Source organism: Tursiops truncatus, chromosome 14 (assembly GCF_011762595.2).
Source record: "Tursiops truncatus isolate mTurTru1 chromosome 14, mTurTru1.mat.Y, whole genome shotgun sequence".
NCBI classification, from domain to species: Eukaryota; Metazoa; Chordata; class Mammalia; order Artiodactyla; family Delphinidae; genus Tursiops; species Tursiops truncatus.
In genome coordinates this window covers 1,259,234-1,403,412 of record NC_047047.1, presented here as the reverse complement: position 1 = coordinate 1,403,412, position 144,179 = coordinate 1,259,234, and positions in this window count along the sequence as shown.

The window sequence follows — 144,179 nt, the reverse complement described above, 5'->3', positions numbered from 1 at the left end:
AAAGACTTGAATGTAAGACCTGAAACCATAAAACTCCTGGAAGCAAACACAGGCGGCAAGCTCCTTGACGTTAGTTTTAGTGCTTTTTTTTTAGGATCTGACTCCAAAGGCAAGGGAAACAAAAGCAAAAATAAACAAGTGGGACTACATCAAACCAAAAAGATTCTGTACAGCAAAGGAAACCATCAACAAGATTAAAAGTCCGTGTACTGAATGGGAGAAGATATTTACAAATCATATATCTGATAAGGGGTTAATATCCAAAATACATGAAGAACTCATACAACCCAATATCAAAAAACCCAAACAATCAGATTAAAAAATGTGCAGAGGATTACACCTGAAACTAACATAACATTGTACCTCAACTATACTTCAAAAAGAAAATGGGCAGAAGAACTGAATAGACAATTTTCCAGAGAGGAAATGCAGATGGTGCCAACAGGCACCTGAAAAGATGCTCAACATCGTTAAGCACCAGGGAAATGCAAATCAAAGCCACAATGAGAAGCCCACACCTGTCAGAATGGCCATCATCAAAAAGGCCACAAATAACAAGTGTTGGTGAGGATGTGAAGAAAAGGGGACCCTCGTGCACTGTTGGTGGGAATGTAAATTGGTGCAGCCACTGTGGAAATAGTATGGAGGTTCCTCAAAACATTAAAAATAGAACTACCCTATGATCCAGCAATTCTACTCCTGGGTATACATCCAAAGTAGAAGAAAATAAAAACACAAATTCAAAAAGGTATCTGCACCCCCATATTCATTGCAGCATTAGTTACAGTAGCCAAGATATGAAAGCAACGTAAGTGTCCATTGATAGACAAACAAATAAGGAAGATGTGGTATATATACAGTGGAACAGTACTCAGCCGTGATAAAGAATGGAATTTTGCCATTTGAAACAATATGGATGGACCTTGACAGTATTATGCTAAGTGAAAGAAATCAGGCAGAGAAAGACAAATACCATATAATTCCACTTATATGTGGAATCTAAAAAACAAACAGACAAAATAAAACAAAACCTAGACTCATAGATACAGAGAAGAGATTGGTGGTTGCCAGAGGGGAGGGGTTGGGGGGTGGGTGAATTGGGTGAAAGGGGTCAAGAAGTACAAACTTATAAAATAAATAAGTCCTGGGGACATAAGGTACAGCTTGGGGAATATAGTCGACAATATTGTAGTAACTTTGTATGTTGGCAAATGGTAACTAGACTTTTTGTGGTGATCATTTTGCAATATATAATATATTAAATCACTATGTTGTACACCTGAAACTAATATAATATTCAGTGCCAATTATACCTCAATTAGAAAAAAAAGAAGACTGCTGGCATTTTCGGTTTTACGTAATTTATCATCAGGCAGCCAGTTTTGTACAAAATGTGCCAAAACTTGTTTGATGCCTCTAGGAACAGTGAAATGATGTGTGTGGAAGGCAGCTTAATTAATACAGTTTGCTGCTAGAGTCACGGTAATTTACAAATAAATTACACATTTCTTTCTAAAGGCAATGGTCAGCCATCTCCTTGATGAAGTGTAATTTTCTTCCTTAATCAGTAAAGGGTCATTATATGAATTAGATTTTATATAAATAGAACATGGGGATTATTATAGCAGTGTATATTTTCCCAAGAGTCAAGACATTTGAAGTGAGAGAGAGAGAGAGAGAGAGAGAAGGGGAAAGGGAAGGGGAGGGGGAAGAGGAATAAGGAGAAGAAGAAGGAGAAATCTAGTAGCTGTGTACATTTAAAGTGGGGTAATTTGGGCTTTACTTTGAAAGGAAAGGAAGGCATGGAGAAAAATTCACCTTATGGTTCCACTTTCCCCTGAGCTCGTAGGACCCATATATTCTTTTTCCCTAAGGAAAGATTTTACTGAGGTAAGTTACAGCTCCTTTTCGTTGACTTAAGGATGCCATTATAAACCTTGCCTTAGCTACCTTTTTGGCCTATTGCTGCCAAAATGAACAGGAATTTGAGTTTTCCGGTTTGATCTCTGAAGCTTGCAGCTATCAGAACACACCCCCGACATCTAGAAGCCCGTATCCTATACAAGGGGCAGGGAGCAAAATAAGGGCATCTGAGCAAAATACTCACAGGAAGAAAATGTAATATTGACAAATTTTCGTAAATGTATTAATTCAGTGAGTATTTATTGAGTTCCGATCACGAGCCAGACTGTGCTGGTCACAGGGTCGGCAAGGATGCGGGGAGGCAGGCACTGCTTGCAGTTTTACAGAGAAGATAAATAAAGGGGCAAGTCCAGTGCCCGTTAGACTTAGGGGTTTAACCGTATCCAGAGGGTAATGGGGAGCTTGTGGACTCTTAGGAGTTTATTAGGAAAATTGCCCTCTCTTGCTTCTGATGTTTATGCGTGGCACCCTCCTCTATTATTTAGGTATTTTTATCATCCTTAGTGCTGTTAGGGCGGCCAGAGTAGGGGGATGGGAGTAGGATGTGGGAAAAATGGGTGAAGGGGGTCGAAAGGTACAGTCTTCCAGCTGTGATATAAATAAGTCCCGGGGAAGTTATGTACAGCGTGGTAACTAGGGTTAATAACACTGTACTGTGTATTTGAAAGCTGCTAAGAGAGTTGATCTTAAAAGTTCTCATCATGGGAAAAATTGTAATTATGTATAGAAACAAAACAAAAACAGTGGATATTCAACTTATTGTTACTTGAGAACAAACACATACAACTGGAGAATGTCTTCTCTCTAGAGGACGACTCATTGGCATCCAAAAACCACAGCTGGTTTGCCATAGCTGTCGATCCTTTCGATCCAGGGTGCCATTTCCTGTCGAAAACGTGTTTAGTGATGTTCTCATTGCCTCTTTAAAAATTATCCATGAGATCATGTTAATGGTCGTGTTCTTCAAATAGAGCATCTGGGGATGCTGGCCAACCAGATGGAGGATGGATCCTTGATAGACGCGCTGCCCAGGGCAACACTTTGCGAGCTCCTTAGGATTTCTTTTGTTCTGTGAATCTTAACGCTGTTTTAATGCTATTGTTGGTTTAACTTCTTTTTTTATTGGGTAATAAAAATGAGGAGAACTGGTTCAGTGGGACTTTGGAAAAGTCTACGCTCTGACTCACATGGTAAGCAATGTATAACATCCTTTTTATGTTTTGAGGGATAGGTATGTACCAATGATCATAAATTAAACGTATGGAAGCAGGTGTGGGTCAAACAAACATCATGTGCCGGCCAGCCTTGGGTCCAGCACTGCCCTCGTTTCCTTTTCTTCCTTCTAACTCCTGGGAAAGATGTGCTCTTTATCAGTGAAATCTCTATCGTGTTCTGTCTTTTCCCTGGTATGCTGAGTCTCCGGCATACGTCAGCTTTAGTTGCTGCGTTGATGTGAATTCCTGGTGGAGTGTCATGCTACCGAAAGCTCGCGCATAATTAGGCGATAATTTGGATTTGAGAATTTGGGGCACGGGCTATTTTAAATTTGATTTCTCCAGATCAGTCCTTTACTCACTGGCAGTTAGATTTGATTTCTCGAATTCAGATTAGGCATGTGGTACATTTTGGAAACGAGGTCCCAGGAGCATCTTGGGCCTCTGGTCGGAGGCTGGTAACTGCTCCTGTGGGTGGACCACGGGCCCTGTGGAGAAGACACTCAGAGAATGAAACCGTGTAGCTCGAGAGCAGAGTCATTGCCTGTAATTGGGCTCAGATGCCCGCTGGAAACCCCGTTCAACTGCAGAATAGAAAGAGAATGACAAGCTCTGGGGCTGTACAAACAAGATCCAGGGCCAGGGGTAAAGTCCACATCACAGAGTTGGGAAAACTGTGACAAGCACTAAATTTAGGAGAAAACACAAATTCGGGGAGATAATGCCAAAGGTAGGGCTTGGCATTTTTCTCCCTTACATAAATATCAAGACCCAGGCAGAACAAAAGCCAATCGTAGAATTTTTTCCTGAAATACATTTTTAGCACTAATCTTAGGACCTCGTTTAGCAGGAGGAATAACTCAAGGAGGCGGGGACCTACCTCCGTTTGGTAACTAGAGCTGAAGCAGAAAGAAAGGTTTTTCTCTTCCTACTTTCCTGTACAATCACCTGTGGAGGCTCTGGGGGGTGTCGCAGGGGACAGTGATGTGTTCTGGAGACAGACTGGGTTTTGGTGTTGGTCCTGCCATCTCAGCTGTAATCCCTCTTTTGTAAAAATGAGAATAAAGACGGCTTTTCTCTTGTAAAGCTGTGTAAAAAATTAAGTGAGGTAATGGATGTAGAATGCCTGGTGCATAAGGCTGGGCACAAAAAATGACAACGAATACAGTTAATACACACGGAGATGCTGAAACGCTGTGATCTAAGACGCAGGTGGAGAGAGGGACTGACCAAGGTCATGAGACACTGGTCCAAATCCTCTCAGCGTGTGTCAGGACAGACCTGTGGGACATTTGGGGCACCTTAAAAGGAGCGCAGGGAGCCCCTTCTCTAAACATGTCTAACCTGGAATTGCAAATTATGGACTTTTTTTTTACATAGAATGTTGAGCCTCCTGGAAAGAAATCCTTTCATACATGTGTTTAATTGGGAGAAGTGATCGGGTTAGGGCCTTGCAGACTCTGGATGGAAGAAAATTCTGCAGCTCCCGTGAGCAGAGATGGGAGCCTCTCTTAACTTTTCATTTATTTACTTATTTTTTCTCGAGATATAACTGACATATAATATTGTACTTGTTTCAGCCTTGCATCATGTTTCAATATATGTATATATTGCAAAATGATCACTGCAGTAATTCTTGTTAACATCCATCCCTCTCTTAATTTTAAATACTCCTCCAAGAAGAGGCAAGGATTTGCTTGTTCCCATTAGAAGGAACCGGAAGAGGAAGTAAATAGATCTCTGGGTCTATTGTGTGCTCTGTTTCAGATCACTGGAAGCAATTACTTTTATGGAAAAGGATGCAGCAGAGGCGCTGTGTGGATGAGGCCCCATGCACATTCCAAAGTACCTGAGAGATGAAGGCTTGGCCACGCTCCCTGCTGGGACTCTAAGGCGTCTCCTAATGCAACAGGGAACTTCTACCTGCCTTCCTAAAGGATTGCAAACAGCAGTTTCATGCTTTCTGGTGTGTTTTCCCATCGTTCCCATTTTCCCATCACCTCCAGTTTTACCACAGGAATCTTGCTGAGCAGTTCTGCACAGGGGAGTATGTTTCCACTCTGTCTTCCACCAGAGGGAACGTGAATTAAGGGCGGATTAAGAAGCGGCTTCAACCACAGGCTCAGAGCCTTGCTCCCCTCACTCCCGATATGACCCCTCCCTCCTCCTCCTGCAACTTCAGTTTCCCTCCACGCTTTGTCATGTTCACCTCTGAGATCTGAGCTATCTTTACAATAATCAAGAACAGGAGGGCTTCCCTGGTGGCGCAGTGGTTGAGAGTCCGCCTGCCGATGCAGGGACGCGGGTTCGTGCCCCGGTCCGGGAAGATCCCACATGCCTCTGAGCCTGGGCGTCCGGAGCCTGTGCTCCGCAACGGGAGAGAACTGTGGTATTTATCTTCCGTGGAACTCTACTAGAGTTTTTGATTTGCTGGTTGGGGAGAGGAAGACAATTGACTTAAGGCACCCATTCTCCACTTGAATTCAGATTCTGTCCTCAGTTTTGCAGCGTGAAAACTATAGATATCATAGTCTAAACTACTCGAATCTTGCATGTATGTCTGAAAAATTCAGAGAACACCTACAACCTTTTGTGTGTGTCTGAAAGTTTTTTATTTAAAAGATTCAGTGGATTTTTACTGCATGAAATATGAACACCGTTAACCTATTTGTTTTCATTTGCCATAAAATACTAGGGGGTGGTTTACTTGTACGTCAGTGTTCAAAAAATGATCAGGATGACAAAGTAATTTGCTATTTGTCAAACAGGGTTGAAATTCATTATAGGTATTTTAAAAAGATGGAAAAATCACTTGAAACACTCAGCTGAAAATGATTCCTTTCTGGCTATAAATCCATAAATAAATCTCAGAAACTGTCATGAACACCAACAGCACTTTCTTGAGTTTATATTAATCTCAGATTTTTACAACGATGTTCATTTTCTTTGGCATGATTTGACATCTGTGCCACTGCTGACTCTAGCGAACTGGTGACTACATTCAATATTTAAAATAGGCATTTAAAACCACCCATGGAACTAAGATGTAAAGAGTTATTTTAGGTAAAACTTTTTGGAGGTTCTTCTGAAATCATTTAAAAATTAACTTATTATAAGCACCTCATTTTTAGCACCTGACGACGGCAATTTAAAAAAGTATTCATAAAATTCTTTTTCCGCTGAGGCCGCGAGCAGAACTGGTTCTGAGTGTCATGAGCCGGCGGAGGTATAAATTGCTGTAAACTGGTGGTTGGAATAAGTACTGTAGTAACTCAGTTTTAACAGTCTTGTCACAAGCAAGACCCTGCAATGCATAGTGGGCTCCAGTGTTTCATAAATGTATTAGTCAATCTTGGTAGAGGGTTTCGAACATTCTAGCCAGACTTGTAGTCCTGTACCCAACTTCAGCATTTAATTTACCACTTTTGTGCTAAGCATGGGCCCTGCCCTGGGCAGAAGTCGTCGGTTCCCCTTCTCCTAGGGACAGCAGTGCCGTCTGAAATTTATGGTGGCGACCACATTCTCGGCCGATGTACTTGGTGTCTCATTCCATGGATGTGCTAATTAACTTACTGCAGACATTGAAGACTAAATCGCACCATCGTGCCACTGGAACTTTTCGATGGAGAAGCCGTTTCCAGCTTTTAGACGTATAGTGCGATTTACGGGTCAGTTACTACGTAGGAGGTTGTAGTCACCGACAATCACCCACAGGTGCCCTTTCTGACCATTGTCCTTTCTGAGAGTTTCAGCCAGAACTAGTCCAGACGCTGGTCACGTCTGCCAAAGGGATGGTTGCACAGGCGGTTAGATGGCATCGATTCACACAGTCTCCATCTGGTGTCTGACTCACTCTGTGAAGCTGCTGGACGCAGAGGGGGGTTCCACTGATGACTGTCACGAAAACGTGACCGTGTGTGTTTTCCGCCGAAGGGTGTCGACGTGGACGGTGACGTTGCCCACGGCTCCAATCCGCGTTCGTGAAGAGGCCTAACGCAAACGCCGTGGTCCAGTGTCTCCTGACGGTGAAGGTGGTCAGACACTGGCGCACAACAGCAACGGGGGTGGCAGCCTGCTTTACGACTGGACACACTTACGGGAAGGTTTAGAAACTGTCACACTGGAGACAGAGATTCTAGACGAAACCGGCAGGACCCCAAGAGACCCTGTGCCTTAGTCTGTTCAGAACGCTTTAGCAAAAAGACTGGGTGACTAGAAAGAACAGAAGTTTACTACTCATGGTTCTGGAGGCTGGGAATTCCATGAGCAGATTTGCTATCTGGTGAGAGGTCTCTTCCTGGTTCACAGATGTTTGCCTTCTTGCTGAGTCCTGACATGGCAGATGGTGGGGGAGGTCCCCCGTCTCTTCTTACAAAAGGGCACTGATCCCATCCGTGAGGCTCCACCCTCAGAACTTAATCAGCCCCTAAAGTCCCACCTCCTAATACCATTACCTGAAGATTTGGATTTCAACATACAAGTTTTTTGGGGGACAGAAACATTCAGTCGCTAGCATCCTTTAAACCATGACTGTCAAAACTTAGAGATGGTAAGTATTCCCCGCCCCCCCATAAAAACACCCCCCAGTCATGGCAAACCCATGAGCACAGTGACTCTCTCTGCCCATGAATTGTGCAACTGGCAGCCCAGAAATCCTCGAAATCCTCTGTAAATTTTAGGACTCTTTCTGCTGATTGCAGCCCACTCCCAGGAAAATCCACCATTGTCTGACCTCATGAAAGTTCATTATGCTTATTTTATTGAGTGAACTACCTAATGAATACAATAAATAAATAGATAAATCAAGGTCCTAGTAATGCGTTCACCAAGTTACACATTTTCTAAAACTTGCAAAAATAAACTTTGCATGTCAGTTGATTAAGGCCATTTTTTTCTCTCCACTTTGTTTTTCCAACTGTCATACTTTCTCTCATGTCAAAGGTCACTGGAGGGTTAGCAGGCACTTCCGGGGTGCAGATTAGGGGGAGTTCGGTGATGTTTAATCTCCTTTTAGCGGGAGCTGTTCACGTGCTTTTGCGGGCAGTTTTGTGCGTTGTCCCACTACTGCCAGCTCTCCCCTTGTAGGACTGGCTCCAAGGCATAGTCCCTGGGCCAGTTTAACTCTCCAGGGGTAGTAAGGGAGGTGGGGGACTGGAGGTCCCTTGGCAAAAAGACCTGGCTCTAGGTACCTGGCGTGGAAGGTGAGGAAAGGCAGAGCCAGAAGCACCAACCATCTCCAATTCAAAGAGAATCTGAGTCATTGAGGGAGAAACCTTGAAAAACCCTGAAAATTAAGGCCTCATGTTAAAAAGAAACTGGACGAAAGTTTTCCCAAATTTGACAACCATCCTAAAAACATGCGTGACATTACTAATATTGAGTCGGGAAGATGAAAGGAAGTTTTCTCAACTGTCGAAGGTCAAAACACATTAGATCGATCATGCTGCCAAAATATGGAGAGTGATACTTCTATTCATTCCATAGAACATTCCAAGTCATGGTCCTACAAGAGGGAGGCCAGAGAATACACAGATTAAAAAACAGGTAAAAAGTATCACAGAAGCTGCCGGGAAGCTAGTGCACGAAAAGGTGTTATGTTACCGGATTTTATGGTCTCTGTGGTGTTGGCTTTGCATGCCTACCTTCGTATTTGTGGTTTTGTATTGCAAAGCGCCTCCAATTGTAAAAAGCTTCAGACCCCATGAAACCCAGCCTGCTCTAGGCCAGGACCTAGGGCCGTTCTCTGGACCTAGTTTCTGAGGCTTAAAAGTAGGTAATTGTGCCACTTAAAAGGGCCCTTATGAGGGTAAAATCAGGCAGTGTGAGGAGTTTCTGGCACATAGTAGGGTTTCAATAAACGCTTATTTTCTTGTCTCTCATCTGAACTCAGGTGGTGTACATTTGTGATCTTAATTTTGACCTTTATGTCTTTTCTGCCTCGTTAACTCTCTTTTTATCTCCCCAAATGTGTCTCAAGTTCATTACGCCCCTGCCTGGTCTCTTCCCGACTGATCCATCTTTGCTCTGCTGTCACAGCGATTTTTCAGAAAGTCCGAACTGATCAGAGTTAAAAATCTGACCTGCTTAAAAATCTTTAACGACTCCCTTTGACCAAAAGCTAAAGCTGAAATGCCTCGGTATGGAATTCCAGGTCCCGAAAGTGACTCCTGCTTACTTTTCTTGCCTGAAATGATGCTTTCTTCAAAGCCTGCGATCCAGGCAGCCACACAAGAAACATACCTCCAAGCTTCCAGTCTGTTCAAGTTCAAGAAATGTTTTCTCCCCGCCTGTAATTAGTCATTCATTCACCTACTCATTACAGCGATACTGGGCTCCCGGACACAAAAGCCTTTCTGTGTCCCCGTTTCTTGATTACAGGAAATGGGCTTCATTCAGCCTCCAGGACCTTCCCTGAGTTCCAAAGGGCAGGTTCACACACATGCTAATCAGGGAAGCGAGGGGATGCAGAGACCAGGGAGGAGCAGTCAGGAGACAACAGTGCAGCCTTGGGGCAGGGTCCTGGTTCCCCTCAAGGGATACACACAACAATATCCTTGAGCTGTTTTGCAGGTACTGAAACCCCCTCCAGGTGGGAGAAGTTCACTGTCTGCTGCCCACAAGCACGGAGACCCCAGACCGGTTGGAACCAGAAGGTTGATGGTGCCGACTCCCGATGACCTCACCACCAGCCAATCAGAAGAGTGTCCACGAGCTGACCACGCCCTCTCTGAACCATTTCTACAAAACAACTCACGACCCCTCCAGGGCAGGACACACAGTCTTGAGGGCACTAGCCTGCTGTGGCCCCCTTTGCCTGGCAAAGCAATAAAGCTCTTCTTTTCTACTTCACCGAAAACTCTATCTCTGAGATTTAATTCGGTGTTGGGGTCCAGAGGCTGGATTCAGCTTCAAAACTTGTGGAGTCAGGATTTAATTTGTGCAAGACATTACGGTAACCATGAGTATGTGGACACCTGCTGGGTGGGAAATGAGCCTCATGCAATGGTCACCCTCAAGCAGCTGAGCAGGCAGGCTGCCCCAGAGGACGTTCAAGACCTCATTGTGGGGTCCACTGGCTCCCAGGGAGAGCAAAGGGATGGAGATGGAGTAGCTCAAACTGCAAACGATGGCATTGGCCTGGCAGGCCCACGCCTAGGACCCAGGCCTTCCTCAGTGATGGCGTGGGTGTGCGGCCCAGGGTTGAGGCTGTACTATGGGGGCCCCTGACAGGAGGTCAGGGACCAGCTCATGGTCTTGCTATGCTGGGGAGCCCAGGCACATCCGCTGCCCCAGATGTAGGTCCCCCATTCCTGTGCTGACCCTCAGCTGTGCGCTCTATTTATGGCTCTCGGATAGAGCACACTGGGGCCACTGATGTGTGCCTGGTTTAGGGGTGACAGAGCTGTCAGGCCACAGGCAGCATGATGGTGACTTGGTTTTGCAGTTCTTTTGTTCCGTACGTGACAGTCCAGTGTGTTCTATCGTGGTGTCTATGACTCCGGTGTGTCTCTGGCACGTCTTAGAGATGAGCGACTGACTTAACACATCTTATGGCTTTCGTCTGTGACCCATATACTACCTTCTTACTTATTATCTTTACTCAACACATACATTCCACCTCTATCTTTTGAGTTATTAGCTCACTACCTATGCTTGGTATTGTTTCCCTGTTTTTCTTGTTCTCTCTAACAGAATCGAAAATTCTTCAACAATACTGCAAATGCACATCATTCCGGGAGAAATGCCATTTTTCAGGTAACCTGTGGGAGAGAAGACCAAGAGGCCATGCTGTCCCTGCCATGTGTGCTGTGAGGTGGACACGGCCAGGTCTGCTCCCGTCTCGGCCAGGAGCAGAGAGGCTCCGCACGGGGCCAGCTCTGGGGTCAACAGTGGGAGTGACCCAGGCTGGGGTCACTGGGCTGCTGCAGCTGGTGATGAATCCCACACAGAGGGGTGGGAAAGGTGTGTCTGGGAGAGACAGCCACGGAGCTCCTGTTGACGGCCTGGCTGAGGAATTGGAGGTTATCATCAAGAAAGGATTGACAGTCTGGTTTTCCCTCTTTGGACCTTCAAACTCTTCTCTCTCCCTGTGTTGGTTAATTTTATGTCATCTTGGCTGGGCCACGGTACCCAAACGTTTGGTCAAATACTATTCCAGATGTTTCTGTATTTGGGTTGGGATTAACATTTCCATCAGGAGACTCTGAGTAAAGTATGCCACCCTCCATAGCGTGGTGGGCCTCATCCAATCAGTTGCCGGCCTCAGGAAAAAGACGGAGGTCCCTGAGCAGGAAGGAGCTCTGCCAGCAGGCAGTGTGGATGGAACTGGGGCTCCTCCCTGGGCGCCAGCCTGGTGGCCCACGCTGCAGATGTTGGATTTGCTAGTCCCACGATTACATGAGGCAACTCATTAAAATAAATCTGTCTGTCTCTCTAGACACACTCATCCTCTTGGTTCTATGGGCCAATTCAAATATTCCCCTATTTGTAAAACTTCTCCAGCTCCAAGTTAGTCTTCCTCTATCAGCCTCTCCTGTCACATTTCCTACCTCACAGTGTTCAGGACTCAGGGTTCACACTTATTTATTTACATCTGTCTCCCCGCTAAAAACTGTGAGTAACTAGGGGACCAGGTCTCATCCCTCATGGAAGTGTCCTGAGACTTACAATTGGCTGGTCCTAAAAAAGATGCTCAGTAGATATTTACTGAATGAATGAAAAAGATGGATGAATAAAGGACCATTTGCAGTTGCAGTGTTCACAGCCGTTATGATGCCTGGCGCATGGCGGGTGATGGTAAATATTGTGACAGCAGTGCTGATACCATAGGGTCTTATCTACCAGGTTATGAGCCAAACCCTCGTCTGGGCTCTGGAAATACCCTAGAACTTGAAAGAGCTCACACAAATTTGTTTTTATTAAATTAAGGAGTTCTGCCAAAGAGCCCTAGGACCGGCCATGGCTCAGGTTACCTCCGCCACCATAAACCCTCTTCCCCACGCCCCCAGCTCTCTTCAGCATCAAGACGGAGCAGGGCTTGTGCTAGGCAGAGAGAGAAAGGGAACGAAGGCACTATTGCGACCAGAGGCAGTGGGGCCGTTGATGGAGACCCCAAGGTCGCTGCCTCTCTACTCTGACCCTTCCCAGCTCCCCGTGAGCTCCAAGCTCCCATTCAAGACACTCTGCTTCCCGGGAACTGCTTTCCATGTATGTGTTTTGAAACGAGCATGTGGGCTAGTCAAGCCCCAAGGAGCCTTGGGGGAAGGCTTAAGGAAATGTAACAGGCTAGAAGAAAACGCGGTGAGAAATCATGCGTTTTTGACACCGTACAGCTGAGAGCAATGACGGAAGCGTGTTTGTAATTTATTTTCTCCTTTAAAAAAAAAAAAGAGTTCCTTCTTGCAGGGTGAACCTCAGATCTCTAAAAACAACTTACTGGCTTATTTGTCACTGAAGAGGTGGGCACATCAACATCTACAGGGAATTCGAGTCTCCTGGGCCAGGTGCCTTCAAAGGGAAGACAATGGAAGTCAGAACAAAGCCAAATCGCCCTGCACTGGGCTTCCCGGCTTTGTGGATCCAGAGAGAGACAGTGCCGGGGGAAAGCCATTTCAGGTTTCTGAGATCTGATTCCTTCTTCACGGGATTCTGCGTGTCCAGAGGGCATCCGTGGCTCCCGCGATGACCCGTGCTCAGAAGCCTCGGTGGGTTTTGCGTCACTTTCCCTCCTTGTCTTTCCTTGCACACCCTTTATCATATTTCTCTCCACCCAAAGCGATTTTTCAATACTCCTAGTCAGGTGGAGATTAGTCGGCGAGAGGGGAATCCCACAAGACAAACAAACAAACAAGCCAAGCCCTACCCTGCCTTCTTGAAAGCCTGGCCAATTGCTGAATCTCTCTGCTCCTCAGTTTTCTCATCTGTTAAATGGGGTCATTTTTGTGCCTACTTCATAGCACGGCTGGGAAGATGAACGTGAGTTGCTCTGTGGAAAGAAGCAGCCTGAGCTCGGGGTTGATGGTACAGGAAGGGACCCCGAATGCCTGGCTGAGTAAGATGTTTGCCGTCATAAAATGAGATCCCTCGTGCGCTACAGAAGTAGCTGTCCATCCTCTGAGGCTGAATTTATATATGTAATTGGGCTGCAGGTGGTCGCAGATAATCAAACCCATTGTCAGCATCTCCATTTTGTGAGTCTGACCACAAAAGGCAAATACGGGGAAGCAGGATTGACGTTTCCCCGTGATCCTGCACCACCCGCCTCTCTGATGAAGAGCTCAGGAAGTGGGCGGGGACTGGAGGGGCTGCAGAGCGAGGAGATATGAAGCCGAGACTGGACAGATGCCGCTGGCTGCTTTAACCTCTTCAGTGTCTGCCCAGACGCGCTGCGCTCTCCGCAGAGTCACCAGCCCGGAGATACATAGGGCACGCATTTTTGGAAACACGCTGCAAGTCTGAAAGCACTCGCAATGAAGAGGTCAGCCTCATGGCAGCAAGTCAGTCACCGGCCCCCGCGAAGCCTCCCGGCGCCGGCGCCGGGCCGGCCGGGGTGTGTTCGATCCGCTCCGTGATTGCAGACCCGGGCTCTGAATCTCCCTGCTTCTCCATCCCGTGTCCACCCCTTCCCTCACCTCTCCTGCTCTCCAAACGCAAAGCTGGACTTGGTTCAAGGGATTTCTTTAAATGCTCAAAGCAAAACTTTTGCTCATTTTACCGGAGGGAAAGTGCAGGGGAGCTGAAGCAGCCTCCCCGACGGCACGTGCTCGCTCCCTGCATGAGGAGCACCCGGCCTCTGGCCCAGAGCCGCTCAGCCCTGCATCCGCACCGGCCACTGGAAGGTCCTCCCTCATCAGCACCGAGTGAGTCGGCCGCCTGGCCTTGGCTTTCTCTTCTCTGGTTCCGTGTAGATGAGGTCACCCACCTGCTCCCAGAGCTGTGGTCCACAGAGCATCTTCAGCTCGGCTTCTACCTGTGTTCTCAGAGGAAGCGATGGGAACCTCCAGTGGGGTCTGGAAGTCTGCAATTTTCCCACATGTTAAATAGTCACAGCAATGTTGCCTCTGAAGGATTTTAGGAATGATTGAGACACTGTTACAGAAGTGGCCTCTGAAACCAGTATATATAAAAACCCTGTTGAAGAACAGAAGAGGAAATTAATCCAGCTTGGAGCTCAGGGGTCAGTATATTTCATGACCTCAAAAGCTGAAGGCTTGAGGGAACTATATTGGATATCCTGGGATAAACCATCATGGAAAAGACCATGAAAAAGAATATATATATATACGTATAAGTGAATCACCTTGCTGTACACCTGCAACTAACACGACACTGTTGATCAACTATTCTCCAATAAAGTAAATTAGGGAAGCAGAGCTTAAGGTTTGAAACATAAGTGCCTGAGGAGAAGCTGATTTTGTAGCACTGCTCAATTCAGCAAATATCTGCTGAGACGTAGTCTGTGCAGGCAGGGTTCTGGCCCTCAGGTAGCTCACTGTCTGGAGGGGGAATCTGAGCACGGAGTAGAGGTCAGGGTTGTAAGATGCTGGGTCCAGGTGCTGTGGGGCTATAGGATGGGCTGGCGAGCGCCCCACAGGGACTGGGCCACGGCACGCTTCCAGAGGGAGGGGTAGCTGGACTTAACTCGTAGCCTTTAGAGAGTCAAGGAGGCTATTTAGGGGGTCAGTGACATACCCCCAGCTATATTTTGGGGAGGTAACTGCGGCAGCTGTGGGTGAGTGGGGAGGGCGCTGCAGGACGGGGGACAGAAGCCTCGGGGTGGGGGGAGACGGCAGATCCTGAGAGGAAGGAGTCCGCCGAGTCTGGTTACCAGTTTGTCCTCTGGGAAAGGATGGGAGGGCTCCAGGTGCCTGATCCTCCCTGAAGGAGGGAGGTGGCCCGTGGACTGAGAAAGGGACACACAGCTTCAGACGTGGGTTTGAGATGCTCTTGGCCTGTGGGGTGTTTGAAATGCAGGACTCGAGTTTGAACATGGAGTGGATGCAGACAGTGCCCCGTGGGACACACTGAGGAAAACGGTGTCGATACATGACACTCACAGCCAGTGATGGCCCAGGAGAGAATGCAGAGAGAGGAGGGGGAAGGCCGGGGTGGGGTGAGTTAGACAAGGACTTCTTGAGAAGGGACAGCAGAAGCAGCAGCAGTGACGTGCCGGCATCAGAAGGGCACTGGGCGCTGTTGATAAAGAGGCACCTCAGGGGTGACAAGGGGACACATGTGGGACGGGCTGGAGTGCGAGGTGAATTCCACTTCCCCCTCTGCCTCGTCGGTCCTCGTAAGAGCATCCAGCAGCCAGGGTACCATCTGCACACACTCAGTCTCCTCCCAAGTTAAATCCACCCAGTTCAGCCTCAGAGGATGGACAGCTACTTCTGTAGTGCACGAGGGATCTCCTTTTATTACAGCAAACAGCTTACTGTACCGGGCACTCGGGGTCCCATCCTCGCACCATCAACCCCGAGCTCAGCCTGTTTCTTTCCACAGAGCGACTCACGTTCATCTTCCCAACCATGCCATGAACTAGGCGCAAAAATGGTCCCATTTAACAGATGAGACAACCGAGGAGCAGAGAGATTCAGTAATTTGCCCAAAGTCACACAGCCAGTAAGTACTGGGACGTGAACCCCCATCTTAGTAATTTCGCAGGCTTCACACTGCGGTGGCTTCTCTTGTTGTGGAGCATGTGTGGGCTTCAGTAGTTGTGGTTCGTGGGCTCTAGAGCGCAGGCTCAGTAGTCGTGAGACACGGGCTTAGTTGCTCCACGGCATGTGGGATCTTCCCCGACCAGAGCTCGAACCCCGTGTCCCCTGCATTGGCAGGCGGAGTCTTTAACCACTGCGCCACCGGGGAAGCTCATGATTTCTTGCTTCTAAGAAAGGTTTTGTACAACTGAGCCAAATCATCTGGGCCATCTTCTCCCTCCTAAGGAGAAACCTGACATTTTTCTATTGTTAAGAGCAAGGGAAATTGAAATCTGTGTATCAGATTTCGCTCAAGACAGTTGAGGGTATGTGCACGTGAAGGAGTGAAAAAGGGATCTGATAAAATAATTCATTTTTGGAGCCAGGAAATCTACTAACTTCTTTAAAAAAATATATTTACTGGAGTCTAGTTGATTTACAATGTTGTGTTACTTTCAGGTGTACAGCAAAGTGAATCAGTTATACATATATCCACTCTTTTTAAGATTCATTTCCCATATAGACCATTACAGAGTATTGAGAAGAGTTCCCTGTGCTATCCAGTAGGTCCTTATTAGTTATCTGTTTTATATATAGTAGTGTGTATATGTCAATCCCAATCTCCCAATTCACCCCCCACCCCCTTACCCTCTGGTAACCTTAAATTTGCTTTCTACGCCTATGACTGTATTATCTGTGTTCTTTTAGGAAATCTACTAACTTCATCAAGCCTGAGGACTGCAGTACGTTAACTCTTTATTCTGGAACATTTCACACATATATCAAAGTAGAGAGAATAGAATAGCAAGCCTGACGAACCCATCTCCCAGCTTCAACTACTGTCAACTCATGGTCCGTCTTGCTTCATCTCCCTCCCTCCCATTTTCCTACCCTATCCTCGGTGAAAGAATCGAGTTTTACAGCAAAAAAGATAGCAAAGAGTAGGCATCTGGTTATTCCATCCATTCTGCCCATCTTGAAGCTGACCTCAAGGTACCCGTCCTGGCACTGGGCTCCCAGACCAGCCAGGTGAGCTGGACAGCGGGCTCACACACAGACGTGAGAGGGGCAAAGTCCTCCTGGATTTCAGAAAAACGACTTCTTCTTACTTTCTGAGTCTTCACGGACATCAGTTCTAGAAGAGGAGAACAGTGTTCTGGGCCAGGATGAAATGAACCCAACAGAGATGTTCTAAGGGAAACAGAACACTCTCATTTTTCTCCCTACAAGCAGCCATATGGTCCTTATTGCCTTTTCCCATCAGTCCTCCCGGGGAGGGTGTCAGGGTCTTGTCCAAGACCAACTCAAAGAAAAGAACCAACCTCATTTGTTATCACAGACTCACAGCCGAGATGTGCAGGACAGGGGCACCAAGCCCACCTCTCTGCCTTCAGGTAAGTCCCTGAGATAAGAAGCCTTCTCGCTTTGAAAAAATCCAGTAGGGAAACTTCAGGACATATTCACCACTTAGTCACTCCCAGGAAATTCCGTCCTTAGAGCCAAGCTTCCTTACTCTGTCTGTTTCATCAGTTTCCTTTTTATCTGGTCCTTAAGTTTTTAGCGAAAAGACATTTACTTTACCTACAGAAGAACTTTTCCTACCCGTGATAAACATCGTGGCCTGCGAAGGCTTTTGCAACAGCTTTCCTAATCCTTATTTAGGAGTTGTCTCTATTATAAATCGACATCCAGCCATCCTTATAAATCTCTTAGAATCTTCTCCAAGCTTCCACGTCGCTTTTAAGGTGTCAAGCCCCAAACCGAGAAAGATGTTCCAATAGTAACTGAGAATGGAAACACGATAAGAAACTTACCATCTTTCTTTTAAGACTCGTGTGGGTTACCATTTTCTGTGGAGATCAACCTGCTTTTAAAAAATTGGACAAAAGTCCTAGAAAAGAGGAAGAAAGTGGGATGTGTTCAGACATAGAGTGCTTTTCTTGATTCCCTTGGAGAACATTTAGAAAAGTAATTCCACGTAGCAGCTTCAGAAATTCCCAGTATTTAGTGGCAAAAACAGGGAGACGGCAGGGACTCCCCTGCTCACCACCACGTCTCAGATCTTAGAATCATCTAGCACTGAAACACCCTTTCCTTCAAGGGCTGGAGAGTCAATATTTAGGCTTTGTGGGCGAGATGGTCTCTGTTGCAGCCACGCACCTGTGTCCTTGTAGCCTGGGTTGGCTGTGGACAACATGCACCTGAGTGAGCCTGGCGGCTCCAGGAAATTTGATTTATGGAACTGAGATTGGACGTTTGAACGTTTCATGTGTCATGGAATTCTTGTTTAGCTTTTGTCAACCAGTAAAAAAAATGTAAAAGCCATTCTTATCTCTCAGGCCATACGCAACCAGGTGTGTTGCAAGCGTTGGCTTGTGGGTCCTAGTTTGCCTACGTGTGATTCAGCACCTTCTTTAAATGAGCTCCAGAAGAAAGCATGAGATGATTCGAGAGAGAATCTGTACCCTTTAATTTTCTCACGACAACAGTATTTTAAAGCAGGAATGGCAAGTCGCTATTCTTTGCTTTGAGCAGACAACTATGTAGGGACCCTAAACTGTAGGGTTTTTAACGGGACCGGGCTGGGGGGGCCTGGAGCCTCTTTGCCTGATCAGGAACCTATCCCATGAGGTCCAGGGTCCTTTTATATGAATCTTGACTCTACTTTGAGGATCCAGAACCAAGAGTCATACATACATGGATAAAAATGTATTTATCAAGATTTGTAAATTTATTTCCCCAAAATGTCCTAAAATTATACATCTTAAATGGCATTACTTATGTCATTGATTACTTATGAAAAGAGTTGGGAATCTCTGGAAGCTTTAGGATTTATGGTATTTATGAAGAGATTCATTAACATGTAACTTATTAAGGGATCTTTTCCTGGATATGTGAGAACCGGGCCCCCCCTGTATTAGGGCCCAGGACCTGGCCTCGCCTTTCTGACACTGAACCTGGCACAGCTCTTTTGTGGACGGGACTTGGAATCTGTTAGCAGGTCCTGCCGGGCTCGTGATGGCTACTGACGGCCTCTTAGGGCTTTAAAACTTGACCGAGAATAATAGCACACGACGTGCTGTAAACCAGCCTGCATCATTTTATCTCTCAATTTGCAGTTCAGAACAAACCGTAAAGTCCCCTTGTTCTAGGAAAAGTGATCAACTTTGCCTGAGCAGAGCCGGCAGACACCTCGTGCTAATTTTGTAAACGTTGAAGCTGAATGGTGAGCTCCTAGGTGGGCCTTTGACAACAGATTGAATTTCGGTGGCGACTTTTCTCACAAGTAACAGTGGTCTCTGAACAACACTTTTCTTTTTATATCTTTATTGGAGTATAATTGCTTTACAATATTGGGCTAGTTTCTAGTGTACAACAAAGTGAAGCAGCTCTACGTGTACATATGTCCCCACATCCCCTCCCTCTTGCATCTCCCTCCCGCCCACCCTCCCTATCCCACCCCTCTAGGTGGTCACCGAGCACCGAGCTGCTCCCCCTGTGCTCAATACATTTATGTGAGGCAGACTCCATGTAGATTTTAATGGTGTGGAGGTTGGGCTGGAAGAAATAATCTTCAATTAGGGGGCAGATCATCCTCTTATGGTTAGAAAGTCAAGTGTTTGGTTATCACGTGTTACTTCCAGGTTCAAAAGTTGAGAGAATTCATAACTAAAATAAAAAAGAGGTATCCGCTCAAAAAGACTTCTTTGTCGGAACACCATCGTGTACTGGAACCTTGAGTCCTGTTAAATTCTGGGTGTATGAGAGGCCGCCTGAGGCCGAGGCCACGTGCCACCCAAGGCTGACTGCTGACCCTCTGCTGTGTCGTGGGAACGCTCCCGTCACCCCTACTGCCGTCCCACCCGGCTCTCCGAGTGAGAGGTTACTATTTCATAGACGGGGGTATAAGATGGTTAGCTCAGAATTATTCTGAGTATAATTATTCCAGCACTTTGATCTCCTTTCCAAGTTAAAGACACTTCTCTGTGTCGCTTTCCTGTGGTGCAAATTTCAAACAGGGGAAAGTCCGCCGGCTCCGACAGTCACAAGGTCAAACACCGTCAGATCCTAGTACAGAGAGAACATTCTCTTTTCCTGAGGAATTAGAAGTTGGCAGGAAATGGAAATATCAGACAGGAAGGTCTGGGGGGGGGGACTCCTACCTTAGAGGCTCAGGACACCGCCAAGTCCCGATGTCACACGTCTGGAGAGGGACTTAGGCATCTCATTTTTCTTACTCTACCTTCACTGCTGGTTAGTACCTGGAAGGAAAAGAAACTCCACCGCGTCAAGTTTGGGGAAGAAAGCGGTTTGCTAAAATTGGATGTGTAGGAGTCCATTTATCCACGAGCGTCATTCATGAAAACTAACTCTGTCTCTTTATACCACAGGGAAATGAAGATTGATTGCATTATTATTATTAATCTGGAACCAACCTCCCTCCTTCCTTCCTTCTTTCCCTTCCTTTATCTCTCCCTCCCTTCTTCCTCCCTTCCTCCCTCCCTTCCTCCCTCTCTTCTTCCTCCCTTCCTCCCTCCCTTCCTCCCTCCCTCCCTCTCTTCTTCCTCCCTTCCTCCCTCCCTTCCTCCCTCCCTCCCTCCCTCCCTCCCTCCCTTCCTCCCTCCTTCCCTCCCTTCCTCCCTCCTTCCCTTCCTCCCTCCCTTCTTCCTCCCTTCCTCCCTCCCTTCTTCCTCCCTCCCTTCCTCCCTCCTTCCCTCCCTTCCTCCCTCCTTCCCTCCCTCCCTCCCTCCCTTCCTCCCTCCCTTCCTCCCTCCCTTCTTCCTCCCTCCCTCCCTCCCTTCCTCCCTCCCTTCTTCCTTCCTCCCTCCCTTCCTCCCTCCCTCCCTCCCTCCCTTCCTCCCTCCCTTCTTCCTCCCTTCCTCCCTCCCTCCCTCCCTCCCTCCCTCCCTCCCTTCCTCCCTTCCTTCCTTCCTCTCATCCCTCCTCCATACTCGATAAGCAATACTGTGCTGGAATAGTAACAGCCTCTGGATTCTGTCTGGGGCCCTGATAACCCTGCGGTTATCTGTTTCTTATGCTGTCTCTCTATTTGCAGTCGCTAGCATGCAGTAGGATCAAAGTACTTTTCAAAGTGTGCGGATAAATGACACATTAAAAAAACATAATAGCAGAAGGACTGTAGCCGAAATGCCCAGCTGAGAGTTGGTGAGCACAGAAGAGGCGGCCATTAATTATGCCTGACAGGCTTAGCAAAGACACCACAGACAAGGGCACCTGAGTCTGACCCAGAAGGAGCGATAGGATTTAGGCTTAAGGCGGTTGTGACCCAGCTGTGAAGGTCAGGAAGACACTGTTCTTTCAGTCCTGTGATTTGCAGAAGTTTTCGGGCCCAGGCTTGCTTCATGATCTCAAAAATCACTGAGGCCCTCCCCCAAAGAGCCTTTACTTATGTGTGTTCTGTCCATTCATATTCAAAGCACTGGAAATTCAAGTTGAGAATTTTGGGGTTTAGAAATATTTCTTTATTAATCCATTTAAAAGTGATAACAAATTCATTACAAGTTGTCGTAAATAATATATTTCAAGAAAAATAAACTCATTTTCCCCAACAAAACATTTAATGAGGACAGTTGCACTGTTTTAAGTTGCGGCCAACCTCTTTCGTAAAAGACAGCTAGATGTTCACATCTTCAACACTTATTGTGGCTCTGACAGAGCAAACATCACTTTAACTCCTGACTTCACGGAGCCTATGTTAACATTGGGTCATATTAAGTAGCGCGATATCACATGTTGGGAAGCCTTTGGGAAACTCCATTGTGTATTTATGAAAGGGAGAGAATAAAAGAGACAAACGACCTCCTAACATGAGGAGCAAATAGCTTTTCTCTTTTAAACCATCTGAAAGGTTCTCAGAGGCCCTCAATGGACACCCAGGTGTTCTAGGTGGAGAGAATGGCCTGACCAGAATACCAGATGCTTCTCTTAAAATGTATTTCCTAGGTTCTCCCCCAAATTCCCTCTAAGTCTCTTGGGGCCCAGCACACACCCATGTTCTCAGCTGGTCTTGGGTTGTCAAACCCCTGAGTGGCACAGACCTCTCCCCTGAGCCTCACCTGTGGTCTGCTGCCCATGGCCACTGCTACAGGGTGCCCACAGGTGCCTCATTCTGTCTAAAGCCACCCCCTCTTCCACCGTCCCCCATCTAGAATGACCCCTCCCTCCTCCCTCTATGTCATCCATTAGTCTCCAGTCCTGAGCATTCTGTCAACTTAATGCTGGACCGCTTCCAACTGACCCTTTGGTCCGGGCCCTCAGAGGTGCCCCCTGAATTAGTAAACAACCTTCAAACTGACTTCTGAGCCTCTAGGTGTGTCTCCCTCTGTTCCGTTCTCTCACTGTTACCCTGGGATCTTGAGAAAATATGGGCCTGGTATGTCAGGCCCCCCCCCCCCCCCCCCCAGTTTATAATCCTTGAAGATTTCTCTAGAGCCCTCGAGATGAAATTAAAATTTTTAGTATATTTTAGGGTGGTGCTGGTCAAAATGCTACGAGTAACGGTTATGGGGTTCGTAGAATCAATTTAGCTGTCCTTGACCAGCATCTTATAAAAACTATGATATACTAGAATAGGAAATATTAGAACATTGCAAGTCAATAATTCAATTCAATAATCATGGGTATTGTCCTGTGAAACAAGTGTTGCTGTTACACAGATGCATGTACGTGCGTCTGTGGATGGGGTCTCAGTGCCAAAGGTACTTCTTACTGCGATTCATGGTCCGATCAGTTTGAAAAACACTTTCTTAGCAGCCCCCCTGTCTACTCCCTTATTATCAAAGCAGGTTCTCCCGGGACCGCCCGACTCTCCCATGGGTCAAGTTACTTGCAGCTCTCCGGAGCCGTAAGCATGTTTTTCTTCCCTCTGGGCCTCTGCTCATGCTTCTGTCTATATATATCAACGCTGCTCTTCTCTCCATCACTCAGATGATTAGGAGTCAGCATTGAAGAGTCGGCTCATAGAATGCCTGCTGGGAAATTCTCTGTCCCCTCCTACCGCCCCCGACCTTGGCCTCCCCCGGGGTCATCCCAACATTCCACGGGGGCTGGTGCAGGATCCAGAGAACCTAACACACACCGTCTACCCATTGCATTGCTCCTTGAAGACCAGCACGGCGTCTGTCCTTGTGGCCCGAGTGCCGTCCTGACACAGAATCAAAGCTCCAGGCACTGGTGTTACCTGAAGTCATCAGTGATGGCCTCAAAAATTCTCGAAGGCATTTTTGATGTCTCCCTGTTTCCCATCCTCTGTATTGAATGAAACAAGGCTCTTCCGGGGGGAAGGGAGACCCTGAGCACACTCTAGGGGCTCCTGTAATTTACTGAACATTAGGAGGTGATGTGCGGCCGTGACATCTTAAAGACTGACGGCCGCAGGGAGAAAGCGGGACCCCGAGGCACAGTCTAGCGTGGTCACACTCTGCCCCGGCACCATGCAGCCTCTCGCCTCGGGGAGACTCCCCCCCAGTTCTCAGACTCAGTACCATTTCTAGTTTATCGCCTCCACTGAAAACAGCTATCGCCCTGGCAATTTTCCCTTCGTTTCTGTGTGTATTTCACTAATGTCTCTAGAGTTATTACAAGTTCCTCACCAGAATACATGGTCCGTGAGGTCAGGGATCGAATTTATTTTTGCTCTCTCACATCCACCATCAGCGCTGGGAGAGTGACCGATGATGTGAGCCCCTAGCAGGCCACAGATGGGGGAGGAAGAGCCTGCTTGAAAGGGACAAGAACTAGGCTGATGACGGTTCATTTTATGTGTCAAATTGACTGGGCCTTGGCGCCCAGACAGTTAGTCAAGCATGATTCTGAATGTGCCTCTGAGGGCACTTTTGGATGAGACTGACATTCGAACTGGTGGGCTTGAGGTAAAGCAGGTTGCCCTCCATGATATGGGTGGACCTCACCCAACCTGTCGAAGGCCTGATGAGAACAAAAGCCTGACCTCCTCCAATCAAAAGGGAGTTCTGCCAGCAGACGGCCTTTGGGTCTGAACTGCAACGTCGACGCTTCCTGGGTTTCCAGCCTGAAGGCCCACCCTGGAGGTTTGGGCTGATCTGTCTCCATAATCGCTTGAGTTAATTCCTTAAAACGAATCTCTTCCTACATGGAAGCTCCTAGTGGCTCTGGCTCGGCAGAGAGAATCGTGGAGGCATCGCCTGCCGTCCTGAGGCAGCAGGGTTCCTCCTCTCCCCTCGACTCCCCTCCGGGGGGCTTGATGCCCATCTGCAGGGGGCTGAGACGCAGCCGTGTCAGCACGGAGCTACAGATGTACTCAACACTTCGGGGAAAAAACTACTGATAGATTAAAACAAGCAGGGGTATCGTGTAAACTAGAATCCAAAGTGTGTATATGTTGGAAAAACAAAGCAGACGGGAAGTCCTTGGAGGGTGGGGGAGGCCTCGGGGTGAGAGCTCCTGGGGCATCTCCTGGGGGCCTGGGTTCTAGGAAGGTGGCTTCAGAGCGACTGGAGGGCACTCTCTCTTCAGAGACTCCTGGCCCCAAGTCGAGTCAAGACAACTCAAAGACTGGCTCCCAGGCCAATTAAGAGATGCAACTGGGAGGATGCCCGGGGTAGAACAGGGCTGTGAGGGTCACTGTCTACTCTGAGGCCCCAAGTTAATAACAAAACCACCGTGTACCGAGCCCCTGGTGTGCACTAGGCAGGATGCTGGGCTCCAACAGCTGGTTTGCCATCATTCAGACCTGTCACTAAACATCGCTTAGAAGAAGGAAGGTGGACCATAATGAAAAGGGGCAGGAAAAAGCCCCCGGATCCTTTAATAACTGTGGAGGGCAATATTACAGGTGAAAGAAAGTAGGTCTTTTCAATTGTTTCAGCATATTTGAAGCCTTCCTTTGGGTTCTAGACACTCTTCTAGTACACACACTTTCACACACACACACTCACACAGAGCTACACAGGGGTCTCGCTTAATAAGAAGAAGGAGATAAACTTGCCACACACCTTTCCTGATCTATCTAGGTCAGTTCTCGGTATCATCCTCACGCCATGTAGCTCCAATTTAATAGCGCTTTTAAGGTTGTCATTTTATAAATGCAGAGTTGGGTTTTTTTTTTAAGTTACTGTTTCTCTCAATTTTAAATTCTGCGTGTTCCTCCCGGCCTCCTTTCTCTTCTTCCGGCTCTCCCTCCCTTCTCCCTCCCCCGCAGCTGCATTCTCCCCCAGAACTGGGCACAAGTGCCTGGCGCACAAGTGCCTGGGACGAAGCGCTGGGCAGGGCGCTCAGTACAAGGAAGCTGACAGTTGCCCATGACGATGAGTGAGCCCCGGAGAAAGGAAGTCTTCACACCCCGGCTCTACAGGAAGCCATATGGCTTCCTGCACCCACGCTGGGTTTTCCCACATGAGAACACTTGGGACGTTACAGTGGTTATTCCTTGTGATGGGATTGCTAGCGTGGCCCCAGAGCCTCCCACACTCAGGTGGTAGAATTGCTGGCCTGGTGGGAGCCGGCCCGCAGAGGTCCCAGCTGTGATGAAGACTTAGCGATGGTGCCCGTGGCCCCTGGGCCCCAGGCACCATATACACAGATATGTGTGTGGCCATGCGCAGGCACAGGTGCAGACTTGATATGGACCCAAATAACACTGATGGGTTTTGCAGATGTGCGTTTCCAGTGATGTGCACTGAGCATTACCCACCTGCTTTACTGTGATTGCCGTTCACTGGGCTTGCCACACTTGTGTATTTGCGGCGTGCAGGGGCCAGCCCATAGATCAAGCTGCGTGTGACAGGATAGAAAAGAAAGTGACGGGGTTTGCAGTATCGGCTGGGAGAGCTTACAGGAAGGAGCTTAATTAGAAACTGGGAGCGACGGGGAGAAGACACATGTTTTTGGTTATTTTATGATTGTTGGGCCCAATTTCCTTTCCATATGTAGAAGTACACGGGCCAGATGCTTTGAAATTGCCTGAAGCCCCATGACTGACGCACACGTGGGCCGGGGAGGGAAGAGACTAGGGCAAGGGGAGCATCTGCCGTGTCTTTGGCGGGTGACTGCTGGCTGGTCCGGTGTAAGTCACGGTTATGTGCCGTCAGAGCTAGAAAAGGTGGAGGGGCCACGGGGCTGTGACTGGGTGAGACATTGGGTGGGTCTTTGTAGAAATACAAAGCAATACTTGGCTGACTCTTGATTTCCCACCCCCAACAAAGAAAAGAAGATAAAAATGCATTGATCCCTTGTGAAAAGGAATTTGCTTCTATCAAATAGGAAGGAGGAGTAGCAAGTGTTCACTGTAGAAATAACTTTGAGAAGCCCAGATTGACGTAAATACGGTTTCCCAGTACGACCATCAAGGAAAACACACCAGCCTTTGTAAGTGATGGGCTTAAAGGGCCTTAAGGAAATTGGGTGAATTTACAGCTTTTTGAGGGTTTGTTCTCTGGGCGGCTGTGGGGCGGGAACTCAAGCAGTGATGTCGGCAGGACACAAAGCGAAGCGACCGGAGCCCCTGTACCTGCGGGATTTCATTAAAGACTCAGAGAGTGAGATTAGTATAATGGGACGCTTGCAAATTCAAAACCAAACGCTGTACCTGAGGTGCCCCCAAACCTCAGCTGATAATAAACCAACACAGTTGGCAACTGTGCCAATAAAGGGAGAGGAAATAGCCCTCCTCCAGGGTGACGAGAGGCTGCCAGGGGGGGCAGCCCTATCGCTAGCCCGAGGGGACCGTCGGTTACTACAGACACAGCCAGCCTCGCGTTGCAGCAGTGGCTTTGAATTCCAGCCTTGGAAACCTGATCCCAACCTGATCTCGTTAAAGACAAAGCAGGGGCAAAGTTGGGACAGGACAGCGATGCTGAGGATGTGGCCTTTGGCATCTTCGTGCGGTTTGCTTGCGGTGAAATACCAACCACTTGCAATTTCAGACCAAAGGTGGATATTCTGAGGTCCCAGTGGAAACGTGTGACAAATAGGGTGGGTCTAATCCAATCCACTAACCGTGGCCAATTCTGGTGGGGCTGCCTGGGGAAGTGGTCCAGGGCAGGGGGCTGCTGGGCCCCTTCAGCAGTGGCTGAGAACAGCTGACATTTCCATTCCTTCTGTTTGGGGTCAATTACTCACACAAACACACAATCCACATATAGGATGGGTTTGCGGGCGTGAGTATGCAGACCAGGGGTAGGGTTAGATGAACCAGGCTCAGAAGGGATCATTGGAGCTAGTCAGTTACGTGACTCTTAAAACAAAAGTTGGTGTGGGTGCACATGCGTGCACGTTTGTATGTGTGTGTTTTGTTTTCCCGTGTGTGGTCATATGGAGCAAACACCGGGCTTTCAATCTTAGAAGACTTAGGTTTTAATCTCGGTCTGATTTCTAGGTGTGCGTTCATTGGCGAATTGTTTAAATGTTCTCGTTCCAATTCTCCGTTTGCAATTGTTTATTGTAAAGCACAGGATGAGGATGTTTATTTCACTATAATTGGAACATGGAATATTCTCCCCCCTCCCCTGCATCATTTTCCTTTTCTTTCTTAAATCCCCACAACACGATTACTGTCCTTCCATTTAGTTGAGAGAGGTTAGCATTGTTGAAGACTGTTCACTCGGCTTCCTAATTTGGGGATGAGAAAGCTATATCCCGTAATCTAGCCCTCAGCTCCTTGTCACCTAGCCCACAGAGCTAATGAATGAATCAAAGAGCCCATACTTCTCTTTATACATTCTAAAGATGTAAACGCTGCTAAATTTTTTCATTTTAAGTGATTTTTTAAATTGTGGTAAAATATACATAACATAAGCTTTTCTATTTTTTTTTTTTTTTTTTTTTTTGCGGTACGCGGGCCTCTCACTGTCGTGGCCTCTCCCGTGGCGGAGCACAGGCTCCGGACGCGCAGGCTCAGCGGCCATGGCCCACGGGCCCAGCCGCTCCGCGCCATGTGGGATCCTCCCGGACCGGAGCACGAACCCGTGTCTCCTGCATCGGCAGGCGGACTCTCAACCACTGCGCCACCAGGGATGCCCCGAACTTGCATTTTAAAAGAACTACTCTGCTTGTTACCCTGAGTAAAGATTCCACAAAGGGAACTGATTATGGACACAGTAAACCAGGTTAGAGAGCCATTGCAACATTCCAGGGTAAGATTAAATTTGCTGAGAAAAAAAAAAGGAGTCAGGGATGAACCTGGTGGTGTATATACTCAGCAAATAGAGGTGAAGTTGTCATTTATTGACAGCAAGAATATGGCTTGGGTGGAGAAGTGGAGGGATGGTGAGTATGTTGGACAAATGGTATAACAATGGAAAATTTCCCTAAAATCATCTTTAAATGTAACGCAATACCCACCCTGATCCCAACATAATTCTTTATTGAAGTGTATTTGATTTATAGTATTATATTAGTTTCATATGTTACAATTAATTGAATGACTATTGGTGCATGGGTTTATTTCTGGGTTCTTTATTCTGTCCCATTGATCTGTGTGTCTGTTTTTGTCCCCGTCCCACAATGTATTCATGACTGACGCCTTGTAGTATAGTCTCAAGTCAGGGAGCACGATGCCTCCAGCTTTGTTCTTTTTTCTTAAGATTGCTTTGGTGATTCAGTATCTTTTCTGATTGTATGTAAGTTTTAGGATTATTTGTTCTGGTCCTTTGAAAAATGTCATGAGTATGTTGATAAATATTGCGTTAAATCTGTAGATTGCTTTGGGTGGTATGAACACTCTAATAATATTAATTCTTCCAATCCATAAACCCGGGATAGCTTTCCATTTCTTTGTATCACCTTCAGCTTTCTTAATCAATGTTTTATAGTTTTCAAGGTATAGATATTTTACCTCCTTGGTTAAGTTTATTCGTAAACTTGGTTAATAAACTTGATTAAGTTTATTTCATTCTTTTTGATGCAATTTTAAATGGGATTGTTTTCTCGCCTTCTCTTTCTGATAGTTCATTATTAATGTATAGAATAGCAGCATATTTCTGTATATTAATCTTGCATCCTGCAAATTTACTGAATTCTTTTATTGTTCTTATTGTTTCGGGTGGAGACTTTAGACTTTTCTATATATTTTATCATGCCATCTGCGAATAGTGACAGTTTTACTCTTCCTTTCCAATTTGGATGCCTTTTATTTCTTTTTCTTGTCTGATTATTGTGGCTAGAACATTCACTATTATGATTTTTTTAAAATGAAAATGTAAGTTGTGGAATTCTACCTTTTAAAATTTAAGATCTATATGAGTAATTTAAAAAATCCATTTAAATTTATGTAATTTTGTTTTTTAAAAATTTTCTTAATATTGCTTAAGTTGATAATTTGATGGATATATTATTTAGTAAATACTGATATGCAAATTCTATCTTTTTGACAAAATTATGCTCTGCCAGTTATTCACACCTGAGGAATTCCTGGGAAATCCACGTGACATTACTGGAAGCATCATGGTGGGTGGAAGCTTCCTAAATTAGAAAGATGGTGCTTAGCATAAAATAAACATCCCAGTATAGGATTGGCCCTGCAAATCCAATGTCATGGGAAATCAGTTTAATAAAACGAGAATGTATAACAAATATCATGACATGAACAAAATTGGTTAAAATTTAAAAGAGTGTTTGTGATTCCAGGATAAGCTTCCGTTACCTGAATTTACCCCTTTCCCTGACAAAACACTATGTTTTCAGGCATTCGTTTTCCTTTATGGAAAAAGAGCCATATCAGAAGAAAAAGCGTCACATTCACCTCAGTAGAGGAAGAATAACATTTTTTAAATTTAGGAAATAAACTTGGTTGTGTAACTTGATAACAGTCGAGGCAATAGGTTAATATTCACTAATGTGTTTTCTCTGCAGTGCTGGCACACGTATGGGAAAAATATATCAATGGTGGAAGTTTCATTACAATTTTAGTGTTTGAGAACAAGACGTTGTTTTGGTGTATATCATATATATTTAAGAGATATGATCATTTAAAACTGTGAATGCAGGAATAAGTTTATGATGCTGTTTTTTAAAGGAATGTGCTTAGTTCCCTCTCACGAAGTAGGTATTTATTGAATATCTGCCGTATGCCCCTAAATTCCGTGCATTCAAATTTATACATTCAGAGGGAGAACTTTTAAAAAAAAGGTTTTCTTCTTTTTGACAAGTTTGTGAAGTGAACGTGAGGAGGATGGATCTATTGTCATCTCACCCACATTCTCAAGGGCTTTTCACAGTGGGCTTCTCTCTGCTGTGAGAGCGTTTCTAGTGCTCACGTCTGCATTTTTTGGAGTCTAAGACGGCCCCTGAATGCAAATCTTTATGAATCATTCCAACGTTTGCAGAAACCCTGGAAGTGTTGGACTCATTTACACTCATGGGAAACTGGTCTCCAAAACAGTACTTTCCTAAGGAAATTTTATGCAAAATTTTGACCCTTGACATTTTTACTGTGCATATTCACATTAGCATGTGTGCTTTTCCCCATCACACGAGTCTAATTGCCAGGACCGATACACATGACTACACCGAAATTTTATCTCCAGGGTCATAAAGGAAACACCTTGCCCTTATTAACAAGAGTAACCAATAATTAGTGAGAATTTATTGTGTGCCAGGCACTGTTCTGAGACTTACGTATGTTAATTTATTCAACCCTCTCGACTAAATTGTCAAGATATTCTTTCTGACTCAAGATATTTGAAACAGAGGCAATATATAGAACTCACAGACAGTTAAAGGAAAAATCATAAAAGACAACTGCAAAACTTTCAAGTGACACGAGTTGAAAATTCACAGAAGAAAAGCAATACGAAAGGGTTAATAAACACAAAAGTAGATCTTTCATGAATAACTAAAGGAATTCAAATGTGTATAACCCAAAGTCACCATTTTTCAGTTAAAATGAGCACATAGAAAATCAGAACAGTACTGGTGAAGGTACAGTCAACTCAAACACCAATGGTAGAGACATAATTGTGCCTTGACAGTACGCATACAGATATTTTTTAAAAAACATTGCCTCTAGCTATTAAACATATAATCTTACCCCAAAATTTATCTTAATGGGACCTTGGAATTTTATAGAGGAAGTATTAGAATCTTTGGAAATAGAATGAACCATTTAGGAAGTGGTTTTGCAAATTGAAAAAAAGTGACCCCTTTGAACAGTACACATAAAATAAACATGGTGGATCAAGATTTTAATTATTTTAAAAAATCTTTAAAATTGGCAAGAGAAAATACAGGGAAATACCTCAGTGAGACACACAGTACAAATTATAAAGGTAAAAACGGATACATTTGAGGGTATACATTTTTAAAAACCCGTATAACAAAAAGCAACACATATAATATTTAAAAGAGACAGACTGGAAGAAGATGTATCGGTCAAAGAACTGATCTATATTTAGAACTGTAAATAATTCATACACATCTATTGATAGGTACATAATAGGAAAAATAGAAAATTGAAGAAAAATGGTCAAAGGATATAAACAGAAAATTTACAGAAGAAAAATCTAGAAAGACAAAAACATGAAAAGATTTTCAACATTAAGAGTAATCAGGGCTTCCCTGGTGGCGCAGTGGTTGAGAGTCTGCCTGCCGATGCAGAGGACGCGGGTTCGTGCCCCGGTCCGGGAAGATCCCACGTGCCGCGGAGCGGCTGGGCCCGTGAGCCATGGCCGCTGAGCCTGCGCGTCCGGAGCCTGTGCTCCGCAACCGGAGAGGCCACAACAGTGAGAGGCCCACGTACCGCAAAAAAAAAAAAAAAAAAAAAAAAGAGTAATCAGAATTCTTTCAGAATTTGACAGATTAAGAGAACAAAAATTAAACAAAAATCCAGGAAATTAAAGCAACACATATAAAATGTTGTATTCTAAGTAGAATATAAGTGGTATAATCCCTGATTTCTTAGGCAAATACCGGACCATCAAGCAAACCTTAACGCTGAACAACAAATGTTCCACAAATGGCCCACAGATCTGCTGAGATGTGGCTCGTCTTAGTCATCCAGAAAATGGGGCAGGGCCTGGGCAGTTAGCACTCCTACCCATAGACAGTCTCATCCATTTCTCCAGTGTGCTGTGCAAATATTATCATTTCTGTGTGTACCATAATGTAAACAAAATGTTTACATAATGTAAACAAAAACATAATGTAAACAAAATTCTGTGTGTACCAAATGTAAACAAAAACATAATGTAAACAAAATAAGTTTCCTTAAAACTTTGGAGGCATTACTTCATATTTTCTAGAATTAAGGATTGCTGAAGAAACCTGAAAGCATTCTCATTGTTACTCCTTTGTAGAAAAGGTTCCAGTGATAGTTAGTGTTCACATTCTTTTTATAAGTGTGTAATATTGATATACTTATACCAAAATGAAACTCTATAGACATTCTAGTAGAGACAATATCACATGAGACCTAGAATTGGTTGAGACAAGAGGTTTATTGTTTCCTAACATCAGGCAAAGTTAGCTAATAAAGTACTAACTGTGTGTTTATAAAATAGGTCCCTGATAGATGCAAGAATAGCATTTACTACACACCAGACACTTCACAAGTCCTAACTCCTTTAATTGTCACAACAACCCTGGGACGTGGGTAATTAGCTTCATTTTGCAGATGGAGAAACCGAGGTGCAGAGATGTTAGTAAATTTCCCAAGGTCATAGGGCCAGTGAACGGCGGTCAGAACCTGAGGCCAGGCAGTCTGGTCCCGAGTCACTCCTCCTTCTCTCCCCCCAGTCCTGTCTCCTTCCCTCGCCCACCCACACCTCTGTCCCCAGTGTCACCCACCCTAGTCCCCACTCTCCCACCTCAAGGCCTCGGCCTGCCCCCTTTGACCGGTCCTGCCCACACCTGCCCCATCTACACCTGCCCCGTCTACACCTGCCCACCATCCCCTCTTTCAGGCCTGGCCAGTCGTCATCTCCTCAGGAGGGCATTCTTGACAGTTTTGGGTGAGGCACCTCCAGGTCTGCCCAGGACTGAGGGGTTTCCTGGGCTGGAGACTTTCATGCCAAACCTTGGGAAACCTACCCCAGAGTCCAGGCCTGTTTTTTCTCTCCTGATCTCCAAACTTTTATATTTTCCCTGCCTGTCTGTCTTCACCAGGATTATAGCCCCCTGAGACGAGGGCCCTTTGTTCCTTTTCTTTGTTTGTTTTGTTTATTACTGTTTCCCGGGACATTAGAATAACACCTGGCACAAACTATAGGTATTTGTTGAGCAAGTAATTCAAATGGGTCAAACCATTTAAAAAAAAATCCACCGTCATAGGCAATGAGGAACCATTAAATCTTGCGATCCTTTTTGGGAATATGAGAGGTCAACTCTCTAAATACACCTTTGTCCTAGGATATTACCGATTAAAAAAATCCCCTTTGTTCACGTGGCCACCACCTCCCATTCTGTCTCTCATTTACTTAGAAATTTTAAAAAATTTAAATATTTTTGGATGCGTGTGAAAGAGGTGAGGACATAGGAAAAGGAGATGTAACGCTGTGAAGAGAGAAACAAGAGAGATTGGAAGAAGTTCCCAGGAGCTTTGTTCCCCTGAAAAACGGGGAGCGTTCTGGACTGAGGCCACCCTAGGAGGGGCTCCCATGCCCGTGGGAGGGGCGCGCCCAGGGCCGGAGCTGGGCTGTCTCCTGAGCCGCTCACCGCGTGGAGAGCATCTCTCCTTCACGCCGGGGCTTAGATGTAACACTAACCGGCCTTTCTTTCTTGAACCTGTGACGCTTTCTTGCTAAATTCAACTCACAGCCTTTTTTCAGACTTCGCTATGCGGGGCGTAGAAGTTATCTTGGAAAGCGGTCCGCACATTTTTATAAAAATCACCTTTTCGTTTTTGATTCCAAAGTCTTCATCATTCTGGGAAGCCTTCTTGCCTTGTTACAGAGATGATAGCGGGAGCCGGAGGGATGGCTCTGGAGTCATTAACTTAAGGGATTCAGGGGGCATAAACCCTCCACTCACGTTTCCATACCCCCCCCCCCCACCAGCAGAGCTCTGCGAGAAGTGGCGTTTCGATTGTTCGAGAACTCTGCCTTTAATGTACATGTTGGGCAAGGCGTGTAACTGCTACAGTGCAAACTGTCTCACCGGTCAGGTCTGTGTCCCTCCTGGGGGAGAGGGGGGGTGGCTTCAGCTCCATGCCCTCGTCCTCCACCCAGTCCAGGAGCGATGCTTTCAGGGCTGGGAGGCTGCTGTGTTGTCCCCGTAACAAGCACTTGCTCACTCAGCCGTGCGCAGCAGCAGGGGAGAAAGAATTTCCACTTTAGATTAAACATCGATTATATATAAAAAATGCCATGGGATGGAAGTCTTGAAATGGTAAAATTTGTCATCGTCATTATTCCTTCCCTGCCAGGAGGCACTCACTGCCCTTCCTCAACTTGATAACATTTCACTGGCTGGCACGACAGTAAAACACGTCTGGGGGAACCACAGGAAACAGCCAGAGGAAGACACAGCTAATTGTATGTGTGTCAGGCTTTGGGAATAATCGATACGCCCTTACTTTATTATTTACATCTGCCCCAGTATGTACACCTAATGCTCAGTATTTTCCTCAGCTTGTTTTCTTCCTGGAGCTCAGGGAACACGCTGTGCCAATGCTTCCTAAGAAGAGGGAATTGCCTCCAGAGACGTGGGCGCTTACGTGGCCTGAAAGCTTAGAGGGACAAGTGTCTGTCCTCTGTAGCCAGCCACGGCGTCTTGTTTCCTTCAGACTGTAACCTCTGATCTCGGCCACAGCCTCAGGTAGGAGCTGAAGGTCAGATTACTGTTTTCTGTTTCCGTAGTTGAATTAATTCCCTGTCCTGAGATGTCTGCACTCCTGGCCCAGCTGGTTCCTCAGCAGGGAAGCGTTCTTCTCACCCTCCGTAAGAATTTTACCGCCGTCCACCCCGGCGGTGGCCCCAGTTCCGCCCGGTGCCGTTGGTGCAGTGTGGTTGCCCCCTTCCCCGAACCCTGTCTTCACACCTTCCAGTCCTGGAGTTTCCCACTGGTCTGGGCACTGCCAGGCAGAGGTGGTTCCCTTCAGATTCTGATCTCTTCCAGCATATTCTCCCATCCTGGCTCAAACCTGCTGCGTCAGACCCCCCGCGCTGCCATCTGGGGGGGCGCGTTGGGACCCGATGGTGGAGGAGCCTTAAAATGGTCCCCGAGTTTCGGCTCTGGAGAGCGCTCAGCTGGCACCCTCGTCCCGAGACGGAGTTGAACAGAGAACAGCAGATTCGGGGTGAGGCGTTAGGCTCCTGCCGGCTCTTGGGCCTCGTTTTCTGAGCTGAACGTCGGCCTCACTCATGGCAAGGAAACTGCTGAGTTTCCAGAGGCAGCCGTGACGCGCCGGGCTCACCGGGGGGCGTGTCCCGTGTCGTCTGGGTCCTGGCCCAGGTGAGCCCTCCCAGGGGCCCCACGAGGGGGCCGCGCATCTTCCCCACATCCGTGTCCAGATCCCGGAACGGGACCCTGACGGGTCAGCTCTGTGGGCGCACAGAGGCCACACTCAGACGGCCGGGGCCCAGGTGCCACCGCAGAGGTGTCCCTGGTGCAGGCCTGCCCACTCTCTGTACTCGCTGGGGACCCCGCTCCCTACCTGCCTGTGACTTTACAACCCTGACCATGCTCTGGTTTCCCCCACTTCATTTCATGTCTCTCGCTCCAGGCTGGCGTTTATCAGCTCAGGCATACTGCCCTCTTCCCCAAACTCAGCAGCTCAAGAGGAGTGACAGGGTTTGAAATTTATTCGCAGCCCAGGTGACGGATGCGACCACGATCCTGACAGAAGCCCTTAGCAGTGAGCGCTTGCCGAGGGCCGGCCTGGCTTGTGGACGCAGATCAGCTCATTCAATCCTCACGGCAGCACTAGGAGCTGGCTCTTTCATGACAGCTGTTTACACAGGAGGAGGCTGTGAAGCCCAGAGAGGTTAAGCGCCTTGTCTGAGGCCACACAGAGATCCATGGTGACGGCGGGCTTCGACATCGGGCAGCCTGGTTCTGGCCCCTAAACCATCACAGGTAGAGGGGTGTCATGCTCGGGTCACACGGGGTTTTCAGAGATCAGGAGGTGTGTGGTCAGGTCCATGCAGCCCTGTCTGCAGCCCGGGGGATGTCATCCTGCAAAAACACCCAAAACTGTTCCTGTCCATCCCCTTTTGCTGGCTTCTGATTTTCCTCCGTACTTGTCCTCCCTCCGTCTTTCCTCCGAGGGGAACCTACACACAACTGTTTGTGGCATCTGTCCCGTATCCTTCCTTATCAACATTTGGAAGAAAAAAATTGTGCCACTTGTTAAGAACACTGATGGGTTACCTTCTCTATAGAGTTCTACCCTGGAAAACCACATTGGCAAGAAAACTAGGATAGCTTTTTAATACCCCCAGGGCATTTCTGGACACTTTAAAGTTATTTTTCCTTGTTTTGTGGGTCACTTGTTTTTATTTTCCTTCTAGGAGTTACTAAGTTAATTCATTATAGAAATTACTTAAAAGTAAGATATGTAAACTAGTTTCTGTACTTTGTGTGTAGAAAATAGCATTTCCAAAAAATGCCTATGATATTAATTAATCACGTCATAAAGAACCTCTTGGTAAATCTGTGCTGGATTTGTGACAAATCAAATGTGCTTATTTTAAAGTAATCACATGGTATTTTGAGGTACTTTTTAAAAAAATTAATGAATTATGGCCGCGTTGGGTCTTTGTTGCTGCGCGCAGGCTTTCTCTGGTTGCAGTGGGCGGGGGCCACTCTTCGGTGCGATGCGCGGGCTTCTCATTACGGTGGCTTCTCTTGTTGTGGAGCACGGGCTCTAGGCGCGTGGGCTTCAGTGGTTGTGGTTCACGGGCTTCAGTAGTTATGGCTCACGGGCTCTAGAGTGCAGGCTCAGCAGCTGTGGCACACAGGCTTAGTTGCTCCGCGGCATGTGGGATCTTCCTGGACCAGGGCTCGAACCCGTGTCCTTTGCATTGGCAGGTGGGTTCTTAACCACTGCGCCACCAGGGAAGCCCTTGGGGTACTTTTGACCTGAACTTAACCTTTTTATAGATTAAAAAATTTTCTTTACTCCAGAGTCTCAAATTGCCTGTCAAGATTTTAATTAGTTCCAACTTAGGAGCAAACCGCTTCTATAATGCAGTCTCCTCTTTACCCCTTTCATCTCTCCAAGTTGTCACCAGTATGCGAAGCTGCATTTCTGTAGCGTTAGTGGCGCTGAAAGCACATTTTCTCTCTTAGCTGGAGAGAATTGCTGCCCGGTTTTTGTGTGTTACGTTCAGGGGGCCCATAGCAATGTAACAGGCCTAGGAGTTGCGTGCTTCCAAGTACCCCCAGGTCTCTGACTCTCCGGGCTGGGGAGGTTGGGAGGCCGCCTCTCAGGTATGGACTGAGGGGTCACTGCTTTCCCCACGTGGAGAACACATCTCAACCCCAGCTCGGACGTCTGGCACACTTACTACTTTCTTGTGGTTCTCCCCCCACAGGGACCTTGTGTTTCCTTGCGTATCGGCCTTGGATAGGAACATGTTTTAAATTACATCTAAATCGGGAACTTCTCAGCTCACGCACAACATTGTTGATGCAAAAGATGCATAGCTAGTCCTTGACTTGGGTGCCGTGTACCCAGGGGTACGTACTCCATCCTGATTCATCAGTCTGTACACCGATGGTCTGTGCACTTCTATGTACTGATGTTCTATGTCACTAAATATGATTACGAGAAAAGCGATCCATGAGAAGCGCAAAATGCCTCTTCACTCACGGGTCTGGTGCAGAATTTTCTCCTTGTGCTATTGACCTCTGACCCTGCGGGAGCTGAACTGGCCCCCGGACTGGTTCTGCTGCCCCCAGATTTTGAGCATGGTCAATATAAATGAACTCAAAATCTCATCCCTGCAAACTGATTTGCTCTTCAAGTTAGAACTTGAATGTGCAGCCTTTGAAAGGCCGGCAAAGCGCCGTGGTGAATGTGTGAGCTGAGAGCCATATCTTTCTCAGGGAGATCGCTGCAACATCAAAGAGAAGCGTCTAAACATAACTTCGAGGTTTCTGTTGCGGCTCGCGAGGTATCGTGATACAGTTAACTGAAGCTGAGCAGGTTATGCTCTTTCAAGTTTTATCCCAGGAAAGTTCTGGTTTTTGAATGAAAACCGATGGATTTGGGCAGACAGAAGGTGGCTGGGTTCCTGAGCTGTTATTTATAAACGCAGAAACCAAGTCTAGGGCGCTGCCCTCACTGGATCTTTGATAAAAAGTAATACTAAAAAAAAAGGTATGAGACTTGGCGCTCAGAGAAATAAACACTATAATCTCAGTAGATCTGAGATAAGAAACAGGCATTTTCTTTCTTGGCTTTGGGCAAAGTTAAGTTGCAAAGGGAAAACTGAAATGGAAATTGAATCCTTTGATCTTTTGTTCTTCTCTTTTCCTCTTTCATTCCGTTGTATTGATATATTTTTCTCTGCCCTTCCTCTTTCTTTTCCTTTCCAAAAAAGCCTATTGCAATCTTGAAACTCTCAGGTGAGTGAATAGCTGAGGAGAATTCATGAACTGTTTACTAGCTCTGCCCTGTCTAGTGGGGTCTGCACTGCTTTGACGAGTCAGTTAGGAGATATTTCCCAAAGCAGAGGAAACAAAAACTGCCCTGGCCAGGCCTGAGGTCATCACCCTGCTGCTGGAGATGCCGGGGACTTGGGTTTGTAAACCTATGGTGGCCTTTGTCATCCACTGCCTGTGCTTAGCTGTCCCGATTCCTGTGACAACTTGAAGGGATTCCCTCCTGCACATGGGCCTTCCCTCCTCCAAAAAAACACACTTTGAAAAGTCAGTTCTTTGCAAGTTGCTTCTGCTTTACGAGTGTGTTTGGAATTGACCCTGCAAGTTTACGTCTCCCTGTTTGGAGTTTTTCTGCAGGAATGGAGAGAATGGGCTTTGTTACAACATCTGAGGACTCTGCTGTCCTCTTAACCTCCCCTCCTCAAAGGAGGTGGGGCGCCAGGACCAGGAGACGTGACTGTGGGCTGTGGGTGCCCCGGTGACCTCAGGAGGCTGTTAGGCACCTGAACCCCTCTACGCTCATCTGTGAAAACAGGAACCGTGACCGGCGCTCCTTTCACAGGGTCCTTAAGGGGCGGATAAATGATACAGCGGCACATCGTACGTGCTCAGCTGGTGTTTGTCGTTATCAGGAGGCCACTCTCCTCTCCACCTCGGGTCACGCATCCCTTTAAGCTCCGGGAAAGAACGAGATTGAAATGAACACTCTCTGGTTTCTGCACATCGATGCGTTCTGTTTCTCTGGACGTTTCGTATGTGTGTCTAGGCCTCATGTCCTGCGAGTCTATGTTCAAATGTCATCTCCATAGTGAGGCTGCCTCTGACTATTTTAGCTAAAACTCTAAGCCCTGCTCCCTCCACCAGCCCCAGATTGGCTCTGCCCCCGCATTCTGCTTCATTTTTTTCCATGGCGTCTAACATTTTTAAGGACTTTATATCACTTACTTATTTGTTAGGCTACTAGAATGTGAGTTCCATGAAGCCAAGGACATTTGTTTTTCACTGATGAATCCCCAGGTCCCTGGAAACGTAGCTGACAGTAGTAGAAACCCAGTAAATATTTTCTTTTCTATTTTATTTTATTTTTTAACATTTCCTCTTTTTTATTGAATTATAATTAATTTACAGTGTTTCAGGTATACAGCAAAGTTTCTTATTCTTTTCCCTTATACGTTATTACAAAATATTGAGTAGAGTTCTCTGTGCTGTATAGTAGGGCCTTGTTGGTTATCTATTTTATATATATTAGTGTGTATATGTCAATCCCAGTCTCCCAATTTATCCCTCCTCACCCTTTCCCCTTTGGTAACTATAAGTTTGTTTTCTATGTCTGTGAGTCTGTTTCTGTTTTGTAAATAAGTTTATTTGTATCATTTTTTTAGATTCCACATATAGGTAATATCATATGATATTTGTCTTTCTCTGTCTGACTTACTTCACTTAGTATGATAATTTCCAGGTCCATCCATGTTGCTGCAAATGGCGTTATTTCGTTCTTTTTTATGGCTGAGTAATATTCCACTGTATGTATGTGTATGTGTGTGTGTGTATATATATATATATATGTATATGCCACAAATCCAGTAAGTATTTCCTGAATGAGTGAAGGAAAGCATGTCTTATGAGACAGTCTTGCTAAGTAGTAAAGCTAAGACACTTAGGAAATGATGACAACATTGTGCCCATCTTTCACCTCCTCTGGACAGAATCTGGGTCTCAGAGAAGATTCAGTTCACATCCTGGCTCCTCCACCAGCACTGTGACCTGCAGCAAATTACTTAACCTCCCTGACTCTTGTCTACTTTGTCTCTAAAATGGGGGCAGTGATGCCCACCAACAGGGGCCCTAGGATTTAATGAGCAAATGCATTGGAACATGCTTGGTGTAGGAGGAAACTGAAAATGCAGATTCTTACCTGTTTACCCTCAAGATCTCAACAAGCGTTGAGTCAAAATGCCAAAGATTCTTATGAAAACTCTGGAACTGGGTCAGTCTCCACATGCAAGTTCGGTTCACGAAAACGGAAAGCTTCCCCGCTCATCAGATCTTTGAGGGGCTGGATGAAATGACAGTGCAGTGGGCTAAGTAGTACCCCAAGGCTGCTCCTGCCAGCTGTGAACATGTAGCGTTACATCGTGGAAGGGGCTCCGCAGAGTCATTAAAGTATGGACCTTCAAATAGGGAGGCTATCCTGCGTTATCCAGAAGGGCCTGTTCTAATGACGTGAGTCCTTAAAAGCAGAGAACTTTCTCTGACTGGAATCAAAGAGATGCAGCAGAAGGGAAGCTGCGAGGAACTGGACCCACCGTTGCTGGCGTGGGGTGCCACGTGAAGAGCGTGAGGAGGAATGCAGCCGGCCTTCAAGAAGGAAGCCAGGTGCCTGACTGACAGCCAGCAAGAACCTGAGGACCTCAGTCCTACAACCACAAGGAACTGAATGCAGCCAACAGCCTGCACAAGCGCGTAAGGAGACTTTTGCTCAGAGCCTGCAGGGAAGGATGCAGCCCTGCAGACACCTTGATTTTGGTCTCGTGAGACCCCAGACAGAGGAGACAGCTGCCCCAGCCAGACGCTGAGCTAGAAAAATGTCTGATGATACATTTGTGTTGTTTCAAGCTGCCAAATTGAAAGGCATTCGTTATGGCAGCAGTAGAAATGGAATAAAAGCCCAAGGCAGTACACTTAACACGAGTGAACTTCCTAGTTTGTAAGTTATTCCTCAATAAAGCTGTTCAAAAAATCTCAATACAAGGAAAAGGTAAGATGCTGGTGAGCTAGGATAGGTAGATAAGAAGGCCATGCAAGTGGACAGTTCTACCCAAGAAGGGATTCTGTCGTTACTAAGAGAGGCCAAGGTGGAGTATTTAAGTTCTAATACCTCCCATGGAGTGTCGTGTCTAAACACACACACACTGTGTTCTTATTTATGGAGCAATGCATGGAGAGGAATGCATTATGGAATGGCATGAAAGCACTCTTTTATGGGCCAAGGTTGAAAACCTTAACGCTAAAGAAGAGAGAGAAAAAATAAAAGGATTCAGAGAGAGTGTAGTCGATTTCAGGAAATGAAAAGAATATTCAAAAGTTCAGTAAATTGTCCCCCCTGACACGAGAAATGCTTGTTGGAATACTCAGAGCTGGAGGCTCTGAAGGGGGCGGCTCAGCCCACTGTCAGGGGCCATGACTTTCTCTAGGGCGTTCCCAGATCCACCTGCCGTATGCTGTTTTGAATTAAGACTCAGCGAGATATATGCCTGGATCTGAAAACACAGGCTTGTACAGTGATGAACAGAAAGATTTAACTGCTGTGGGGAAGAGAGCAAGCTGTTCTTTTAGGGCCTTTCATCTGCAGATTTTCATGTTTCTTATTTCAGAAGCGGTCGGCAGCTAAATTTGACTTTTTGTGTAATTATTTTAACTGAAGTAGAGAGCCATTTTTGTTTCAGCATAGTCTATACTGATTTTTTCCCTCCAGAGAGTGATTAAAAGAGTTTTATGAAATTTTGAACCTTAGTGTCTTGGACATTAAGATCATTTCTATATCATCCAGAAAATGTCTATTTTTTCTGACTCACCTGTAACTGGTAATTGTCATATAAATTTGGTGCAGACTGGAAAGTTGCAGAGAATTTTCTACAGGACTTTCCATCACCTCTTTCTGCACTGTCAGCTGGAGTAGCTCTGATTCCCTACTTGCTCCAATAGGAAAACACCGTCTTCATTTTCTGGTTGTACTGAAATTCTTCGGCATTGAACTTTGGAATAATTTGGCAGTCAGCTGGTTTCTGAAACATTCTTCTAAATACGTGTTTTGAAACAGACAGCCATAGCTTTTATATTCAGATTTGACTTTTATTCAAGGGTGACCGTAAAAACCAAACAACTCAGAAACGGCAAACAATGAACCTCAAGCCATCTCGACGTGGTCTGTTCTGCCAGTGATGTAAGGAGACATTATTCTTCTGGTTTTAGGTGTTTAACTGCAAAGATCACAGGCTTTAGAGAGACACAGACATGGGTAAGAATTCTGGTTCTGCCGCGTAATAACGGGATCTTCTTTGGCAGGTTAATTTGTTCCAAGTCCAATTTCCTTGCTGTGCGCAGTGGAGATTCCTGTGAGAGCAGGTGAGGGGATGCCTGTGGGGCTTGTGTACTCGCGCTGTCCCCAGGTTATTGCCATCTAAGGCCCATCGTAATTTGGCCTAAATCATCTATCTTTATACTCACTCTCTTATCCTTACCCCTTGCATTTTGGGGGGAATTTAAATCTATATTTTTTAAAAGCTTATATACCGTAAAATTGGCTTTTCGGTGTGTGTGCAGTTCTTTGAGTTTTAACGCATGTAGAGATTTGTGTAATTACAATTCCATCCCCAAGCCAGTTCCCTCGTGCCGACATTTTGTAGTCAGACTCTCCCCCCATCGCATTCCCCGGCAACCACTGATCTGTGATCAGTCAGTCCCTATAGCTTTGTCCTTTTGCCTTTTGCTCTTTTGTCTTTGAGGACGTCTTTGTTTTTGAGAATGTTACATAAATAGAGTCACAGTATGTCATCTTTTGACACTGGCTTCCTCCCACCAGCATAGTTTCTTTGGGAGTCAACCATGTTGCTGAGTGTGTCATGAGCTTGTCCCTGTGTATTATCCACCACATAGAAAGGTCAGAGTGTTTGTCCTTTCACTGTTGAAGGACACTGGGGTGCTACTTGAGTTTGTATTATGCTTACTGGACATGCCCTTTCCCTTTTCCCTCCAGGGCTTTGCTTACAGTTGTTCCCAAGCTAGACTTCTTGATCAGCCTCTGTGGCTTCCTTTTGCACGACTGTCTTCCAAGAGCCTTGCCCTTAGAGTCTCATCGTGAGAAGGAGAAAGAAAAATCAGTCCCTGGGCCATAATCTCCATTGATCCTTCTTTGAACTGTCCCAGTGGAATTGGTCACCTTTCTTTCCCTCCTTTGTTCATGACTCTATTATGTGAGTCAGATGTAGACGTGGTACCTACCACACGCGCCACCCTCTACGTTCCTTGAGGTGCAGGTTTTATCCATCCTGGTGTCCAGTACGGGTTCAGAAGGTTTCTTGTACAAATTGAATTGTACAAATTGAACATGATTGTGAAAAGGGCTGAGTTTGTAAACACCATGAAGTAGCAGGAGGTCTTCTTTTGCTTCCTGATCTTTCTATGTGTACCCATTTCCCTGATTTCCCAAGAAGTGTCTAGTGGTCCTTTTCGCTACTATGTCTTGGTCACAGATAATTTGCACTGAATTACAAATGACTGATGGCTTAAAATGTTTCCCGGCAGTATTTGTACTTTTAGAGAAACCAAAGTCCTCAGGTGTAGGGATGACCTTATGAAACTGGCATTTCCTAGGTTATTCTGAGTGTGAGAGGAGGATATAGGGAAAGAAATGGACCTCTGAGCATTGTTGAAATCACACTGTATGAGTCTGCCTACATCACCTTTATATGAGTCCAGGCTTACAGGTGGGTTAGCTTATGGTCTCCACCGTGAGACCATAACCTCACAGTGGAGCATCCTTTCGTGGTCCCTGTCATCCTAAATCGTTGCCATTTTGAAAACTGTGGTGCTATGTTCAACATAAGGGGATTGCTAGATCTGATGGATATCTCCTATTGGGTCTGGGAGGCATGGGTGGGAAAATCCGGATCTCTTCGACTACAGAGATGTGCCCTTTCTTTGGAAGTTCTTGGCAAGGGTCTTCCTGTTTCGACAGGCATGCTGCAGATAAGGAATAGGTGGAAAGTCTCCGCGATCTTGACTTTGGCACAGAGTATCCCCGTTTTGGGAAGGGTCACAACACTGTGGGAGGGGTGTGGCTGGCAGAGGAGCCAGCCCCAACGCTCAGGTCGCCCTCACCCTCACAAAGGAGATTTCCATGAGGGCTTTTACTGCGGGACCCACGTCTTCAGTCTCCCGTTTTCCTTCTTTTGTAAAGACACAGTCAGACTTCCCAATTAGAGCCATTTTTCATTATCACTCTTCTGAAAACACAAGAATAGCTAGTACTATGTGTCTGTAATAGATTTCTTCTTGTTGAAACTCAAATGAGAACACGCCAAAATATAGAGTACTGATGAATGTCTGGAACTGAGCTACCCACGATCCCGTGGTGCTGTCACAGGAAGAAGAGACCAGAAAGGATAAATGTGGCACATGTTCTTCCCAGGATGGTTTTATATGGTGTTGGGCAACTTAAGACGTGTTTTTGACTTTGAAATACGCATGGGTATGTTAAGGAGTTGAGTAAACAATCAGAGTCATTTCCGTCACAGGGTGGACCTGGAGCTCCAGCTGAGAGGGGGCCCTCACCGAGGAGCAGAGGGAGCGAGGAGGTGAGGGGCCTCTGTGCACTTATCTCCCCTTCTCGCTCCCCTTCCCTTGCCCTCTTTTCCCAGCCTGGGCCAGGGGACTGAGCCTTGGAGGACGTCCGCCCGTGGGATGAACAGATGCAGTGGAGAGGCGGGTCTAGCCTGGCTAGACCCGCCGTGACGGGACGGCAAGTTGTGTAGACGTTCACCCAACTTGGCCACAGCCTTTCGTGGCGGATGAATGCGTGGCCCCCGGGTAGAAGGACACATTCTTTGTGTTTTTGCTCCATTTTCTCTGTGGTTCTATTTCTAGTCTCCAATGTCTGCTCCTCCGTTCTACCTGCCTGAGCCCCCAGCTCCAACTGTAAAATGTCCCTACGTAATCCAGACACCATCCCTAGGTTCCGAATAGCCTCTGGTTCGACACTGATTTTAGAATTTGACTAATGTAATCTCGGATTGAGGGACACCTATATTTTTAAAAGGGTCTTATTAGGTTAAATTAATCTTTATTTGGTAAAAACGTGTAGGAGTTGAACAGATGAGCCTTCAAATGGTCTGACGAGAACTTTGTGTCTATTTTGTACGGTCCCCAACCAGCCTTTTCAAGACTTCTTGGAAGGAAATGCAGGTTGTGCTGTGCGTAAGCCCGTGACTCACCAGAGCACAGGTATAAACCTCTCTACCTTCCCAGGTGATTCTGGTCACCCATTCATCCATCTGCTGATTCAGAAAAATCATTCAGCTTCTACTAGAACCTTAGACACCGGATCACCAAAGGGAATAAGAATCAACCTCGTCCTTGAGAAGCCATAGTCTGGGAGGAGAGAGATACGGGCTTTATTTCTGTTAGAGCCTCACAGAGTTGGAGTGAAACGGTCGCAAGCGACACCCTGCCTTAGAGCAGCCGGGGAGTTTGTTTGCTGGTTTTGGGGGGAAATGTCACAGGGCCTGTAGCCCCGACAAACGGGCAGGAAGCCCTTCTCCCAGCAAAGTACACAGTGGACGAGCCCTGTTCTCTCCACTGCAGGTCAGAGCTCTGGACCAGACCTGACACCACCCAGGTGTGACCCTTAGAGGTGATACTGCTTCAGGAACAGAACACAGAACAGAGCAGGGGTCATTAGATCGTCGTTATTAATTCACGTTCGTATTCCTCTAATCCCTTCATGAGGAAGAGCTGAGAAGTTGACCACAGCAGCAACTGTTTGTAGTTTCTGATATATAATTACTCTTAAGTTGCCATGTTTTATATGGTGAGCATTCTCCTTCATTGATCAGTAATAACACATACCGATTTCTGACTCAGAGTGGGCTATTTTTATTTTCATAAGGAAACCTTGCGGGTGTTTGGAGGCAGAAGCCTGCACCATCTGTCTGCACTGGCCTGACCGTTTCACCCAAAGTGAGAACAGTCGGATGAGCATCGACCTTACGGACCGTGGTCCTCATCTGGCTTGTTTCGTTCAGATGTGCTTCAGGTTACACGAGCAGGAGTTTCTTGTTATATGGGGAGAACAGAGGAGACAGTGACTGACGCTTGGGAAAGTTCAGAAAAGGCTCAAGTGGGGAGAAGGTTTGTAACCAGACACAGGAGGAGCGGTTCCAGGGAACCGCTCAGAGGGTGGAGCCTGGATTTGGAGCCAGAGAGAACTGGAGTCGTATCCTGGGTCTGTCACTGCCCTTCATCAAGTTGTTGGCATCCCAGGGCCTCAGTTTTCTCTCTGCCACGTAGACAATACACCCACTTGACAGGCCTGGTGTACAGGTCACACAAGACAAAGCAACTAAAGTGTTCTTGGCACATGGCAAGGCTCAGTAACACGTATGTTCCACTGTGGGAAGTGAGGGAGGGCTCGTCATTGGGGGAGACCCCGTGCGGAGACTGGGAAGGCTGGAGCTGAGATGGGGCCAGGCACCCCAGCGTGACACTCTCCGAGGCTGCGGTGAGGAATCTCCTTGGCGAAAGACCAAGGGCTGGAGTGAAGAACAGATCATCTTCACAAGCAAAAATCAAGAAGCCAGGAGCCCTAAGAATGTCATGTATTTTAACAGCCTTAATTTGAACCCCAAAAAATACTATGCTCAGTAGAATGTGATCTTATTTATTTATTAAACAAGCCCAGAATGACTGCCGCCCGTCAGCACACTATCAGGACTTAGCTGAAGATCCCCTCTGTATTTAAAACCGTAAGATTCAAGTTTTAAAAAAAATACTTGATAATTTGGGCTCTGTGTTGATTTCTCTCAATTAGGTCAAATTAGCGTTTCTTCACTGTACCATAGGTAACGTTTTCTTAGCTTGGCAAGGCGATGAATTACTTCGGTTTACTATTTTGTCCCAAGGCTATTTGTAACGGAAAAAAACAAGTGCATCTTAATGAATTAAGGTCCCCTAACAAGGGCAACAATCTAAACAAACCATTAAATAGAAAAGAGAAATGTCAGCACAGACAGAATCTCCCAAGTTTCCTGCAGTTAATAGACGTCGGCTGGTTTGCAGTGTTTGTGATTTTAATCTAAAAACAAGTATATGACTATCAGCCGTGTATACTATACAGACACAAGATACAGGTATCGTACTTCCGTTGTCCACAGTTCAGCGGTTATCAGGGCACCGTGGCCGACTCAGGATGTGGGCGGGAGTGGAGTGATGCAGAAATGAATGAGGGACATTCTTCCTCTTAAAAGGCCTCACAGTCCTGTAGGGACTTGGCCACATTGTGTGACTCTGCATACAGGCTGATCCTGTACCATGCTTTAAGAGTACAGACCAAATTCACTGATGAACTTTAGCGTTTTCCAGTAGCATCTCTAGAATTTTCTCTATATAGTATCATGTCATCTGCAAACAGTGACAGCTTTATTTCTTCTTTTCCAATTTGGATTCCTTTTATTTCTTGTTCTTCTCTGATTGCCGTGCCTAGGACTTCCAAAACTGCGTTGAATAAAAATGGATATTAGCCGTAAAAAAGAATGAAATAATGCCACGTGCAGCAACATGGATGGACATGGAGGTTATCATGCTAAGTGAAGTAAGTCAGAGAAAATCAAATATCAGATGATATCACTTACATGTGGAATCTAATTTAAAAATGATACAAATGAACTCACTTACAAAACAGAAACAGACTCACAGATTTTGAAATCAAACTCATGGTTACCGAAGGGGAAACGTGGAGAGAAGTGATAAATGAGGAGCTGGGGATTAACATACACGTAACGCTATATATAAAATAGATAACTAACAAGGACCTACTGTACAGCACAGGGAACTCTACTCAATATTCTGCAATAACCTATAGAGGAAAAGAATCTGAAAAAGAATGGATACATATATATATATATATATATATATATATATATATATATATACATATCACTGAATCACTTTGCTGTATACCTGAAACTTACAAAACATTGTAAATCAACTATAATCCAATAAAAATTTTTAAAAAGAATACAGACCAAATGCTAGTGGGGTTAAATTTTAAAGCCATGGGTGGTGGAGGTGAGAGGTAGTCTCAGTACCCATATATAAATATATATAAATATATATAAATATATAAATATATATAAATATATAAATATATAAATATATATAAATATATATATATATATATATATATATATGTAAGAGTCAGGGCCTCCCTCTTGGAGGAGGTCAGATTTGAGTTGGTCCTGAAAGATTGGTAGGTGGAATTCTCTAGCTCATTATGGAAGGAGAGTTTGGTTTTTATTTTTCTACTTTTTTCTTACTTACCTGGAATTTGTTGTAACCATCTTTCTGATTAAGTAAGTAGCAATATACTCTTTTTTTTTTGCGGTACGCGAGCCTCTCACTGTTGTGGCCTCTCCCGTTGCGGAGCACAGGCTCCGGACGCACAGGCTCAGAGGCCATGGCACACGGGCTTAGTTGCTCTGCAGCATGTGGGATCTTCCCGGACCAGGGCTCGAACCTGTGTCCCCTGCATTGGCAGGCGGATTCTTAACCACTGGACCACCAGGGAAGTCGCGGGAGCCCCTAGTCTTGAATTGGTATAAATACTGCACTAAAAGAATCGATCAATTCTTCATCCTGAAACTTGCTTTAGAACAAGCAACAGAAAGCTTTCGAGGTCTCTAGGGTACTAAACCCCCATGGTCATATTTCACAGGGGCGTTATGTTAAGCAAGCTTGTCTTGGAGAGAAGGGAACATTTTCCCTAAACTGCTCAGTTCGAGGTGCTGCAAATTAAGAGCTCACACGTGCGTGGATGGAGACTAAGGGGTGGGGACTGAGACCAGTTAACGGCACCAAGGTGTCCCCTTCCCCTGTGCTTACAGTCTGATTCTATGTTAGATCCATTTCAAAGCTGCACACTTTAGTTTACATCCTTATTTTTAAAGAAGTTGTTTCTAGCAGGCAGACTAGTAGAACCCTGGATTTGGAAGCCCCCTTGAGGCTGCCATCTCTGTGGTCCTGTCTCCAGTGCTGAGACGGGTCCTGTTTATTCCCGGGCCTCGGAACCCACACTGAGCCCCACTCAGCATTTCTGAGGCTGACGTTCTCAAGACCCTGTGGACACCTTCTCACTGCTACTGAGATTCTCGTCATTACCATTAGCTTTTTTAACTTAGCACTTCATTAAGTTCCTTCAAGAAAATTTACACCTGTCTTTCTGTTCTCTAACCAGCTCTAAAAGCACAGCACTGCCTAAGTCAGTGGGTCTGAACACGGAGCCGTTTCGTACAAATAATCCTAAATTGAGGATTCATTTTAGATTTTGCAAAAATAAGTGGGTTGTATTTGGACCATTTGAAAGGATGCATGAAAAGTACTTGCTGATAAGGTTTTCAGTTCAATCTTAACTCTCTGTTTTTTCTCTTGTTCTCTGGTGTCTCTCTGTATCCATTTCTCCCACGCCAGATTGGGCCAAATGAGCGAATTTAGTCAACGGCGTGGCCCGTCCTGCTTGCTGTTTGATTTGGGCAGGCGGCTCTTGTCAGGCAAGTCTCACTCAGGAGGCTTTCTTGTGCAGAACCCCCAAGGCCTGGGAGGGTGGACTTCCGCCTGCAGGAAGTGGCAGCCTGGCCTTGGCTGACTTTCCCTCCCTCCCAGAAGAGGTTAGGGGAGCCCCCAAGGAGGAGTCCCCATCCTGGTGCCACACCCCCTGCGTCCTCGCCCCTCCTCTGGAGTGGGCGGCAGACACCAGCCACAGCTCCTCCTTAGACAGAAGGACGAGCTGGGGTGAAGTGAGCTCTGCCCTCTGTCCTCCCCAAACCCCAGACCTCACGCCTGGCTGAGCAGCAGAGAGGGGAAGAAATGGACTATAATTGGGTGTGGATTGAGATTTCAAGCTGGGGGACGTAAAAGGAAAAAATAGAAGAGCCTGGGAGCCGTCTGACAACGTGGAAACCGGATGAGTATAGCTGAAGGCGGCAACAGGACGAAGCGAAACCCGCACTGAATTGGGGCCTAGGTACAAGTGTCGAAACCGTGCATCTCGTCTGCCTAGGTTTCCACTGTGTCTCCAGCACCTGCATATATGGTAGGCGCCTGGCAGGTACTTGTCGGGGAAACAGACAAACAATCGTGGACAAATGAATGGGCTCCAGGGTCAGTGGAGGCAAATATGAAGTCTTACTCTGCCCCAGGGCAAATTCAGCAACGTCCTTGGTATTCCTATGTCCTCCGAGCTCTCGTGTGACAGCGACAGTGATCTCAGAGGGTAATGCTGGTTGACCAGACAGCATACAAGCACAGAGTAAGTGCTCAAAAAACATTTATTTTAGCCCCTCCTTTGCTTGTGCACCTAAGTATACACGCATTCTGTTTTACGTAGCAATTCAAGGGGCATTCCTTTGGACGGTGAATAAATAATATTACATTCAAAACAGAGAATTCAGTATCAATAGTCACTTTTTTTCCCATGATGAACAAAATATCAAAATTTTATTTATTTATGTTTTATGTCCTATTGTCATTATTTATTTATTTATTTTTAACATCTTTATTGGAGTATAATTGCTTTACAATGGTGTGTTAGTTTCTGCTGTATAACAAAGTGAGTCAGTTATACATATACATATGTTCCCATATCCCCTCCCTCTTGCGTCTCCCTCCCACCCTCCCTATCCCACCCCTCTAGGTGGACACAAAGCACCGAGCTGATCTCCCTGTGCTATGCGGCTGCTTCCCCCTAGCTATCTGTTTTACGTTTGGTAGTGTATATATGTCCATGCCTCTCTCTCACTTTGTCCCAGCTTACCCTTCCCCCCTCACTGTGTCCTCAAGTCCATTCTCTACATCTGCATCTTTATTCCTGTCCTGCCCTTAGGATCTTCAGAACCACTTAATCCCTGTAAAATTTTCATGAGAACATTAAAAAAAAAATCTAAGAAACGTTACACCCAGTGAAAGGAGGGCTATAGGACTTAACGGTACAAAGGCGACCTGAGCTCCATTTCAAAGCCTTTCCACCCACTTCTTTTCCCTCTTTCCCTGGCTGTTTCCCTTCCCTCTCTGGCTCTGCAGGATGGCCTTCTCCCCCCTTCCTTTTCCACTTTTTGTTTTTTCTACTGCTACAGTCTCCCTCTCTTTCATTTTTATCAATAGAAAGAAATGGAGGGAAAAGGGGAGAGGACCAAAGAGGTGGAACAAGAGTTGAAGGTCAGTCTCTTGATCTCCCCAGCGGGACACGTAAGGATGAAAGGAAGAGGCTGGGGGAGGAAAGAGCAGAGGTGATGCTTATCTGAGGCCAGTAGCATATATCAGCATCCAGAGACATCCACATGGGCAGGTTGTTTTAATAACATCTTTTTAAAGAGAGGGCTTTCCTGCCCAGAAAACAAGACAAACAGAGACAGCAGAGAAAAGGTTGTGATGACAGCAGGGTTTTGTTTCCTTAGAGAGAGAGGGTACCAGATGTCAAACTGGCCTGCTTGACCGTGACTAGGGGCCAGGCCAGCTGCTGACGTCTGTCCCACTTGTTTTAGCAGCAGAATTGTGACCTGTCCCTCCCACTTGCCCTTTGAAATCTAGGTTTCTCCTCCCAGCTGCCCTCTGGCCTCATCCCTGTTGTGTGGTCTCCGAATAAGGTTCCAGCTGAGTGAGACCAATGCTTCTTCCCAAAGAAGCAGCACATTCTGCACTTCCTTGGAAAGGCAAGTAAAAATGGAAATGGACGTGGGACTGTGTCACAGGAAGCCAGCCCACCATGGGGACACCCAGACTTGCACAAGGGATAAAGAATTCCTTTAGACACTCAGTCCTTCTTATACACTTGAAATGAGATTGAATTCACATACACACTCACCCCCCGCCCCGTAAGTTAGTCTGTCGCTTGTGGAGAAACCACCTGCTTAAGGAATATCACAGGAGAGACGATTACATTTAAACCTGACTTTGTTGGGGCCTGTGCATGTCCTATCTGCCTCGCTCCTTTTTCTTTCCTTTTCCTGGACATCACAAATTCATAAAAATATACTCACTGGGAATCTCCTGTGTGTTCAGAGCTATGCCAGGTGCTATTTCACAGAAATGAAATAAGGAGACTGGTCGCTGCCTTGGGGAACTTTGAACCTGGAAATAGGCATGCAGGTAATTAGGTGGTAAATCCTCCCGTGTTGAAGGCGGGAAACGCTCTCTACCTTGTGAGCTAATTTGCAAATTAGCTCATTCTTCTTATGATTTTCATTTTTAGAAGGTTTTTTTTTTTTTTTAAACCACTTGATGGACTCAAGATATCTCTGTACTGCAGTTTTGGTTTGTGAAATTTAATTCTGGTTTGCTTCATTGGAGGGAATGTACCTGGAAAGGCACACCCCTGTGCTGGCCGCAGAGGCCTGGGAGCTTGGTGGACGGTCAAGCGTCACAGGTGTGTGGAGGGATGGCTCCGCTCCAGGCGCTGGGTGCTGCCACACAGATGCAGACCCTGTCTCCAAGGAGCGTAGAATGTTCTAGAGAGGACCCTACCCCTAACCGAATGTGCACAAAGAGGGGAGAAATTATTTCTGATGAAAGAGAGTGAGCAAAGCTTTAGGGAGAGGTTAACAGATTATTTCTGCGCTGAGCAACACACAGAACGTTTAGGGGGACTTAGAGGGTGAACAAGTCCATAGATGGAGCAGAAGCGGTACTGCTTTGAGTGCGTTGGCGAGGTTGACTTGTCAGTCTATGTTGACCTTGGTGTGAACCTTGGCAATGTGCTTATATTTTCCCACTTCGACTCTGCAGTTCTCTTGCAAGAAAGGTATTTAGAAGGTTCTATTTCCAGAAGCCTGTTTGTAGACACAAGGTTGGCAGCTGGCAGGATAATGAACCCATTTCAATAGAATAAATCCCATTACTATCGACATTAAGCAGCCGCAGAACGATTCATGAAGCTCTTTTCAAAATTCAAAAAATGCTTAATCAAAAGGAGGCCGAGGAGAAAGAATAAATAAAAATCCTGTCAGAAGTTGATTGCCGTTGGCTTTCTTTATGAGCCAGTTCTGCTGTTTCTCAGGTTGACTGGCGCTGAGGTCAAGTGCATGGATTCATTTTACTAAATAAAACTTTGCATTGGGCCGAGAGAGAAAAAACCTGACAAAAGGCCCTACACGTCCAGGGAGCTGATGGATTTTTATAGGTCACGTGACTGCCCTACGGTTTGTAAGTTCTGTGTTTGGGGTTTTTGATATGTTTCCAGCATGTGAATTTTGCTTGTTTCTCTCTCTCTCCCTCTCTCTCTGTTTCACGGCCCTTATTCCTTCTGCCTTTGGTTTCTCAAAATGGAAATAGGAATGTATCTCTGTTTTCTTTTGCTACGAGGACAGACTTTCAGGTAAGGTTCTGAATAACCAGGTACGACTTCAACTAGATTTCAAGTCTAAGTTTGCATCATCAGATGACACTAATAAAATGGAAATTTGCAAGAGAAAGAAAGGAAGAAAGTTTCCATGTTAGGCAGGAAAATATCCAGAGGCAACTGTGGTTTTTTATTTCCAGGGCAGGAAAGAAGCATGACTTGTCTTTCCTGCTTTTTGTGCCCTTAGTTTTTCTAACCCTCCTTTGACTGTGTTCCTTGTCATGGTATTTATAGAGCTAAAGTACTCCCTGTGAAGGACCACTGTGGGATTTAGAGATTCTGCGGGGTCCTGGAGATGCAGTCCCTGCTTCTGTAGACACCACCCCCTTCAACACAAAGCCTGTGATCAAAGTCACACTGATGTACCTTTCCTGGCCATTCAGCAAACTCAACCAGCCTTGCATCTAAGGCTGAATCTTTTTCTCAAAAAAGTCAGCCAAACTCTTTCCTTTCCTTTCAACTATCTTTCCTTCCTCCATGAAATCTGTATTCTTTTGAAAAGATGAATCCTCCTGTATTAGTTATCTTTTGCTGCATTAAAATTAACCATTTTGTTAATTCAGTGGCTTGAACAAGAAACCTTTCTTATCTCACAGTTCCTGAAGGGAAGGGACCCAGGTGCAGCTAAGCTCAGGGCCCCTCCTAAAGGTGTGACTGAGGCGTCTGCTGGGCTGCTGTCATATCAAGGCTCAGTGGGGAGATGATGACCATCCCCGGCTCACGTGTGTGGTGGTCAGAGGCCTGGATTCCCAGGTCTTTGACGCGTGGACCTTCCACAGTGCAGCTCATCATAAGGCATCTGGCTTCCCTCAAAGTGATGGAGAGAATGAGAGAGAGAGAGAGAGAGAAAGGGAGAGAGATGGAGAGAGAGACAGGGAGAACCCAAGATGGAAGCCCAGTCTTGGTAACCTATCCTGAGATGCGAAATTTCACCAGGTCCAACCTACTCCCAAGGGGAGACGATTACACAGAGAAGGTGGGGGTCTTTGTGCCCTGTCTTATAGGGTCCTACCACACCTGCTGTGACTTATTGGAAAACTGTGTGCTCTAGGAGAGATGCTCTTTAAGGGCAGGGATTAGCCCCTTGGCGTATTTCAACCACTGATGCTCTCTTTCGGACTTTTTTCGGTACCAAAAAGTAAAGAATTTCCACATCACCTCCACAAAACTGGAGTTGATTTTAAGGAATTCTTGGCCCAGCATCACCAACGAAAGTCTTTCTTTGGCCATCTGTTGGATCCCCTCTCTCTACCAATCCTCTTCCTTGCTTGGAAAACTCCTACTGTCTCTCCCATCCTTGGACGGCACGTGGCCCGTTGAGGCCACCTGTGGCCTCCTTCAGTTTACATCAGCTCCCATTGCTGTGGTCTCGCACACTTCCTGCGGTCACACCCGCCACTGGCATGTGATCCAAGAAGTTCAGTCCCATTTTCGGTCGGAGTCTCCATCCATATCAATGGACCCCCTCCCCCCAGTTTCCAGCAATGGCTCTTAACAGATTTTGTGTCTTGTTATAACCTTCTGCGTCTGGGAGGAACCTTTCACTTTCCTCCCCAAAGAATATTTCCTTCATTCCCTTTCTTGCTCCCCACCCGCCTCACAACAGCTCTCTTCCCTGAGCACCTGCAGCTTCTCAGCTTCTCTTCTGCTCCTGTTGCCTTTTTCCCGAAATCCAACCATATGAATTCTTTGTCATTTGATTCCTTGATAGTGTTTTCTATTCTTCAGCAGAAAAGGTCAAAGGAACTTTTCTGGCAGAGGCAGAGCTCTCTCTAAAGGGGCAAGATTTCAGGGGCCAATAGAGATAAAAGTGGGTAAGGGGAGGAGTCTGGGGGGAACACGGATGCTGATACAGATTTTGTCCTGTTGCTTTGCACATCCTCCAGAACTTGTAACTGGAGAGACCAACTCACTTCTGCAGGTCGGCCCTAGTTGGGTGAGCAGCCATGATCTGGGTGCCTGTCCTTTCATTAAGGGGCATCCCTCGGTCCAGTCCTCTCTGGCTGGAGACCCTGGGTCAGAGTACCCATAATGTGGTCATTTAGAGAACAGGACCTGAAACGGAGGCAAGTCCTCTTAGAATCAAGTGTTTTCACAGAAGGCAATGATTAGGTCAAGCCAAGTACATTTGCAATAAATGCAGAATGAATAAGCTACCAACGCATTCAAAGTCCAGTGGGGCACAAGTCAGTGGGGATGTGTGAGTAAGTCTATGGGTAGATTAGCAGCAGGAAAATGCTTATTTTTAGGTGGTGTGGTGATCAGACCCTAAGTCCTGGAGAGCCTGGCTTCATGGATACGGCTTACCAAGGCTTATCCACGTAGGGCTGGAAGAATGCAGCACCTTCCAGATAGGATTTCTTACATATTTTACAGCAATGAACAGAAACAGCTGTGCCAAGGATCTCATTAAAACAAAATTTAATAACTGTTTATTATTTATAAAGCAACTTTATATGCATAAATTCATCTAATCATCCCAATAACTAAACAAGGTGGTACCATTATACTCGTTTTTACTCACGAGAAAACCGAAGATTGTAAGGGTTTGGTCACTAGCCCAGGCTGGACAGTGCACAAATACTGAGTCAAACTCCAACAAAATATGTCTGTTTCCAAACTCAATACCTGCACCCACTACCCTGCCATTCATGTAAAACACCAGTATAGGAACATCAAAATGATTCTGTTAAGGAGCTTGAAAGGAAAACAAGTTCCGAGGTCAAATTAATTCCCATCTTCCAAAGCGTATAGCCTCTGAATAAGTAACTTGGTCTAAGCACACGCTCCAGGCTGTAAGAACATGGTGGGTCTGGTTAAGGAGTGAGGGTCATGCCTGCTGAGCTCTGCCATCCCTCTATATAATAAGAGCAGATCTGTGGTGGATGCATGTGGTGTCTTTGAAGAAAAATGTGCCAAACACCAGGCAAAGAGTAAGCACTTGATACATAGCAGCTACTCAGATGATCGCGCTTAGAGAATTTCAGTGCAGTCTCTGAAAAGGAGACAAGCTGAGGCCTGTAGGATCACAGAGGCTGTGGGTCTGCAAGGAGCGAAGGATCTGGGTGTAGGCAGCCTCCGACGTTTGCCTGAGTGAGGTGACCTGTTCAGACACCTGTCAGCGGCAGGGAGATGAGGTGAGATTTCTTGAGGCACAGGCAAAGCCCTTATCTTTCTGTGTTTTCTCTTATGGGAATGGAAATCATTCTTCCCATGAACAAAAGTGATGTGAGGGTTTGTATTTTAAGGTGGGTTCACCTTCCAGTGACAAAGAAGCCCTACATTTATAGTTTAGAGACCAGAGGCTTTTATGATGTTTTAAAAGAGCAGTTTATTCATGACTTTCCTTTCCACCCAGGATTCTGCACGCTGCCTTCTCGACTGTTTCACTGTAACTGTTCTGATTTGTGTGAGGGGGTGTGAGTATTTCTATGGTGGGAGCTGAGAATAAGGAGACGGGACCCAGGGACGTTAGCGCCACGCCCCGCGGGGCTGTGACGGGTGAGGGGTTGCTGAGACATACGGTCATTTCCTTCGACTCCCATGGGTTTTCCCTCCTCATTTACTGCGTTTCTCATTCCACCCCGCCCCTCCCACCATTATCCGCCCATTCCTGCCTCGGGCCCTGTCCTGACTACAGAGAGAATCCCGTGTCCATAGTCTTAAGACAGTTTATTGTTCCCTTTAAAATTTATGGTTAAGAAACTAAACCGTTATTTCTACGTCCTGGGAAGACAAATCCACAGCCATTTGAATTATCCAGCTTGCCAGATCTTTTCCGTCAGTAGGACCTGCAAAGAGAAATGGAGTGAGTGAGTGTATGTGCGGGTTCGTGCGTGTGTGTGCGTGTGAGAGAGAGAGGTTCAGCAGCAGAAGCCAGGCCAGATGGCATCTGTCGTGGAGGAAGCACGTCCCTTCCTCTCACCCTAAACGGCACAGGGAGATGCCAACCTTCCAGCCACTGGTCACCATCAGCTCTCTTACTCTTAGAATCAACACAGAAGAAATAAGACCAGAATTTTATGTCTCCCATGAAGGAAAATAAAGGCTCATTTGCCTCCACAAATCCTGAGGCCTTTGCTTTCTTGAGTCAAATTTTATGCAAAGAACGTGGAGAAGCATCGTGACTGAGAGAGATGCCTCCGCGGAAGGACGTCTATGCGCTGCATCATCAGAAGGCAAACTAGTGCCTCAGCAGAATCTGCTTTGCCTTCGGAAGAGACCGATATAACCAGCAAGGAGCCTGCCGACAACGAGAGGCCTGATCAGCCCCAGGCGTCGGGCCGACGCGGGGATCGAGGCACGGCTGTCCTCAGCCATTCTCGCCCCAAACCTCCGCCCGTGGGCCCTGAGGTTGCTTGGCCACGAGGACTAGCATATAAGCAACCTGGTGACCCACAGAGATGGCTGCGCACGGCAGCCCTCCCTTTGAAGCGTTATAACCACAGTGTGCGGGCGAACATACACCAAGCGTCTCCGTCAGGTGTGTGTGTTCGGTGGTGGCATCTCTGATGCTGAGAAATACAAAGGCTGAATTTCCTCTTCAGTAGCAAAGAGACCTCAGGCTATCGCTCACTGCTACTGGCTCTGAGCCTCATCCCTGTGCAGCTCTCACCCAGCAGTGGTGTAATATCGTCATTGCCTCGTGTGCACACACTCAGTTAATAATGATTTACGCTTCCCGCTGTGGCTGCCATCAGAGCAGCAGTGACAAATGTCCTCGCTTAAGTCTGGTGGGACACGGCTTCTTAAGCTTTGCTAAATACCCTTCCAGGTTGGCAGTAACGTGGACGAGGTGACAAGCCCAGCTCATCTGATGGAAATTTTTCCGGATTTTGCTGACACCACGCTGTCTAAGCCCCATGCGGTTTTCCAGAGGTGCCTTAGAGCTGGAGTCTGTTTATTTGTCTGTCTGGAAGTTTCAAGCTGTCACACACGTGTTGTGCTGCGGTTCGAGTGTATGTTATAGGAGTGAGCCACCCCAGAGAGGCAGAACGGGCCCCTCGAGTGAAAGCCTTGCTGAGTTTCTCCATTTGCTCTGAGCTTGCTGCCATGGGGGGCTGGAAGATGCTGCCTCCTTGGGGGAGGAGGGTGCATCACCAAGTTCAGCATGGGGGTCCCCAGGTTGCTGGGGAAAGTCACGTGGTGGAAACTTCGTTTCTATTTGCTGTGGGTTTGGTCGAGGAGACGTTAGCACACGTGGACGGCGGGACTTGCTTTGTTTCCCATGTGATTTCACAAAAATACCCCACATGGCTGAGGAGGTTGAACCCCTAAGGTAAGAGAGCCTAGTAGTATGAAATCGCCCTCCACAAGCAAAGCGTCTTTGAAGTTGTAAAACCTATGCATAATTTGCAATTTAAACCAAAGTACGTTTGTGTCTGTCTCAAGTTGTTCTATTCAGATTCTTTGGTGCAAGGAGCAGAAATGTACTTGAAGAAGCTTAAGTCTAGAAAGGCATCTTAATGTAAGTGTACTTGTCTCCCAGAGTCCCAGAAGAGGTCAGGCGGAGGAGCCGGTGGTGTGTTCTAGAACCATCAGGAGGGAGGTGGTCTCCATCTCTGCAGATCTGGTCACTTACATTCACATGTGGTTCAGGGTGGAGCCCCCCACCCTTAGGTCTGCTCAGCCCTATGGTTCTGGCCCTCAGCATCAAATACCTACAGCATCTTCATTCCAGATTGGAATGGTTATGTCCGTCAAACCAGGTGACCACCCAGAGGGTCAGACATCTAGCGCTAGGAAGGACGTGGGTTTTGACCACGTGATACGTGTTGCTGGTCTTCCAGGGTCTATGGGTAGGACAGGTTAAATTAGAAGGGAAAGTTACACCTAGAGATCGAATAATCTACATGCAAATATAATGTTCCAAGTTACTTTCCCTCATGAAAAATCAAAAACAAAAAAGTATCTCACTATTTTCCTCTGTAGATTAATGTATAACATAGAACGAGATGAGAGCCTATTTAAGGCTGAATTATAGATGCGACGGCCTCTCCCAGGTGAATGTAATTCTCTTCCCTCAAACAAGCTATTTTATGATTAACAGTAGAATAATATTTACCTGACTAGACACCATGGATTTTAGTGGTGTGCTCTTACAGCACAGGTCAAAAATATAAAGAAAAGTATATTTTGAAATCACCCTTCATATTCAGTATGAAATGGAATAGCATTTCCAAACTTGAGTAATATTTGATTTTTTAAAAATTTTAATAACTTTTTTATTGTAGTAAAATATATAACATAAAACTTAACATTGTAACCATTCTGAAGTGTAAAATTCAGTAGTATTGATTATTTTCACAATTTTGTACAACCACTATCACAATCTATTTCTAAAATTCAAAATGGAAATTCTGTAATCCTTAAACAATAACTCCCCATTCCTCCTGCCAGCCAGCTCCTGGTGACCTGTAACCTCGTTGAATTTGCCTCTTCTAGACGTTTCATAGAAGTAGAATAATGCAATATTCGTCCTTTTGTGTCTGTCTTGTTTCACTTAGATAATGTTTTCAAGGTATATCCATGTTGTAGCCTTTGTTGGAAATTCATTCCTTTTATGGTTGAATAATATTCCATTGTATGTATAAACCACATTTTGTTTCATTTGTCAATGAACATTTGGGTTGTTTCTACCTTTGAGCTATTGTGAATAATGATGCTATAAACATTGGTGTAAAAATATCTGTTCGAGTTCTTGTTTTCAATTCTTTAAGGTACATACCTAGACTGGAGTTTCTGGGTCATGTAGTAATCCTATACATAAGTTTTTGATGAACTGTCAAGCTTTTCTTTTCCACAGCAGCAGCACTGTTTTACATTTCTACCACCATTTATGGGGGTTCCAATTTCTCCACAACCTTGCCAATGCTTGTGATTTTCCATTTTTTATTATAACCATTCTAGGAGGTGTGAATTGGCATCTCACACCCTGTGGTTTCAGTTTACAGTTCCTTAGTGTAAATTTCCTTTCCTTATATTGAGGATTTTTTCAAATGCTTATGAGAGGGCTTCCCTGGTGGCGCAGTGGTTGAGAGTCCGCCTGCCGATGCAGGGGACCCGGGTTCGTGCCCCAGTCTGGGAGGATCCGCGGTTGGGCCCGTGAGCCATGGCCGCTGACCCTGCGCTTCCGGAGCCTGTGCTCCGCAACGGGAGAGGCCACAACAGTGAGAGGCCGGCGTACCGCAAAAAAAAAAAAAATGCTTATGAGATATTTGTATATCTTTGGAAAAATGTCTATTTAAATCTTTTGCCCTCTCTAGTAAATTTTAAATTTCAGTTATTGTATTTTTAGCTCCAGATTTTTTGCTTTGTTCTTCTCTATATTTTCTCTTTGTTAACATTTTCATTTTGTTCATATGTTGCTTTCCATTTTTTTACAGTTATGTGATCAATGTTTTCTTTACACCTTTGAGCTTAAGATAGTTCTTTTATTTATTTATTTATTTATGGCTGCGTTGGGTCTTTGTTGCTGCATGTGGGCTTTCTCTAGTTGCAGCGAGTGGGGGCTACTCTTCGTTGTGGTGTGCGAGCTTCTCATTGCGGTGGCTTCTCTTGCTGCAGAGCATGGACTCTAGGCGTGCGGGCTTCAGCAGTTGTGGCATGTAGCCTCAGTAGTTGTGGCTCACGGGCTCTAGAGTGTGGGCTCAGTAGTTGTGGCACACGGGCTTAGTTGCTCCGTGGCATGTAGGATCTTCCCGCACCAGGGCTCGAACCTTGTTCCCTGCATTGGCAGGTGGATTCTTAACCACTGCACCACCAGGGAAGCCCCTAAGATGGTTCTTTTAAAGTCTTTTTCTAGTAAGTCCAGTGACTGAACTTCCTCAGGGATGGTGGCTGTTCATTGTTTTTGTTATTTTGAACGGGCTATACTTTCCTGCATGCCTTGATATTTTTTTGTTGATATCTAGCATTTGAGTATTATAATGCAGGTACTCTGGCAATCAGTCTTCCCCTTCCCCAGGGTTTGCCCATTTGTGATTGTTGAAGGTTGTCTAGTTTAATTCATTTAGTGACTTTTCCTAAGTATTTAGGAAAGACGTATTCTTGGTTTGTGGTCACTGAATTCTGTTCCTTTAGGTTGTGTTCAGCTGATATGTTGACAGAGAGTTCCTTGGATGCCAGGGTTAAAAACAACAGTGACACCCCTTCCAGTCTTGGCATACTGTTTCTTGCTGAATTACTCCTTCAAATGCTGGCCGGTCTTGCCCTGGGCCTAGAGATAAATGAGAAGTAAAAAGTAGGGTCCTCTCGGTGTTTTCTGAGCACGCGCCGTCTTCTGCACATGCACGTGGTTTTCTAAATTTCTCTGAATATATAGGTGCTTTTGAGTTTCTTAAAGCTCTAAAGAAATTCTCCCAGCTTTTCCTCTGAGGAATTAGGCAATTGTTGTATGTCTTTACCATAATACTTTATCCAAGGTCACTGTGTATTGTTGACCATTTCCTGCCACTTTTACCCCAAGTGGCTTCCACATTAGACATGACACAGATGAGCACCTCGCTTCAGTCCTTCAGGCAGCCTTGAACAGACGTACACAATGTACAAGTAAGATCTGGTCTCTTCCTTCTGGAACCAGCGTCCAGGGTCCACACTGGGAGCAGAGATTCCCAACTCTAAGACTGTCACTGACTCAGGGAGAGCACGGGACGGGGTAAAACGCCACAAAGATTTCCTATGACTTTTAACGTGCCTTTTTCATGACTCAGCGTTCTCTTGGTAGCTATAAAACTTTGTTTTCCGTAGTTCTGACAGTGTTGGTTCTGATGGTTTCTGCTTGGTTGTTGATATTTCTAAGGGCCCCAATCTGGGCAGGAACTTCAAACTGCCTATTCTTCCATTTTTCTTACATCACTCTAATAGTAGTTTACTTTTTTTTTTTTTTCCCAAGAAGTGCTGCTGGTCTTATTTTTGATGCAGAACTTGAAAAACTATAGCCCGTGCAGCACATAGCGGCCTGTGACCTGCTTTAATAAAGGTTTTATTGGAAAAGCCATGCTCATTTGCTTAGGTATCACCTATAGCTTCTTTCATGCTACAACAGCAAAGCTGTGTGATTTCAACAGAGAATGTGTGACCCCAGAGAATGTGTGGCCTCAAAGTCTAATATTTACTATCTGGACCTTTACAGAAAAAGCTTGCAGAGCCTGTAAATGATGTCTAGTGGACACTTTACTGTTTAATTGACATTGTTTCCATTTACTGTTACTTAAATATGTATTAACAAAGTTGCATATACTTTTTTGTACTGATAGCATTCATAAACATATGAAACAAACACATTTCAAAAGGAGATTAAAAAGACTAAAAAAAGTGATACAGTGAAAATTAACAAGCTGATTTAATATGAGGTTCTTTTGATGAGACAAAATTGGTGATGCCGGGTTTAAGTAGAGAAATTATTTACCTCGTTTTAGTTCTTTTTTTTTTTTTTTCTCATTTTAGTTCTTGATGATTTGATTTGATTTTTGATTGTGAAAATGATTTCATTGAATCATGATTATTACCATTTTCCTTTTTCCTTTTTAACAATGAACTTGCTAGTGCATAAGCTAACAAACATCCTGTACTTTGAAAAGCCAATCTTCCCAATCATGCATCTGTTCTCAGTTTTGGGTCCACAGGGTCAGCCCTCAGATGAAGTTTTCCATAAAAGGGATTGATTTAGGAAGGGTTCTCAGGAGAGTCACAGGAGAGAGTAGTGGAAGCGGGCTAGGGATAGGAAAGAAGCCAAGCAGGGGTCTGATTTCCTTAGATGTTCCAACCTTTACCTACAATTCAGGTTTTTACTAGCTCGGACATCTGTGCTACCGTAAGTTGTAGGAAGACTCAGTTCTCTCACACGTTTTTCTGTTCAAGTGACCTGCAATTTTTATCGATGCAGTGGGTGGAGAGCCCTGTTAGGCCACTTGGCTCTCACTTGGAGAGGACGCATCACTTGTGATCAGGTCTCTCTGTCCTTTTCTCATTAGCCCTCAGCGGTCGAGTTACACATTTCCCAGACACACGATGTGATTTCTGGGGTGTCAAATCAATATTACATGAAACCATTTAGGAAATTCAGTCTTAACTCTGTGAATGTGTCTTTCAATTGTACATTTTCTCCATTATCTCTGTTATCTTTATATCTGGTAAAAATAAGTTAATGAGTCCAATGTCTGACGAAGCACTACTCTGTCATTTGGACGTTACAACAGGACGACTCCAGGACAGCCAGATACACTCCTCAACGTGTTAAAAATTAAACATTATGGCCCTAGGTGATGATATGGCTTGAATACATTTGTAAACACAAATCAAACGTAAACACCGGGGCAAATATTTGATAATATTATCTAAAATATTATCTCAAAATAAATTTACTTAATTCAAAAACATGATCAAGGACATATGGACTCCTGACTGTATGTTGGTAGGTTGTCCACTCATGGTGGACATGAGTCGGAATTCTAAGTGACGTTAGTCTTGTAAGTAAGTCTGTGGCTTTGTATTTCGTTTTTAATTGCCTCATGAGGTGAAATAGTCCAACTGCATTACAAATGTACGGCATAGGCTCACTGAACAAGATGGGGGGAGGTGCTATCCTAAAAAACTCTGGAATTGAGTGGAGATTGTTCAAGACAAAAGGCATTGTACACAAGCACTGTACTAAAGATGACAAAGCTGTCTGGATGTTTGGGCTCACAATTCTGAAACCACTATATCGGTACATCGAAACTGAAAAAATAGATAAATGGATGGAGGATGAGGAAGGGGAGAAGGGTTTGAATGAACCGTAATGCAACTACACTAGAATTGGAGACACCGGTCTGAGCTCACGTTCAGTGTAATGTACATATAAATGAAGATATGTGGGAACAATTATAGGTAAGTGTACACAAAGGAGTCTATGGACACACATCTATGTTCATGCTCTAAGAGGGTCTAGGAGCAATGACATCACAGTAGCAGTGAGCATCCCCGGCGTCTAGATCTTGGTTTCTAATATCGTTCTTTAATTAAGGGAATCAGGGATCCTTGGAGAAAGGCTTGTTTAAGATTGGTAGGGAGCGTACAAGGTGAGCCTGGGCCACCTTGTAGTGCCAACAAGTAAAAAAGTGCACACACACACACACACACACACGCCGCTGAGATATATTTCAAAGGGACCCAGAAAGGAACTGAAAGAGTCCTCAGTTGCCCGAGCTGGCTGGAACAATTTGAGCAAACATATGAATAATTGGATTTTACTAGATTATAACTCAAAGTATAAAATAAATAGGAGTTCATACTGATAATAAAAATGAATGAGTAAATAAATGGGAAAAAACTGTACAAATATTCTGTACAGAAGAATTCCAGATAATTTAATAGTGACTTCCTTTTTAAGAAAAAACAAGTGAGTGATTTGCAGTAGGCAAACCTGACACACACCAGCTTTTCCTTGTGACCAATCTTAGCATCATCAGTGATAAGTTGCATTGACAGTATGTACCCTTGATATGAGGTGATGAAAATGACCTTCTCCCGTTGTGATTTTCCTCCCTAGTCTGATCATGAGAAAAAAAATCAGATAAAGCTCAGATTGAAGGACAGTCTACAAAATACCTGACTAATACTCTTCAAAACTGTCAAAGCCATCAGAAAAACTGTCACAGTGGAGACAGGTCTAAGGAGACACCACAACTGATTGTATTGTGGTTTCCTGGATGGAATATGGGGACAGAAAAGGGGCAGGAGGTTAAAAATAAGGATTGTAATAACCTATGGACTTGAGTTAATAATACTGTCTCAGTATTGGTTCATCTGTTGTGACACACCTACCTCGGTCACGTACATATGTTAACGTGCAATGTAATGTACCATGTCACAGCAATGTGCGTGTTCATTATTGGGGACACTGGGTGTGGGGTGTACAGGGACCAGACATGAAAAGACTATATGATGGTAAATAACACGTATTAGTTACAGTAGAGATTTTAAGGGGGGGGGGTTCAATACATAAGACCCCTTTCTTAATTTCTTCAGTTCAGAAGTAATTGAAAAATGGGAATGAGACAAAAAGGGCTCAAAATACTAGCTTTATTACCAGTGTCCCCCGGATTGGCAAATGTGGCTTGTGTGTGGTTGCAGTGGCCTTTCTGCTACGTCAGCCCAGAACTCACTTAATCTTCGCAGTGACAGGCATAACTGTGAGCCCCTGTGACCTGGTGGAAATCAGCCAGAATGAAGTTGCTCGGAAGGCAGCCAGGAGAGCAAAATCCACAGGAGCTGGACCACACACGCCTGCTTCACGGAGCCTGCTCTGGGCCAAGTCCTTCCCAGTGGCCGAGTGGAGCCAGGGAAAGGGGAGGCGCTACTTAACAGTGACCACTGACACCCAGGAAGGTGCAGCCTCATGAGACAAATCAGATCCACACGGCACCTTCTAGTCCCCTGCTGTGCATCACACGGCTTATGAACTAAATAGTTCCGAAGGCCGGGGCTCCTCTCTCTGAGATTCACGGATCAGTTGCAAAATGGTTTTGAGTTCCTGTGATTATTTTAACTCTTTCACACTGACTTTGAAAAGAGATCTAATCAGACTTTTGGAAAAGAGATCTAATCAGACTTTTGGAAAAGAGATCTAATCAGACTTTTGGAAAGTCACTTAAAAACGTGCCACGTTCTAGTCGCTCTGTCAAACTATGTAACAGGGTGTGTAACGCCCCCCAGGCCCAGCTGAGTGGAGGTGACCAGTGGAAGGGAAAGCAAAAGCTATAGGAAGGAAAATAAGAGATGTGGTTCTGTATACTGTCATAAAAAGCTAGTAGCCAATGAGAATTTTCCTCAGGGGCAAATTTTGAGAAGATTCACTTTTTATTCTAAAAATGAGAGATTATTCTATAAATTAGATTTAAATTATTCTCTACCAAAACATATTAGGAAAATGATAAAAATATTTTATTCATCTTCACAAAGAATCTTCCTGAGCCTTGCATTTAGTTCTGCTTTTAAAAACTGTGACAATTTCAAGCACCTGTAATTTGGATAGACAAAAAAAAGTTCAGTGATAATTCTGCAAGAAGATAGGTAAAAGAACTAACGTTGGAAAACTCTACATAGATAAATAACAAGCCTAGGGGTTATTCTACTACCTGAAGATGCATATCTATAGTAGTCTAGAGAAAGAAATGTTGAACCCGAAATACTGCGTGCATAGCAATTTTTTTCTTCAGTAGTTTAATATTAAGTAATTTTAGATTATAGAAGAGCTGCAAAGATAGAAAGAGCTGCAATATATTTTTCACTCAGCTTCTCCTAGTGTGTTCTTTTCCCCAGATTTACTGGGATGTAACTGACATGTAACATCGTACAGTGTGATGATTTGATACATGTATGTATTGCAAAATTTACCATAATAAGGTTAGTTAACACATCCTTCACTTCACATTAATTACCATTTAATTGTCATGGTGAGAACATTAAAGCCAGACTCTTACAGCAACTTTCAAGTATACAGAACAGTACTGTTGACTATTGTCGCCATGCTCTGCGTTAGATCCCTGGAACTTATTCATCTTATAACTGAAAGTTTGTGCCCTTTGACAGACATCTCACCACTTCCCACACCCCACAGCCATTGGCAACCACCATTCTGCTCTCTGTTTCTGTGCTTCAGTGTTTTTAGATTCCACGCATGAGTGATACCACATAGCATTTGTATTTGCCTGACTTATTTCACTTCACATAATGTCCTCAAGGTCCATTCATGTTATTGCAAATGATTGTTTCCTTCCTTTTTATGAATGAGTGTGTGTGTGTGTGTGTGTGTGTGTGTGTGTGTGTGTGTGTATATACCACATCTTATTTAGCCTTTCATCTGTGGATGGACACGTAGGTTGTTTCCATGTCTTGGCTATTGTGAATAATGCTGCAATGAACATAGAAGTGCAGATATCTCTTCGAGATGATGATTTTATCTCCCTCAACTCTACATGCAGAAATAAGGTTGCTGGATCATATGCTAGTTCCACGTTTAGTTTTTTGAAGAACCTCCGTACTGTTCTCCATAGTAGCTGCGCCAAGTTGCATTCCCACCAGCAGTGCAGGAGGGTTCCTTTCTCTCCACACCCTCTCCAGCGTTATCTCTCGTCTTTTTTATGATAATCGTTCGAACAAGCGTGAGGTGATACCCTATTGTGGTTTAGATTCACGTTTCCCTGAGAATTAGAGCACCTTTTCATGTACCTGTTGTCCATTTGTATGTCTTCTTTGGAAAAATTTCTATGCAAGTCCTCTTCCCATTTTTTTCCAGAGTTTTTTATTTCACTGTTGAAGTGTATGAGTTCTTTATATATTCTGGACAATAACCCCTTATCAGATATATGATTTGCTAATATTTTCTCCCATTTGGTAGATTACCTTTACATTTTGTTGATTTCTTTCTTTTCTGTGATATAGTTCCATTATCCCAGTTAATGGTTTTTGTTTTGTTTGTTTGTACTTTTTTGTTTGTTTGTCATTTTTCAAGCCTCTGCTTCATTTGCTAATGAGAAGTTCATTATACGTCACTTTTTGGTAGTCTTTTCCCGCAGTTTCCTCACTGATGTATTTATTATTGTCTGTGATTTGCTTTGCTGTGTCATAAAGACAGCGTTTATGGTTTACACATAAACTGCATGTAATGTATATAAAGCAACTATATATTTTTATCAACAATATTCATTATTTTGTGATCAGGAAGCAATACCATAAGAAATGTCATCCTAACATTGTAGTTTGTTATTTATATAAAATGTTTTACTGTGTTTTCATCTTATTTTAGGAAATTGGTGAGAGATATCAGCTTAAACTATAATGCATTGCAGTTTTTCCCATTTAAGATAATGAAGAAAGGTTTCTGGTTAGTGTTTTTGCAAAGAACGGATAAACAACTCAAAGTGGGAGATGGTGCATTTTAATTGGTCCCTTTAATATACAGACTGTCCCCAGCTTTCGCTGGTTGGGCTTAGGGTGTTTGGGCTTTCTTTTTTAATTTTAACTTTACTGGAGTACAGTTGATTTACAATGCTGTGTTAGTTTCAGGTGTACAGCAAAGTGATTCAATTATACAGATACATATATTCATTCTTTTTAAGATTCTTTTCTCATAGAGGTTATCCCAGAATATTAAGTAGAGTTCCTTGTGCTGTACAGTAGGTCCTTGTTGGTTATCTATCTTCTACATAGTCATGTGTGTATGTTCATCCCAAGCTCCTGATTTATCCCTCCATCATGTTTCCCCTTTGGCATCCATAAGTTTGTTTTTGATATCTATAAGTCTGTTTCTGTTTTGTAAATAAGTTCATTTGTATCTTTTTTTAAAAATTAGATTCCACATATGTGTGATATCTTATGATATTTGTCTTTCTCTGTCTGACTTATTTCACTTTGTATGATAATCTCCAGGTCCATCCATGTTGCTGCAGATGGCATCATTTCATCCTTTTTGATGGCCGAGTAGTATTCCATTGTATATATTACCACGTCTTCTTTATCCTTTCCTTTGTCGATGGACATTTAGGTTGCTTGAATGTCTTGGCTATGGTAAATATGCAATGAACATTGGGGTGCATATATCCTTTCAGATTATGGTTTTTTCCATGTTTTGACTTTCTGAAGCTGCGAAAGCAATGCACATGTAGTAGAAACTGTACTTTGAATTTTGATCTTTTCCTGGGCTAGTGATATGCGGCACAGTGCGGTCTCATGATGCCGGGCGGGGTAACCACAGCGCCTTGTCAGCCACACGACCACCAGGGTGAACAGTCCACACACTTGGAACCATTCTGCACCCAGACAACAATTCTGCTTTCACTTTCAGTACAGTACTCAATAAGTTACACAAGATATTCAACACTTTATTATAAAATAGGCTTTTGTGTTAGGGGATTTTTGCCCAACTGTAGGCTGATGTAACTGTTCCAAGAATGTTTAAGGTAAGTGAGGCTAAGCTGTAGTGTTTGGCGGGTTAAGTGTGTTAAACGCATTTCGATGACGATATTTTCCACTCTTGATGGGATTATCAAGCTATAACCCCATTGTAAGCCAAGGAGGATCTGTATTGAAAAGAAAATCACAGAAAACATAATGAATATACTTCCCTAATTTCAAAACATCAAATCCCCCAATTATAATATATTCTGGAAATAGAATGAAAGGGCCAAAATAAGGTAGTGAGTGTTACTTCCATACATATCATCAAATCAGTAAGAAAGTTGCCAATACAGATATAATCCAAACACCACACACAAGCGGTGCTTTTCCAGGTCACATAATTCTCCAAAGTAGTGAACATCTTTGGAAAGTTCTGAATAAAATAAAACACAAAATTTCTTCAATTTGTACTGCAATTGCCTTCTTGGAAAATCCAATATAAAATGAAAACGTGCAAAATGTTTGTAACTTTTATAAAAAACAAAGTTGGGTTCTAGCTTATATAAATTTAAACACTTTTTTTATCAATTACGTGCATTTTCCTCGGGATGTTTTAAAGTTGTGCAGGACGCAGGGTAATCCTTCACTCTGCGGATGGTTCTGCGTTTTGCGGAAAGCCTGGCATACCTGGATCTCAGACGCTGCATTCTAGTGGCGTCTCTCAACTATTGGGACTGCCCCAAATTTCCCCTGAACATTTTCAAGACTCCTAATTAAGACCCTCAAACAGAATAGACCACTGCTTATTGTCTGAGTTATTGTTACAGTAGGAGAGCTTAACTTAAGGATCAAACATCAAGTGAGTGAGTGTTTGTGGCCATAAGTGATAAAGGGCTCAATGTGATAGTAATTTTTAGGAATTTAAAGATGGCATCAATGCCACATTAACTTCCAGGGTCCCTAGGACCACAGATATTGAAGGAAGTATTGAAGTTCACAGTCCAGGTTAGAGATCTGTTGGGAGTTATCTCTTCAGAGGCTGGAGAGCTGCAGAATTCAAAGTGGGCTTCTCACCAGTTTCCAGTGAATTCCCTAAACTGTGAACACAAGAGTAATTTGTGAGCTTATAATCTATATATCTGATATATTTCATGATTTTCATTGTTTCTGCTATGAGGATAATATTGCACAGATGGAAATTTATGTTTTAAAATATTTTTTATATCAGCCTCCACCTGGCGATGCACACTCTCATTCTGTCTGCCATTAAGCAGGAGAGGCAGAGACTTGGCCTTCCACCCCGAGAAGTAGTGTCACCGACCCTGCCGCGTGGCTTCCTGTGTGAGCTGCCTTGCTGATCAGATATTCCCCGGGAGTAGGGGGCATCTGCCTGGTGTGTATTTGCATTTGGTTTCTGTAAAGCTTTGGCATTTCCTTTTCCAAGCCTTAGCCATCATCTGAATTTTAATGCTGAATTATCTAAATATGATTTCTACTCTGTTTGTGCAGCTCCATGAATTTTAATCTGTCGCCGCCGTCAGTTCCAGTCACTCCATTTGAAATAAACTGTTTCATCAGTGGCTGCACCTGTTGGGGCCACCAGCAGAGAGCCCCGAGTAGCACATAGTCATCGTGGACAGTAGGCCCCCACGTCAGTGTGAAAAGATGGAGCGTCTTCAAAGCTAAGGCCTGACGCGTCTGCTCTAGCTGCAGAGGGCACAGCGGTTCATCTCTGGGCCTCACATAGTCGAGGGGAATGGACAGGGAGATTGAACTTGCAGGTTGCTAGGTCATCAGGGAGAAACAGTTGTAGAAGTGGGAGTCTCCCACAGCAGTAAGGCCACAGCCACAGACATCTTATGGGCATTTTACAGAAAGCCTAGATTTTCTTCAAACGTTCTAGAAATTCAAAGACGGATTGGCAGGAGCTCGGGAGAAAGTCACCACAAAGTCCTTCAATAGAAGTCTGTGTCACAGAAAATGTTATCAGCTTCCTGAACTTGTGAGTTATGGTCTATTTAGAAGATATTAATTTTCTAAATTAAAACACGATGCTGAGGCAACTAAGGGAGATGCTGAACTGTAGATGCAGGTGTAGGTGTAGGTGCAGGTATAGATGTGGGTCGGCAGGCAGGCAGGTAGGTAGGTATGTAGGTAACAATTAGCACAGCACAGATTACAGGGTGTGGCTCTCTCTCTCTCTCTATATATATATATGTATACCACACATATATGCAACTATTTCTGTTGCTATGATGGTATCTAGCAAATGAGTCATTCTATTAATTTATTCATTGAGTATTTACCAAATACTCACTTGGGGAGGGTATAATGAAGGTGGATACATGGATCTAGGAGATGACGATCTAAAAAAGAATATAGGCCTTAAGCATAAGTCATTTTTAAATTTGATAATACACAGTTTTACCCCATGTTTCCTCACAATGCTATGGCACCATAGCTAGTCAGTGACCGTGTGTTGACTAACGAACTGCTTTCTGCAGTGAGCGATGTGATTGGACGCATCTAGAGAATGTAGCCATTACTGTCCTTATTTTACAAGGAAAGAAACTCAGGCTGAGCCTGGTTAGTGGTTTAGCACATCGCATAGCCATGTTGTGGCAGACCGTCAACAGAGTGGACTCAGATCTTCTAATTCCAAATTCCAAATCCTATTTCGTATTGCTGTAAGAGAACTTCAGACAAAGTCATCTGCAAATACAGAAAAATAGGAAATCATCTGCGTGCTTCTCAAAAGAGAAAATGTGTATGTGGAGCATGCTAGCATTTGGTGGTGGAAACTATGTATCCATTACATACCGTGTTACAAAGAGTGATCCTTTGAGGCAGTTCTTAGGTACCATATTGTAGGTATTGGGGGTGCACGAGGTGAAGGCGGATTTGGAGGAGAATGGGAGTGTACGTGGAAGGAGACAGCAGTATAGACAAGTATATGTTTTGCACAATTAAAACTATATTCCAATATAAATTGAACAAGCAAAGACGAAACCCTAGCAAAATGCATTTTATCACGGCATTCCTCTTTTCCTTCATTTTTATCTCCTCCTTATAGTTTCCTTTTACTTTTCTTCTTCCTTTGTCCTCTTTGTTCTCTTCCTTCTTTTGGTTTTGTTTATAAGTTTCCAAGTTTTGGATAATATGCAAATATTACATTTATAAAGAGGAAAATAATTCTAAGGAGAGAGATTACTTCCAAGTGAAATGGTCGGAATGAGGAAAGCCTCCACATAAGCAGTGAAGACATTCAGAACATGAGTCAGGAGGTTTGGAACGGGGAGATGTGCGAGGAAAATGAAGATGTCCCAGGAGGATGGATAGCAAAACTCGGAAGCGTGGAGCTGGCAACGCACGGACTGCATACGGAGACCCCAGCCAGGGCAGCTCAGCTTCTTGAAACAAAGGGTGCCCAGTGGATAGCACAGAATAAGGTTGGTGATGGGCGGGGAGGGATCCAGCTAAGAGTTTTGTAGGGGGTGATCTGCAGTTTTCTGTGCCGTGACTTGGTTTTATGTAATTGGAAAACTGCCTCATAGTTTTACCATAATCCTTAGGAACAAGCTGGCTGAGTCTGTTCTGTCTGAATGCACAGAGGGCAGAAACCTCTTAGTTTTCTCAAAACCAATAAAATAGAGAGAAATGCTGACGTGCACAAGTAGACGTTAAATCTAGGGCACACACTTTCCAAAAAACACAGGGCGCTTGGCAAGCTCAAGGTAGAGCTATTAAACATCGGGGCCTATTACTGAATACGTACAGTCTGCACCACTCCCGAAGCGGGTAACTGAGTGTCTTCCACAGTTTACGGCAGGTATTTCCATCCCAGTCATGAACACGCTGGCGAGTTTCGGCAGCACAGGAGTCAGTGCTACTCTTGCACCAGTGCATTTTCATGGCCCACTGGTAGCTTTTGTATGCATTTCAAATGAGTATAGTGTAGTACAGACGTTATAAGTATACTGTGTTTCAACTTCAAATCGTTTTACCTGGAATCTTTTTCCTCTTTTGAGGAATGTTCCCCTCCTATTGCTATTAATGTTCCACTTCTATTGCTATAAGTTCAGCTATTATTCGGCACAATTAGTTCTAAATATCGCAGGGATGCGTTCCCACATGGCGTCTGCTGGGCCGGCTCTCGGCCCCAGTGTGTCCTATGATTTACCTTTGGCTCTGTTCACTGGTGCCTTAACCAGACGACCATAATATCCGGGTACATTTTTGACTTATTTAAACCTATTCCTTTCTTATTTCAAAGGAGACGAAACCTGCCGACATGGTCTGTGGCTTAGGGAGGTCACTGCCACCTCAGCATGCCAACGGCTTAATGTTGGGCCTTTTCCACGTTCTAGTTTTGCTCAACGAAAACAATCCGTCCAGCAGCAAAAAGTGTTGGGTTTTAACGATAGAATTAAATCCTCACAACTTACTAATTTCTTGACCTTGGCAAGTTACTTAAAGCCCTGTGCCTCCTTACCCTTGTACGAGTGTAGGAGTAACAATACTTTACTCATAAGATTTACAAGGTATTGCTTGAGATAACAGGAACACGATGCTGAGCCCGGGGCTCTGGGCCTGGGATGATGGCCCAGGCTAAGGACACCTTGGCATCCACTGTGTTCTGTCATCTCTTGCTCTGGAAGTGTTGACAGGTCCAGTCATGGAAAGCAAAGTGAAATTTCATGCCGAGTTGTGAACTTTCAATTCTGCTAGGGTGGTTTAAATTCCAGTCTAAAAACGACCTGAGTGAGTCATTCGTAATTTTCATGTGTGCCAGTCACTTTTTTCAAAGATGACGGACGGTTTGTGCCATGTTGGAAAGCATCCTCTAAGGTGTGTAGAAGGGGGAAAGGACTGATGGAAAATCCGCAGTGTAGAGAGACGTCTGCCCTGTCCTGTAACATCAGGAACCACCTAGACAGTAAACCTGTCATGTGTCAGGATGGTGTATCCGGCCAGGACATCACCACCTTCCCTTTCGGACTTACCTATGTTTGATGCCAGGAAACTCTTCCATTTATTTGACTCTGGTTCCAAAAGCGAATTAAACCTGAAAATTAGATATGAAGTAAATCTATTGCAAGTTCTCTGCCAAAATTTCAGCAAAAACTGCCCACGTTCCTGGTGCAGATTCAGGAGTGATTAACTTGTTGCCACTTACTACGCGGCTTCTTATAGATTTTATATCTGGAAAGTGAGCACTAGAATATTATATAACCTGGCAGGACTTATTGTATCAGAGGATAGAAATTCATGGGATACTTGTTGACAACACAGTTTAGCATTAATTTCTGGAGCATTTTGCCCATAGACACGTAAGTGAGTAAAATACGTTCTGAACCGGTTTCCAGGCGTGGGGTTAATATGAGATGGTTAATGGTGGGATTAATGTTCTCTGTTTAAGAGCCTGAAATGTCATGTAGCTTCAGTAGTGGAGCTTTGGGTGCCCCAGTCAGTCCAAGGTCCTCGTCGTAGTTGGTGAGCAGTGATGCCCGAGCGAAAGAGGATGTGAAAGATGAGTTTTAGGGGCACAAATGCAGGGTGCTAACGGGGGGTATACGGGGGCCTCTTAGCAAGCTGAAAAGTAGCAAAATATAGACCAAGTGTGGCTATACCCTCCCCCTCCCCACATCCATGCTCTTGCTTCTTGCCTTACGTCTTTGCACAACTGCCACCTTCAGCTACACACACCCGGCAGCCTGTAAGGTGTAGTCTGTCACCATTTGTAAGCACTCGTCAAGGAATATTGGGGCTTCAGAAGCCTGGGTTTGCAGAGAACAGGAGCTAACCAAGAGGTCTAATGGCTACGTCACTGCTTTTCTACCAGGGAGCTGCGAGCGGGGAGCGATTTGCAAAGGGACATAGAAGCTTTGGTGTCAGCTGTGCTGATGCTATCATCCAACTGGGTCATAGCCGCAGATTGGAGCACAGCAGCAGAGTCGTCTGGCATTAAGTAGCCCTGGTTCTGGGTGGTCCGTTCTGTTGGGAGCTGGACTTCTGCCAAGCCTCGGTTCGTCCGAGGGCAAGGTTGAGCTCCAAAGACTTGGGAAGGAGCCAGCACCTTAGTGGTTCCGATATATTTTAGCGGTGCACTCCTAGCTAAATAAAAAATAAGCCCCTTCCTCGTTATGTGCACATTGATTTTTATTTAAATAATATAAATATTTTACCCTACATCTAAAAGAAACCATCATATATATATACATCATAAAAAGCACAAAGACTGAACATAGTTTTTAAAAATTAAAATTTAAAATAAATGTAAATGGAAGTTGTGCTTTCTTCCTGTGCTTCAAAGGATCACTTTGGAGAATCGGCTCGAGAAAAGTGTTCTCGGGCTCTGGGGAGAGCTTGGTCTCCGTGGGAAGACGACATTGCTATTTGGAAGCTGAAGTTTGGAGGGCGAACATAACAACTGGGAAAGCGCAGCAGGGGTGAGAGGAGGCTTCAGTTTGGGGGTGCAAAGGAAGCCTGGGATCCCCCTCACAGAACTGCATTTATGACAGCAAAACCGATCCACCACTTGACTCCAAGTTAGCAGAGGTGGAATCTAAATCTACCCCTCTCCTCCGGAAAGATCGCTCTGAAGACTCTGGGTCAAGCTCTATGTGTCGTTAGAAGACAAACGTGTTGCCAGGTGAACCCTCTTTATCTTTAGAATATAAGCCAATAGGATATACTTATAGCCTCATGGTAGACTCTGAGATTGAAAAGGTCTTTCAGGAAGAATACCCTCTCCATCTCCTTTCCCTCACCATTTTAGGCTGTAGGAGGTGAGTGAAAACTCGGGAATTCATGAGAAAGAAATGCTCAACCCCTCAATTTAGGAGTTCCCTGGGAGCCAGGTGAGGGACAAACGAGGTGGCCTGAGACTTAACAGAAAGGCCGGCCTAAAGGGGGGACGAGGTGCACAATTTCTTTCTCAGCCGGGAAGCAACATGGATTTCTTAGAAAACACATGCTTTTGTGTGTAGTGCCAAACGAGACTGCCCTGCTGGGGAGGCACGTGAGTCAGGCTTCTCCAGAGAAACAGAACCGGTAGGAGAGCTGTTGCAGGAATTGGCTCATGTGGGTCTGGAGGCTGACAAGTCTCACATCTGCCATCTGCGTCCCGCAGACCTGGGGGGACCACTGGTGTGATTCAGTCTGAGTCCAAAGGCCCCAGAGCCAGGGGGACCGATGGTGTAAATCCCTGTCCGGGACCGGAGAAGATGGCATGAGAGGCACCACTCAAGCCCTGAGGCAGGAAAAGGGTGACTCTTTCCTCCCTCTGCCTTCGTTCTACTCAGGCCCGATGGACTGGAGGATGCCCACCCACCTTGGGAAGGACCATCTGTGGGTTCCACTGACGCTCATGCTAATTTCACCACAAATGCTCACACTCACACGCGGAAATAGTGTTTCATCTGGACACACTGTGGCTCAGGCTGACCCGTAAAACCAACCATCCCGGGAGATCCCTGGTTCGGTCGGGTTTTGAGAGCTGAGGCGAGGAGGAGGTGCGCCCAGGGCTCATCCCTGCAGAGCTGGTTTCATGGTGCACAGCACGCACAGTCCCACGGGGCCCCGGGCTGGGACCAGCCCGTGCGTGGCCTGACACTCCTGCACCTGGAAATTCTCAGTACTGTTTGGACAGGGGCCCGGCATCTTCATTTGCACCGCACTCCTCAGGCTGTGCAGCCGATCTCACTCATCCAACTTCTCGCCTCCAAGCTCTGCCCTCTGCCTGTTTTCTGCTGCCCTTTGCGGTTCCTCTTCTGAGCTCCACCCTCCCCTTTATCAGCCGCTCACCCCAGACTTTCTCTGTTGTTTTGCATTCTGACAAAGATGTATCCGACGTGGGACCAATCCGAGCACGGTTAACCAAATCAGTAAAAACGTTAGTTACAAAGTGTGACTTAATTTTGAGCTGACCTGGTCCTTGCATCGTGCATAATAAAACACTTCAGACTCTCTCAAAACAAGCCAAGAAGACTTTGTGACCTGAGACCACATGGAACATTTGCTTATACTATTTTGGTTGACTTATACTCATTTTTAAAAGCCTGTATTATCTTGTCTTTAAAACATATTATGTACAGCAGCTAATCCTGGATCCATCTGCTAACGCTGCCTCCGTGTAGCATTTGCTATTAAATGAGCTGGAAAGATGGTTTTGTTGGAAAATTAGAGTCTTTGTTTTTTTGTTTGTTTTTATAAATTTATTTATTTTATTTTTGGCTGCCTTGGGTCTTCATTGCTGCGCGCGGGCTTTCTCTAGCTGTGTCGGGCGGGGGCTACTCTTCGCTGCGGTGCGCAGTCTTCTCACTGCGGTGGCTTCTCTTGTTGCGGAGCACGAGCTCTAGGCGCACGGGCTTCAGTAGTTGTGGCACGTGGGCTCAGTAGTTGTGGCACGCGGGCTCAGTAGTTGTGGTGCATGGGCTTAGCTGCTCCGCAGCATGTGGGATCTTCCAGGACCAGGGCTTGAACCCATGTCCCCTGCATTGGCAGGCAGATTCTTAACCACTGTGCCACCAGGGAAGCCCAGAGCCTTTGTTTACAGAACACAGGTAAGATAAACGAGGAGTGATCAAGGAGGTTGCCAAAGGGGAGTTTTGTTCTGCTGGCCTTTAACACGGTTCTTGCCCTAATTGTGGTGTCATGGATCCTGAGGAGGAGAAGAGAAACAGAGACGATGTCAAGCTCTGCAACCTTTCTCAAATAAATCGCCTTGCTACCCGTCTCTCCATTGGAGATGACTTGCCAGCGAATACTAAGGGCCATGGGGCCCGCGTCACTGACCTTCACCAGGCCCACGTGTTAGCCTTGGTAGGGCGCCCATTATGCACTGGTCGCTCCTGCGACCCGCCACTTCCTCCTACTCCAGCCGGCAGCTTCCCTTTCGGCTTTGGAGCCATTCATCAAGGCAGTGACTTTGACGCCGAGAGTCTGAATGAGGTGGGTGATGGAATGGACTCTGAAGATGCTCAACCCCAGAGCAGGGGCCTGGGCACCACTTCTTGGCGGCATCCTTTGCTTGGCGGTGCTGAGGGACGTACCACACGCCACCAACTCCGCCCTCCAACCCCGATGTCTCAGCTTCACCCTCTCCTCAAGGGACCGTGCTTAGAAAGTCAGTGTTAACTGGCCGTGTCTTGTGTTGTCCCACTGCTAAGACAGAGTGATTATAACAGCTGCAGATGAATTTTACATAAAAATCTGAAATGCCTCTCCTTTCCTTGGTCTCATAGCAGATTTCTTGTCTAGGAAATGAATGGACTTTGGAGACCCACAGATTCAAGGTTTCATCCAATTTTTAACTAATCTTAGTTTCAGTTTAACTTCAGTTCAACTGTAAACCTGGGATTCAAAATCCCTACCGCATACAATTTTCTGTGAGGTTTAAATAGGGTACATTTACGGAAGGTGCCCAGGACAATGTATTCTCTATGCAATAAAATGGTAGTTATAAAACCAGGCATTTAAAATCTATAAAACCTGTGTGATCTGGAAGACTGTGGAATGCATCATTCTGGATGGATTTCCTATATGATCTACAATTATCCCTTTATGATCCTAAAGATATTATCAAATTTTATGAAAATATTGCCTAAATTTAGTTTAGAATTCCTCTCCAGACAAAATACATGGTATGTAATCACACGTGTGTGTGTTTGTATCTGTGTGTGTCTGTGATGTTCCAACATCCTTGTCATCATGAACAGGAGGCACGGGTGACATTCCTTCTCCAACTGCAAGCGCGATGTCCCTGAAAACCCTTTGGTAGAAGAAGTCAAGATTCGAAAGCTTATTTTATGCGGAAAAAGGTATTTGGGGGACCCTGTTTATGTTAAAGTATTTCAGATTACAAGACAAACTGCAAAGACCTTTCAAAATAGTTTGATGCTCAGTAAAATAGGGGCACCACGCTGAATAAAGAGACTAGTCATGAGCGTTTTGCACTCCTGAAAATTACATGCTGGACATGTAAAATTAAATACGTTGCCATCTCTTGTTCACTAAATCTTCTACCTCAAAATTTCGCCGAGATTGTTGTTTGGCTTTATTTCACTTAATGCGCTAGTGGAATGTCTCACCGTCTGCCCCTCCCCCTTCTGACTTTCTGACTTTTGTCTCCAAGTTGTGACCTTCCCTTTCTCGGATCTTTCCACACAAGCCTAGGACTGAAATTCTTAACGTGGTACCCAAAGCACGCTGCAAAGCTCCCCAGCTCCCCTGCGCCCTGGACTATATCTCCTCTCTCCCTTCCCAAATCCTGTGTCTTTTCTGCTACTGCTTCCTAGCAGGACTGATTTTCATAGACGTGGATAAGCATTCTCATTATTCTGGGCTGGCTGTGATGGGAGTGAGTCTGTTTCTAGGAGGTTGTGCATACAGGGAACATGGGTTGGGAAGGACACCGCGGTGGCCCTGGGCGAGCGCGCTGTCTGGGGCTAAGCGGCCCTGCTGGGCAGGGCGTTCAGTTCTCCAGGCTTCTCTCTGGAGCGTTTCGGTCGCCTCCAGGGTCAGCTGTTCCTTTGCTTTATAACAACCACAGACTGGTTTCTCCTGAAGTTCATCTAAATCATCAGGTTTTCCCATTCTGAATTTAAAGTTTATGCAGCTCACATCTCATTAGAGATTGCATCAAGGACTCTTTCCCTGTGTAATTAAACAGGCTGCATCTCGAGCTCAATTCATTTCTAACGTTTGAGTTGAAAAATCTTGAAAAACAATGTTCCAAGTTTTCTAGCTGTGCTCGGGAATTACAGCAGTGATTATTCTCTTTCATCTTACTGAGGGACGCACACAGCTGTGAAATACGTCAGATCCGACAAGACTTCTCTGCTCAAGGTTGCGACGTTAGTAACGCCTAGATTCCAATCAAATTGTTACCCCTCATTTTATTTTTCGTCACCCTCTTCACCACATTTGAGGCTCGTGTTTTTTCCGTTTATTTATTAGTTGTATGCCCATAGTCTTTCCCCACCCACTGACTGCCCAAATATTCTAAGGTGTTGAATGTGATTCGTGTTGTTTTGCATAATTTTTGTAAATGATGTATAATTGTCTTATGCATATAAATCTTAAATCTGTGCGAGTGACAAGTTGATGTGAAATAGATTAATCTGATTCTCAGTTTTCCCCTCATCACAAATTCAAATTCTGGTTTTGTAACACCTTACACCGCCTTGTCCTCACTCTCTTACAGACCTTTGTAACCCTTAAAATATTTTTTATTGAAGTATAGCTCATTTATGATATTGTGTTAGTTTCAGGTGTATAGCAAAGGGCTTCAGTTATATATACATTTTTTCAGAGTCTTTTTTATTATAGGTTTTTACAAAATATTGAATATAGTTCCCTGTGCTATACAGTACATCCTTGTTGCTTATCCATTTTATGTGTAGTGGTTTGTAATCATAAGTTTGTTTTCTGTGTCTGTGGGCTGTTTCTGTTTTGTATATATATTCATTTGTATTATTTTTTAGATTCCACATGTAAGTGATACCATATAGTATTTGTCTTTCTCTGTCTGGCTTACTTCACTTAGCGTGATCATCTCTCAGTCCATTCCTGTTTCTGCAAATGGCAATATTTCATTCTTCTGTATGGCTGGGTAGTATTCCACTGTGCATATGTACCACATCTTCTTAATCCAGTCACCTGTTGCTGGACACATAGGTTGCTTCCATGTCTTGGCTATTGTAAATAGAGCTGCTATGAACATAGGGGTGCATGTATCTTTTCGAATTAGAGTCTTCTCCGATATATGCCCAGGAGTGGGATTGCTGAATCATATGGTAGCTCTATTTTTAGTTTTTTAAAAACCTCTACGAGTATAGAGGTTCCTTAAAATACTTTTAAAAGAAAGTTTATTTTTTAGTACACTTAAGATTTTACAGCCTTCCAAACCAAAACAGTAAATAGAACGTCAGAACTTTAAAGATTGGCGAAAACACCCAAATCAGAATACTTCCAAACAACCCTGATTACTCACTATAACGTTCGGTTCTAACAATGAATCCACCAGACCTTAAACTTGTCTTGATCCCATCCAGCCTCTTCCAAAGAAAAGCTGGGGGGCTTTTTGCTTTCAGCTTCCTGGGCCTGTTTCCACCCAGCTCCTTCGGTGGGCCAGACGTTCAGCTCACCCTCCTACCATGGCTCACACGTCCTCGTCTTACGCCTTTTCCATCTGGCCTTTTCTAGCCAATTAGAAACTAGCCTGTCCATGCAAAGTATGTCCCAGCTGGGATACTCTGAGGGTGAAAGGAGACCTATTCAGAAGGAAGCAGGGGCAGTAGGTGGAACCCACGGCTGTTCTAAGCAAAGGAAGACTTGTGGTCACTCTATGAAAAGCTGAAAGCGCCTTGAGCCCAGGGTTTATATCTTTAATAACTGGGATTGCACTGCCTTCCAGCCCCAAATAACTGAATAGCAGGTCAGGCGCTGCGACAAAGTTGGTTAGGGGATATTTTTGGCGGAGGGGGGCGGCCCCTCCAGTCACATCACCCCAGCTCCCCTGCCGTCTTCTCCCCTCTGTGTCCCACAGCCCCGGGGACACGGGCTTTGCAGACACTCGCCCTCCCTGGGGCGTAAGAGCAGAGATGCTCAGCTCCCGAGGACGGGCCCTGGCGTAAGGGTAACCGTGCGTGTCTAGCGTCTCCGACGCCACACAGAGTTTCTTTGCTCTGAGAGCCGGGGGGGGGGGGGGGGGGGGGAAGAGGGGCGGAAACGTCAGAGGCAGCGGATTTGTCTGGGACAGACCTGACTTCCTGCCAGAGGAACCCCTCTCCGGTTAGGCCGTGAGTTTCAGAAGAGTCACGCATCTCTTTTCTTAGAATCTTATTCTCCCACAAAAACAACCAGGACAAGTTCCTAAAACAATAGGTACCTGAGAAGTTACTCCTTCCCATTAGTCAATCTTCTGCTTTATCTCGACTTGTCAAAGACCGGTAAATACCTCTGTAGGAATTTATTAAAATTGCTCCTTCCCAGACAAAAATGGCTTTCCTGTCAAGTTCAGCAAGATTTCACACAGATTTTCCTGAACGGGACCTGGTTTGCTCTGCATGTCCTCTGCGTGTGCCGGGCATCTATGTCCTGCCAACGGGAAGGGCACCCAGAGGTCATCAGAACAACGTCCTCTTTGTTGGAGCCTCTCCTGACGTGAGAGATGGGCCTTCCCTATGTTTCCAGAGGGTCCATTGAACTGTGGGGCTGCTATAGTCACAGAAAAGAGTTGTTTTCTTTGGAAGACACCCCTTTCTTGGTGGAAAGGTTCCTATATAATAGTGGGTCCTCTCCACCACCAACTTTTATAGCTAAGCTTGTGAAACAGCTGAAGGCTCTCATATGCTTCTGCACGAAATCTGTTCTTATAATTTGAATGCCTTACTTTGAACCAGACACTCTATTAAATAACAGTGACAACAGCAAGAAAGATAACAGCGTTTCTCACTTGTCCTGGGAGGACAAGTGGGAGGAGAGAATCAGCAAAGAAAGGGGCCCAGGCTCCGTGAGTGCTGGATGCTACGCAGCCGTTCCCACCTGCTTCCTAAAAGGCACACCACACAGCTCCTGATAAAACTCAGGCCACACTGCCCTCCGGCCAAGGCCCTCCATTGCCAGGCACTGTGCTAAGAGTACTTTCTGAACGTTTTCTCGACACTTGAATTTTACAAGCAAAAAAAAAAAAAAAAAAGAGACTTGGGAAAATTAAGGACAGAGTTCCAGGTGATATAAGACTGCAGATCCAGGGCTGGAGGCTGACATCCCAGTGGGTCTAAGGAGCCCATCTCCTGCCTGCCCTGTGCGGCCGAGCTGACCAGCCTAAGCACGATGGATCTAGCGTGAGCCTCTGCTGTTTTCTGACTGCTTCCTGGATATGAGCGTTTCCATACAATCTCCAAGAGAGGTTTCTGCTCCTTACAGGCATTTTCTGTGATGACATCCTCATGTATTCTGTACAAGAAGCACAGTGGTTGGCAGGAAACAAGGACACAATCATTGTCTGTTGTTCGGAATGAAGGTTATAGCACCTGCCCCTGTATTCCTTTGTTTTATATGCAGGGAAAAGACACTGTCCCTATTTCTCTGGCTCCATAATTTGTGCTCAGAAAGACAAAGTAAAACATGAAAACTAATTTATCAGTATGGGTCAGCTCCTCCAGAACATGAGTGGTCTCTTTTTTGCTGCGTTAATAACTTGCTAGCATTTTAGAAGAAACCAAGGCGCTAATGAAGTGCTAATCACCCCACCCGCACACACCCTTTTAAGCAGCTAATTACGACTAACAGCTATGCAACCATATCAGCTTTAACATCTAATGAATTCAACCTTATGAAGAAAAATGATTAATGAGTACGGTCTCTACATAACTTACTACGAAAAGGTCAGAGAGGCTATTCAGAGTCAGATGTTGGAAACGTTGCCAGTTGCAGAATGGCTTTATCCCAATCTGTTATCCAAAATAAAAAGCGATGTCTTCATAGCTCATTTTTGTAAGCAGTCTGGAGGTTCATCCAGCATTCAACTCCCAGGGCCAAGAGAAACTTTGAAAATTTCAGCATTTCTCTCCTTAGCACAGTCAAGGAGTTCTTTCTCTCTACGGGGTTGGTACCTCATTTGCAAGTTTTAAGAGAGCTTTGCACGCTGGAAGGATTTGGGACTCCAGGGCAGCACGCTTGTCCCTGTTGGTTTGCCATCTAGATTCTGTGCCTGTTTAATGTCCTTTTCAATGACTGAGTGCATAACTGCCCTACGGCTATATGCAAACCATTTTTGGACTTTGCAATTTCTCCCGGCTTCCGCTGCATGCTCATTGTTAAGTTTTTACAGTGTTCTTGAATGATAACATAGAAGCAGAGTGCAAAAATTAATAGGAAGTTATCTTTTTTTAAAAAAAAGAACGGAACGAATGAGGTTTTCTATTTTAAGCTTTTGTTGTGTAATAGCTTTCCCATCACACTGGTCTTGAAAGCTAAGTCGCACAGCTGACGTGCATGCCTGCACGAGGCTCAAAACACTTCATTCCTGTTGCCTCGCTCCCATCTGTAGCTACCCGAGTTCCCCTCAGTCTGACCTCCAGCTTCCAATGTGCATCTTCATCCCCCAAAGCACGGGGCCCCAAAAGGGAATGCTGCGTGAGTTCCTACCCAGAGTTGTTCCTGCTGGGCGCCCCGGCCCCCTCCTGGGCAGCCACCTCCTTGCCAGGCTGGCACCTACGGCTGGGACCTCTCAGTGCTAACACTGTGGGTCCTGTCTCCCTGGGAGAACGAGTCTCTGCCTTTGAGTTACGCCCTGTGGATGACAGCAAAGCCATGCTTCTTGTGTCTTAATGTTATAAAAACTTCCAACACTTGCAGTTTTGGCTTACATCCTGTCTTCCAAGATTCTAAATCCTGGAGCTAGACTGGGAAGGACAGGAATGGTAACCGCTAGGCAGTGTGTCTCCTGATGGTAATAATACTGCTCTCCAGGCCTGCTCTGCCCGAGTTATAACATCGTGATGGCCCCCTTTGCCCGCAGCCCAACAGCAGGGAGCCCCTCTTAGGCCAATTTTGTGATACCCAAGCCAATAAGCTTTCATTAAAACATTTCCTCCATAACCTCAAATCTATTACTCAGTATTCCCAGGTCTGGTGGGGGCCATATTTAGAAGTATCTGCTTCACTGCTCAAAATCTAGTGGCTCTGTTATATTAATAATTATGCCCTGCTACTACTTTACTCCTTTTCCGTTTTTAACCTGGAAGATTTGGGTAATAATTTAGATGGGAATGTTTGCTACTTGGTCTTCATCAATTATGTGATGGCCAGCTTTTATATAAGTATCGTCTCTATAGAGACTAAACATAAAACATGTGGATGTGTTTTAGTGCATGTATATCCCATGTACCCATATGTAAGTACAACACACCATGTTTCCCAGAGTGTAATAACCTTCCCTTCCACCCTCAGGTTTAATGTTTGGCTAGTTCTTGAGAGCGATACTATGCTTAGCTCTCTAATGTTTTCCCTGGAGTGCCAGCGCAGGGCTGGCACTAGAGGTCATTATATAAAAGGATACCAGGTGAGCCCTTTGACTCTTTATGAAGTTACTTACTCAAGATAAGGAGAATTTCATTATTGCTTGTACAGTAATGTGTAAGGGCTTGGGTTTTAGAGTCAAGCATTGTAGGTCTGAATCCCGGTTCTGCCCTGTATTAACTCCATGACCTGGAGCAGGTGACAATGCCTGGTTTTGCCTTCACTTTCTCATTTATAAAATTGGGATAATAATAGTACATATACCATAAAGGTGTAAAGGTTAAAGGAGTTAACACTTGCATAGCGTTTAACGCATTGCCTGTACAGAATAAGAGCTTAAAAATGTTAGCTCTTGGGTTATCAATTCTCACATCACTAAACGGCTTGCTTTAAGGTGACAAGTATGGTGTTTTGTTTGTTTATTTTTGGAAATTGAAGCTGAGCACCTCACGAAAATACAAAAAGAAAAATCAATCATGAGACATTGAACAGCGGTCTGAGATGCAAAGCAAGACTTGGAAACCAGGCTCGGGATCCTAAATTGAGTACTACGGTCAGAAGCTACAACAGCAGTTGAATTAAGGGCTTTTCCATGATATTCTCGATTTCAAATATTCTCTTCAGCCATTCCCATAATAAAGATATTTGAAACAATGCTCCCTGTAGCCACATCCATAGAGAATCTTAAACTCACATAGTAGCTTCGGTCAGGACCTGGAAGTTACACTTTAAACAAACTGTAAGGTGATTCTGAGCCAGGTCCACAAAGCCTAAAGGAGTTTAACGGGCCCGCATCAACAGGGCAGCACAGGCGGGCTGGGGCCAAGCCCACACAGTCTGTCTTTCTCCTTCTCAAGTCCACGGGGACACTAATCGTTAGCTGCGGAAGAAGACTGCAGTCCACAGGTCACTCTCACCTTATTAGTAAAAAACTGGGCATTCCTGAGCCAGACAGGTCCTGACGGGCAGACCCTGACAGACAGACCCTGACTGCGTCTTAAGCTCCTGTTCCTACTGGAAATCATCTCGCTGCTTCTCAACCAGTCTTGGCATTAACAATCATCCTGAAGAAAACAGTTAAACATTTATTTAAAAAATAAAAGCGCGGCTCTTTCTCTATCTTGTACTTTACCGGGCAGGGAACGGCTGCTTTCCGCTTCATGTGTGTTCTCTCCATCAAAGCCACCAATACACAATCCCAAAAGTCTGAAAAATCTATCCTGGCACGAGAAGCCTAAAATAATTTCTTCTGAGGCAAAGTCAGTGGTGTGAAGTCTAATGCATATTTTATACCTTAGTTTAATTCATCTACTGGTGTAAACTTTAATCCTAAATCCCCACTCGCTTAGGGAGGGCTTGTAGAAAGTGGTCAACATTGGGGTCGCATGGCCTAATACTAAAAGCGGCCAATGCCAACGCTCTCAGAGCATTCGCCTACGTGCACCGTGGAGGAACTGGGGTGACGAAATCACTCGGAAAGCGGAGGGTCCTGGCGAGCCAAGTCATGTGTTACTGCGCAGTGAAGTAGGAGGTTGGCCATCACTTTTCCTGGAGGTTCCGCTTGTGGCTGTTTTAAAAAGCTTTCCCTTCTGAGAATTAAATGTGGGCATTTATAATATTTCAGAGTCTGACATTTCATCCTTCTAGATGAAAGCTAATTGTTAGGAGAGGCTCCTGGGCACGCTCTCTATCAAAAGGTGGATGGATGTATCTGTAGAGACTCAAAGTCAACACCTTCTCGTTTCTCATCAATAAGGAGAGCTAATTTCCCAGCACTAACTTGAAATGTTTTTGGCTCCTTTGTTTGGAATAATTCATCATGGAACACCCGGCGAACTCATAAAAGCTTTGCACCTTCAAATAACCTTCTAGCCTAAACTGTTCTGGGTGTATCGGCATTTCTTTTGATTATTAATATGAAGGACAAGTTTCATATTGTTTGGTGCAAACAGGAAGGAAACGTGACCAGCGAAATTTGTTCTCAGTGTGTCTAATGTTGCATGAGTGCAGAATTCTCTTCTCCTGAAGGCTGTGTCTCCCCCTTTGGTGAACTTGGCAACATAAACATTTTGATCTTCTCGATTATAGATAGCATCTGGGTGAAATGACCAAGTTCTTCGCTGAACTCTTTGAGGGTTTCCTTTAAAGCCTTTCTATTTGGGCGTTTGTTCCTATATATTTTTGTGGTTATCATTATTGTGCAACCATAGAAATGAGTTTGTGGTTGAATTCAGGTTGAGGAAAGCAATACATGCTAAATGCACCGATTTTGATATGATTTGATAAGCAAATCAACCTCCCGTGAAGAAAGGAGCGCTGCCGTCGGGGGACTGGTGTGTATCAGAAAATAACCCACGTAGCTTAAAAACATGCCTGACGTGGAATCTCCAAATGTTACAAAATGTATTGCTTACGTTACGTAGTTGCCAAACCCCCTCAAAACATAGGCTTCTTTAAAGGGGTGTAAAATAAGAACGCTAACACTGGAACATAATGCAAGCAAATCAGGTAAAGTAATGAAGAAAAAGGAGCACTTCGACTTCAGTTATTAAATATTAGCTCTATGCAGGCAAGCCACTTTAGGTCTTAAGCTTTCTTCCGGCCGAGGCAAGGAAGGAAATGGGTCGAATTAAGTAACTAAGGATGGGACAAGAGGAAATACGGTTTTCCTTTGAGAGAGAGATAAGCCTCTCTTTCTCAGGTGGGTCTGTGCGGCCACTGAGAATTGAAATCGTGCCAAGCACACACATTTATATGAGTATATACATTCCACTCATAGATTTATCTTTCAAACAGCAGTTCCCTCAACTGCAAATAGCAATTGGCAGCTCAAGGTGTATCAGGAAGAGAATTAGAAGCAGAGTTTGCAAGTGTGATCTGAGTAAGTGCATAGGAGACTTTGCTTCTGATCTTCTCTGTGAAGCGAGCGGCACGGGTTGCCAGCTACAGTCTCGTCATCTACTTGCGCACTTACGGCATCATCGTTATAATAAGCATGTAAATATAATGGCAATCGCAGCTGTAATCTCCTGCGTGAATGTGGTCCTGAATCTGTAAATAGTGTCTAGAATAATTCACGGCGAAGTATCTAGTTCAGATTTAAAGATGGACACAATCACTAAGGAACGTGGACGGTTGTATTCATCTATTTAATTGCACATAGAAATGGTGTAAATTGCAGCTGAGCCTGTAAAGCACGACCGCTGGTGGATCGAGACCAACAGCCCTGGTCTTGTGTGAAAGAATCGCCGCCACGTCAGGGCTCCTGCTCCTCGAGACGCATCTCACATCCTTTTTCATCTGCTGGGCGTCCCGGGAAGCTGACCTCCATGATGGACTTGGCGATAGTAGGGAGCATGCTCAAAGGGGCAAAGGCCGGAGTGGGATAGAGAGTTTGGAGAAGTTATTTCCTTGGACCTTCCTTCCAGCTGGGCGATGTGACACTCCTATGGCCATGCCTCCTATCTCCCAGCCCTCCTCATGTACCGGCTACCCGGCCACCCTTTCCACTTGCTCCCTGCCCTCGCTCCTTTGGGGCCTTGGGCAGCGGCCCTCTGACATTGCTATAGCTCCAGGGTACTACGTAACCATTTTTGTAAATAATCCAATCTGAGGTAGCTCTCTGAGACTTGCCTGGATCCGGACTGAGAGATATATACATATATATAATTAAAGATGTTAATTACGGCTTTAAACTCAATATGGAAAATGACCTCTTTGAAAATTTGGCTTTCTTAAAATTTAATTTTCCTCTATCTTAATTATCTTATAACGACTCAGATCATTTTAAAAATCAAGGAACTCGTAATGAAAACAACACTCCGTTAAGCATTTACATTCTATGTCCGCTTAAATCTCGCCCGAGTCCTTTGCAGTGTGTATGACTCCCATCCCGTTTTCTACATGAAGAAATGGCTTAAGAGGGTTTGCACAGACGGAGGCGGAAAGGTCCAGATTAGTACCTGCATTTGTATTCTCTAATCCACAGGCTTCAATAGGAGGAACGGGTGATTCAGACACAGAGGAGGGGCTGGAAAGAAGGGTCGGCTGAGAGAGAAAGATCCCCATAAAGGAAAGAAAAGAAAGGTGAAAGCAATGATGAACAGGAGAGTAATCCGCCCAAAGAAGTCAAACTGAATGGTTGGAAGAAGGCAGTGAGCGCAAAGCGAAATGGGAAAGACAGGGAAGCTGTGAGTGTGGGGCAGTGAGGGAGACGGGAAGGTCCAGGAAACAGCATCTTTACATAACCTGGCCTTGCAGCTCTTACCTCCCCTGACTCGAGACTGAAGGAAACTGGGAGGGGGGGGGGGGGGGGGGGGGGGGGAGGGACAAGGAGTTGGGGGATGGGGAAGAGAGAGGGCAGGGGATGGGCCAGGGGAAGAGGGAGATAGGAGACAAATGATCAATCAGTGCCTTTTCTGTAAAAGACAGCTGTCAATGTTTTACTTTCATTATTACTATCTAGTCAAACCTAGCACGAAGACCTAGCCTTAGTGGAATTTTCAATGAGAGAAAGTCCCAGAGGCAGGAAGCATCTTGCAAATGAAATAGACAACATTCCAAGCAACCGAACACCCGCTTCCAAGTCACAATAACGCTGCTTGGACAGTCAGGGTGAGAGCAGTTAAGGTCAGGGCTGCATATTGTCCGGTTTTGAACCTGAGTGTCTGGCGTTTGAGCTTCCTGCTGAGCAAAAAGTTTTGAAAATACTTGACATGTGATGCTTGACCTTTCAACTTCAGAAAGCTTGCACCGCTGTATTCCGACATGACGTGAGCATTAATGCTATCGTCATTCTCTTGTCTTTCGCCATTCGCGGTTATGACAATTTGCTTCTTAAGTAAAACTGGTATATAATGGACCTTCACACAAGAACACGAGGTGTTTTTGTTAAAACCATCTGGCAGCCCCAGCGCACGTCCCATTTGGACCTGAGCCAGTTACTGAGGGTGGCAGGAAGCATAGCCATTCCACTGATCTCCTCGGGCGCTTTTCCTCCTCACTTGATCCTTTCCACCCATTTCTTGTTTCCCTTTAGAGCAGGAGCCTTCTGCAGTGTCTGCCTGCACGTCACCCCTTCCTCTGCCTTCTTAGTGGACAGATACTACCCAAGTCTTCGTGTCCACCACCCACTGACATTGTCCTTATCAAGGTCGCCAGTAATTTGCACTCTGCCCCATCAGGGGTCACGTCGCAGCCCTCATCTTACTCGTCCTAACCGCCATCGATCTATGGGAGTACACCCTACGTGCACCACTTTCTCCCGTTCCTCCCAGGACACCACTCCTTCTGGATTCTGCCCCCTGGCTGGATGCTTTTCTGGATCCTTCTCCATGTCCTAAACTCCAAATGGGGCTTCAGACCTCAGTTCCTGAGTTTGTCCTCACTGCCCCATCCCACATCTTCACATGCCACCTCTAGCCCAAGGGCTCCCAAATTTGCATCTCCAGCTCCAGTTTCTGCCTTGACACCCCAATCACATGTTCAACTGTCCACTCTGCATTTCCCCTTGGGAGTCTAACAGGCATCTCAAATTCAACATGTTCTAAACCGAAACTCTTCCTCCTCACGCAAGTCACTCCTTTTCCTGGCTTCCCCTTCTCAGTAAATGGTGCCCAAGCCCAAGAACCACTCCTAATCCCTTTCCTTCGTATCTTCATCTAATCCATTAGCACGTTCTGGCAGCTCCACCTGCTAAATATGGCCTGAAGCTAGTCGCTTCCCCTCAGAACCACCACTACCGTTGCATTCAGCTTATGTCCCTTTGCCCGGACAGTCACACCAGCCACAGGGCTGATTTCCTGCTTCAACTGCAGTCTCCTCTCCACTTAGCAGCCTGGGTGGTCTCCCGACAGAAGACCAGGTGATGCCATTTCTGTACTCAATATTTCCTAATGGCTTCTACCACGGGGAGAAAAAGTCAAAGTCGTCATGATGGCTTAAGTGTCCTGCAAGGATCTGGTCCTGCCTACTTTCCCCGACTCATTTTTGGTCATTGCCTCCTTATTCCGTATCAGTCACATTGGTCTTTTCATCAGTACGTGAAGGTGTTAAGCTTGTTTCTCTGTGCTTCTCCCTTCCTGCTCCTTCCGCCTTACAATCTCTTTGTCTTGATATTTTTGTGGCTCTCTCTTGCACTATTTTCAAATTTTGACTTCTCTGACCACCTTATCTAAAATATAGTTTTCTTTCTTTCCATAAACCTGTGACTTGTAGTCCTTTAACTTGCCATATTATTTTTTATAGCACTTATAATTACCAGCCATTATAGTATACATTTGTTAGTTTGCTGTCTCATTTTAGAATATAGCTTCATGGTGGCAAAAACTTTGCTTTCAAATGAAAACTTTCAAGGAAAACTTTGTTTTCATTGTTACACCCTTGGTGCTGATACCATTCGTGGTAGACGCTCAATAAATCTTTGCTGAATCAATGACTCTCTATTGCCGACTGTTACTACCCCGAACAGTCACACACAGGTAGTGAGGATCTCAACAAAAGGCCTATGTGTATATTTGTGTATGTGTGTATATATATATTGTGAGTTTATGTGGGTGTGTGATACCCCAGAACCAGCTACTGACAAGATCTAAAATTACACCCCAACACCATTGGGTACACTTAGCACCCATATATTGGTTTCTAAACACCTTTCTACACTTAAAGGAATGAGAAATTCTTGAAGAAATGGCAGAGTCCAGGTCTGGAGCAGAAACAGTATAATACAAACCTGAAATATCTTAATATACCAGAAAGCAAGAACTGCCCCAAGGCTGATGGGTGTTTTAAAAAACGCAGGCAGCATGTTGAAGACAAATTTAGAGAAATTAAAGCATCATAAAGAAGGGAAACTATTAGTTATTGAAACACATGTTCAAGGTTTCAAAGGAGATTGAGAGAGAGAGACAAGGACAGAGCATGTCTTTTATAATTGGTCTAATTTTTGCACCAGCATCTAGTCAAGTTCCATGCATTGTCTTTGACTGTTAATTAAAGTAATCAAATAAGCTGAAAAGCAGAAAGTAGTTCCTAAAGGAAGGCTTGATAATATAATTCTAAGACTTGCTGGAGAAGAGCCTTTCCCCATTACTCAGCAATATGTTTGAAAGTTGGGGACGTGCCAGCTGCAACCTGAGTCTCTTCCTGGCCAAAGGGAGGGTGAGGCTGGAGAGCTTAGGTCTATGGATTGACCACTCACCACCGTTGTCGGGTCACGTCCTCCTCTCAACCCTGCCACATTGTTGTTGCTGAAAATAGCGAATTCATGGAGCTTCCAAATGACATTTTGCAATGGCATGCCATTAACATATAAGTCTAGTGTATATCTGCCTAACACCTTGGGGAAAAATACATTTTCCCAGATGTGCTACCCTCAAAATCCTGAATTACAAGGAGACAAGGAGCACGTTCCCACTGGTGATCAATGGGCCATATGAGCTACAGCTTCCAGGCAACTCTGGGTCCCCATTGTCTGCCACCCATTATCTGGGGGAATTTAAAGGGATGATAATTTGCTCCTTTCTTCCTTCTCTGATATTCAAAGAATACACTGCTCCAACTAGACAAATGCATTTTGCATCTTTTTAGAATGAGGAACCAAAAATAACTCTGGGAGTAACCAAACAAAGAAAATAAGGATTTTAAGAATTCTTGCTTTTTCTCTACACGAGTGCAATTTTAAAAAGGGGAAAAAGAAAAATTGGCAGGTTTTTTCATTGCTAATTAAAAAGTTATTTTAATGGCAGAGCAGAATATTTAGGAAAAGTTATAGGACCAAGGAACATGACAGAACTAAATGAACACCCACACATCTTTACAATGTAATCTAAACATCACGTGAATATTTTTAAAATCACAATAAAGTGAGATTCTCAGAATATATGTTGATAAACATATCATAATTCATAAACATTACTGAATACCTTGGTAAACGTAATCTTTTTTATTTCATTTCTATATTTTGTTTCCTTTTATAGTGTGATAATCATTCTAAAAAACTTCAGTGTGCCAAATAAGTATGATCTAGTGACCATGAATTGATTCTGTGATAGTTCAGGATCTTGTAACGTCCTAGGGTTATCTTTGCTACCATTCTCTCTGCAGTAATTACCCCTGAGTGTGTGATTGTGGAAGGTTTAAGACATAAAACCAAATGGCTATTAAATTCAGGACAAATCATGGACAGCATTTCCTCATATGAACTGGTTTTCTTGGCATTTATCCGTTTCTTCAGGTGAGTCAGATAATTAAATCATTTTTGCTGAAACATTGCTTTCTGTTTTTGCAGGTGTTCACTCACTGGTCCTTCATCCTGCTCTGTCCTAAGGCACTGTCACATCTGCTTGTCGCAAACATCTTCAGAGCCCCTTGTATTTCTCCTTATTTGTCCTTCACATTGTGAGAGACACAGCAAAGTGTAAAAAGCATCCAATTCAGTCTGCATCTCTGGTTTCAAGAACAATTTTACGTTACCTGGAAATCAATTCAATTTCATTACAAGCAAAATCCCTATTTAATCCCATGCGTTATGTAATGATATGTCAAATCTCACCAACAAAATGAACCCATTGTTTGTTGAGCTCCTCTTTGCTAAAAGTTATTAATGAAGTGTCATTCGTTTCCTTCAGCCATGGTGTAGATTCATAAATAGAGCCACAGTTCTGCTGTTTTAGATCCAGAGTCCCTTTTAGATAAGGCTGCCCTGCCTGTGCACTTCCAAGGCTGGTAATGGCCAAGGCAAGCAGAGCTCAGTGCACTCTTTATCCGTGTCAGCTGCTCACGATGCTAAGATTTGATTTTGCTGTTCAGTTTTATGAGGCTGTCGGACCTCCTGGTGAAATGAGGACTTCTATATATTAATGTCATCATGAGTTCTACCATCACTGCTGGGTCTCAATCTGGAGAAACAAGGTCCTCTTGGTTTGCAGTAATGTCCCCAACACAGTGGTTACTGTGATACGTCAGGGCTTAGATTGCCTACCCATGCTTGGGATCTCATTGCTTGTGCTTTACATCCAAAGGGTCATTGCTAAGACCCTTGTCAAGGACCTTTCCCCCCATGTTTCTATCTAGGGGTATTATGGTTTCAGGTCTTACCTTGAAGTCTAATCCATTTTGGGTTATTTAATGTGCATAGTGTAAGATAGGGGTCTAGTTTCGTTCTTTTGCATGTGAATATCTAAGTTTCCCAGCACCATTTATTGACAAGACTGTTTTTTCTCCATTGAGTATTCTTGGCCCCCTTGTCAAATATTAGTTGACTTTAAGTGCTTGAGTTTATGTCTGGGCTCTCTGTTTTGGTCCATTGATCTATGTGTCTGTTTTTATGCCAGGACCACACTGTTTTGATTACTGTAACTTTACAATATAATTTAAAATCAGGAAGTGGGATGCTTCCCACTTTCCTCTTCTTTCTCAGAATTTCTTCGGCTATTTGTGGTCTTTTGTGGTCCCAAATGAATTTTAGGACAATAGCTCCCACTGCTGAGGGTGGCCAGGATCACTTGCCCCCTCAGTGACCTCCCCTTCCCACATGGAATTCCAGTCCAGCAGGGGGTTGGGGTGGGGTTGGGGCTGCTTGGCTGGGAGGTATCTGACATTGCTTTCCTGGACCCCCTGCTTCTTTGTACCCCTGCAAGAGCTCAAGTCACCTCTCTCTTCTTTGCAGCCTAAAAGCCTCGCCAAAACAAAGCACCTGCCCTGCCGTGGAGCTGGGAACGCAGGTTGTCTTTCTGTTCCATTCCTTCCAGAGGTGGCTGACCCCTTGGCTGCAAGCACAGATGCCTTTATCAGAATTCCTGCAATGAGGCATCTCCCCCCGTGATGCAGGCTTTCTCTCCTACCTGACTGCTAGATGCGTTTGTCTTTCCTTGTCTAAAAGATTCATCTCTGTTTGATTTGATAGAGTTTGATGCATGAATTAATGATTTACAAGCCAAAGGGATAAGGCTAGGCCATTTATTCTCTATTGTAATGACCACTGACTGGGTGCTTTCTGTATGCATAACCATACCAAAGAAGTAAGTTTATCGTTTTTTAAATATTTTACATATTAGCTAGAAGTTTGCAAAGAAAGATAGGAAGTTTTCTTTACTTCAGGCTATTAAATGGCATGTGCAGTGTGATAAATCTCTGCTTTACTATCGCAAAACAAAGGTTCCTGAATTTCCCCAAGACCAGGTCGAGCTTCAGTCACTGAACAAAAAGTAGCAAGATTCAGTACAATTATTACTTTTATATTCTTTTGGAAAGACCAAGTCCTCATCATTGCATATATAGAGTGTAACCATGAGTGATCAGGCCCTGGGGAAATGAACCACCCAACCAAATGAACAGGAAATTGGTGACTAAAATCAGAAATTAAAGTTAAATTTCATAATTATCAAAGTCATCTTTGTTGTCTCAGTCTCATCAGAGGGGTACAGCAGGAGGACCAAGATACTTGGGGTGCTGGGTCGGCGGCCCTGAGCAATGTATACACACCTGAGAAGTTCCTGTCACTTGCCTTTGCCGTTTCTAGGCTTCCGACAGTTAATCTCTCTGTATTTCCAAAATCGTCTGAGAGAAGCTCCATTAACTGCCTCACAACCTGTATTCTATTTGTCATGTTTTTGTAGAAATTACAACGATGCTTTAATTTGGGAGCTTTTAACATTTTTGTTTAAAATTCTCAGAGTGTCTGATGACAGCACAGAAGCCACATCCTCCCGCAACGTGTCTGGGTCCCTTGGAGAGAGTTTCTGGATGCCCGGCCTCCTCTGTGAACCCATCTCAGCTCTTTCAATAGGCTGTGGCAAAATACCATTTATCACTGGTAAATAATCCATAAAATAAATCACTGGCATATTAAACTTTAATAATTTATCAGTTTAAGCTGAGGTTCACTCCCCTTTTTTTCAAGATGAATAAAGCTAACGAGAAACATTTGAAGAGTGATGTCGCATTTTTAATATTGGCAACTTATCACTGATAACAGTGGTGAATGCAGTTAGTTTATGAGTAAAATCAATGCAGCTGATTGTAATATTTCTGGTTTTTTAATGCATTTCCCCAGTTTACTCTAACATCAGAAGCACACTCAGGAAGCAGAGAGTCAGGATGTAACTTTGGCCGATGCTTTGAACACAAGACAGTTAGCTTCTATTTAACTGGACCGTACCTTGTCCAGGGACCCATGCTTTAACAGTTTCCATGCCTTATTTCATTCTAATCTAATAACAATCCTATGAGCGGGTACTACAAGTGCACTGCCCCTCTCATGTAGCTGTCTGAGCTTTGTTTGTTGACTAAATTAATTTCCCAAAGAAAACGAGGCTTAGAGAGTTGAAGTAACTTATTAAAAGCCAACCAGCTTCTAAGTGCTAGAACTGAGTCTGAATCCTGATGCAAGCCTGAGCGACTGGGCCACGCCTCTCTTTGTAACTAGAACAGGAGGTGCACTGTCTCACCTTATGCTATCAGAGCTCTGCTTCCCTGGGCCTTTCCTGTTGTCTGTGTCTTTTGATAATCAGAGAGATCAGCTCAGACGTGCGCCCCTGAGGTGGGGAAGCTGAGCGATCTTCCAGAGCTGGGGTGATGCCCACAGTAGGATGAGTGGGGAAGGCCCTGCAGCTTCGTGGGGAGGTGAGGTTCCCACAGTGCCATCCACTCTGCTTGTAGCTCTGACAGAACAAGACAGATGAGAACAATGGCCAAGAAACGTCCCCTTGCTTCCTCTGGCTCATAGATCTCGGTGGTCATGAGTCTTTTGATTTTCATGCGGTCAAGCTTTCCTTGTATGACCACATTCACTGTCCTGGCTTCAAACTTCATGCTAATAACTCCCAAATCCGAGTCCCCAGATGGCTCCCTTGAGGCACAGACATATTTCTAAATGTGTAGGAGGTGATGAGAGCTATTTCTTATCTGAGTGACCTGTAGTCATTGTAACTCATCCCATCCCCAGGTTGGTGTCCATCCTACATTCACTGGTCCACCCAGGCTTCCAAGATAAAACCTCACGTTCATTCTTCATCAAGTCTCCACTCATCCAAACCATTGCCAAGTCCCTCTTATGTCACCTTCTGATGCTCCCAGTCTGCATCTCTGGGGCACTGACTAGTTCAGGCCGTCTTCACCCCCTACACATCCATGCAAGGCTTCTCATCATACATGTGTCACGAGATGCCCTCTTCTTGTTCAACTTCCTTCCACTATCTTCCTGAAACTCTCCGACAATGCTGAAGACTGTCTGAAGGACTTCTGGGCTCCAAGTTTCCCAAGGAACAGAGTTCAAGCCATTATCCCAAGATTCCTCATGGTGGGTCTCAACACACCTCACCAACTTTAAACCTGCTCCCAAATTTATGCACCTGACCTGGGATTGCTCTGTATTCGTGGAGTCACCTCTCTGTTGTCCTTTGTGTCTTTGTATTTTAGCCTTTGCCATTTCTTCTCCTTCCTTCAAGATCCAGCTCCAAAGACATCTTCTCAGTGGAACTTTCTTCAACTTCTCTACTTAAGCATTCTTTCTACTCTTTCCCAAAAGTCCTTTTAGCATATTTTCAAAATTACTTATTTTATTGGAGCTCTCTATGGTTTGTTTCTCTTTTGTTGTTTTTTCTTCATGGCCATGTTTCTTGCCATGCCTAAACATTTTTGACTGAATGCTGGACATTTTGTGCAAGTTGCAGAGGCTCTGATGATGTTATTTCACTCCAGAGAGGATTCTTCTGTCACCTGGAAAGCAGATAGATGAGGGGTAGGTTATCTTACCCCAAACAGGAACTGCGCTGACTGAGGCCACAGCTACCCCACGTTCATCCACATGCTCTCCAGAGGTTCCAACCCTGATCCTCAGGTGTCTTTGGTGGGGCTCTTCTCAGTTTACGGAGACCGTATAAAACTTCATTCCACCCATCAGCCGTTTCTGCCTGTTTTGCTATTGTTGGTTTTAATCCTCTTGCCCTTTGCATTTCCAGATTTCAGCAAATGTCTCAAGGGGAACCAATCCAAGTGCAGGATCACTTCCCTGCACCTGCTTCATCACCTGGATTTGACGCTGCAAGTTTCGCTTGACTTGACAGCCTTAAATCCTCAGATCTCAAACGTGTCTGTCTAGCATCATGAGATCACTAAAAGTTCTACTGGTTTCTTTTCTTCCCACTGGTGGCCGTGTGCCAGGCCCTCTGCCTTCACGCTCAGACTCCCAACCTCATACCAAAAGTGAGAGAAACAAGAGCAGCTGCAGAATTCAGGCTCACCTTTCTGAAGTCCCTTCTCATAGGGACCTTGGCCACCTTCCCCCGGTCACCTCGGTTAATCATCAACATCTTCAAGCAGATTTTCTTCTTTCTTTTTTAGTAATGTGACCAGTTTTTCTTGTTGTTCCTGGTGGGAGTGTTGGTCTGCTGCCACTAGTTCATCACAGCAGAAATGGAAACCGAAGTCAATTCCTTTAAGAATGTGCTATATTATCTGTCACTTTCAAAGGAGTCTCCTATTTGGTTTGACAGACTGAAATTCTCTCTTCATGAACCTGTAATGGATGGCCGCTAAGAAACTAGGAGAATGGTCAAAACTACGTAGGCCTTTCTGCTGTATTATATTTCATATTAACCGGGAAGTCTTTTTGCTTGCACACCAGGCTGAATTTCCCAGAAATCACAGAGATGAGTCAAGCAAATAAACCTACTGAAATTCTGTTTGTACACCTAAATCTACTGTACGGCACAGACAGAAGCATATTCATGTCTAGCAAAATTTTATAACAAGCACATACATTCATACCAGCACGTGTAGAGCACTGGAAATATAATTCGAATAGCACAACATTGTGGTATGGATATAATTATCGGACTTCAACATTAAAATTCATCATTCAAATGAGACAACAGTCCAATCATGCAGTCTAAATCTCTGCTCATTATACTAGCTTAAAGGAAGCAATATCTGTTTTTCTAGGATCAAATTCAGAAGACCTGGTTTTCTGTCCTTATTATTTGACCCTAAGCAAGTAGAATTTTCCCTATTCCCTTTTCTCCTTTAAAAGGGGCCATTAGTATTCATGTTATCCTTGTCTGTGGTTGTTTAGAGAAGAAAATTACGTCATAGGTATAAAAATACTACGAAAAGTTAAATGCACCTAAAATTATGTGTTATTATTAGCTTTAAAGAGTTTTACGGGATTAGCAATACATGAGTAGAGGAATTCAACAAGCTCACACCCGGGCATCTGACTCGGGAAACGGCTTTTTAGAAAAAGTGAGCTGGGGTGTGCAGGGCAAGAAGGTCCCAGGGGCTCAGTCTTGATGTTGGGTAGGCGGCCACGCACACCTTCTGATTTCAGAGAGGCCAGGGTCATTTCTGCTTCTCTCTCCACGGTCCCCCTCCTCTCCTGTTGCTCCCAACCTCTTCCAAATGTGCACACACTCACACACACACTCAGTGCTTGCCCGAGTCTAGGGTCTAAGCCTAAAGCTGCCTCCTGGCATCACTGACTGTATGCGGATAAGCACTCTTGGGAACAACAACGTTTTCAAGCCGTTGCTGTCATGTCTCTTCTTCTGAGCAAGGCTTGCGTTCTTCCCCAAGAACAGTGTTTGTCATGGGAGGATCTGTAGGGTCCGGGAACTCTGGGTTCCCAGGAGGGACAGGCTGAAGCTGGATGAGAGGAGAAAGAGAAAAAAGGGCTCCGCAGGTGATATGGAAATAACATCAGCTCAGGCCGGGCCCCCACCGCAGGTGGAGGGGAGGAGAGCAGGGTAAACGCACCTGACCTGCTGCGGCCCTGCCTGCAAGGTCATGGCGAAATTGAGGTCAGCCGCTCTTCGTGGGATACGTGCTCTCTGCCAGCTTCTCTGCTGAGTGCTTTGTACACACGTCACTTCATTTGATGTTTATAAGAACATATGACCTTTTTTTTTTTTTTTTTTTTGCGGTACGCAGGCCTTTCACTGCCTCGGCCTCTCTTTGCTGCAGAGCACAGGCTCCAGACGCGCAGGCTCAGTAGTTGTGGCTCACGGGCCCAGTTGCTCCGCGGCATGTGGGATCTTCCCAGACCAGGGCTCGAACCCGTGTCCCCTGCATTGGCAGGCGGATTCTTAACTACTGCGCCACCAGGGAAGCCCTACACTTTTTTTTTTTCATCTCATTCCTTTATGTATGCTTTGTAAACTGGCTTGATTTTTATCGCTAATCCTTCTTTTAATTTAATCCTCTAACTTAGAAATCAATAAAGTTCACAGGGGAATCTTCTTAGTCCTCCTCTAATCATTACTGTAAATGCATTACTTGCATTTAAGATTTGTTTTATTTTGATTTACCTAGTATTCTCTTAGTTTTACTCTAAGAGAAATTCAGCAACAATAGTAATGGTGATAGAAAAGAATATTATGGAATAGCCATTCACCAGGTAAAGAACTTAAAATATATGGCTTCATTTTTAATTAAAATATATGGCTTCAGTTTTAATTAAAATAATTTTAATTAAAATTTGTAGAGCAGTTTTAGATTTACAGGGAAATTGTGAAGGTGGTACAGAAAGTTTCCATATATCGACACCCACTTTCCCCTGTTATTAAATGGTACATTGTGGTGGACATTTGTTACAAATAATGAACCGATATTGATCCATTATTATGAGCTGAAGTCCATACTCTTTCTGAATATCCTTCGTTTTTCCCTGATGCTCTTTTTCTGTCCCAGGATCCACCCAGGATCACATTTCTTCGTCCTGTCTCCTGGGCTCCTCTGGGTTTTGACAGTTTCTCAGACTCTCCATGCTTCTGAGGACTTGACAGTTTTGAGAGTGCTGCTCAGGTGTTTTTGGAGAAGGCCCCTCACCTGGAATTTGCCCCGTGTTTTCCTCGCGGGTAGACGGGGGCTGTGTGTTTTTAGGGGGATGCCCAGGAGGTCTTCTCATCATCTCGTATGGAGGGTGCGGACTGTCAACACGACCCACCACGGCCGGTGCTGACCTGGCTTGCCTGCCAGAGGTCCTGTCTCTTCACAGAGAGTTCAAGTGGCCCAAGTTTTCACAGCTGGTGATGAGTGGAGAGGAAACTTCAGGTCAGATTTGTATTTTCTAATTAGAAGTTTAATATTCTCTTAAAAAGGTAAACAGTACCAGTTTAAAAAACAAACTCAAATACACGCTCACTAAGGAAGGGAGGGCTGGAGGTGGAGGCGTACTGTCCGGGGAGAAGGAGCCCTACCCCAGAGCCCCTGGAATAACGCACATCAGGTCATCCGTGCCGCATCTCTGGGTGCGACCCTCACACAACCGCGCTGGGGGATTCGTGTCGGAGGGCTGTGGTTTCCCAACGTCTCTGTGTCAAGTGAGGGTCTGAGGTCATATGAGATTTGTTCATCATAAGGAATTGACTCCTGCACTATGGAGTCTGGGAGCCCCCCATCTGCAGGCTGGAGACCTAGGGGAGATGATGGTGCAGGGGAAGCCCAAAGCTGTCGGCTGGAGGATTCCATCTCACTGGGAGAGGCAGGACTTTTGTTCTGTTCTGGCCTTCCACTGATTGGGTGAGGCCCGTTCACATAGGGAAGGCACTCTGCTTACCCAAAATTCCCCAATTTAAATGTTGATCTCATCCCTCCACGCCCTCCAAGTGGACAATTAAATTCACCACCGCACTTGAGGCAGCTGAGCTCTCTCCTAAGAAAGGAAAAATTTAGGAAAAAGGATGCTTCTTATGAATTCTGAGCAAATAGACCCCGTTTCAGTAGTGTTAGTGCACCGTAAACCCAGCTGATCTAAGGACCCCACAAAAGTCTGGGTCAGCGCTGGTTACACTCAGACGCGTATGTGAAGGAAAAAAGCGATTTTGAAAGAAGTGAGCAACTTGCCTGTCGTGGAAGCTTCTCTAAATGTCCCTCTACAGTGAATGGATAAACAAGATGTGGTATATATACACAGTGGGATATTAATCAGCCATAAAAAAGAATAAAATAACGCCATTTGCAGCAAAATGGATGGACCTAGAGATTATCATACTAAGTGAAGTAGGTCAGAACGAGAAAGACAAATACCACGTGATACCGCCTTGAATGTGGAATCTAAAATATGACACAAATGAACCTATCTACAAAACAGAAACAGACTCACAGACATAGTGAACAGACCTGTGGTTGCCAACAGGGAGGAGGGGTGGGAGAGGGATAGAGTGGGAGTTTGGGGTTAGTAGATGCAAACTATTCTATATAGGATGGATAAACAACAAGGTCCTACTGCAGAGCACAGGGAACTCTATTCAGTATCCTATAATAAACTATAATGGAAAAGAATATAAAAGAAGAATGTATATATATAGGTATAACTGAATCACTTTGCGGTACAGCAGAAATTAACACAACATTGTAAATCAACGATACTTCAAGAAAAAAAGAATAAAAGAAAAGAAATGAACAACTTTCCCATTGTGTCTAAGCGGCTGTGCTTTCTCTTCTTAGCAGACGAGGGGATAATTTACTAAACAAGATATGTGGAGGCGTCGAGACATCCATGCTTCACAGGGTGAAGCTTTGTGGCAGTGACAGCTTCATGGCTTTTTCCCCTCACCCTGAGATGGGTTTCCTGGGGATGAGGGGTGGCACCCTCCGCTCACCAGCTGCCATGTGGTCTCACGCGCCAGCGGTAATCAAGGTCCGAGACTGATGGAGACAGAGTCTGCACGTGACGTACTTACTGGAGGACTGCTGAAAATATTATCCAGGTTTCCACACGACTTGGGGTGAGGCTGACAGCCCGGTTTGCTCAGAGGCAGTGTGGGCTCCGGGGGTTAAAGTTCATGGTTTTTGAATGAAGGAGATTATCAGACTCAGTTACCTCTAGATGTCTTTCCTGGGTGGAGCCCGAAGCTGGCTGGGCTCAACGTGGGAGTCACGGTTCAGAGTCTCCGGGGCCTTTTTCAGCTTCCAGGATAACAGCGTGCCTTAGCATTCACAGCTGGCTTTATTGATTATTATTTTGATTTTTATATTAATAACATTTTATTAGTAACACTTTAGATTAATAACATTTCCAAACCTGCACGAAAGTAGAGGATAATTTAGTGAAGGTACCTGTCACCTGCTTCAGTGATTCATTTTGCTAATCTTGTGCCATTTATAACCCCCTCTCACTCTTCCCCTCCCCCAATACCCCCGATGCATTTCACAGCAGAGCTCAGACATAACATCACTGTATTTATAAATACTGCAGTATGTTGCTTTAACAGATGATATTTTCAAACGTCACCATAATAACATTTTCACAGCCAACAGAACCGAAAATAATTCCTTGGTATTATCATACACCCAGTGTGGGTACAAATCTCTAATTTCCTCAAAACTGTCTTTTGGATACGGTTTGTTTGAATTCGGGCCCCAAAGGCTTCTACGTAGTAGCCTTGGTTGGCGTGTTTCTTACAGCTTTTTTTCTGTATTAGCTTTTGTTCCATCTTTTCCCCCCCGCAGACCACGCACCAGCTCCTGGGAAGCGGAGGATTTGCGCAGAGGAGAACTGACTGCGTCCTGTGCTGGCGAGGGCGTCTTCAAGGTGCAGTAACTGGTGCTGAGTGATCGGATCTGGACCCTTGATTAGAAGAAGGCGCTTTCTTCATGTTTCTGGCATGAGCACATCTCAGGTGGTCTTGTCTACACCCCACTGCATAACAACAGGGACACTTGATACCTCACTGTCTTGCCTTTAGAGAAGTGTGTTTGTACCTTGGGTTCAAATGTGTCTGCCTGCTCCAGGGTCCTAGGGCCGCCTTTTAGTGTCTCCTTCAAGGGTTTTTACAACCATCGAGGACCACAGCCTGGATCCATTGTCTCATTAGTGATATTCTAATCCTGTCACTTCTTCTTTATTTAAGAATTAGAAGAGTTCTCCCTAGAAAGAATGTTCCACTATCAGTGGTACAGATGATCTTATCTGCAAGGCAGAAATAGAGACAGAGACGTAGAGAACGAACGTATGGTTACCAAGGGGGAAGGGGGTGGGTCGGATGAACTGGGAGATTGGGATTGACATATACACACTACTATGTGTAAAATAGATAACTAATAATAACCTGCTGTGTAGCACAGGGAACTCTACTCAATATTCTGTAATGACCTATATGGGAAAAGAATCTAAAAAACAGTGGATATATGTATATGTATAACTGATTCACTTTGCTGTACCCCTGAAACTAACGCAACATTGTACATCAACTATATTCCAATAAACAAGAGAAAAAAAAAAGAATGTTCCACTGTCAACTGTGTGGATACTTGAAATATGTTTGCATGAAAAATGATGACTGTGGGCTTGATTCTTTTCCTTTATTTGTCAATTTTCAAAATAATAATCTGTTGCCTTAGCGATTTCGGAGAATGACCAATACCAGTGATCTCCTTTTTAGAGCATCACAACTGCACGGGGTTTTATGGATTTGATATGTTCTATTTCACTGCAATTCTAAAATTTTTATTATTTTTAATTTTATGCTCAGAACAGCTCATCTTGATTGTGGGAACCCTGTCAGGTGAGTCCTGGACAAAATCCCCATGGTCATGGGGAACCCTCAAGCTTTCTGGCCACACGAGATGTTTGGTCTTACTTGAATATTTCCTTTCTGGGATTTGGGACATTGTTCCTTTCAGGGGGAAATCGTCCTCAGAGGCCACTTTTGCGTGCAAGGTGTGCTAATTGCTATTAGATCGTCATTATGTCTACTTGGCCTTTACAGTGGCCAGAGCTAGGAAATATGTCTGTTTTATAAGAGCAAGAAACGTAAATTATAAGCCCATAGTAACACTTCTATAATTCAAATTAAAGATGATAGAAATTTTAAGTCAGACAGAGAAAGATAAATATCATATGATATTGCTTATATGTGGAATCTAAAAAAATGGTACAAATGAACTTATTTACAAAACAGAAAGAGAGTTACAGATGTAGAAAACAAACTATGGTTACCAAAGGGGGTAAGCAGGGGGAGGGGAGGGATAAATTGGGAGACTGGAATTGCCATATACACACTACTATATATACAATAGATAACTAATAAGAACCTACTGTATAGCACAGGGAACCCTACTCAATACTCTGTAATGACTTACATGGGAAAAGAATCTAAGGAAGAGTGGATATATGTATATGTATAACTGATACACTTTGCTGTACACCTGAAAGTAACACAACATTGTAAATCAACTAGACTCTAACAAAAATTTTTTAAAAATAAAAATGATAGAATTTTTATCTGTTATTGAGTTTTACATTTATACCTCTTTTCTCTTACCCTAGAAATCTTTGTTTTTAACTATAGTAACATAATTGCTTATTTGCTTAATAATTGAAAAAATTATTTGCGTCATTAAATATTTGCTCACATGTATGAATTGCAAAATAAATCATTATTATTAGTGACTATAATTGCTCAATGTATTTGAAATTTCTCTGTGTGTGTTTTGTCCTTAGAGAATATTCCAGTAAAATGACTGTATTTCAGAGTCACTGAAAATATTTCTTTTCTTTACGGTTGGGTCACTAACCTGATATACAGTTAGGGTCATTTGTTTGGCTTAATTTTCAAATTTTAACTTTATTTAAATTTTGGCCTGGGGTAGCGGTGGGACAAGGCGGGCCAGGCGGGCGCTTCCCAGGCCGCCTGGGTCAGCCCCGCTCAGTCTGAGGGGTCTCCTGGCACAGGTGGTTCCCGAGTTCCCTCCGGGAATAACACTGGCTTTACCTCCTGGCTCCCGCAGGAACCCCTGGGGTGCACAAGGCAAAGCTGGGGAGAGGCCCTCCGTGTGGATTCACTGCTTTCCTTTACCACCACTCGCAGCCCGTGGTAAACCCACTCTAAATCGTACTTCAGGTCGGGTCCTAAGGCTGCACGTAGGTGTCCTTCCAAATCCAGGTCAGATGGAAGCCCCAAGGTTTTCCACAGCACTGGACCTTTAATGATCTGCCTGAATTGGGGTCCCCCAGCCCTGTCACCCTCCCCGACGGTCCCTCATCTCCCAGCACCTGGTCAACGCCAACTGAAGTCCATTCAGAATTTGTGCTCCATCCTGGACACAGCCCGCGGCCTGGGTACCAGTTGGTTTTGCCCTTCCTACTCCTTTGCTGAGGGTCATAGCGTGGCCAACACTGCCCTTTGTCTCATCCTCGCCCTGGTGAGGGCTGCTGGCCTTGGGGGACGTTTGCTCACCAGGAGCCGGCAGGAGTAGCTTCTCACCCGTCCCCCACCGTGTTCTGTCTGGAGAGCAGAGGTTGCTCTATTTTGTCGCTCGATATAAAGTTATCAATTCAGCTCAGTCTCAGGGCTGCAGGTGTTTCTCTCAGAGGCCCAGGGCATCCAGCCTCAGTGTGCTGCTGCGTGGCGTTCTCTGGGCACCTGAATTGGCCTTGCAAATATCATACACGGCTGGACACAGAGGGAGGGCAGCCAGCAGCTGCAGGTGACACAGAGGTTGCTATTAAAGTCCTTTTATTTCCCCCAATTCACAATTGCTTATGTATATTTGCCAAAAATAGAAATCTCGGGTGATAAATTGTTCTTTAAATGTTCAAAGTCTGCATGATTCCTGTCGCAGCAGAATAACCTTGCTGTCTGAGTGGTCGCCAGTTTAGACTAAGGATAGCTTGACTTGGCCCTCAGGCAGGAGCCATTTATCATCCTTATCTCGAGACCCTCTCCCTCCGGCCCCAGCTCAGAAATACATTTCAGCAAAGAGCTGTCCAAGTAAACGGATGATGTTTCCCTGTGTTCAGTTTATGGCCCAATTAGGATCAATCTCCTGCTAGCAGCTTTCAGGGTCTGTATATAATTAATACAAACAAAGTAGAGAACCATCACTTCTTGAGCCACTTTGTTACACGCTGGAAGAAAATGAAATTGACGCGCCTCCTTTCTAAGTAGTCGTCTCCAGCACACACGATCTTAAAATGTCCAGTTAGTGCACTGGGAGAGATGACGATTCCTGCGGGTGTAGTTTATTCCAGTCGTGTAAGTCTGTAAGTGACATTCACCTTACTGAAATTAACAGCTCAGATCATTGCTTTTTCTCTACCCAACATTCCTGGCGTGTCGCTTGGGTTGGGGGAACCGAAGCTGCAGAGGTTAGCTTCTAAAGCCTCCACCTGCACTAGGGAAGGTGTGGTGGCCACGTGGGCCATTTGAAGCCATCCAGCACGAAGTGACGTAGGGCTGCCTTCCCCTCCTGAACCGTGTGGCTTGCCTTCTACGTCTTGCTACATAGCTATCATGACAAATCTCTAAAGCCAAGCCTTGTACGTGATTTGCCTTTTAAACCAAAAGAATATTTTGATTAAACCAGCTGAACACATTTCTCGTATTATAACAAGGTCATTCAATGAAAACAAAATGGTTCGCCTGGAATGACTTGCTGGCATTTTGATACTTAGCATTCCAGACCCATACGCACAGCTGTTTACCGTTTCTCGTCTAAGGCATTAGGTGTGCTACAGATATCAGACCCTAATTTCTCCACTGAAAACTTTGTTAAGCATCCTTTTGTTTGGTCAGATAGACATCTGTGTTTCCGGACTAACGTATGAGGCGTTTTTAAATCCTGGAGACACGCTGAGCTGCTTCGCAGAAATTTCAATATGTACCCAAAGGATTATCACAGATCTACAGAGGGTATCACTATGTATATTCGTTGCTTGCCCTGCAAAAGACTGAGCCTTTCAGCAAATCTTCATGAAAAACAGCAGAGCTCCTGTATTTAGGCAATCCTGAGGGTTGTTTGATAATAGGTGTCACCCTCGCACTTCACTCCAAGCGTTTTTCCTCCTGAATTTCAATGGCTCGAATATGGATATGCAGTGCGACTGTACTTATGCTACTTGAAAGAACAACAGAACATTTAATGGCATACACAAACACTTTAGGGTTAGCTCAAATATAGAAAAATGAAAGTCAAATGCAAACCCAGCATCCAGCTGTCACCTGTAATGTGTTAACTTCCCTAATACGTAAAGCACGCGTATGCATTAGGAAAATAACGCATATCCTCCTTGGAAAAGGTCAGGTCAAGCCTGGACAGTGGTTTATGAAACAAAGGCAGGTAGGCAGGAAACTCACAACACATCAGCCTTGTTAGAAACCGGAAAAGGTTGATTAAACCATGAGAATCAAGTGTTTCCTTGTAAGATCCAAAGAGGAGCAGGAAGGGCCCGGCCACTATGGGGTCAGCGTGGGAAGACACATCCCTATCAGCCCCTCTGGAGGGTGGAGCCCAGGGTCCCAGAGGCAGCGGGTGCAAGAGGCTCTGCATTAGTGAGCGGTCCCTCGATACATCAATTAAACGAGGCCACGCAGACATATATGCGCGTGTGTGTTTATATCAGAGTGATTTTGAGAGAAGGAGTAAATGAAAAGAAAAGCTAAATCTCTAATGATAGGATACTGGTGAGCAAATGACAGCACAGTCATATACTAGGGTAATAGGCAGCTACTAAATGAACTTATCGAAATCTACTTATTGACATGAGAAGATGCTGACTGCACATTTTACTGGGAAAGATTGATACAGCTCTGCAGCACAAACTGCTTTTAAATGAATTGTAACATCAAGGATATTAAAGCTTTTAAGACAGTGCGCGCCACGTCAACAGCAGCTCGAGGACGGATTTTTCCCTCCATTTGGCTTACCTGTATCACCTCTCTTTCCTTTTCTCTCTTCCTTTAGTAAACAAATATAACTTTTGCAATATAAAAATAAAAGTTACCTATTTTAAAAATAAAACGCATGCATCTAAGTGAGTATTATCTCTTGCTGTCACGTTGGGGAACTATAAGAACCTAATGATTTGGTGTAAAACTTTACTTTTGCGCCTCTTCACTAGAATCGTTTTCTATACTGAAAAGGCATCCATCTTCCTCTGTCTTGCTAAGATGGCATCTTTAGTATTTCTTGCTCCCTGTGTTTTCTTGCAAGAAGACCTCACCCCTGGAGTAACCTGTCGTTAAGGCTGAAAAGAACTGAAAACATCTTTGTAACCTGATTTTTATGTATTTTTGGCTGCGTTGGGTCTTCGTTGCTGCATGCGGGCTTTCTCTAGTCGCGGGGAGCGGGGGCTAGTCTTCGCTGTGGTGCACGGGCCTCTCATTGTGGTGGCTTCTCTCGTTGGGGATCATGGGCTCTAGTCGCGTGGGCTTCAGTAGTTGTGGCTCGCGGGTTGAGTTATTCCGCGTCATGTGGGATCTTCCCAGACCAGGGCTCGAACCCATGTCTCCTGCATTGGCAGGCGGATTCTCAACCACTGCGACACCAGGGAAGCCCTGTAACCTGATTAAGAACGATAAGTTGCAGTAGTGAAACCATCTACAAGATTCCTTTGATGATATCTACATATGTTTTCAAGGTCGTATATTTTTTTCATAAATGATAGTGTACAAATGTTATGACTTTGTTAAATTAACATTCTTTAAGTGGAGCCCTGGGGCGCTAGATGGTGAGCAAAAAGACCATTGAAATAGGGGACTGAGGTAGAGAAGTTGATTACTCGCAGGTCCTGCAGAAAGGACCCAGCACACCTCAAGGGACCATGCGGGGAGGTCTAGGCAGGTTCAGACGGAGACAGAGGCGGGACCAGGGCATATGTCTTCATTGGGGTCCAGGTATAGAGTGTTGTGTAGCTTCTGGGCTGAGGCCGATAGGTCAATTCAAACCAAAAACCTCAGGGGTTTTGGTCGGCTCTGTGGGAGTCTTATCTAAGGGGCTCAGACGGGGAGGGCGCTGTGATCAGGGGAGCGACCACTCAGCAAAGGGCGGCTGGGGAGTCGTGTCAGGAAAGTACATCTGCTCGTGACCCTGTGGGCTGTCACCTAGGGGACGTGATGGCACCAGGGGCTGGTGCCCGTCTGAGGCCCCCAAGGACCACGTGGCTACACAGAACAGTTGCCGAGGTAGCAGCACACGGAGCAACTGAGTTAAACTCTCAACCACAGCCATCTAAGACGCATGTTCAAAGTCAAAGAAAATACGAAGGAAGTGTGGAAAAAATGGCTGCTCAGGGGAACCCAGCTTCCCTGTCCCCCGCAAAGACCAATGACTGGACAGCCATCTACTGACCAAAACAGCCCTGGGGACCTCTGGAGTCCATATGGGAGTTTTAGCAACACCGCAGAACAAGAACCTGAGACGATCACACAGGAAAGAAAGGAAGACAGCTTCTCTGTGCCGCACTTGTCTCCCCCAGCAAGCAGCTCTCAGGGGCAAGAAGGATCTTCCCAGCCAGAAAGAGCCCCCCTCGCCGGGAAGGTGGGCGAGCAGCTTGTCCAGCCCCTGGGCACTGGCCTCGCCGGCTGGCAGAGCTGAGGTGCGTTGAGCCCAGGGCCAGGAACCAGGCGGAAGAGCAGAGGCGTTGTTAGCCGAAAGGTAGCAGGAGCTACTGTGGTCCAGGGTCCTGCTCTCAGCAGATCCCACCCCTGACTGGGCCAGCATAGCCCCGCTCGCCCTGCAGACCTCACAGCTTTTGCCCCAGAATGTTCACCTCTGCTGGGGCCAGCTCCCTGGGTCCTTCTCCACCCGCTGAGCCCAGGACCCTCAGGGCACCCATCCAGGGTCTGTGGCTCTACAAGTGTGAGCGCCAGCACCTGAGCCCCTCCCGACCCGCCAGAGCCCAGAGCCACGCTCGTAGGCAGCTGGGGCGTCTGCAGTTGCACGAGTGCAAGACAGCAGCCCAGCCCCCATGGCTGACCGCCACCCATGTGCCCACACTGGGTACCAGCCCCTCCAGCTGGGCACCTGCACGCCGCAGCCTGATGGCCCTCATGGTAGCCCATGAGGGCTACACTGCAGCACACGAGCATGGGGGAGAGTGCGCAGCTGGAGAGCGTGCAAACAGCCAGGGCCCTGCAGCTACTAGTGAGCTGGGCTCTGGCTCTGCCTCTGGCTGGGATCCCCTCTGGCTGGCACGGCCGTGCCCATTTGTATCCAGCCCCTCCAGCGTGCACCTGCGTGCACCCAGCCCAGCCCCCATCTCTGGCCTCCACCGCGGTATGCACACCTCGGGGGAGTGTGCTCGCAGAGGGGAACAGCCAGGACTTCTGAGCTGCCAGCGAGTCCACAGTGGGGTCCAACTCTTGCTGCCTGACCTGGAAGCCATCACTGTAAGCGTGTCTGCAACTGGCCCTGCCACTACGCAGATCCCTGCAGCAACGTCCGTGCGCGCCACTGGCTCCGCCGCTCCCTCTGTCTGCCCTGGTCCCAGCTGCTGACCTGATCCGGAGGCCCTGCGTAGACCCGCAGCAGTCCTTGCAGTCCTGTGAGTCTCCCACGGTGCTCCCAGGGACCACACAGGGGCTGAAGCTGCGGACCCCCGTGGCCTGGGTGGAAGAGACGTCAAGCTGCCCAGACTCAGTGACGCCACGCGCCTGCGTCACGGGACCCAGGGTCACAGCCTGATCGCTTGCCCCCATCTGCGGGTGCAAGGCTTCCCCTACTTAAATCAATCCATAAAGTCTGGAAGCTGTGAACACTGCAAATATGCAGAAACACATGCGAGGCTGCAGGGATCATGAAGAATTAAACTGCCGGTAATGAAGAAAACAGTTAGAAATCTCTAATCTGCTATTTGCATGTCTCTTGTCATGGTCTTTTATTCTTTTTTGGGGGAGGGAAAATGTCTGCTTCTTTAAAATTAATAAAATCCATGAGCAAATGACAGAGTGATCACATCCCGCAAGTGTATTTAAACATCAAGTGTTGATTTTCTTAGGAGAGATTCAGATGAGTCAGTTATTTGTTAAACAGAGTTATGCTGCTACTTGTAGTCAAGACAGAGAACTTTCAGCAAACTGACAAGTGATGACAAGTGATGCCATTCTGCAGTAAGAAAACCCTCTGGGGTCCTATGGAACACGCCTTAATTTTTCCTCTACTTTTATTTTTTTTTTTTTTGCGGTACGCGGGTCTCTCACTGTTGTGACCTTTCCCGTTGCGGAGCACAGGCTCCGGACGCGCAGGCCCAGCGGCCATGGCTCACGGGCCCAGCCGCTCCGCGGCATGTGGGATCTTCCCGGACCGGGGCACAAACCCGTGTCCCCCGCATCGGCAGGCGGACTCTCAACCGCTGCGCCACCAGGGAAGTCCTTTCCTCTACTATTTTACTTAAAATAATCTAACTGGAATTATAATAATGTGTGAGAATGTCATTTCAGAGCTTACTTGCTTTGTGACTGTAGAACCCAGTCTGCTCACTTCTGTGCACCCTAGAGCATCCGATCCTGAGGGTGGGAGCAGGGTGGTTCCCAAAATGAGGCATCGCCTAGAAGGTAGACAGATGAAGGAGGATTTCTCACCATGGGGACTAAGGGACACGAAGACCCTGGCCTGGGAAGCTGATGAAATTCCAGGCACATGTGGGTAAATCTGTCTGATGGAGACTGAGGATGTGACATCTGGGATAACAGCAGGTCCAGGGTTACAGTCTACACTGTCCGTCTATACACAGTGTGCACAGAAATAAGATCACTGTGGTCACACACGTGATCCCTGAGAAGTGACCAGGATAACTGAGCAGTTTCAACAGGGAAACCTGCCCCATCAGCTTCTTCTCACTGAGGGTCCAGAAAAGTCAGGGCAGACTTTTGACCAAGGCTTCCTGGTTGATCCCAAAGAAGATTCGGGGGTTTGGAAGGGTAATGCTGAACATCTGGGTGTGCCGTGGTGCAGATCTTTTAAGGACACACCTTTAGTACTGGTTGTACGCTGGAGAATCGTGAAACACAGAATCATTCAGAAGGACAGTGACGAAGCTGTGGACACACTTACGTGTGCCTGAGCACACACATCACACTCACTGTCTCTGGGTAAACAGCAGTGCAGTGGCCTGAAAAGAGGACGGTGAGGTTCAGGGTCTAAACCCCTGGTCGCTGCATGCGTCGGACACATCCCTGTGTCCAGAGCGAGCTTTTATTAAAAGGGTCTGTACTCACTGCCTTGGCCCTAACGTGACCGTTGCTCTAAAGACGTGGCTCCCTTGTTCACGCCGCAGCTGCCGTGACCAGAACCACCGCCAGGGCTGCAGCAGCCCTCTCACCAGTGCTAGTCACTCTTGTCATCATGCATCCTTACTTCCTCCATAAAAAAAATATGAAAACATCCTATTTCACCACTACGTTGGTATAAAGATGAATCTATTCCAGGCTGAATTCATTGTTATATACTCATTACTACGATATTTATTTTTATCTTCAGATTTCAAGATAAGTTAAAACGAAAATATTCTGTGGCTCCTGAAAGTATAGATGGCCCTGGACAGGTGCCTCTGTGCCTGACAGGGTGGACGGGCTGCCGGCCCTGAGCGCCGCACTCCCGGGAGCCACGCATGGGACCCGGCCTGTGCGCTCAGGGGTGAGTGGGCACGTCCCACCAAGATGCTCTATTTGCTGTGCCATCTGTATTTAATTCAGCGACTAGGTCTCTGCGGTGGCCCTCCGTGTGCCCAGTGCCCAGCAGGGGCTCTCCAGGAGGGCCCAGGCATCCTCCCTGGACAAGGCTGTTCTCCCCAGGTTTTCCAAGCAACAGTCTGTGGAGGTACCCACCACTGGTGGGCCAGAGGCTGCCTGGTGGGTCCTGACCTTCCTGGCATCCTCCTCTGCCTCTGTACATGGCAGCTGACCCACGGAAGGCAGTTGACCATCTGCCCAGCATTCAGGCCTTTATAATTCATTCACAGTCACGTTTTGCTTATTTCTTTATTTTTGGACCTGAAATATCTGGTCAACATTGGAGGGGGTGGCACAGGATGGTGACAGGATAAAACAGCCCAGATTTGAATGCTGGTTGGGCCACTAAGCTGTGTAACCTTAAGGAAGTTACTTGCCTTCTCTGAGTGTCAGTTTCCTTTCAGCGTAGGTAATGACGCTTGGCTTGCGGGAACGCCTGGCTTGTGAGAACACTAAGGAACAGGAGAAGCAGGGGAGGCAGGGGCCTGGCTTTCTTCACCGTAGAAGCTCATTAACTGTTCATGTCTTTCTCCACCTTATCATCCATCCACCCCCAAGCAGAAGTCCAAATAAATGTTGGTTATGGACAAATATTAAATCCATTTTCAAAGGATGGAGAGCCAGGAAGAAACTTAAGAGGCTGCACGTTTCTGAAGACAACCTTCAAAGCGGCAACGCAAAGCCCCAGGTAGCGGCGGCTCCAACAGAATGAAGTGCACATCTCCTCAAGGTGACCCTGAAGGGAACAGAATCCCTCTGGCTATGAAACGTTGAGTCCATTTATTTTAAAAAAATGGAAAAAAGAGTCAGGCTAGAGTGAGCCGCATACATATTCCATTTCGCGTCTCTCGTAAACTGACGGACAGATATTTCTCTGAGATCTCTGGTTATTTAGTGCAACCCAGTTTTCTACTGGAATAAATAACTTTCTTTAAATATACAGGGAATGAAGTGGGGATTCTGTTGTGCAGTGTTGGCATAAATCCCGTTACAAAATTTGGGAAAAATAATAAAGTTTTTCTTTCAAATTATAAAGTGAGACAAACTGCTCAAAATTAGCTTCATGTTTAGAATGAAATTTTTAGCCACGAAGGGCACTTGTAGCCTGATCAGGTCCTTTTTTTCCCTGTTCCCCTAGATGTCCTTCAATTGTTCAACAACAATCTTTAGAAAATGAAGTGCTTTGGTCTGATTCCTTCCCGGCCATCTCAGCATCGCTTCTAGGAAACCCTTCCACTGACCTCCCGTCTCGTTTGTCAGGACTGTTCCCTTCGAGGGATGTCAGAGGCTGGAACTCAGACAGCAAGCCTGGCTCTCGCACGGGATGTGTCCTGAAATGGTATCGACCCCATGGGTTTTGGGGTCTTTGATTTTTTTTGCATGAGTAATGTGCTTACGTGATTTAGACATCACAAATTATAAGAAGGAAGAGACAATCGCCAGCTCCTTTCCCACCCTCTCCTGTGTCCCTCTCTGCCCATTTTCCAACACCTGCAGCAGCTAACTTGATTCACAGTTTCTTATTTATCCTTCTGGTGAAGTTGTGTGTTGTGCAAGCCTTTACAGGTGTGTGCACGTGCAGATACATACACACCCTCCTGTGCACACATACCTACAGACAATTAGTTTTCTGTTGCTGCAGCATCGCTGGCTTCAAATAATCCCCCTCATCACCTCACAGTGTCGGTGGGCCAGGGGCCCGGGCAGGGCTCAGCTGGGTCCTCTCCTCAGGGTCACACAGGCTGCATCAACGTGCTGCCTTCCGAAGCAGGGCTCTCCAGGAGCACAGGGCTGCTGGCAGAATTCAGTTCCTTGTCTCCCAAGACTGATGATAAAATTATTAAGTATTTCAAGATGGCATCCGCAGAGTGCTAACCCCCAAGCGTGGGGTCTTCTGAGGCCAAGTGCGGGGACTGCGTCAGTCCCAGGTCCAGGAAATCCGTGCTTTATAGAGTGGGCGCCCATGCCTGTTTTGGAATCAAGGCACTTTGGATCGTCACGGTAATTTGAAGGGGACTGGCATTCGGGGTGGGGCAGCTAAGGACACCAAACGTCCTGAAAGTGCAGAAAGAGTCTCACTTGATAAAAATCTGTCCACATCCCGAAATCATGAATGCCATGTGTCCCCAGACTTTCATGTAGATAAAAACCTGCTTCTGAAGGTCTGAGCCTTGAACCTAGCTCTGTTTCACATAAGTATTCTGAACACTTCTGCAATTTGAATACACTTTGGGTTTCCAAAGACAGTAACTGCCAAGTAGATTGAGAGGCAGTTGTACTTTGTGTTGCTTGGAGTTTCATTGAGTTCCTTATCGCTTTTGGGAAATGGTCTCTCCAAGGCCAGTGGTCCTCCTGGTGTCTGTCCCCAGCTTTCATGGCTGTCACAACAGTTGCACTGGTCATCAGTGTGGTGCTCCAAGGACAAAGGATGACCCTACCTGAAAAAGTTTCAGCATTACACCCCCGCCGGACTCTTCATCGCCCTCCCTGCCATGTTGCGATGCTTACGAAATACCTGAGCCCACCTGGGCGATGCCCACCTGGGCAACGGGACCTGCCTCAAATAAGGAAAGGCATCTGCCCTGTCCCACTTTCACGCTATAGAAGGAAGGTATATGTGCCTCGACCAATCAGTAAACGAAATTTTCACCTCGGACCATTCCTTTGTTTTCTGGCCATAAAAACTGAGCAATAGCACATGTTCAGACTGCTAGGAAGTCGGTCTGGCAGTGACCCTTCCCTCTCATCAATTCTATCTTCTTTACATTCTGCCTTGTGTCTGGAAATTCTTTTCCAACCCGCGTTCGGACCACGACATATATGTTTGCATTTGTACACGTATCCACATGTGTACGCATCCGTACAGAGAGAATGATGGAGCAAATGGAATAAAACATTAACAGGAGTTCAGCCTGAGTAAAGTGTATATGGGTGTTGTTTATACTATGTACAACTTCTCGATCTGTGAATGGAAATTATTTCTAAGTAAAAAATAACAGAATTAAGCGTATATGTTTGTTCCCCCACTTCCTTCTCTCTGGCTTAGAGAGAGCCATGTGAAAAGCTTCCCCGGGCCACAGGATGGCAAGAGCCAGCACTGGCTCAGGAAAGGGAGTCCCCTCTTCCCACCCCAGGCCCCTTGTGGGCCCTCTGCCCTGCCCTGGCGCTCTCTCAGCTGGGGTCCCACAGTCTCCCTCACACTGTCTGGGAGACTCTGCGGCCCTTCACTCCACACACACCCTGAGCACACCGGTCCATCGCGAGGCTCAGACACTGGAAGGAATGTGGGCAGCAGGGAGGCTTCTCGGGGGAGGGGTCTGACCAGGGCCCAGGCCTCGCTCCGCCTTCCGTGAACCATGTTTTCAAGCTCGAAAGAGCCCTGAGCCTCGGATGCCTGATGGGCAACTTAGTGACAGCACCTATGCCGGGGAGGTTGCTGTGAAGGAAATGGTGTTGCCTGAAAAGGCTTCTGTAAGCGTTCCTCTGGCTGATGGGCTCTTGTCTCCTTCCCAGCCCAAGGGCACAGGGCGTGCCCCCAGCAGGGCTGCCTTGTTGGAGGGGAGCCTTTCTGCCTGTGCTCCTTGTAGCATTTTGCAAGGAGGTCGCAAGAGTGAGGGGTCGTAGGAGGGAGAAGAGGAGAAATGCTGCCAGAATAACTCATGTGGGGGACATCTCGGGGCTCCGTAAGGGCTGCCCGGCACATCCTCGTTCTCCAGAACCACTGTGCCCGAGACGCTCTGTCCTTGTCCCAGCAGACCTGTGCACCCTCGGGACATTGCAGATTTAACAACCGAATCCTGAGAACGGCCGCTGTTGGTTACCTCACCAAGGTACACATGTTCATAGTGTTCTAGGGCTGCTGTGCTGGACAGAGGGGACATCCCAGGCTCTACCCCGACATCGCTTATCACCCGCGAGACATCCCCAGTGGGGCTGCCTACATAGGTTTCATACCAGGAAAACAGGAAATTGTGTTCAACAGGAGGAAACCTAGTAATGTAAGTCACCATACGAATTAGGTATGAAGAAAAAAAAGATCATCTCCACAGACGGCAAAAGGGTTTTGAAAAAACTCACTAGCCATTCTTTTTTTAAATGAATTTTTGTTGGGGTGTCGTTAATTTACAATGTTGTATTAGTTTCTGCTGTGCAGCGAAGTGAATCAGTTATACATATACATATATCCCCTCTTCTTTAGATTCTTTTCCCATACAGGCCATTACAGAGTACGGAGCAGACTTCCCCGTGCTATACAGTAGGTCCTTATTAGCTGTCTATTTTATATCTGGTAGTGTGTATATGTCAATCCCAATCTCCCAATTTATCCGTCACCCCCCCACATCTATTCTTGATTTTAAAGAATTTATTCAATAAACCAAATAAAATCGAGCTATCTCATTCCAAAAGCCAGCACATGGGGAAAACACAGAGGCCTTCCCGCTAAGTCAGGATGGGCGCAAGGATGCTGCGTGTGGGACCGTCTCACCTCTCCCGGAATGAGATTCATAGGTGATAATCTACCTCCTCACTAAATTTCAAAAGAAAATTTCAGTCAGTATTATTCAGCCCACACTGTAATAAAATTCTACATTAAAAAAATGGTTTGGGCTTCCCTGGTGGTGCAGTGGTTGAGAGTCTGCCTGCGATGCAGGGGACGCGGGTTCGTGCCCCGGTCCGTGAGGATCCCACATGCCGCGGAGCGGCTGGGCCCGTGCGCCATGGCCGCTGAGCCTGCGCGTCCGGAGCCTGTGCTCCGCAACGGGAGAGGCCACAGCAGTGAGAGGCCCGCGTACCGCGCACAAAAACAAAAAAACCAAAAACAAATGGTTTGTATTCCATATGTAAACGTGCAGACACAATTTCAGTAGAAGACAAAATGAAATATTCATAGGCACACACCTAATTGTAATACCTAAGTAGGAAATGAACAGAACACAGAAAATATTGGACTGAATATTGTCTATACTTTTCTCTATATTTGACATTTTGATACAAGGGATCAGTAAGCAAACTTGCATCTATATAAATGTAACTCTAAATGTCATGGTCCAAACGTGGGTTGGAAAAGAATTTCCAGACACAAGGCAGAATGTAAAGATAGAATTTATTAGAGGGAAGGGTCGTTGTCAGACCTACTTCACAGTAGTCTGGGAGAGTCGAGCCCGAACATGTGTATCGATCAGTTTTTATAGCCAGAAAACAGGAATGGTCCGAGGTGAAAATTTCATTTACTGATTGGTCAAGCCACATATACCTTACTTCTGTAGGGTTGGAGTGGGACAGGGCAGATGCCTTTCCTTATTTGGGACAGGTCCTGTTGCCCAGGTGGGCGTCGCCCAGGTGGGTTCAGTTATTTCGTAACCACGCAACAGGGTGGAGAAGGCTATTAAGGGTCCGGTAGTGGGTGTGATGCTGAAACATTTTCAGGTAGGGTCGTCCTTTGTCCTTGAAGCACCTTTGTGCTTGGGGCACCGCACGATATAGTATTTGATGAACTGTCTGTGTGTAAGTTATATCATGGCCCTTTACATCTAAATATTTCAGTGTGTTTTGTGAAAATAGAAATGTTCTCTTGCATAATTATAGTACAGCTAACCGCCTCAGCAAATTCAGAAATTGCACACCGATGCGATATTGTATCTCATCTGCTGTTCATCTTCCAATTTTGCCCGTTGACCCAAGAGTGATCCTCAGGGTATTTCCTCTTTCCTTACATTTGCTGTCATGTCTCTTAAGCCTTGTTTGATTGGGACTATTTCCACAACCTTTGTTTTTTCTTTACAATATTGACATTTCTGAAGGAAGTCTGATCTTGTTTTTATTAGACATTCCTCCTTTTGTTACCGAGTCTAAAAAGCCGGCAGACCGAGAAGACTGCAGACTAGTGTCTCCGGTAAACCATCTTACCGGGGTCCGGATGCCAGTTTCTTTTATAGAATCAGAGAGGGGGAGGCGGTGAGGAAGTAAAGTAAAAGGGCCACCAGTCTTGCAAAACACCTGGAATGACCAGCCTCGGGGAGGGGATGTGTTAATGTCTTCTTTTCTGCAGCCATTCACAGGAGGGCAGGGTTCCCTGAGGCAGGCCATTACCTATGATTATAATAACAAAAGCAACGAGAAGCAAAGGTTAAAGTCAAAGAAACAGATCCAAGGTGGAGTCCCATCTAGCTCTTCCCTGTTACACTTTCAGGCTTGTCTGTTTGTTCCTGGTTGCAGTCAGGTTAAGCATCCTGGGTTGTACCCCACGGGGAGGCTGAGGGTACAACTGCAATTAAATTTTAAATGGAAATGAAATACAATGATGTTTAAAAGGGGAGGAGGGAAAGAGCCCCAGGTCCCTTGGTTCTGCCCACCCTTCTCTTCAGGCGCCCAAGTTATCTTTTTAAAAATCCAAGTCTCACTCGTCGGTCCCTCTTGAGGTCCTTTCTGAGCCCTGATTCCCCAGAGCCTCTGAGTCAAGTCCCACGTTGGCCAAGAGCCCGTGCCCTCCCCCACACCCCGGCCCCCAGGTGTCTGTGGCCTGGTCCCCAGGAGAGGCTGCTTCATGCTTCCTCCCTGGAGCCTTTCCTCTCTCCCCTCCGGTGGGCGTGACCACTTCCTTCTCTCTGCTCTCTGCAGAGTGATTGCCCGGAATCCCCAGGTTTATCTCCATCTACTACAACCTAGGTTCTCTGCAGACAAGGAACACACATAGCTTGTCCTCGCGGTTACGGTACCTGGGAGTTAGTGCGTGTTATGAAGGCATGAATCAACGAGCACGTGAGGAAAGTCTTGCCCACGACAAAGGTCACCATATGGCTCTTCTATTTAACAACAGTGGAGGGTGACTGCATCAATTGCTCTAGATGAGATAGTATCATTGTGGCCAAAAAGAAGGAATCACCAAGATATAGTCAAGCCAGCCCTAGATGTAAAGACTGCTAGAGTGGTAATTCCTGCTCTCAAGTAATTTCATGGTTTCAGCAGTTTTGTGTTCGATTATGAATACTTCTTTTCTTTTGCTTTTTTTTGCGGAACGCGGGCCTCTCACTGTTGTGGCCTCTCCCGTTGCGGAGCACAGGCTCCGGACGCGCAGGCTCAGTGGCCATGGCTCACGGGCCCAGCCGCTCCGCGGCATGTGGGATCTTCCCAGACCGGGGCGTGAACCCGTGTCCCCTGCACCGGCAGGCGGACTCTCAACCACTGCGCCACCAAGGAAGCCCACGAATACTTATTTTCTTCTTTTTTTTGGTTGTGGCTCAGGGGCTCCTTAGTTGCAGCATGCATGTGGGATCTAGCTCCCTGACCAGGGTTGAAACGGGGCCCCCTGCACTGGGAACACAGAGTCTTAACCACTGCACCACCAGGGAAGTCCCATGGAGGCTTTTTATTTTTTTCCAAGGAAGCTCATCACATATTCAATTCTAAACTTCCTCCCTGGAAATACGATTGTAAGACCCTTTATTGATTGGGAAATGCTCATGCTGTGTTGTACCTTCTTCCCACTCCTTATTCTAACAGAGAGCAAGCAGGCTTTTCAAAGAAGGAAAGTCATTCATTCATACATTCTGTAGAGACAGCACCTAGCTTTATTGCTCCAGATTGGGCAGTTCTCTCCTTTCTCACCTTGAAATAGCCCATATCTCCTTGTTCTTCTCCAGGGTTTTGACTCTTTCCAGTTGATCTTCCGGTGCAAGTCCACGTAACATGCTCTCATATGGCGTATGGGATTTGTATGTCAGAAACGTCATTGATCCAGATATACAAAAGTTTGCCGGCTGGCATGGCCGGTTATCAAAACCCCAAAGTGGACCAATAAAAAAAACCATCTTCCCTGTCAGGCATCATTTGATAGTGGCACTTGAGTTGTTTTGCCCAGATACGGTCATTTATCTTTTCAAGCACCATAACAGTTTACTCGCTCCAATAGGTTTTCATTCAGCACCAGCTAAGCCCGGAGTTCCAGGCACTGGTCCAGGCCCCAGCGCTGCAAAAGCTAAATCAGACAGTCCTTCCCACGGAGGCGCTTGTGCTCTATTGAAGGAGACACCCGTGTAAAGCAACCACGTGCCTATCGATTTCCCAGCAGCTAATCTATCCTGCGATTATTCTATTAAGATCCCCCTCGCCCAAGCATCCGTAACTTGGCAAACCCATAACATAGGACTAGTCCTTTCTGCTTGGACTAAGCCTTCTTTGAACGTACGGTTTCTTGGGTCTGATCTCGGGGAGGCAGCAGTGAGTGGTGGCGTGAAGCGAGATCTTGATTCCCTTCCCAGGAATTGAACCTGGGGAGCCCGGATGAAAACCAGGAATCCCAGCCACCACACCCCCTGGCTCTTGCCCTCCGTGAAAAATGCATTTCTCACGGAGGCAAAACTCTAAAAACAGGTACAAAGTTTATTATTAGAGACACAGCACAACAACAAGTGGGAGAGCACACAGAGAAGCAGTCTGTTTAGTTAGGACAGAAGCAGGGCAGAGATGCACGCGGGAGAGCAAGGGTGTGGGCGTCCCCCCAACGATGAGGAGCGCAGGAAAGGGGCGGTGACGTCATTCATACAGGGCAGCTCTTCCGGGTCTCTGTTCACCTCTGGCCAATTATCTGGTTTCTTTCTCCGCACCTGCCCTGCCCTAGCACCCTCCCCAACACGCGTGTGCAACTTTTTTCCAAGATGGATTCCAGCCCAGAGGCCTACGGGACGGCCTTAGCATCACCTATTATGGGGTGGTGCCCCCTCCTTTTTGACCCCCAAGGAGCCTTTCTGCGCATGTGCAATGTCTCCCTTGCCCCAAGGATGGGAAACGTATGACCTCCTGATCTTTTCACAGGGTTTAGCCCCTCTCTGTCCCTGCCACAAAAGGGTCCAATGTCCGGTTATCTACCTTATTCCTGTTGTTGTTTCTTATATCGAAGTGCAGATGTCGAAATACAGACAGGAGTCAGGTCATAAGTATGTAGTCTGGAGCCGGTTTGTCTCTTGCCTCAGGAAACGTAAACAGGGGACTGTCCGGCCTGGAGCCCATCTATCTCCTGCCTCAGGTCTAGTTAGATGTTCCTCTCTTGTTCTCCCTTAGAACTTTGGGGTCCTCTGTCTCAGCACCTACCTTACTGGGTTTGTCTGTTTATTGTCTCTTTCCCAGCCTAAACCAAGTGAAATGTCAGGAGAAGATTGTTCTTTCCAGTTTTGCATCCCTCGTGCTCTGGGGGCACACGCTTGGCACAATGAACATTTGCTGGATGGATGGATGGATGGATGGATGGATGCAGGATGGACGAGGTGACCCCTAACCTGAGTCTCCAATGACCACGGAGGCAGCATCCAGGAAAGAGGGGAAAATGGAGGGCAGGTGCTCAGGTCCCACCTTTTCGTTAAATCCTAGAATCCTTATGTGAAGGCATGCCTGTAACTAGATGATAACCGTGCAAAATAGTCGTCTGGAGAGGCCGTCTCCTCATTCCAGGGATCTGTCACACGTCCATACGTTTGGAGTTCCTCTGGGAAAGCTAGTTCTAAGACTTTAGCGCATCCTTCTGAGAGTTCTTGGTGCAGGCAAACCTTTGTTCTTTGAGATTTGATTTAAATTTTGGAAACAGGTCAAAGATATTTCAAGCAGAAACTTTTCTGAATCCCTCGTGCTTAGAGCAGTGTCTGGAACATAGCAGGTGTTCAAAAATGTGTGTTGAGTGAGTGAAAATATTTCTTTACTCCCAAATCACGCTTGGCTAAAAATGATTATCCCGTTTGTCTATGTGACTCATAGGGTCACGTCATCCCTGTGGGACTCAGAGGGTCCTACGGCTATTCCAGTGAAAAATTCCCCCAAACTTTTGAGGATAGATAGTAACTTTGGAATAACACTACAGCCACCTGAGTCACTTCAAAGGACACGAGTCCTCTCTGCTTGGACTAAGGCTTCTCTGAATGCACACTTTCCTGGATAAATGATCATTAACTAAATATTAATCTTTGTGTACTATAATTACATGTGTAAATTGATGCTTAGTGTCTATTTTCAATGAATAAGTGAATTAATCATCACCAGAGCACTGACTAAGGAAGCCAGGGCTTCTAAGGGTTCAGATAGAGGTAGAAAGGCCTCCAGTGCATTTTCAGAAAATGACTTTTCTGTGTAAGATTTTTTTTTTTTTTTTTTGCGGTACGCGGGCCTCTCACTGTTGTGGCCTCTCCCGTTGTGGAGCACAGGCTCCAGACGCGCAGCCTCAGTGGCCATGGCTCACGGGCCCAGCCACTCCGCGGCATGTGGGATCTTCCCGGACCGGGGCACGAACCCGTGTCCCCTGCATCGGCAGGCGGACTCTCAACCACTGTGCCACCAGGGAAGCCCCATTTGCTGAGTTTTTGTGAAAAATGTAATGTACTTAAAAATCGTCTGTGGAACTCCACCTAGTATATTTATCCATCTAAAGCCAGTGTTGTGGTTGGTCATTTCTGTGTCCCGACCATGGTTAATCTGTGTCCATGGGACATTGGGAAGCTAGTGAGAGTTTGGGTCTGTTGGTGCAATTTATTCTGTGAACAGAACGTAAGAGCTGGTCAGAGTTGATTGGTGAGAAGAAGCTTTGTGTTTTGCTCTCCTCTTCAGAGAGAAAGAAAAAGTAGCTAAGACTAGGATGACTTATTAAAATAAAGGGAACTTTCCTGTACTGGAGAGCTATCTGTGCACCTGTCTCATTTGCACTCTGTCCTACATGCTCTCTGTGAGTTGGGGGTGGCAACACATCTTCATGTGTTTGTGTATCCAACTCGGCCTGCAACAAAGTCCAACATACAGAAAGTGTTCAACAAATGTTGGTAAATTGATTAAATAAAACAAGTATTAATACACTTGTTTGATGAAGGACAGATTGAAAGAGTGGGGAATCTATGCAAGGAAAATGATACGTGAGCCAGGATGCAGGGAGATTCTTGGAAGGAGGAAATGCAGGTTCAAAGAAGAAAAGAAAGAATAATGGAGGCTGAGAAAGAAAGAAAGAGGTTGGTTTTAATATACTTTTTAAAGCCCAAAATATTTTATATATTTGAAATGGGAGAAAACGCCATTATTTCCCTCATTATGAAAGACCCAAGGGGAGCGTCACACATTTCCACCTAGAATGAATATCTGGTAAAACGCAGATTGGGAGCTCCCACCAAGCTGTGCCAGGCCCCTCCCCGGCCCCTGCAGCTCCGAGGGGAGTCCACTCTCTTTGTGTAGCAGGTGGACTCCCAGTGTCAGGCCTGGGGCCCGTGGGGCGTTCCAGGCCCCTTCTCCTTCTGTCCAAGCTAAGCTGCCTCACGTGTCCCTGCCAGTCACTCATTCCCTCCAGCTCCTGGGACTGCCTGGCCCCTGCCTTGCCCTCGGGCTCACATCGATACCCAGATCCCACCTCCACCTCCTCCAGGAAGACCTCCATGCTTGCAAGATGCCTGGCTCAGCTTTGCCCATCCCCAGTGTTGGACGCATCTCATATTCCTTTTTCTGTTCTGCTCTACTGTGTTCTTGGTCCACTTTGGGGAAGTTGGGTGTTGGTTCTTTTATCTCCTAAACATATCTCTCCCTGCCAACCCAGAAAAGCCCCCAAAAGAAAAAAACACAGCAGAACCAAACAATATAAAAGGCCAGCAGTGTCAGCTCCCTGTAACCCACTGCCCTGGGGCAAACTGTCTTGCAGGTGGATGACACGGCCACCTGTCTGGGATCCTCTCTGTGAGTGTGCAGGTCAGCAGCAGGGGCTGGAGGGAGCAAGATTTGAGGGGGTTGAGCCCTAGGGCTAGACGGGGAGGCCGGGGTCCAGCAAGTAGGGAGAGGCTAGGGGTGGTGACGACCAGGCCACTCCCAGGTGTGGGGCAGCCAACCTGCATCTCTGATGCAGGTGCCTGTGATGACACATCATTTGTACGAGTAACACCTTTTCAGCACCCTTCACAAATATGAACTTCACTCTTAGATGTGCTTTGAGTGAATGGATAGTTTGGGGGCAATACTAACTATACAACCCAGGCTCCTTTAAGAAAGGAGGTATCCCAGAGTTTGCAAAAGCTAAGCAGGAGGATTAGGACTTCTGTAAGGCTGGTAACAGGTGGTTCAGGGTGGATGGATGAGCAAAACCAGCAAAATCTAGATTTTTAAGGCTTGTCAGGGGCTTAGCTCACAGCTGGACTCCACAAACATTTTGTTTCACCAAGTACTCAGGGACCTTGGCTCCCTTGGACTTTCAGGAATTTTCACTGAGAGATAGAGTTTTAAATGTAATTTTCTTTATGCTAAAATAGACACTGGGACTTGGGATTTGAGAGAACACTGGGGTCCTTTAATCTAATGCTGAACACCTACTATTGGCTATAAAATTAGTTTAATGGCTCATCTAAACAGGTAGTAGAACAAAATAGAAAATGTCAGCATTCATCTCACATAGTAAGGGTAAATATTGTTTAAAGAAAGTGTTGTTTCCTTTATATATATGCATGTGTATGTCCATGTGGGCATGTTCATGCATCTGTGACCTGAACAAAGCACATCTTTTAGAAAAATCCCAAATATTAGAAACCAATATTTTTCAAAGGGGATGATAAAATGTAATAACACCATGAAAAAATAAAGTTCTGATACATAAGAATACATCTTAATTTTAAAATATATTATTCTCAACTTTACTATAAACACTTTAGCTGACATGTTTCAAAGCCAGGAATTAGGTACAGGAACACCTGTTGGGTGTCTTCAGAGGCTGGATGGCTCCTGAATTCATTGCACGTTTGTGACACCACAAAGGACGAACTTTAATTGAGGTCGGTGCAGGGCAAGCTAATTTTGGGTCCCACCGTCCATTTTCTCTAGCAGTTTCTTCTCTCCTTTGCGTTCTTTGTATTATTTACGTTGTCTGGACTGCAACTTTTAGCTGCACATGGTTTTCCCTGTCACGTGAACTTCAAAAATAAAATAGGATCACCCTTCCACAATTCAGGGAACACTGTTCTCCACAAATAAGCATCGATAAGGAGACAAAATGAACACAGCTGAGTAACCCCTTCACGTCCACTACGTTTGTTAGAGCTAGACTATTCTTTTGTGTCCACAACAGAACTGAAAGGTAGTCAGGAACACAACAGAGAATAACTACTAGAAGTTGCATTAATTAGAGTCATGTTTGCATTCTTACTGTCAATTTTATTTGGACGGAACTCTCCTAAATTCAGTGTGATTCTTATGGTTTCTTAATAAGAAATGGGAGGCATGAATTTTTGACTATGCACGAGCACAGGAAACCTGCATTTCTAACAGCAGCTTCAATTAATTGAGTAAAGCACTTAGAAAAATCCCTGATACATGGTAAGTGGCCAATAAATTCTAGTTCTTATAATAATATTTTTTGTTACTTTGCCAGCATTTTCACATTATGAGAGGTAGTCACAAGGTTTCACTTGATGAAGCATAGGGTTATTTTAACAATAGAACAGGAACGCACACAATGAATTGGAAGATTGACACTCTCTGGTTCTATCTTATGTTACTTAGGATTCTAATATAAAATTCTCATGATCTACATTAGAGTTGAGTATAATGTTTAATAACGCCAATTGTTAAAGATACATCCTTCTATAGGAAGCCTTATGTTCCGGCTCCAAGAATAGAAAATACATAACTCACACCGAAGAACTGTCTGCAGAGGAAACTTAACTTTGTGCTTCTCAGTTGCCACGTCTATCAGGATGGCAGGTGATCCTTGATGTCTTGACCCTGGTGTGAGTGGGTGGGGAGCTCGGGGCAGAGTGCAATCAGCACGCTGCTCCTTGGAGGGGGAATTGCAGTCAACACGCTGATTCCTTCATCAGGAAAGTCTCACCACTAAAAAAACACCCGCATCTTTAATGGCACAGGTGGTTTATATTCTGGCCTCATCTCAGTATGAACAGGTTGGGAGTAGCAGACCGTCCAAGAACTGGCAGGGTCCACAGATCACACTTCTGAGTGACGTTGCACTAGAATATTTGAAATAAGCCAATCAAAAAATCTGCTTCTCAGATAATTCAAAATAGCTTATATAAGAATGAAGCAATAAAATGACCTGTCTGCTTTCTTTGTTCAAACAGTATTAGACTATGAATTAGATGACTGCAATTCCAGGTTTGCTTATGATTATGACACGGGTAGGGTCATCAAATATTGCAAATAAAAGTACAGAACACCCAGTTAAATTTGAATTTTAGATAAACAAATTTTTTTTAGTATAAGTTTATTCCATGTACTATTAGGGACATGTTTTACTAAAATTTTTTTTTAATAATAATAAATATTGCTTATCTGAAAAACAAATTTAACTGCGTGACCTGTATTTTATCTGGCAAACCTATACATAGAGCTCTGAGCTAACTCTTCACAGTTACCTTATTGCAATATGTGAGCGGTCAATCACAAAAATACTATCTTCCCCCTTAAAAAATCTCTGACGTTCATTTCCTGGATTGACAAGAAAGGCTAATTAGTTGATGTTAAGAGTTAAGAATGATGGGTAAATTTGGAAAACTCCCATGAGAAGGGATTTTCTATTTTATTGTCCATTAATCTTGATATGGCAGGTGACTAGTGAGATTCCGTTCCCATATTGTTCAAGCATGAAATGACAGAACTGGCAGGTGCTCCAGGCAAATCTCCTTTCCCATTGCATAATGAGCTTTGGGCATATTAATAATGACCATTTTGCCTACATTAATTACAAGAGCATTATTTCTCCTGCTGGGTTTTCAGAATAGATAACATGCTTTAAGATTTTCTTTCAATTAAAGCATTCAGTTGAATGAAATAGGGAACACAGACGTTTGAGCATGATTTAAAAGAAGTGTATCAGTAATCACAATTAAGTGTAAATATAAGTGAGATGAGGTCATTTAAACCAATTTAGTGATATTTATTTATTTAAAAAAATCTGTGTACTAGATAGTTTCGCACGTATTTACTTTATTTAAATGTATACTAATGCACAGATAATTAGATAATCTGTGGACCTAGATCCAGGTGTGCCTGGTTTAGAATCCATACTGTGGAGGACGAGGCTGCACCACTTCCTTTCTGGAGGCTAGAACAGCATCTGGTTTTTGTGTTATTAATGGCAAGAGCTGATGGTCTACGTTTCCTATCTCACTCCCCTAGAACCACCCCATCACGTCCCATAACACATTTTATGTTCATAGTTTGTTTTCCATATTTCAATGTCTCTTCAAATTACTTACTTAAAATTAGTCTTTGAGTCTACTCTCGAAAAGTAAATCAAAATCTCATAGCAGTCTTACAGAATAGGAATTTCGGGCCAAGTGATCAGTTTGAGCTGAAGCTTTCTATCATGAGGAACTAAAGCCCAGAATATCTAATTCTATTAAAATAACAATAAAAATAAAACCTAATGGACTGTATTTATTTTAAATACTTTTTATTATAGGAAAAATGAGCTTGGTGAATTATCAGTAAGTGAACATATTCACATCATCTCACCTACACCAAGAAATAAAATAACCAGGATGCCAAAGCCCTTTTATACGACCTCCTGATTCCTACTCATCCAGCTTCTTCAAAATTAACCGCCGTCCTGAGGTTTAATTCCATAGATTAGTTGTTCCTGGTTTTGAAATTTTTGTAAGTAGAATTATACATTCCACATATTCTTTGTAAATAGCTTCCTTTACTCGACATTATATGCGTGCGATTCACCCACATTCATCTATCAAGCCCCTAACATTGTCTTTAGGACATTTTCATGTGCTTTTGCAAAGAGTTCACGTGGATCTAGGTATTTTTGACACTCTTTGTCCCTTTCAGAAACTGGTACCAAGTCTATGCTGAAGCCATAGTAAGTTGAAAAATGAGCCCTTGTTTCTACTTTCTGGATGAAATTGGGTAATAATTGGTATCACACATCCCTAAAGCATTTAGTACAATTCACCGATGAAACCAACTGGGTTTATAGTTTTATTTGTGGGAACTCTTTAAATTACAGATTCAGTTTTTTAAACAGATACAGCACCTTTCTGATTTCAATAAATTGTATGACTTTGCCTATTTTATTTAAAATTTTACTAAATCAAGAGTGAGGGGCTTCCCTGGTGGCGCAGTGGTTGAGAGTCCGCCTGCCGATGCAGGGGACGCGGGTTCATGCCTGGGTCGAGTATCTCCCTTTTTATTCCTGACGTTGGTAATTTTGCATTCTTTTATTTATTCTTGATCATTCTTACCAATGGTTTATCAGTTTTATGGGGCCCTGTAAATAATTGATTTTTGCCATTCATGATTATACATTTGTTTTTTAGCTATACTCTGATCTTACCTTTATTATTCCCTTCATTCTACTATCTTTGCTTTTAACATGTGGTGTTTTTTCTGGCTTCTTGGGATGTAAGTCAGGTCATTGATGGCCTTTCTTCTTTCCAGTGTATTCATTTACTGTCAAACATTTCTCTCAAAACACAGCTTTAGCCACACCCATCAGCTTTTGATGCGTTATTTTCATTATAATCTGCTTCACAATATTTTCCAGCTTCTATTGTGATGTCGCTTTACCCGTGGATTATTTAAAACTGCTGCGTTTTATTTTGCAAAGCATGGGGATTTTGTCAAGTTTTTGTTATTCATTTTTTATTACAAATTTAGGTATTTTCACTGTGGTAAGCGATTTTACTTGGTATGAGACATTCCTTTAAAATTTGATGAAGCTTTATGGCTCAGTGTACCGTAAATCTCAGTAAATGTTTCATATGCAGCGAAAAAGTGTGTGTTGTGTATTCCTGGCACGTGGCCCTCTGTGTGTCAATTACAAGGGGAAATTGTAAGGTCAGGCTGGTTAATGGTGCACAAAGCTTTTACGTACTTATTGATGTCTTTCTCGGCTTCTTCTATTATATATTAAGAGATACATGTTAAAATTTCCCATTTTAATTGTAGATTTGTCTATTTCTTTTAATTCTGTGAATACTGAATATATTTTGAAGCTATATATCTAATTGCCTACAAATTTAGAATATTTTTGTCTTCCTAGTAATTTGATTATTTTGTCACTATTAAATTTCCTTCTTTTTCTCTGAAATACTTCTTTTAGTATTTACATTGTTTTGAATTAATTATAGTCAACTTTCTTTGTTTTTCCTTCCTTTTACTTTCAACCATTCCATACCTATTTTTCTTTTTAAGTAACATATGGTTGTGTTTTATTGTTTTTGTTTCTGTTTCTCTTTTTTTTTTTTTTTGTGATACGCGGACCTCTCACTGTTGTGGCCTCTCCCGTTGCGGAGCACAGGCTCCAGACGCGCAGGCTCAGCGGCCATGGCTCACGGGCCCAGCCGCTCCGCGGCATGTGGGATCTTCCCGGACTGGGGCACGAACCTGTGTCCCCTGCATCGGCAGGCGGACTCTCAACCACTGTGCCACGAGGGAAGCCCTCGTTTTTAATTTCGAACGTGGTCTATCTTTGTCTTCTTTCATGTTTCACTGAAGAATAACTTACGTACAAGGAAACTGTTCACATCATAAGTGTATAGCTTCGTGAATTTTCGTAAATGAAACACAACTGTGTGACCACCACTTGGATGAAGATGCAAAATACAACCATCCCCAGCAGTCCTTCGGTGCCCCTTCAGGCTCTTACCACCCAAGGCACCAGAGTGAAGGAAGCCACGGGCTGTCATGTGCTTCAGCGTTCCCCCCGGGGTTTTCAACTCTCACCAAATTTTACTCACAAACCCTTGCCCATGGAGGGTCTCTGCCTCTTCAGCACTGGGAAACTTCCACTCACCCAGAAAATTCCAGTCTTCGGCGTTATTTTATTCTCTTCATGGCTGAATATCTATATCTATATCTCACATCTTTATCCATTCATCTGTTGATGGACATTTAGGTTGTTTCCATGTCTTGGTTATTGTGAATAGTGCTGCTATGAACATAAGGGTGTGTGTATCTTTTTGAATTAGAATTTTCTTCAGATATATATGCCCAGCAGTGGGATGGCTGGGTCATATGGTAACTCCATTTTTAGTTTTTTAAGTATATGATTTTTAGTTGTCCTATCAGTTCAATATTCTATATCTCTCATTCTTTGCCTTCTTTTGGATTATTTAAGATTTAAGCCTATTTTATCAGTCTGTTTTTCTTCTTTCTAGCTCTATTGCCTTTTTAGTTATATTTGCTTTTACTATTCTTTTAGTGGTTACCCTAAGGATTACCACATATATTTTACTATATTTTGAACAAAACAAGGACTTTAAGAAGCTTAACCATATTGACTCTTCTCTACCAATTTACTATGTCTGTGCTTCTAATTCTTTTATAATTTAAGTCCTACAACCTTATTATTGTTGTATGTGCTAGCATGCATACAGATGTTTTTTTTTAAATTTACTTATTTATTTATTTATATTTACTTTTGCCTGCATTGAGTCTTCATTGCTGTGCACGGGCTCTCTCTAGTTGAGACGAGCGGGGGCTACTCTTCGTTGCAGTGTGCAGGCTTCTCATTGTGGTGGCTTCTCTTGTTGCAGAACACAGGCTCTAGGCTCACAGGCTTCAGTAGTTGTGGCACGTGGGCTCAGTAGTTGTGGTGCACGGGCTTAGTTGCTCCGCGGCATGTGGGATCTTCCCAGACCAGGGCTCGAACCAGTGTCCCCTGAATTAGCAGATGGATTCTTAACCACGGAATTAAAAATATATATATATATTTTTCCTTTTCTATTGCTTTTTATTGCATCTCTGAGCTGCCATCTGGGAACATTTTCCTTCTGTCTGAATTTCATCAATAATATGTCCATTCGTGCACGTCTGCTGGTGATAAATTATCTTACTTTTTGTTTTTCTGAAAATGTTCTTATTCCATTTTCAATTTTAAGAGATGTTTTCACTGGATGTAGGATCTAGGTTGGCAGCTTTTTTTTTTTTTTTTCAGCAGTTTGGAGATATTTTTTTGTTTTCTGATTTCCTGGTTTTCTGTTGAAAAGTTAGAAATCACTATTATTGTTTCTCCTTTGAAGGATAAGGTGTTTTAAATTGGATCCTTCTACATTTTTCCCTTTGTCTTTGCTTTTCAGCAGTTTTACCAGGATATGCCTAAGTACAGCTTATTTTTATTTTTTTGGTATTGTTGTTGTTGTGTGTTTTGTGTGTGTATTTATCTTATTTGGAGCTAGTAGAAAATTTTGAACTTATTTACTAGTTATCTTGATATCAGTTTTGTAAAATTCTCAGCCATTAACTTTTTAAATATTCCTTTGTCCATTATTTCTTTCCTTTCCAGAATCCCAACTAAAGACATCATAGAACTTTCATCCTTGAGGTGTGTCTAATCTGATTACCCTTGCTCAATTAATTTTTATTTCAAGAGTTTCAATTAATGTAATCTTTAGTTCTAGAATTTAATTTTATTTTTTTATAGTTTCAGTTACTGCCCAAATAATCTTATTTTTAAATTCCTTGACATATTTACTATACTTATTTTATGCTCTTCTCTCGTAATCTTATTATCCAAATTTTTTTATATCTCGCTTTATTTTGTGCTTTTCCCTTGATTTCTGTTACCTTGTTTTCTTGTTATTTCTAAGTCTTATCATTTTTGATCGAATGCCAGACCTGTGTATGATAATTCTAGAGACAATCTGAGCTTCTGAATAATATTGTTTCCTTCAGAAGGTTTTGATTTTGCTCCCAGTGGGCATTTAGACTGTAAATCTAGAAATCACAAATCATCTTAATCCTGTTAGGGTCCAAGGTGAATGAGGTGGGCTCTCGTCCCTTGAAGTCCTGATTTATCCTGGTTCTCTTTTACTCCCAGACTGTAGCATTTCACTTTACTGCAAGCCTGGAATATTGAAACGGTCCTTCCTCTTTGGCACATCCTGATTTCCACCTTTTACCCTTTAGCTGGAAACTGCTTAGCTGTCCCTTAAAGATTCCTTTTAGAATTGGCAAAGGCTCCAGAGAAAAAAGCAGTACAAATCCTTGTCTGCCAGTCTTAGGCCTGTAAATTTTTTCTGCCATACAGATTTCTTTTTCTTTTCTTTTCTTTCTTTTTTTTGTGCAATTAATCTAGTTTTTCTCTTTATGATTGGTAAGCTGAAGGCCAACCAGGTCCGTTATGCTGGAAGTATAACCCCATTTGATGGAATATTTATGGCGCAAACGTCAGAGGTCCTAATTATATGAAGCAAACATTGATAGAACTGAAGGGAGAAACAGACAGCAGCATAATAATAGTAGGAGACTTTAATACCCAACTCTCAGTAATGGATGAACAACCAGACCAGAGATCAATAAGGAAATAACACTATATACCCACTGGACCTAACTGATATCTACAGAACACTCTAGCCAAGAACAACAGAATAAACCTTCTTCTCAAACACACAAGGACCATTCTCCAGGATACAATACATGTTAGACCACAGAATAAGTCTTATCTAACTAAAAAAGATGGAAATTACCTAAAGTGTCTTTTCTGATTACAATAGAATGAAACTAGAAATCAATAGCAGAAGGAAAACTGGAACATCCACAAATACATGGAAATGAAACCACACCCCCTCAAACAGCCAAAGAGTCAAAGTAAGAAGCACAAGAGGAATGAGAAAATCTCTGGTAACAAATGAAAACAAAAACACAACATAACATATCTCACAGGATGAAGTGAAGGGGTACAAAGAGGGAATTTTATTGGGGTAAATGCTTACATTAAAAAAGAAAAAAGATTTCAAATCAACAACCCAATTTTACATCTCAAGGAACAAGAAAGGGAACAAACTAAACCTAAATCTAGAGGAAGGAAGAAAATAATAAATATTAGAGGAGAAATAAGCAAAATAGAGAACAGATAAACAATAGAAAAAACAAAACTGAGAGTTTTTTTGAAAAGGTCAACAAAATTGACTAATCCTTAGCTAGATTAACTAAGACAAAAGAAAGAATACTCAGAAAATGAAGTCAGAAAAAGAAGAGGGGACTCACAACTGAAGCCATAGACATAAAAACGATTATGAGAGAATACTATGAACAATTATGTACCAACAAACTGAATAACTTACAAGAAATGGATAAATCCTAGAAACACACAGCCATCTAAGACTGAATCATGAAGAAACAGAAAATCTGAACAGACCTACAACTAGTATGGACATTGAATCAATCCCATCCCAGTAAAGAAGAGGCAGGACCAGATGGCTTCACAGGTGAATTCTATCAAACATTTAAAGAATTAACATCCATTCTCTTCAAACTCTTCCAAAAAATTGAAGAGACGGGAATACTCCCAAACTCATTCTATGAGGTCAGCATTACCTTAATACTAAGGCTGGGCAAAAACAATACAAGAATAGCAAATGACAACACAATATCCCTGATGAATATTGACACAAAAAATCCTCAATAAAATACCAGCAAACCAAGTTCAACAGCACATTAAGAGGATTATTCACCATGACCAAGTAGGGTTTATTTCTGCAATGCAGGGATGATTCAATATATGAAGATCAGTGTAATATACTGCATTCAGAGAATGGACAAAAGCACATGATCATCTCAATTGATGCAGAAAAAGTATGTGATAAGATTCAACACTCTTTCATGATAAAACCAAGAAACTAGGAACAGAAGGAAACTACTTCAACATCATAAAAACCCCATATGAAAAGCCAACAGCTCACATCATACTCAGTGGTGAAAGAATGAATGTTTCTCCTCTGAGATGACGGACAAGAGAAAGCAGGCAGTCTCGCCCCTTCTATTCAACACAGAAGTCCTAGCCAAAGCAATCAAGCAAGAAAGATAAATAAAAGTCATCCAAATCGGAAAGGAAGAAGTAAAACTGTCTCTGTTCACAGATGACGTGATCTTATATTTGCCAGGTATACTTCCAGGGACCAGAGCCCACCTCATTCACCTCGGGCCCTAGCTGGATTAAGATGATTTGGGATTTCTAGATTTATATCCTAAATGCCCACTGGGAGCAAGATGAAAAACAACCTACAGAATTGGAGAAAATATTTGCGACTCATATATTTGATAAAGAGTTAACGTCCAAAATATACAAGTACTCGTATACTCAATAGCAAAAAAAAAAGCTAATTAAAAATGAGCAAATAACCTAAATAGACATTTTTCCCATAGAAGATATTCAAATGGCTAACAGGTACATGAAAAGGTGCTGAACAACATTAAACATCAGGGAAATGCAAATCAAAACCTTTTAGAATGGCTATTAACAAAAGCAAGAGATAAATTCTGGTGAGGATTTGGAGAAAAGGGAACCCTTGCGCACTGATTCTTCCACAGTCTCTTTAATTTCATCAACACTGTTCTTCTTGCGGATGCCGTCCGTTCTGTTGCCTGCGGCTCTGCTGGGCTGTGTCTCTCACAGGGCTCCTCCCCCAAGCTGTGCGGATTCCACTGTGATGCTGGACGGCCCTTTCTCTCCGTGCGACCAATTTACAAACTTAGAGGGCCCAGTGTTTGCAGACAAAACCGCTCAGGATCACCCAGGGCTCCTTTTTTTCTGTGTCCTAATTCCCTTTAAAAGAACTTCTGGTTTTCACAACCTGATTGGTAATGACTTCGCAGGCTAAGTAGCAGTTGGACGTTTTTCTGTAATCTTGCACTTTGCATGCTTGCTTTGAGGAGTATTGTATTTTCAAAACTGTCCAGCTGTTCGTAACAGATACCCACAGTTTCGGCACGTGACAGAGGGTTGTTTGCGTCTCCACTATTCAGAGTGAGGCCTGAAATGACAATCTTGACATTTTTGTGGTTACATCTGTCGCAATGTCCTGTTGTGTCACTGTCAGACATGCTTCAAATCTGGAGCAGAGACAATGGGAAATATGTATATGTTTTTGAATTAATGCAATCAGGAAACATACTTATAACTCCACGTCTTAATAGTAAACATAAATCAACTTTTGAGTTGTGGCAACTTTTCCTCGTTACGATATTTTTATTCATATATATACATATATATATATATATACATATACACACACACACAACTCATCTTGGTGCTTAAAATAGTCTTTTTTCTTGCTAATCTTACCGGTCTAAAAATCTTCCTAACATGCTGGGACAATTATCTGCCTGAGGAAAAACATTAAAACTATCTGTAATTGGTAGATCCTATTGTGAAAAGGAAACAGCATACATGAGGCATTTTAGGACTGTGGGAGATTTAAAAATTGGTTATAATCTCTAAAGAAGGAGTTTGGGAGAAAATGTCTTGACATTATGAGTCTATTTCCAGATTTTTTTCTGAAAAACTCCCACTAGGGATGGGAAACGTGATACTGAAATATGATATGAAAGTACATGGATTCCTGAGACAGTCAAATTTTGCGTTTAGCTTCATCAGAATCATTCTCATCTTCATATTTTATAAGCCGCATCTCAAATATACTCATGAATTGTCATCACAACAATCCAACAATAACACTAGTCGGGTCACTGGAACAGTTTTTAAAAGTATACCAGCCACTGTGCTTTAGAAAACACATGCCACTTTCCCCACAGCAGGGTGACGAGGCTGTGTGCACGGTGGCCTGTCGGAGGCTCCACACCACAGGCGGGCTGTGGGGAGACACACAACAGACACGTATGGTCTGTTAGAGAGAAGTCCACTTGTTAGCCACAGGGGAACTGGGCCCCTGACCAGCCGCAACGTGGGGGGCTGGGATCCGAAGGGATGTTCTGATATTGCTTCCCAGCCCCCAGGAATGAGCCCTGCGTGGTGCAGAGACGCCGTCCCAGGCTGGAATTGTGTGGACCCCAGTGAATGCCTGCTGGAGCTAGAAACTTCGTCCTGGCCTTCCTTCCACTCCTGCATTTTTTTGCTCTCATCCTTTTCACTGAATAACTTCGTTTTAAAAAGCTGTGTTTAACCATATTTTGCCTTTATGAGACCAAAACAATCTTTTTTTTTAACTTTTCAGTTTATATTGAAATATAGTTGATTAACAGTGTTGTGTAGTGTCAGGTGTACAGCAAAGTGATCCAGTTCTACATATACATGTATCTATTCTTTTTCAAATTCTTTTCCCATTTAGCTTGTTACAGGATATTGAGCAGAGTTCCCTCTGCTCTACGGCAGGTCCTTGTTGGTTACCCATTTTAAATATAGCGGTGTGTACATGTCATTCCCAAGCTCCCCATCTATCCCTCCCACCACGCTTCCCCACAGTAACCATAAATTCGTTCTCTAAGTCTGTGAGTCTGCTTCTGTTTTGTAAATAAATTCATTTGTATCCTTTTTTTTTTTTTTTTTTTGTATCACTCCTGCATTTTCCCCAGATTAGGTCATTTTTATACCAAATGTTACTATTAATGGTTGCATCGTGATAATCCAGAGCGTGTTCTGAAGACCTTCATTCTGTCCCGTGAGCTTCTGCCCTGGTCTCGCAGCACGGGCAGCAGGAATGGGATGACGGGCAGGAAGAGGGAGCTCTTACATGGGATGAAACATGAACGGTGGCCAGAGATCCTCTGTCTTTGGTTCCCTGGCCCTTCTCAGCTGCACAAGAACACCTCCTTTCAGTGCCCGAGTGTGAGCGCACCCGGATGAAACCGAGTGCACTGGGACATGAGTGGTCTTGGGTGCTCATGACCGAAGCATCCAACTGTGGTCCTGCACTAGCCATGTGCAAGCCAGCAGGTGTGCCAGGCATGGATGGTCGGTGAGAGCTGGGGACGTTGTTCATCAGAGTCCGTGAAACAAGTGAGTGAGATCGGAGCTGAGCAGTCCTCTGTAGGAAGTGGAGAGGGTAGTCTGCCTCTTTCTACAGGGGTTTTGTTATTCGTGTAGGGTGTAGAACGGCAACTGTATTTCTATTACTGTTTGCTTTTTAATTTTGCAATACACCCTTTTAGCAGAAATGAGCTTAAAAAGTGAAAATGCAACTCTAAGGAAAATAAAAAACTTTTGAGAGTTGATGATGGACACATAATCTGTCCAGAATGTTATTCAGTATTTACCATCCACCATCCATTACAGAGATGTAGTGATTTCGCAGAATCTTGGCAGACAGAAGGCGCACATCTGCTAACAAAACCTCAGCTCCTATTTCCTTAGTTAGCAGTTATTTTAAGAAGTCTGTGCTCAAAGACGGTGCTTGAATAAGTACAATTGTTGAAGGTGCGTTACATCTCACTTAGTGAAACTTGGCTTTTCACTTAGATCAAATGTCTGTGTTTCTACGTTAATTGTCTACATTTTTTTATTACAAGTTTTTGTATGCATGCCTGAAAAGCAAGCTGATAGCTACCGAGGTGTTACCTCCATGAGCAGGAGAAGAAGCACCTGGTGGGCCTGAGTATGGCCTGCATTTCCAAGCTGCCCTTGCACCTGGGTGTGGCCATGCCTGTACCTCCTGGGCACCAAAACGTAACTGAGAATGAAAAGAGCATCTCTCAGAACTGTTCTCTAAGGAGAGCGAGCATGCCCTTTTCGGTCACCTTCTCCTTCCTGGGGGCTGGACTGTGGACACGATGGCTGGAGCCTAAGCAGCCTTACTGGTCTATGACGTGTCATCTAAGGAAGGCAGCAGCGGAGTAGAAGCGAACAGCTCTGGCTGCCCCTCTTTTACGAGTGAGAGTGATAAATGAGCATCTTATACGAGCCGCTGGAAGGTCTGAATGTGAAACAAGTACATCTTATTGCAGCAAACCTCATCCTAACTGAATCTCTGGGTTTATTGTTCCTTCTTCACTTTCAGACTAGGGAAATATTTCTCTCTCAATGATCCATTCGAATCAGTGAGGCCTTTCTGTGGGATTGGGGGAATGGCAGTGGAGGCTGTACATAGATTAATTATCTTCTCCAGTTTCAGTGCTAACTTTTTCTGAAGAGATGGTTTTAGGAGTTGAAGGCATTGACTTTTTAAACCCTGCTTTCCATATTCAGTTTTCCAATTGTGACTTGAATATATTACCCCAAGGCCATTCGGAGAAACTGGATCCCTACATTTGGCATACTTTAACCGAGACGCACACCCTCCTTAATGACAGCAAAGAGGCACACTTCCCCCCAGCTGCAACGTCCAACAGTTTCTAAAAAAGATTCAAATAAAATATCATGGAATCTGAGAATGGAGGGTTTTTTTTTTCAACCCAACACAGACCAAAAAATTCATTTTAACACTTGTCAGCAGATATAAATCTGAAACAGAATATAAAAGCTTCTCCGCGTGCCCAGACACACCACCATTCTAAGTGAAATGCCAACCAGAGTCTTGTCATGTTTCCTCTATTTATCCTCAAACGGGGGTGGGAGAGGATAGGGGGCAGCTCTGTGTTTAAGGTGATGGACGCTTTCATGGCTGTTTCCTTCTTGGTCCTGAAACGTGGCACCTTCTGGTGTGGTCGGCGCATCCTGGGTCCCAGGGGTGCCACTGGGCAAACCACAAAAAGATCTGCTGAAATCCCAGCTCCACGGCTCGGTGTTTGCATAACCTCCAGGGGTTTAGTTAGTGCCTTTGCAGTTCCACACCCTCATCCGTGGAACCGGATAACAGCCGGCCTCTTAAAACTGTTGTGAAGGTGACTTGAGATAATCAAGTGAAAAACATGTATTCTCCTGATACATGTGCTGTAGGCTGAAGCCCCTTTTGAGGGGAAAACAGTTGTTTTTTAAACCTCTCAACAGTTATATGAGTGTGATGCCATTTAAGGGAGGGGACACAGGGGACAAGCTGATTCATTTAAGGCGGGGTCCGGGCGTGCAGAGTTTCACTCAGTCAATCTGAGTCTCCGAATCAGAGCTGGCTGCAGGCTCTCCACCTCTGCAAAGTGACAGCCCATCACCCCCAGAAGTCTGTTCCGTGGGCGTGAAAGGCTGGCCTGCCTTGGAGTTGCGATCGTTCTGTGGCTTTCTGTTATTTCCCGGAGCTGATCTCATTGCTCACTGTCAGCAAGTGGACGCCCAGAGATGGAAGCCCCCTCACTTGGGAAACTGCCTGAGCAGAAGCTGTGTGTTTCATCTTCTCTGGAGGTGCCACTTCCCGACTGTCAGTTTCAGTCTCCAGATCTGCTGCAGGAACGCCAGCTCCACTGATAGCGGCCTTATTGAATTTGTTTCCACGCCTACATCAGGGAAAATGGAAGAGTTTACTTGTGTAAATTATACCTAAAGCGGGCTTCCTGGTGGTTGCTGCGTTAGCTGTCATCTACCGCGAATCTTGATGGTTCACGTTGACACTGGACCGAGTGATGCCTCTGGAAGCCGTGCTTTTATGCTTCACGTCACTCACGCCTTCTCTTAGGCTTGTCTTCCCGCTGTTTGGAAGGAAGGGAAACACACTCACGCACAAACACGCACACACAAAGATTTGAGGTCTCAACATGCTTTTGGGGGAGGGCTGGGGTGAAGCCAAATGACTGGCAAAATCTTCCCATTTCTTCTTTTTCAGAGAAGTTGGCAGTTGAATGTAAACAAGGCTTGTTGAAATGGAAAATCTCTGGGCATAATTAAAGTCAATGAAACTCGAGCCTATTCTCAATGTGTTTCTTTTATTTTTGGAAACTTTAATTTCTTAAAAAAAAAAAGGCTGGAAATATGGAGGAAATAAACAGTAGATTTAGAGTGAAATGTTAAATAACCGTATTTTGAGATGTGAGGCCTAGTGCATGTTTGCACGTACACATTGAAGTTTTCTGTCCTGCAGAGACGGAGTAATTTCACCTCACAAAGGGCTGCCGTGTTGTAAAAACCATACAAGTTGCAAAATACCGAGCTCTTTTTTCTTCCCTCTTTCCTCCCTTTTTAAAATTTTTTTTATTTTTGTGGTACACGGGCCTCTCACTGTTGTGGCCTCTCCCGTTGCGGAGCACATCCAGATGCCCAGGGCCAGCAAGCTGGCCAGCCGGCAGGGACGGCTATGGGATGGCTTGTTCTAGGACATGAGGGCAGAGGGTCGGCCGGCGGCCAGGTCACGTGGGCCTTGTAGTCACTGTAAGGACATCGGCTTTATCTCTAGGAGCAACAGGGCGGAGACCCACTGGTGGGGAGAGCAGAGGAAGGACGCTAACTTGCTCATGTTTTAGTAGGTTGTCTCTGCTGTCAGGTGGAGCACAGGTTGTGGAGGGTAAGGCTGAGGCCAGTAAGGACACCGCGACAGGCACCGAGACCGGAAGGGACAGCGGCCTGCACCGGGTAGAATCGGAAGAGGTGGCAGGAGTGAGAGAAGGAAAGGGGCCAAGTATGAGCGCAGGGCTTTGAAGCCTAGCTCTTCCCCGGGGCACAGGCGGAGACGCCAAAACGCCGGTTAGCAGCTGGGGGTCATGGGTCTGAAAAACTGGAGCTCGGCTTCGTCTCATCTGAACGTTCCCTGGACAGTGTGGTTTGGATGTGCTGGCTGCCTTCCGGAAGGTTCTCCACGTGCGTGACCCATCACCTCCGCTCCTCATTCTTTCGCCCACTCACTCCCTCAACACTGACTGACCTTCCTGGCTGTGGCCTTCATGAGCCTGGCAGGGCCATCAGGACAGTGGATTATTCAAGGAGTTGAAAGGAACAAAGGTGTCCAGCGTGTGGGGGGAGGGCCCTGAGTCTTCTGCTCCCCAGCCCTGCTCTGTCCCCCAGCCCTAGGGGGAGGCGCATTCCCCAGGAGCTTTGGCATCTGGACCAAAAGCTGGTTTCAGAGGAAAACAAATACCGTATGCTAACACATATGTATGGAATCTAAAAAAAAAAAAAAAAATCGTTCTGTAGAACCTAGGGGCAGGACAGGAATAAAGACGCAGACGTAGAGAATGGACTTGAGGACACGGGGAGGGGGAAGGGTAAGCTGGGACAAAGTGAGAGAGTGGCATGGACATGTATACACTACCAAACGTAAAACAGATAGCTAGTGGGAAGCAGCTGCACAGCACAGGGAGATCAGCTCGGTGCTTTGTGACCACCTAGAGGGGTGGGATAGGGAGGGTGGGAGGGAGACGCAAGAGGGAGGGGATATATGTATATGTATAGCTGATTCACTTTGTTATACAGCAGAAACTAACACAACATTGTAAAGCAACTATACTCCAATAAAGATGTTAAAAAAAAAAAAGAAAAGAAAGCTGGTTTCAGGTGCCAGGGCTGGGCGTGGTGGTGACGGCACTGCTGTAAGTGCGATAGCCTTGACTCTGGTCACAGAGCCCTAGCCTCTCCATCAGGAGCCCAACTCCTACGAGGGTACCAGGACCCCGTCGCGAACTTGGCCAGCAAAGTCTCAGCCAGGGCTCACTTACCTTGTGCAATCCCCACGCCATCTTCAGGTGCCATCATCCTAATTAGAAAATGAGCGGAATTGTGGATGTTTCATTAAACACTGACACTTGATGCTGGCCTCGCTTGGTTACTGCTCATATTCACTTTATTTGTTAAAAAAGAGTGCTCCAGCCAATACACCCTATGAGAATCAACTGAAATATTGGCTAATATGGCTTAAAATGAGTCCTCATTTTTTTCTATTCATGTACCTGTGGCCAATGCGCTGACTTACAGGGTGTCTGGAGCCAACTTCTCTGCACAATACACACAAGTCCGGGACTTAGAGGAACGAGGGCTCAGCCTTTTCCCCCTAATTGACAGAAGTTTTATTTCCTAGTGTGAAACGAAGGGACCTTTGCTTTGTGATAACTCAGAGAAAATGAAGGACACGGTTCACTGGAACCCTGTAGCGATGGCAACCGGAGAGGCTTGTTCTTACTGATGTGACTCGCCCCTCGTGGCCGTCTCACACAGGTCCACATCCACGGTCACAGCAAACGGGATTTAAAGAGACACTTTTGGTACCTTCTGGGTATCAAACGTGCTTATTAGTACTGAATAAAAGGAAACCCATCTTGCCTTTCCAAGGCTTTATCTAATGGGAAAGCAAAAAATACTTGGAGAAAAAGACATTTCCCAAATCAGCCTAGCAGGGACATCAGGACTTTGGAATCCAGAATGTCTGGTTAAGACCCCTGGCAGCCCCAGCTTGGAGTACAGTCGATTTACAATGTTGCGTTAGTTTCAGGTGTACAGCAAAGTGAATCAGTTATACATACACATATACTGTTTTTTAGATTCTTTTCCCATATAGGTCTTTACAGAGTATTGAGTTCCCTGAGCTCTACAGTAGGTCCTTATTAGTTATCTGTTTTATATATGGTAGTGTGTATATGTCAATCCCCATCTCCCAATTTATCTTAGTGAAGTGAGTCAGACAGAGAAAGACAAATACCATATGATATCACTTATATGGGGAATCTAAAACATGATACAAATGAACTTATCTACAAAACAGCCACAGCGTCTTCACCTGTGGCGTGAGGCAGT